The 139378-nt window shown below is 61.7% G+C and overlaps 1 protein-coding gene across 7 annotated transcripts; it reads right to left on the bottom strand.

Moving 5' to 3' along the window:
- Positions 1-36651: 36651 nt before the first annotated feature.
- Positions 36652-105993, bottom strand: LINGO1 (leucine rich repeat and Ig domain containing 1). Of its 7 annotated transcripts, XM_072809754.1 has the most exons (4): positions 105859-105993; positions 92668-92753; positions 56585-56692; positions 36652-39488 (listed from the first exon to the last, which is right to left on the bottom strand). In XM_072809754.1, the coding sequence occupies exon 4, from the start codon at positions 39474-39476 to the stop codon at positions 37632-37634; it is 1845 nt and encodes a 614-aa protein (XP_072665855.1). In that variant the 5' UTR covers positions 39477-39488; positions 56585-56692; positions 92668-92753; positions 105859-105993; the 3' UTR covers positions 36652-37631. The 7 variants fall into 7 exon arrangements, with proteins under 7 accessions (XP_072665855.1, XP_072665856.1, XP_072665853.1 ...); XM_072809755.1 differs by lacking the exon at positions 92668-92753 and having other exon boundaries at positions 105859-105982; XM_072809752.1 differs by lacking the exons at positions 92668-92753; positions 105859-105993 and adding an exon at positions 58581-58598.
- Positions 105994-139378: the final 33385 nt, after the last annotated feature.

Here is a 139378-nt window from a genome sequence, read left to right as displayed (position 1 = left end):
ATAGAGGAGGCCCGGGCCGCGTTGTCCGGCGGCGCTCGGCTTAGGCACCATCGACTGTCTGGGTTCTTCTAGGTCCAGCCCCGCCGCTGACATGCGCTCTGGTGCCCGACAGCTCTCCCCCCAAGGGCTTCATGTGGTTCATCCAGAAAACCGCGGGGGCGGGGGGACCGGGTGTCCCCTGAGGGCCTGGTCGGCTCTAATGCTTTGGTGCATAACTGAGGCTGAGGCCGCCCACCCCGGGCCCCTGAAGACCAGCCAAGGGGCATGAGTGGGGCAGGAAGTCCAGAGGCCAGAGAGGTGGGAGCGGGCCCAGGACCCTGCTGGCCACGGCTGCACTGCACTGGTTTGCACCATTGCTCCAGCCCCGTGGGAAGGAGAGCCTGTCCCTGCGGCCTTGAGGGCCACCTGACAGCTATGCAGTCGCCGTCTGCGCTCTGCGCCCTGGCAGGCCCAGCGGGAGGCAGACAGCAAGCCATCCCCAGGTGCCATCCCCGGCCACGGCGCCTGGAGAAGTTCGGGTGCATGTCCCCCCCCCCCCCCCCCCCCCGCCACCGCCGCAGCCCAGATATTTTCCCATCTTCTCTGCTGCATCTAGACAAACGAGGGAGACGGCGGCTCCAGGAGCAGCTGACCATTTTTATTTCTTATTTTGGAAATGTTCACATGCTTCAAAAATAAAAATAAAAATTATAATCTGGCATGGAGTAAAAAAAAAAAAAAAAAAAACCTCCCTCCTCCTCCTTATCCTGGAAGTCCTCCCTTTAATTTCCTGTGTGTCCTGTCAGGGTTTCATTTGTTTTCAGAAACCAATGCAAATTGTGCACAGCTTCTGAGCGGATGACTGAGTGATCTGGGGCTCCCGGGCTGTGGGGAGGGCTGGGCCCCTGTCCCTGCCCGCCCTCCAGGATGGGAATCAATCGGACACTTTCAAATATTTATGAAACGCTGATGGCTTTTCTCAGTCTGGAGTTGTAGCTTTCATGGAATTTGGCTTTTATTAGCCAGAAAGTCGATATCTTCCCTGGACCACCGCTGAGAGGCCTGTGCTCCTGTCCTGCCCCCGATCCTGTGGGCCCGGCTGCTTCTGCAATGTCAGCTTCCTGTTGGCAACTCTCCACTTCTCTGCCGATGGGAGCAGGTTGGGAAGGACGCAGAGAGGCCAAGCCTCGGGACCCTCCCTCCCTGAGCTCCACCTGCCCAATCTGGAAAAAGGGAAGCCTGGCAGGTGGATGGTCGTGTTCCATCGCCGTTTGCTGCTAACAGGGAAGCCTCTCCCAGTCTGGGGGCTCCCTGAGTGTAGGCCTCAGCCTCTTCTTCCGACTTCGTCTGCTCCCTGCATCCCTGGGTGTCGGGCAAAGCTCGGGTTTGGACACCGTCTCCCCCCTAGGACAGCACAGTCAAGTCTCCAGTATTCTGAGAGGAGGGCACGTCCATGTGACCCAAGGGGTCAGGACCACTGGGCTTGCGCCCACCTTGTGGCTCCTTTGCACTTGGCCCGGGAGAGCCGCCGTTGCTGAGCTGATGGGATCAGGGTCTGATCGGGGTGAAGGACGGTCACAGAGCACGGCTGATGGGAAGTCGTGAGGGCAGACCTGACGGTTCACAAGCCTGAGGTCAGCGCAGGGGGAAGCAGAGAGAGCTAAGGAGCTTGGCTGTGATGGGGCCTGGGGAGGGGGTGCAGGGGGAGAGGCGAGAGGGGCTCCACAGGGCCCCCTTACCCCACCCAGCCTTTTTTTTTTTTAAAGATTTATTTATTTATTTATGATAGACATAGAGAGAGAGAGAGAGAGAAAGAGGCAGAGACACAGGAGGAGGGAGAAGCAGGCTCCATGCCGGGAGCCCGAGCGGGACTCGATCCTGGGACTCCAGGATCACACCTGGGCCAAAGGCAGGCGCTAAACCGCTGAGCCACCCAGGGATCCCCCTGCCCAGCCTTTTGAAGTGTGTTTGTACTTAATTTTATGATCTTATGATCTTAAAAATATTTAACCATATACTCACATAATCTGAATACATGAATACATTATCCCCACAATGCACAAGCGTGTCACACGGGAGGCTTCCTCTCCCTACTGAGTATCCTCCACTGTTTACCATCCTTAACAGTTCGGGATGTCGCTTGCAGACTTCTCCCCACATATTATATTTATATACAAAATAACTGCCTGTGGAAAAAAATAAAATAAAATAAAAAATAAAAAAAGATAACTGCCTGTGCACTGATACAATGTTCTTTAATGGGGGATCCCTGGGTGGCGCAGCGGTTTGGCGCCTGCCTTTGGCCCAGGGCGCGATCCTGGAGACCCGGGATCGAATCCCACATCGGGCTCCCTGTGCATGGAGCCTGCTTCTCCCTCTGCCTGTGTCTCTGCGCCTCTCTCTCTCTCTGTGACTATCATAAATAAATAAAAATTAAAAAAAAAAAAAAAAACAATGTTCTTTAATGACATAAATAGGATCCTGCTAGATACATCTTCGGTTTTGGAATTTACGTTTTTTCCCCAAAGCTTTGGGGTTCTTCCCACGTTATTGTGTGTAGATCTGCCTTCCTTTTTTTAGCAGCTCCCAGGTGTTTCTTACAAAGCATGGACCTTAGTTCTTTTTTTTTTTTTAGAGATCTTATTTATTTATTCATGAGAGACACACACAGAGAGAGGCAGAGACACAGGCAGAGGGAGAAGCAGGCTCCATGCAGGGAGCCCGACGCGGGACTCGATCCCGGGACCCCAGGGTCACGCCCTGAGCTGAAGGCAGACGCTCAAGCACTGAGCCACCGGGGCGTCCTGGACCTTAGTTCTTTTTAACAATTTCTCTGCTGATGAGCACTCAGGCTGTTCCTGGTTTTTCACTGTTACCAGCAGAGGTTCTGGGAACACCCCGGAGGACCCCGCTCCCGTGGGCTGGGCCAGTGGTCCCCTCAGGCTGCAGGTATGTGGGCCCCCAGCTGAGAGGAAGTGTCTGATCCACAGCCCCCCCCAACCCACCCAGTAGGAAGGGCGGAAGGCCTGGTCCCTCCAGGGGAGAAGCCGAGTGCTGAGCCCAAGGGCAGCCTGTCCAGCTCCGTGCTGGTCCCCGGTGAAGAAGCATTTCGGTGGGGGACAAACGAAGGAAGCCCCATCCACCCCCCGTCAGAGAGCCCCGGCCAGGCCTGGTGGACAAATGTCAAACCAAGCCAGAGTTTGGACTCGGGCTGCAGGGGTGCAGGGAAGGAGGCAGCCCAGGGCCCAGATCCAATAATGAATGAGGTCTTCACATTGGCAGACGGATTTAGCAGCACACCAGCAAGACCGGCTTCCTGGAGGAGGAGGACGGAGACTGCAAGCCAGCGGGTCTCCTAGGGTGTGCCCTGGTGCCGGACACACCTGGTAATCCTGCCCCCTCTCACACTGGATGCGCTGGATGTGCGACAGCTGGGAAGTTGTGAAAGCAGAGGTGACGGTTCACAGCCCTGAGGTCAGAGCGGGGGGAAGCAGAGAGCTGGCTTTGCCTCCCCGCGCCAGTGCCCTTGTCTATAAAACAGGAATCATAATCGGTTTAAACCCGGAGGGCCGTCGTGAGGATCCCAGTCGTTTACGATGGTGCCTGCCTGGCACAAAGAAACTGCTCGACAAAGATGAGTCGTTTTCGTGATTATTTTCATTAATGTAGTTCGAGGATGGAGAGAATCTGAAAACGTGAAGGTGCCATGTGCACTCCAGGTGGCTGCCACCGTGGGGGGAAGAGCCCCAAGGCTGGAATAACCCCAGAGCCGCCACCTACCCGGGAACGAGGGAGGCCAACGCCTATTCACAAGCAGCAGGAGTATCTAGCGCTTCCAGCACCCCCCACCTGGGGACCCAACTTTGCCAGCTTTCACCCCCACGAGGTACGACGACCGTCCCCACCCTAAAGATCCAGCTCGTGACGGGTGGAGGCGAGGTACGGTGACGGTTAGGGAAGGTATTTGGGGCTGGCAGTGGGGTAGGAAGGAGGTGGGTGGCCACCCACTGTGTGCACAGGGTCAGCTCTCCTGGGAGGGAGCAGGTGGGCCGGTCAGTCAGTCAAAGGCTCTCGGGGGACAGAGCAGGTGCCTTTCCTGCTCTGGGCCGCTATTTCCTCATCTGTCCGACGGGAAGGCGGTGGCTGGAGCTGGTGGCCCAGCTGTCAGTGGCTGTCTCTGAGCTGGCGGTCCGGGTCAGAGGAGGGATGCGGAGGGTGGAGTAGATCTGACCTCGGGGAGGCCCACCCAGAGGGAGGGGTGGCGGGAAGCTGGACTAGGACAGACCCTGTTCCTCCCTTCCGACTGCCCCACGGGTGACAGCTCCTCCACGCCCTGAACAGGCTGAGGCTGACTGACAAGAAGGCTCCAGAGCCAGGCTGTCAGCAGGTGCCCCCTGCCACCTTTGCGTGGCTAATTTGCATAAAATTTGCACAAATCTGCATAATTTAGGAAGCAGCCAGTGCTCATCCTGGGCAGTCCAATTCACTGTGATTTTTTTTTTTTTTTCAATTCACTGTGATTGTATGAGCTTGGAAGCAGCGCCTCTTCTTCTGCCCACTCCCCCCTCCTCCCTCTTCCCTGAGTCTGGCCTGTCAGCTCCCACTGCCTCTCCCGCCTCTCCCGGGCCGGCGGCTGGGCCTCCCGGCTGGCTCGGGTGCCGGAGGGAGAGCCCTCGGAGGCTGCTGAGGGTGGCCAGCGGCGAGCCTGACGTAGGCCCCAGCCCGCCCCTCCAAGAGGCCTTCACAAGGCCGTGTGGAGACGCTGAGAAAGTTCCATGTGGTTCACCAAGAATGGGGCAGGTCAGTGACAGGGCTCTCAGGGGCAGACTGTGTCTAGGTTCCTTTGAGACTTTGCACCTGATGTCGGTAAGGCCAGGACGGTGCCCCGAGGCTCGGTGATGGGGCGAGCGCTTGGACGGACGGGTCAAACAGCTGTCCCCAAGGGACCGACTCATGGATTATTGAGGGTCCAGACAGGTGTCCTTACGGCTGTGCTGCCAGGCTTTGTCCCTGCCCTTTCAACATTTTTTTAAAATTTTTTTTAAAATTTATTTATGATAGTCACACACAGAGAGAGAGAGAGAGAGAGGCAGAGACATAGGCAGAGGGAGAAGCAGGCTCCATGCACCGGGAGCCCGACGTGGGATTCGATCCCGGGTCTCCAGGATCGCGCCCTGGGCCAAAGGCAGGAGCTAAACCGCTGCGCCACCCAGGGATCCCCCTTTCAACATTTTTATTCTTGGATTAGTCAAGACTCCTCTGGGTGCAGATGACACTAACTCAATTCCAACTGGCTTAAGGAAAATAAAAAAAAAAAGAGAAGGGGGCATTTATTGGCTGATATAACTGAGAAATCCAGGGACAGCTGGATCTAGAGGCTCAGTTGCTGGATCTAGAGGCTCAGTGGCTACCATGAGGACATTGTGTCTGTGCTCTGCTTCCCTTGGTGTTGGCTAAAGCTGTCATCGGCCCTGGAAGCTCCCGTGTTACATCCTGCTAGCTCCGAGTCTAGAAGAATCAGAGCCTCTTCCCAGCAGTTCGAGTCTAGAGTGTAGTCATACGGGTCTCGCGGGGGTTGCAGCCCAAAAGCTGAAGGCATTATGGTGACCAGAAGCACGTGGCCCTCCTGCTGGCCAGGCGCAGGTCACAGGGCCACCAGCTGGGAAAGAGTCAGCCCTACTACCAGGACTGAGAGTGAGAAGGGGGACCCTTTCCTGACGACACCGGGCGCACAGTGCTTTCCGTGCAAGGATATGTGGATGCCAACCTGAAGTGCAGGGAGCTGGGGACGGGCAGGGGGGGCTCTGGGAGACCCTGGAGGGAGGGTGCATGGTGGGTGCCTGGCGACCTGAATTCTCCTTCCTTCGTAAGCTAAGACAGGACTTGGACAGGCTCTGGACCCAGCCCCACTGGTACCCGGGCCCTCGGCGGGGAGGCCGTGGTATCCAGGGACTGCGGAGCCCGAGCCCCGTGGCCTCTGCAACACAGAGAGCGTGAGCACTGCGGGGCCGAAGGGACTGCAGCGACCGTCTGGCTAAGGAACAGGGGACGTGCATTTAGCTCTGATGGACGATGGACAGGGAGACCCTGGGTTTCTTTCCATCAAATGCCGACCAAGCCCTGGCCCCTAAAGCTAGGGAGGCAGAGAGAAGGGAGTAATTACAGTCACAAGAAGCTTCCATCTGAACACATTCCTCTATCAGTTGCAGGCCCTCCAGCCCATCGGAGGCCAGGACTGCTCCCTCCTGCCTCAGGAGCCCAGCACTTGCCCTGCACACAGGTCCCTGGGCTGCCCTGGCTGTGTGTCCGGCTGGGATGGAGGCTGGAGCTTGGATCTGGGGCTCTGAGCTGGGTGCAGGGGCTGGAGTTCACGCCACAGGTGGACTCTGCTCCCCGCCTGCCCACGTGCTGTCCATGGTTTGGGGCACACGGACGGGGGCCTTATTTCTGTACAGGGTCACACTGCTTTCCGGGTTTGGGCACCGAGCCCTCCTTTGGAGGTGTCAGCGGTCCCCAGGGCAGGAGGGGAGCCCATCTGGGGTCAGCACAGCCTTACATGTGACCAGCAATCTCTCCTTGAGCCCCTGTCTTCTCCCAGAGGGAGCTTCAGATGAAGAGGCCCAGGATCGGGAGCTTTCTACCAGTCGCTGCTCTCACCAAGGTGACAAAATGCACCTTGAGGGGGTGAGCTTCCCATTCCTCTGGATGTGCAGGCAGAGGGTGGACGCTGTCTGGTCTGGGCCACCGCACTGGATGTCGCCCTCCATGTGAAGTCATCCCGGTTCGCCTCCAGTGTCCCCCCGGATCCTTCACAGCTGATGGCCCTGGAGCGTCCGGGCCCGACCATGGGAGCTGGGGGTGCGCTCCCGGAGCCCCTCCAACTCCACTATGCAGCCCTGTCTCCTGTGGATGCCGTCCCTGCCCCAGGCTGTCCCTGGACGGAAGCTGGGCCCGCAGGCCCTTGTGCGTGCCTGAGGCAGGAGTCCAGAGCAGGGCCAGGGAGAGAGGCTGGGCGGGGAGAGAGGCCGGGGCAGGGGATAGATGCTGGGCTGGGGAGAAAGGCTGAGGCTGGGGAGAGAGGTCGAGGCTGAGGAGAGAGGCCAGGGCTGGGGAAGAGAGGCCGGAGCAGGGGAGAGAGGCTGGGGCAAGGGAGAGAGGCCACAGCTGGGGAGAGAAGATGGGCCGGGGGAGAGAGGCCAGGATGGGGAGAGAGTCCGGGCGGGGGAGAGAGGCCGGGTGGGGGAGAGGCTGGGGCGTGGGAGAGAGGCCAGCGGAGGAGAGATGCTGGGGCTGGGGAGAGGCTGGAGCTGTGGAGAGAGGCCGGGATGGGGAGAGAGGCCGGGGCTGGTGAAGAGAGTCCGGGGCAAGGGAGACAGGCCGGGGCTGGGGAGAGGCCAGGCAAGCAGAGAGGCTGGGCGGGGGAGAGAGGCTGGAATGGGGAGAAAGTCTGGGGTTAGGGAGAGAGGCTCTGGCTGGGGAGGGAGGCTGGGGCTGGGGATAGAGGCCGGGGCCGGGGAGAGAGGCTGGGCCTGGGCGGAGAGAGGCCGGTTGGGCCCAGAGCGGGGAGCAGCCCTGAGCCCTGAGCCCCGAGGTGGCCCCGCTGGCAGTGTGGGGCTCCCTGGGAAGCCGCTGTCCCATCTCCGCCTCCACCTCCCGGGGTGGGGCAGCTTCGGGAGGATCAGTGCCCACGCAGGAGGCCCCGGGGCCCTGCCCGACTTCTCCGACTGTGTCTGATTCCGAGTCCTGGGCTGCCTGAGTTCCCTCCACGTCCTCAGTCCCCCAGACGCCGGCTCCCAGGGCCACTGGTGATCACGCGGCAACGCAGCAGGTCCCCGTGCCTAGAGGCCGGCCTGTGCCCCCATCCCTGGAAGTCAAGCAACCCCGTGGGCTCTGCCTATTTTTTTGAATATCTGGAGACTAAGTAAAAATAACTCCACTTGGCAAAAACCTTCCTGCAGACCCCTTGTCTGAGGGCTTTGTATTTAGGGACTTGGCTGGATCGCTGGGGGGACTGGCAGGGACAAGGAGGGGATGGACGAGAAGGCGGCTTGCAGCAGTGGAAAGAGGGAGCCGGGCCTTGGGGTTTAGCCTGGCTCCCCAACCTCTGGCAAGTGGAAGGGCGGGCCCTCCCCCTCAGATCTGCTCTGACCCAGAGCCTCCCGTCTCAGCCCCGCCAGCAGCACCCCCAACGCTCCCCCCAGCTCCACGTGCCTCCTCCCAGGGGTTCCAGGGCTGTGCCCCCACTCCCACCTTTTCCTCCGCCATTCAGCACCCACAGGCACCCACCCACTTTTCCACGCCATTCAGCACCACCCCTTTGGCGGCCCCCAAAGGCCCATCAGAGCCCCACGCTGGGTCCTGTGAGCCTGGAGCTCTCCGGGTGCCCGGCCAGCCTCCCCACCCCCCCCAGTCCCTCTTCCCCAACCACTGCTCCGCCCCCTCCTCCCCGCCCTCCCTTTCCCGTTCTGGGCTGTGGCTGTCTCCAGGGGCTGCGGCCTAACCACCCTGTCTGTGGGGAGCACGCAGCTGGCAGGGGCACGGGGGCACGGGAGGGGAGGACACTCCCTCACCAAGCATCTGATGGGACGAAGCTCAGCCTCCCCTCCGAGGAGAAAGCCAAGGCCCCCACCGCAGCCCATGTAGCCCACGTGGTTTGGTGGCCTCCCCGCTCCACTCTCCCCCTGCCAAGTCACTCTGCCCCTCCCCTGCTAGCCTCTCCCAGGGTCCCCACCACGCCCCACACTCGCACCTCAGGGCCTTTGCACCTCCTGTTGCCTCGTCTCTGATTCTGTTTGCCCCGCCCCGTGGGAACCACTGCCCCCCTCCCCGCCCCCCGCTCCTGTTCTCAGGGGCCACCTTCTCGGCGAGGCCTTTCCCGACCATCTGTGGAAACAGAACCCCCAGGTTCCCGCTCGTTTTCTTCCACGGCACCTATCGCGGTCGTACATAACATCCCTCGCGTCCCTCCTTGGTCTGGTGCTGGTGTCCCCTTAGAATGAAAGCCCAGGAGGTGAGGCCCTGGTGGCTGCTCTCTCCGCGGTGCTGGTGGAGGGTGCGCAGAATGGACTTTCCAGAACACACGAACGAACGAGTAAGTCACCGCAGTGCTAAGAGCACCCGCCCTGTACGGCCAGCCCTTTGCACCCCTGTCCCTGCGAGTCCTGCCCACTCCGTCCGGCTCATGGGGTGAGAAAACTGAGCCTCAAGAGCTTAAGTGGCCCCTGAGGTCACTCGGCCAGTGGGCGGCTGAGCCAGGCCGGGAGGAGCCGGGGCCCGGACGCACCCAGGCGCGGTGGCCTCTGCGGGAGGGGCCCAGGCCTGCGCTTGGCGTGGCTCGCGTGGCTGTGGCCTGGGCCTCCCAAGGTACCTGCTCACCCGACATTCCCCACCGGCCATCGGTGGCGGGACCCAGGCTCGCAGGGACGGCGGGGGGTGGGGGGGAGAGGAGCTGGCACCTGTCCTCCGTGCAATGGACCCCAACTCTGTCCCCTGCAGGGGCCGCCTGGGCCCAGGCCTGTGACATCCTGTGGGGCCGGCCTACCTGTGCGGCGCAGGGTCGGTTTTCCCAGCCCACCTCCTTCTGAACCTACTTGTCGCTCTCTTCTCCTGCAAGTCCCAGTCCCCGTTCCCCACCATCCTCCACCGTCGCCTCCTCCAGCGGGGGCCCCAGGTAATGCTGTATATAAAATTACTGTGTGAAATCCAATAAAAATTTTCATTTGGTCAACATCATTATAGGAAAAGGAAATGATGGATCTTCCCTGGGGCGGAAAAAATGTGAGGCAGCCCCCTGCCCCCGCCTGTCCATCAGGGCATCCGTGTGTGCACCCACCCCTGCCGATGCACGGGGCGCCCTGCCTTGGCACACACATGTGCGTGCTCGTGGGGTTTGTGTACCTCAGTGTCAAGTCCCTGGAGCCCACTAGGCCTTGGTTTTGCCATCTGTACGATGGGGAGTTCAGGGCTGTACTTCAAACCCCTCCCAGCTGGGAGGCTCCGCAGGCTGGTGCTGGCTCGCATGGGTGCCCATTGTCACATGGCCCCGTGGACGCGGCTGTCTTGCCCCACGCCGCCGACAGCGACCATCTCAAGGCATAGATAATTGAGTCTTATGCCCCAGGCCCCTCCCCAGGCTCACCCCTAAACTTCGTGGGGTCTGGGGCAATGGTAAAAATGGAAATCTATATGCTGTACATCTAGATATTTACATCATAAATCAAGGGGCAGCCCGGGGAGCTCAGCGGTTTAGCGCCACCTTCAGCCCAGGGCGTGATCCTGGGGTCCTGGGATCGAGTCCCACATCGGGCTCCCTGCATGGGGCCTGCTTCTCCCTCTGCCTGTGTCTCTGCCTCTCTCTCTGTGTCTTTCATGAATAAATAAATAAAATCTTTAAAAATCAATCAATCAATCAACCATAAATCAAGCTAACAGATTGTTAAGCACGTCCTGGGCTCCTACTCTCACAGATATACCTTCAGAGTGCCCTGAAAGGCCAGGTTCAGACATAGAATTCTCAAGAAGAGCCAGTCCCTGGACTCCAGCTCTGGGCCCTGATCTGCCCCCTGTCTTTTCCCTCTACCCTGGCTCTGTCCCACCCTGCAAGGGCCATGCTCTGTCCCCACCCCATGAACACAAGCCCTGAGTGTGACAGCAGAGGCGTCCCAGGGAGGAGGCCCCATGGAAGGGTTCCAGGGCCAGAGCAGGGTGTCTAGAGTGCAGGGCTCGGGGCAGGAGCCCACTTACCTGGGTTTAGGGTTTAGGGCCCTGCCCAGGCCTATGGGGTCGGCTCAGCAGGCTGCCCTTAGGCCACTCTTTCCCACACTTGTCTCTGGTGCTCCCTCCGTGGCTGGCATATGGCATTTAAGGGGTGCACGCCCGGGCGACTCTGGCCACACGGGCATGAACCGGAGAGGATAGGAGGTGTCTCCGCATCTGCCCTGGTGGCGAGCCTCCCCACTCGGGGATGTGGGCGGAAGCCGGCCGTGAGGACACCCGCGGAGAGCGATGAGCAGCCGGGCCCTCGTGTTCTGGAGCCGTTGGTCAGGGCAGATGTGCACGTGGGAGGAGCCATCACTGCCCCGGAGGGTGTTGTGTGGGCACTTTAGGAGCCCTGCTCCAGGGATCTCCAGGCTGCCAGAAACGCTTCGTGCCTGTGATCCTGGAAGACGTTTGTATTAACCCACTGGTGCCCACTGGTGCCCACTGGTGCCCACTGGTGCCCACTGCCCCACTGCAAGGTGCGGGGTCCTGAATGCAGACAAGGGAGGACAGCCTCCCTCTGATTCATTTCCCTGTTCATAGCGTGGAGCAGTGATCCTGGCCACTCTGGGTTCCTGGGGCAGTTACGGGGGGCTGCATCTCTGATGTGGATAGGGCAGGGACAGAGGACACCCCCCCCTTCTATACCCCTGCCTCTACCTCCCCTTCTGACATTCACAAATCCCTGCCTGTCCTCTCCTTCCAGGTAACACCTGAGCTTCCATCTGGGCCAGCGGGGCAGTCTGTTGTTTTTTTTTTAAAAGATTTTATTTATTTATTCATGAGAAACACAGAGAGAAGCAGAGACACAGGCAGAGGGAGAAGCAGGCTCCATGTAGGGAGCCCGACATGGGACTCGATCCCGGGACTCCAGGATCGCGCCCTGGGCCAAAAGCAGGCGTCAAACCTCTGAGCCACCCAGGGATCCCCTTTTTTTAATATTTTATTTATTTATTTGAGAGAGAGAGAGAGAGCGCGAGCAAGGGGAGGAGCAGAGGGCGAGGGAGAATCAGCTCCCCACTGAGCAGGGAGCCTCATGTGGGGCTCGGCCCCAGGGCCCTGGGATCATGACCTGAGCCGAAGGCAGAGGCCTCACCACGGAGCCACTCGGGCGCCCCATCCGCAGGGCAGTCTTGAGGGCGCGGTCGGGAAGCTGCTCGGCCTGACCGTGTCTGGGGGCGGGGGGCAAGCATCTAGAGCCCCTGCCCTCCCCAAGGCTGGCAGGAGTGGAGGGATGAGTGAGGGGAAGTAAAACAGAGCCAGGAGGACTGGGGAGGCTCCCCGGCAGGCACAGCGCCTCTCTTCTCCCTCCTCAGCTTCCCCCAGGACCCCTCCACCGCCCCCCAGGATGAAGAGGCCTTGGCCCCGGGCCCATCTCTTCAGCTCCTCACTAGAGTAATGGGGCCTGAGATTGCTCAGTGTCCTACGCCAGCCCTTCCCCTTCCTCCCTGGCCTTCCCAGCCCTGGCCTTGTGGCCTCCCCGAGCATCAGGGTCTGGGATGAAGGGGGCAGGGCTTGCTCTCTGTGGATCCCCAGGCCCCCGGCAGTCCCTGCAGGCCTCCCTCCCTCCCTCCCTCACCTCACACCGGGTGCAGAGAGGTGTAGGCAGCTGACGCCCCGGGATGTCCTTAGCTGTACCCAAGGGCCTTCTAGTGGCTTTGCCCATCTGAAGAAGAATCAGTTACTCATGCTTCTGTCTGCGGCCATGGGCTAGGCCCCGGGCAGTCATGAGTGACCCCACCGTCAGGACAATGCAGTAGGATAATCAACGATGCTGCCAAAGAGGGAAGGAAAGCTCTGCCGAGTGTCTACTACGTGACAGGAGCTGAGCTACTATTATGTCATTTAAAGTCCAAAAAACTATTCCCATGTTAGAGCAGATCAAGGCTCAGAAGTCACATGACTTTCCGAAATGCACCGTGTGGCGGGTGCGCCTGGGCCCCGCGCACGGCCCCTTCATCCCTCACACGGCCCCTGCTTCCGGGCAGACGTTTACAGGTCTTGGCTAAGAGCTTCCTCTAGCCCAGGAGCCGGCTCAGCCTGGGGGTGGGGGACCCCCCAGTGTCAGGTGCTAGCCTTCCGAGGAGCGCCTCAACCAAGGGGCAGGGCTGGGGTGGAAGGGGTAACTCCTCCAGGCCTCCCCCCACAACAGCACAACCCTGAGGGCCCCCAGAGTTCTCTGGGCGGAGGAGGCCCTGGCTGCTCACCGGGCGCCCGCGCTGGCTTCCTCCCCTCTGCCCTCCCGGTGCCTCCTAATCCCCCTCCTGATTAAACTCTTGCATTCGAATCCTTGTTTCCATGCCCGCTTCTGGGAAATCCAGCCTGAGACAGTCGTGTGTGCGAGTGTGAGTGTGGGCGGGTGTCAGTGTGGGTGTGAGTATGGGTGTGAGTGTGGGTGTGGGTGTGAGTGTGGGTGTGTGAGTGTGTGAGTGAGAGTGCGGGTGTGCGGGGCGAGTGCCAGCTGGGACTGGATCCCTAGGGCGCAGGGGAGCCTGGCCATCCCACGGAGCGACACTGGAGTTCCGAGCTCCTCCCGACCCGAGGGCGCCCAGGTCCCGGGGCACCGTCCGTGCTCCTGGGGCCCCCGCGCTCCCCGAGCCTGCAGCCGTGGGGCGGGCCGGGCGGAGCTGCACCCGCGTGGCGCCCACAGACTCGGCAGGCCGGGTGAGCGCAGGAGGCCGCCGGCCGGGCCTCAGGGGTTCGGTCCCCTCCAGGAGGGCCTGGCGACGGTTCCGGCCGAGGAGGCGCCGCCCTGGGCCACGAGCGGGCGAGGATTCCTCTAGGGGCCTGCGGAGCCGCCCGGCCGCCCCTGCGCACCTGCAGGGACCCTGCGCCCGAGGGCAGCGTCCTGGTTCCGACGTGGGCCGGGGCCTGTGTGCAGGCCGCGGGGAGGGCCGCAGGGAAAGCCGGGCGCCGGAAGGAGCCGCCGAGGGGTGCGGGCGAGTAGCGGGGCCTCGGGGCCTGTCCCCCAGGAGGCGGCCCCCCACCAAGTCTGTGACTCCTTCCAGGAGTAGAACTGGAACCTCAGGGGCCCCCCCACCCGGGCCTGTCCCGTCCCTGGGGCTGGAGGGACCCCGGGCAGGGCCCTGCGCACTCTCGCTCCCACACCAGGGCCTGAAGAAGATGCCACCTGGGAAGAGGCAGGCAGAGGTGCGCCCCCAGATCCCCGCTGCCCGCTGACTCGTGAGCGCAGCTTTTGCACCTGGAGCCGGAGAGCGACGCCTGCGCTGCACGCGGGCCGGGGGGCAGGTGCCTTGTTCCCCCGGAGCCCGCGTGCCAGGGGCCACGCCGCCGGGAGGCCGGGGACCCAGGCAGCCGCTGCCAGGCCGCAGGATGGCCAGGTGTCCGCGCTGGGAGGACCCTGGCAGGGGGCCCGGCCGGCGTCGTGGAGGCGCTGCCGTCTTGGGGGCCGGGGGGGCCGCGCGGAGGAGGCCTCATCGGAGCAGCTTCTGCAGGAGGCAAGGGGAGAGGTCGCAGGGGTCCTGGAGGGGACAGATGGGGGCAGCGAGAGCAGGGCCGAGGGGCGGCAGGCGGGCGGGGCGAGGGCAGGGCGAGGAGCTGGGCCGCCGTGGCCTCTGCTCCTGCTCTCCGGGGAGGACGACAGCACCTGACATGACAAAGCACCTGGGCACCGGGGGACGCCGAGGCGGGGCGGGAGGAGGGAGGCGGCGGGCGGCCCCCCTGACGGCCCACGGCCCGGCGGCCCTGACGAGGGGGCCTGGCGATGCCCGGGGCGGGAGGGCGGGGGCACTGGACGTGAAGGACGGGCTCGTCGTCATGTCCTTACACTGTCACTTGACAGGAACGTCATTCTGCTTGCAGCTGGTGACAAAAGCCTTCCGGAAACACTGAGAAAGTCTCCGCTGGCTCAGCGTCAGCACCTCTAACTCTCGGAAATCTCCCCTTAAGCAAACACGACCAGAATGACAGGCCCCAGACTCAGGACCCCCGCCTTCCGCCACTAGTTAGCATCTCAGGATGGGGCTCCATCTTTATCGCTGCCGTCATATTTGGGTTTACACGTCCCTTCCATTTATGAAAATCGAGACTAGATCTTCTCTGAAGTTATTAGTAGAAAGGTTGTTTTTTGTTTTTTTTTTTTTAATTTATGTATGTGTTTGAGAGAGAGGGAGCAGGAACAGGAGCAGGAGGGGCAGAGGGAGGGGGAGACTCAGAAGCAGACTCCAGGCCACGCTGCGAGCCCACCTCAGGGCCGGATCTCAGGACTCTGAGATCATGACCTGAGCAGACACCGAGAGTCAGAGGCTTACCTGACTGTGGCACCCAGGCGCCCCTGGGAAAATAGATCTTAAAAGGAACCTTTCTGGGGCTCAGGTCGTGATCTCAGGGTGTGAGATGGAGCCCCAGGTGAAATCCCACATGGAGCCCACGTTGGGCTCTGCGAGTGTAGAGTCTGCTTAAGATTCTCTTCCTCTCCCCCCCTCCCCCCAGCTCTCTCTTTGTCTCTCTCTCAAATGAATAAATAAATAAATTAATTAAAAATAAATTTATCCAAGAGAAAAGGAGGTTAGCTTAAAGAGCGTTAGAAAAAGCATACGCATAGTATAAAGGTTCAGCAGAAGTTGTGCAAGGAAGCCTGCACCTTGGGAGGCTCCCACAGGAGGTGGGGAGCCTGTTTCCACAGCTCACTACGTCTGTGCTTCCCCGGACGCGGGACAGACAGGGATGTGCCAAGGCCCTGTGGCCCTGAGCAACACTTTGCACGTCCCGGTGATGCCCAGGCCTCGCCCAGCTGCCCAATCCCGCCAAGTGCCTGCCGGGACCCAGGGACCCAGCCTGCTCTCTCTGCCCCTCGTCCGGCCTGCTCTGGAGAGGGCCCGCGGGCGGGTGGGCCGGGCCCGGGTTGAGAGCGGGAGCGAGGGCGCCGCGCAGGGGAGGGCTGGCTCAGCCAACCGACACTGGCTCCTCCCGCTGCCCCTCAGCAAGAGACGACAGTAGCCTCAGCCGCCTGCCAAGGGAACATCCCTAAGACTAGGGGGAGAAGGCAGTGGAGTGGGGAGGAAGCTGGGGAGGACTTCAGTCACAGGACTGTCCCGGCCGGACCAGCCTCCTGTCCCACCAGTCCCGCGGGAGCTGAACCACTGTCACGGTGTCTTGGCCTCCTCTTCAGCCTCAACCAGCCCCTACCCCCGCCCCACTACAGCCTGTGCATACCTTGAAGACTGGCACCAACCACAGGGGACGGAGGCAGGGAGGGGAGAGCCTGGGGAGAGCCCTGGGAAAGGGGATTGTTTGGGCCCCAGGGCAGCCGTTTAGAGGCTCGGTTCAGGAAGGACGGGCCTGGACGGCCACCACCCGGCGGCCTCGAGGCTGGCTGGGGGCCTCTTGCCCTGCCCTGACGAGTGTGGTCCGGGCCAGGCCAGCTGAGCCTGGGGGGGATCATTTTGAGCCACGTCAGGGTCGCAGCCTCTGACCCCATTGTCCCACCATCCATTCTGCACACAGCGCCCCTCGGCTCCTGTTCCTGCCACGCTCCTGCCCATGCACTGGCTCCCTATGGCCTATAGATTTGGATTCAGAGCAAGCATACCGAGGACCTCCTGCACCCCAAGCAAGATTCTGGGTGCTTCCATAAATATCACCCCTTCTGAAAGACTCTTCCAGGATTCCAAGGCTGTTTGGCATCTCTGACTGAAGGGCCCCACTGCTTTCGGGCCCTCCTGTGGAATAACTAGAAGATGCACTGTCAGCTTTCTAGGGTGTTCTGCAGCAGCTCTGCCTGGACACCAGGCATGACAAAGAGAATTCCCAGGGGCCTTCCTGTCCTAAGGATTTAGAGTGCACCAAGGATATGGGACCAAAGGTAGAGAGGGTGGGCGGTGGGGTTATGGGATGGTGGTGGGAGGACAACACAGGAAGCCTGAGAAGAAGAAGGTGTGAGGGCTAGGCCATGAGCAACAGCAGAATTTTACCAGAACATTCCAAATCCCTGGGTCAAGGGTTTAGACATACCCAGTAGTGTATGACAAGGGCATGCAAAGCAAATAGGCCCCAAAGGTGGTGCATCTGGGAGGAAAATCCTGGGATGGCCTCGGGTCAGGCAAATCAGTTCAGACCATGTTTACCCAGAGCAGGGGCAGTGGGGAGGGCGGGGGGCCAGGCAGTTAACAAGGCTTCACACGAGACGCTTCCGAGGGACCAAGGTCCTTCCATCCAGGCGTCTTGGCCGCACCCACACTGGAAGCATCTAAGATGTGATGACAACCCTGAGTGAAGGTCTCCAAGAGTCCACGGCATGGCCTTGAGCCTTCCCGACTCTTTTTTTTTTTAAGATTTTATTTATTTATTCATGAAAGACACAGAAAGAGAGAGAGAGAGAGACAAAGACACAGGCAGAGGGAGAAGCAGGCTCCATGCAGGGAGCCCGACGTGGGACTTGATCCCAGGACCCTGGGGTCACAATCTGGGTTGCAGGTGGCGCCAAACCACTGCACCACCGGGGCTGCCCAGCCTTCCCGACTTGAGGCCCCAGTGTCCCTACCTTGCTGGCATACACCTGGGGCCTGTCCTCCGTCCTCCGTGGGCTTGAGAGAAAGGTGGGGAGCCACCATAAGACGTCTGTGCTGTTGGCTCTGAGCGTCCGAGGTCTGTGAAGGCCAGGCACTGGTTTGTCTGGACAGTGCAGCCTTTGCTTTTGCAAGGGACGAGGTCATTTTCCTTCTTCACTGGGCTGGGCCGGGCCTGCTGGGGAGCCTGCTGCGGGGCGCTGCGTCTAAGGGAGCTCCCAGCATGATGGCAGCAGGGCGCTCGCCGGGAGGAAGGAGGACTGCTCCGCTCACGGATCCAGTGAAAGGGAAGGGGCTTGCCTCTGGGGAGAGCCTACCTTCCCGATGGGCAGATGGGCAGCCTCTGGTTTGGCTCACTCTTCTCTGCCCCCCAGGACACCCCCAAGTTCAGAGCAGCGGCGGCTAGGTGCGGAGGGAGAAGAGTGAGCAAAGGATGGGGTTGGAGCTGGAGTCTGGCCTCTCTTGTCCGGTCATGTTCTTGCAGGCCTCTCACCTGCCTAGACCCCAAGGAACAATCTCCCAGGCTCGGGCTCCTCCCCTCCTCTCTCCCCAGGAGGTGGGGGATGCACCTGTTCCCTGATAGTCCTCCCTGTGGTTTTCCCCCTCCAGGCCCCTGCTTGAACGGACTCGGAAGTAGGCACTTCACCTCCCTTGTCGTGGTGTTTTGTTTTTTTTTTTTTTTTTTTTTTGCGTATTATATGATTTTATTCATACAAATGCTATAAAAACCAATCTATACTATAGTGACAGAAAACATATGAGCAAGTCTGAGCGGTTGTGTGACTGGAAGCAAACATGGGGACTTTGAGGATAATGGATATCGTCTGCTTTTTGTTCGGAATGGTGGTTAAAGGTATATGCACTTGGCAGGAATTGAACTGCACATGTGAGTGTATTGTATTTGAATAATACATCATTAAAGTTGGTCTTGAAAAGTATGTCTTAACCATGATGGCCAAGAATTAACCCTGACATCAGTAACATACTGGATTTCCTTCTCTTTCTCTTTTTCTTTCTTTTACTTGAAAATGGACATAATTAGGGCAGCTCGGGTGGCTCAGCAGGTTAGCACCACCTTCAGCCCAGGGTGGGATCCTGGAGACCCGGGATCGAGTCCCCCGTCGGGCTCCCTGCGTGGAGCCTGCTTCTCCCTCTGCTTGTGTCTCTGCCTCTCTCTCTATGTCTCTCATGCATGAATAAATAAAAGTTCTAAAAAAAAAAAAAAAGAAAAAGGACATAATTAGAATCTGCTTAATTATCGTAAGAGATATTTAATCACCCAGAGGAGGGCAGTCTCATTTATATACAAAATATAAAAGAGCAAACTTAAAAAAAAAACTTAAAAAAATAAAATAAAAGAGCAAACTTTACTATATCACATTAAATCAATTTAATACATAATTGCAAATGTACCTGGTTCTTGTTCTAGATTCATTGTTCCAGCCTGTAAGCGCATTTCTTCTGGCTGGAAACCTGCAAATGGTGGATATGTGTGTGTGTGTGTGTGTTTATCACACCCCTATAATTATTAGATATATAGCTTCCTTACCTTGTCGTGGTGTTTTAATGGGACGCAGAGTGTGGCCGCCCGGGGCTGCGAGCTGCCCAACATGCAGCAACTGATGCACTTGGGATGTGGTTCATCTGAGTCGAGATGTGCTGGAAGTGGAAAGTGCACACCAGCTTTCAGGGGCCGACACCTATAAAAGAATTTTAATACTGATTCTATGTAGAAATGATATTTTGGACACATGGGGTTAAATATACACTTAAATTCATGACACCTGTTTCTTGTTCTCTTTGAATGTGGTCACTAGCGATCTTCAGTTTTGTGTGTGCCTTGCACTGGCGGCCCTTGTATCTCAGCTGGCCAGCATTGGTTTAGGGCTTTCAGACACCCCGGACCCAGAGCTGTCCATGCAGGAGAGCCCAGGCGACACGGAGGTGCTGACGGCGTGAGTTCCGGAGGGCTTTTCACCTCTCACCTGACAGCCAGTTCTGGGTTTGTGAGGAGCTCTTGTGGCAGGTGTGGGGCCGGTGGGACGGGGACTGAGGTCTTTACTGGCTCCGGTGCCGGAGGTCACAGACTCTGCCCTCCAGGGCAGCCCTTGGCAGGGAGGCCTTAAGGCCAGGCCCTTAGCATTTAAGGGCTCTGCTGGGTTTAAACCCGAGATGGCTGCACTGCGTGCCTCAGTTTCTTCGACTTTAAGATGAATACCTCAAAAAAAAAAAAAAGATGAATACCTCTCTCACAGGCTGTTTACAGGATTAAATGGGTTAATGCACATAGAGGGTCAGAAGAGCATACAGTCCATGGCGAGTGCTGAGCATGCAGCAGCCAGCGGCGTCGGAGCCCCAGCCTGGGCCACTCTGAGGGGAGAGGAGACAGGAATTGGGGGGATGGGGCAGGGCAGCTGCATGGTTATTTCTGGCATGGCCTCCGTGTCCTCAGTTTCCTCCCTGTCCCACGAGGGCCATCAGAACCCCGAGAGCCCGGGGTGGAGACGGTGGCCCCGTGAGCACCCACTCTCCCCCTCTCCTCTTGCCCCTGAGGTGCCCCACCGTCTCCCCCAGGAAGCCTGCGGGGAAGACTAGAGTCCCACGCTGACCTGGCCAGCGGGGGAAGGTGACCTTGAGGCGGGTGGGGTGGGGGGCAGACCAGGCTGGCGAAGGGCTAATAGCTGGAGGACCCAGGAGCCTCGACTCAGCCAGCCCCTTGGAAAGCCTGATCTTAACACCACTGGATAGTCTTAAGCTGGGATTTCAGTTTAATTACATATTGATTAAATGGAACAAAGGCACAGAGGCTCCAAGGAGCAGGCTCAGTGAGTGCCTGATGGAATTTCAATTCTGCTTTTTCCCTGCCTTTCTCTCTTAGAGCCTTGGAGCTCTCCCCACCGAGGAGACCTGGCTCTCCACGAGCTCTGCGGGCATCACAGGCCCCCTGTGAACAGAGGCGCAGCATGTGGCCCTTGGCCACACAGCGCTGGGCTCACCTCCCTGCCTTGGCTCCCAACATTCCCATCTGCCCACCAACCCCAAGGCCTGGTCCAGCCCAGAGAGGTCCTGCCCAAGGACACACCCAAGGTCAGAGGGAGATGTGGCACTTGACCTTGGGTCTCCTGACCTGGCCTCTCCCTGTGCAGGGCACTACTCCCTAGAAGGGCCTGGTGGCCAGGGGACCTACTCTGTCTGCCAACCTCAGCACAACTCCGCAGAGAGAAGTGCCCGAAGATGCTCCTATTCAGCAAGTATTTATTAAGCACCTCCTCTTTGTAGGTTCTGTGCCAGGCCCTGGGCAGTGAGTCTGCTGTGGTCTCTGTCCCTCATGGGGTCCTCGATCTGATGTCGCCTTCCTATGGAGATGGCATCTGGCCCGAAGCTTAGAGGACAAGAGAAAGTAGCCAGGCAAAGGGGAGGACAGACTTCCAAGAATGGGAACAGCATTCCAAGAAGGAACAGCATGTACAAAGCCTTAAAGGCAAAGGGGAGACTTTAGCAGGTCAGAGGAGGCTAAAAAAGTGGGAGGCAGGGTGTGGCAGGGGTAAGCTGGCGGCATGAGCTGAACCCATCACAGGAGGGCTGTGGAGGACGGGGGGTGTTGCAGCCTCCCCGCCCTTCCCCAGTGCAGTCGGGGAATTGACCTCAACTCAGGGGAGTGCAGTGGCCATTCTCTACTTTACCGGTGAATGATGGGCTCAGGGATGACCCAGTTCTGGCCAACGGGAAGTGAGAGGAGGCCCACCTACTTCGACTTCATGTTCTGTGAGCCATTACCTCTCTTCATGGTTTAAGGCACCACTAGTTCCACATTTTGTTACTTGCAGCAAAAACCATCCTGACATATATCCCCGTAGACCACCGGAAGGGCTTCGGGCTTCACGTTAAGAGCAGTGGGGAGCCACCCAAGAATCTTAACATGAAAATATTATGGTTATATTGGCTTAAATAAACCACATTATTAAAATTAATTTCACCTGTTTCGTTTCACTTTTTTAATGAAGCTACTAAAAATTTTAAATTACCCATGTGACTCACATTATTCGTCTATTGGATCCGTTGCACTAGAACAAGGATTGACAAACTAGGGCCCATGGGCCAAACTCAGCCAGCAGTCTGTTTTCGTGCGGCCCATGAACTAAGAATCGTCGGTGCATTCTTAAAGGGTTGTAAGAAAACAAATAAAGACGAATGTGCAACAAAGGCTGTATGTGGCCCATGAAGCATAAAATATTTACTTCCAGCCTTTACGTAAAATGTTTACACTAGACTCTAAGATTGACAAAGGCAGGAGCTGTTCTCGGTTTTGTTTTTCACTGAGTCCCCAGTATCGACAGCCAGCAAAGCACTGCCTGGCACACGGTAGGTGTTGAATTAACACTCGAGGAATGAAGGGATGAATCATTTCTATCCTGGACGCTGCCGCACCAACTGTCTGGCTGCCCTTTCCCCATGTACCCCCGTGCGTTGGGGCGGGGGCAGGAACAATATACTCGGGGTGGTGTGCTGCTTCCTCCCACCCCTTCAGAGGCCCAAGTCAGCTCCATTATTGCTGCTGTTCCATCATCCCTGCTTGGGGAGTGGGGGGGGGGGAGGTGAGCAGAATTCATCCACCCTTTAAATCAGAGAAATCCAGATCCCTGTAAGGGACAAATCTCTAGACAGAGAGAGGGAATCAGCTTTGGCCTGGGCAGCTGGGTTTGGGTTATTTCTTCTTCAGGGTCAGTTCTTCTCTCAATAGATGGCAGTTGTAATGGATTATCGTCATTTCGGAGACAATTCCCTCCCCACGGGCCAGATAAGAAGTCTAGATAGCTCCCACCTGCTTGGTGTAGCCAAGAAGCTCTCTGGCTGGAGGCAGCATAGCTCGTCTTGGGGCCAGAGATGACCAGGAGGTACCAGTGTGAGGACCATTCTCCAATCTGAAAGCCTCCCTCCCACCACCTTTGTCCTGGCTCTGAGCTCCCAGGATGCTACAGCAAGAGGCTGGCATTATCTGCGCCCTCCTTCCCCCTCTCTCCCTCTCTTGTTTATTTGTTATTTGTTTCGTGAGCTGTAATTAAGGAGGAAAAATCTGTAAAACATAAGTGATTCTGAAGGTGCTGAGCAGGGACTTGGGAGGGAGTGGAGGGAGGCTACATCCTTCTTTCTTGCCAAGAGCGCTTTGGAGAAAAGGTACTGAGGAAGCTCCTAGAACTATTCCCTCCTTGCTTCTTCTGGAAATCCGAAGAGTGCACCTCTGTGTGCCAAGAGCTGGGTGAGACGGACCTGGGCTCTGGTCTCTCAAGTACATGGAGACAGACACCTAAATAGACAACCACACTGCAGATGACAGAGGGAAGCAGGGGCCTTGTTCTGACCTTTTGCTTTCTTCTTGACTTGCTTAGGAACAAGCCCTTTGGGGGCAATTCCTCATGGAAAAAATGAGGTTTCTTTAAAATTTGTCTAAGACGTTACCTTGAGTGGTTCCCTTAGGTGGCCCCAGAGAGAGTGATTACACAACTCAGCCTGGGGTGGGGGGTGGTCAGGGAAGCCTTCCTAGAGGAGGTAACATTGACACAGGGTTTTGAAGGCTGCTCAGGAGTTTAGCAGTCTGGGGCAGGGCTAGGGATAAAGCAGAGCTGAATTTCTAGTCAGAGGAAATAGCATGTGCAAAGCACAAATCTGTTTAGGACGGGGTTGGGGTGCAGAGGACGGTGGGGGAGTAACTAGAGAGGTGGAAAGAGCCAGGCCAGGTGGCCTGAATACTGGCCTTAGGAGCTTAGAAACCTTGGTCTAGGCGGGCCTGGGTGGCATCCATCAGACTCTTGATTTCGGCTTAGATCATGATGTTAGGGTCATAAGATCGAGCCCCACATTGTCAGGCTCTGCACCCAGCGGGGACTCTGCTGGAGTTTCTGTCTCTCCTTCCCCCTCTTAAATAAATAATCTTAAAAAAAATCTTGGCCTGTATGTGATGGAAGTCATGGTGTTACAGTGTGTGTGTGTGTGGGGGGGGGTGTGGAGCAAGGGGCATTTTTGCCTCAGTTTATAGGTGAGGGCTCTGAGATGTGAAGGCCTTGCCTGAGTTCCCCCAGACTGTGGGCTGGGCCTAGAAGGCAGGCGCCAACCTCTGCTGGCCTCTGATAACAGTGTTAATGACTCTAATTCACTTAAGTCCATTAACGAGTCTCCATTGAGCAGAAGCAGGCGCCAGTAGTGAGTGGGTGTGAGCTGCCTGTGGGCGCTCCAGAGCCCTGCCCCCAGAGAAGATGTACACCTGGGTCACCCTGGGCAGCCATCTGGGAAGCCAAGGTATCTCCTCCTGGTCCCTGTCACCACCCCTGGGCTGCGGTGCCCCCACACGTCCCCCTAGGCTAGTGAAGCCTTTATTGAGGAAGTAGATGGCAGACAAGGAGATGGGCCATCCCTTCAGTCGCTTATGACCTAGCCTTAGCCTCCTCCCTCTTGGGGTCCAACTGAGGCCTCGGGGAGGTGATGGGATGTGTGGGGCTGATGCAAGTGTTCCTTCCCACCAGGTGGAAGGTGCAGAAGCACCAGAGTAGCAGCCAGAGGAAGAAGGAAAGCATCCCCGCACCCCGAGGAGCTCCCTGATCAGCTTCCCCCTTCAGCTCCCCGTGTGTGTTGGTGTGGAGTCAGGTGGGCCTCTGGGTGAGCTCCCCGAAGGAAACCTAGAAACATAGGGCTGACAGAAGGGTCCTAGAGCGCAGAAGGACCCTTGCTGGAAAGCCCTGCCTTAGCTCAGCTCAGAATAGGAATAAATCATACATATGCATGAGACCTCATGACTATGCATGTCCAGAAGAAGCCTAAATGCCCCAAGGGGCTGGCTGAGCTGAGCATCGGACAAGGCAGGGGTCTCTGGCCCCACCATCCCTGTGGCCCTAGGACTCCAACTTAGGTGGCTGACAGCTGTCAAAGCAGTTGGAGCTGGAGCCAGAGCCTCTTCAGTTCCTGCCTTGGTTCTGCTCCTGTCTCCTGCTTTGGCACAGGGAAGATTACTACCCTGCATTGGGCCTCAGCTACCCCATCTGCAAAACCGGGATAGGTTTCTGTTCCAATGCCTCTGGGGATTGTGCTGAAGGTCAAACCAGGCAATAGCTATCACTTGGATTGGATCCCCCCTCCCCCCGGGGAAGTTCAAGAAGAGTCCTTTAGAGTCAGGGGTTGCCCGGGACTCGCGATGAAGGTCCCAAAGAAGCAGGGCTGCACAATTAACTCCTTGAAAACGATGGCCCAAAAAAATAAATAATAAAAAAAAAAAAAAAAAGAAAACGATGGCCCAGAAAGACAGAGAGACTTGACCACGGTTACACGGGTGGATCCTCAGGCGGGAGGCCTGGGTCCCCCGGGCAGGTCGACTTCAGCACCACGGACAGGGGCGCCTGGGCCACCCGGGCCACCTGGGTCCCGGACAGGTCGACTTCAGCACCACGGACAGGGCCGCCTGGGTCATCTGGGCCACCTGGGCCCCGGGAAGGTCGACTTCAGCACCACGGACAGGGCCACCTGGACCACCTGAGCCACCTGGGCCCCGGGCAGGTCGACTTTAGCACCGCGGACAGGGCCGCCTGGGTCATCTGGGCCGCCTGGGCCACCTGGGCCACCTGAGCCACCTGGGCCCTGGGCAGGTCGACTTCAGCACCGTGGACAGGGCCGCCTGGGCCACCTGGGCCACCTGGGTCCCGGGCAGGTCGACTTCAGCACCACGGACAGGGCCGCCTGGGTCATCTGGGCCGCCTGGGCCACCTGGGCCACCTGAGCCACCTGGGCCCCGGGCAGGTCGACTTTAGCACCGCGGACAGGGCCGCCTGGGTCACCTGGGCCACCTGGGCCCCGGGCAGGTCGACTTCAGCACCGCGGACAGGGCCGCCTGGGCCGCAGAGCGCTTGCGGCCCTTTGGCCGGAGCTTTCCCAGCCATTGGCTTTATGTCCGCGTGTTGGGCGGCCTGCGAGCACCGCGGCGTCCGCCTGCGACTGTAAACTGACAAGCGGCGCTGGCGGACCGTGGAGCCTGTCAGCCCGGCAGCCGCCTGTGAAATTAACATGATACCAAAAGCGTCAATGTTTATTTACTGGAGATATCTGGACAGGATGCAAAGCAGGCCCGCGGCGGCTGCCTCGGGGTAAGGGCGAGGGTCACTCCCGCCCGCCTCTTTGCCAGCCACCAGGCCCCGCGAGCAGAATCAGCCGACCCCCGGGTTAAGACCTCCCCCTCCTCTTGCGGAAGAGCAAGCTCTCCTGCAGCAAGTGTGGCTTCGTTGAACTCCATCCAAAAGTGATCTCCCTCCTGTCCCAGAGTTCCAAGGACGGTGTCCAAGAGCAGGTGAACAAGGGTGGGTCCTTGCTCTCCACGGCAGCCCGCCCCCGTCCCCAGCTGAGGGCACCTGGGCCAAGCAGAGTGTGCCTCGTGGGAATTTAACATCAGGGCACAACTGTTAGGTCAGCTGCAGGGGCTCCGGGCAGGGGCTCCGTGTTGGGTGGTCAAGCTCAGCTAAGTGCACGCTGGAAAGTAGAAGAGCTTGTTGTCAGAGATGGAGAGGAGGATGGAGCGGGTAGGACAGAAGAGCCGAGGTGAGGGAACTTCCAGCTCCACAGACAGATGGTTCTCAGTTTTGAGGCAGAAAAACCTGGCAGCTCATTGTGCACCGGGTTTCTTTAAATTTCTCTGTAACCTTACGTTCAAAGGGCATTTTTTTTTTCTGGAAAAAGGAAATAAATCCACTGAAACTGGCCTTAAAACAGAGACTGAGCCTAGGACTCACCTGATAAGAAACAGACTCTCAGAGGAAATGTGGAGTTAGCCAGGAAGGGGGTAGTCAGCGCGAGCAAAGCCGCCAATTACGCTGTGCCTGCAGTTGTTGGGACTCAGACCCGGGGCCCCTCAAGAGCCAGGCTCAGGGCACCACAGAGAAAGGCAGAAGCAGGGGCTCTCCCCGCAGCCTGCCGCCGCTTCTCCAGAAGCTTGGCTCTGGGAGCTCCAAGGTTGGCCTGTCCCGGTCTGTGCTCCAGAGAAGAACCAGTATTGGAATTCTCCGGCTTCAGGTTCAAATAGCCTAGGGAAGGCTTCTGATTTGGCTACACTTGGGGTGGGTGCCGGGGGTTTCCTTGTCTACTCACTCCAACAAGGAGACGTGCATATGGTTTGGCTCACATGGGTTGGGTACCCTCTCCTAGATGGAGCCATGAGCAGGGCAGAGGGTTCCATTAGAAGACAGCAGTTCTGCGTCTCACCACGCGTGGGGGGCAGGCACTCACGCAAGGCAGACAGAACAATGGCTGCATGTCCGTTGCGTGGATAGTGGATAAAGTCACCATTTAGCTCCATGTCCTCACCCTGCTAGGTGACGAGAATCAGCAGAGCTCCTCTCCAAATATTCAGATTCGGTAGGGATGCACCGGACCGCCCAGTTAGGATTCTGACCTTCTCTTGTCTGGGGGATGGCTTGGGAATCACTGACTCAGGCCACAGAGGATGAACCTCTCATCTGGCTTGAAGGAAGACCAACCTAGAGGGACGGATGACACCGGCAGTGTGGACCCAGCCAGCCCATACGTCTTGAACGTGATGGTCTATACCTTGGCTGCACTTTAAAATCACCTAGGGAACTCTTGGAAAATTTTATTACCCCGGCATCACCCCAGGCCAATGAAATCAGATTCTCTGGGAGTGGGAGTTAGGTAGCAGTATTTTTTAAACCTCCCCTGGTGATTCTAGCGTGCAGCCAGCTTTGCGAACCACTGGTCTAGGGAAAGCCACCATTTCCACTCCGCTCACACTCCTACTTAAAGACCCCACTCCTCCTAAAACCTAGAAAAGATGGCCTTCCCTACCTTCCAGTCCCTGCCTCAGCTGACTGGACAAAGGGTGGACACTTGACCTCGTCCTGGCCCATCGAGGTTTCTCTTAGGAACTTGGAATTGAGCACAGAGGCTATGGGGAGCGGAGGCTGCCCTCCTAGGGTAGCTGTACTCAGTCAGACATCCCTTGGTCATCTCTGCAGAGACAGACAGGGGACCTGAGACTGTGCAGTCAGAAGCTGAGTCACCAGGACAGAGGGGACGCTGGCTGTGATGGGCTTCCCTGGGACCATCTGCTTACAGAAAATCCCTTGCGAGAGTACACCTTTAAGTGAGTTTCTGCTCATTGTAGTCAAATCATTTTGGATACAGACAGCACTGAAATCTAAAATGTACCCCAGCCTGGAGCCCCATGGTCCGGGAGGGCCCAGAAAAGGACTACAGCTGGCACCTACTGGGCCCATCCCGCAAGCCAGGTATTCTCCATGGGAATTGGGGCCAAGCTTCCTAACAAACTGTAAGGTGGGAACGATTATCCCGTTTTTAGGGAGAAGCGCAGCATTATGCTCCAGGGCGCCTGGCTGATTAGCGTGGAGCACAGACGTAAACCTGGGTGTGCCAAATCGCTTCCGATGGATCTCACCAGAAGCCAATTATGCAAAGCAGTGCAGAGTGGAGATCCTGCTGCGATAGGGGAGAAGGGGGGCTGCTGCCAACCTACCCCCCAGCGTGGGGATAGGGCACAAGGGGTTGAAAAAAACACCACTTGGCCCCAGCCCCGAGCGAGACTGCAGGAGAAGCAGAGGCAAGGCCCGCACACAGGGCTTGCTCGGAGGTGGGGCACCTCTCCAAATCACTGTGGCTGTCACGCAGGCTCTAGGGTGCTCCGTGAACCACTCCTCCCGACCCCCATTCTGTGTGATTTCCTGTAAGGCACAGTTCTGACACCTCTGATTACAATTTTTATTTGATTTCAATTCCAGTATAGTTAACTGATTGCGATTTTAAACTATGTATTATATGAGGGACTGGCTGGTTGGAGTCCATATACCCCACCAGACGCTAAGCTCCTCAAGGGCAAAAACTTTCCCAGTCTTGCTCCTCATTATATCCCCAGGGCCTGGCGCAGCTTCTGGTGAGAGTAGGTGCTGAAGAATATGTGGGAAGGAGAGAGAGAGGAGCGGAGGGGGTGCTCAAAAGCAAGAACAGGGGATCCCTGGGTGGCTCAGCGGTTTGGCGCCTGCCTTTGGCCCAGGACGCGATCCTGGAGACCCGGGATCGAATCCCACGTCGGGCTCCCAGTGCATGGAGCCTGCTTCTCCCTCTGCCTATGTCTCTGCCTCTCTCTCTCTCTGTGTGTGACTATCAAAAATAAATTTAAAAAATTAAAAAAAAAATAAAAGCAAGAACGATGGTTCCATCTTCTAAAGGGGGAAAATGAAACCCAGGGAAGGGAAACCAACGGGCCAGGGCCAGGCATGATAACAGACGAGCTGGGCTGGGTCATGACCCGGGGTAAGGAGAGAGGCCCAAGAAGACAAACCAGAAGTGAAGCTTTAGGCATAAATAATCCTGGGGAAATGAATAAGTACAAATTGATGGTGGGATGAGAAAGTGCCGAGAAGGCTCTGAGCAAAGGCCTCCCTGTGACTGAGACCTCTGTCTCTCTCTGGCAGGGAATAGCCTCCCCTTCGGACCGGAGCAGGTGCCATGAGCAGCAGCAGCTCTCTCCAAGGCCGAGAACCATAGGCCATCCCAGGGTGAGCAGGAGCTTCCTGTGAGCTGGAGAATGTGAAAGGAGGTCCCCAGAACCTCCCTCGGGCCTGTTGGAAATCATGCTGGCTTTTAACACTGGGAGGGAGGGAAGAGGGAGAGAGAGGATCAAGGATCAACTTGTCCATTCAATAGGATAAAAGACTATTTAATTGCTTGTCACCATGGACTCTTAATTTCTGCCCCAGTGGAACAAATTTCCCTCTTGCTCAGGGCACCCAGTGTTACAACAGGTCTGGCTGTGTGTCCGGGGCCCCCTCCCTCGCTCACCACCCTTGAGTCTCCTGATCGTGGCTCTGAATGGGGCCGGGGCCTGGAAGCTGTGTGGGGAAGGTGGCCTCATGCATAATGGGGAGTCCGTGAGAAGAAGAATACTAGAAGGCATCTACTGGCCAGGTGCTCTGTACCAGACACTGTTCTGAGTGCTTTGCAGGCACGATCTAATTTAATCGTCACAAGTTCTGCAGGCAACTTGCCCAACGTCCCACACGGATGGAGCCAGGTTGTCTGGCTCCGGATCCCATCCATCCCTATGCTCAGCCCCTCGGACCAGCCTCCATCTCTCGGGATCCCCTGTGTTTCGATGTGACTCAGATGCTCAAGGTGCACCTGGTCCTGGTGATGCAGCCCCGAGGCTCTAACGCAGGGGATTGATTTCGAATGGGGTGCGGGGGTGGGGGGGCAGGGACGGTGGTGGTGGGGAAAGGACTATTTGGAGAAGTGACCTCTACCACGAGCTGAAGGCTGCCGGAAGAAAAGAAGTGTGCGAGCGGGCCTGGTGCAGGAAGGGGTGAGGAGGGGCAGCCAGGCGGACAGAGACCATGCGGGGAGGTCCCCAGGGGCAAGAGCTTGGGCACTTGAGGAAAAGAAAGGAGGCCAGTGCAGGCTCTCCAGATTCTTCTAGAGAGAGGTGGCAGGGGTGGGTTGCCCCCCACCCCAGCCTTCAAAGCCAGGTCCTCCCATAGACCCCTGGGGTTGGCCACACAGGCATCTTGGCCAGGATGCTCACCTGCCCCGGCCCCTCCTGGGGACCAGCGTCATTGGGGTTCATGTGGGGCTCGACACCTGCCCCAGACATCTCTGTGGTCCCTCCCCACCTCGGGGAAGAGTGAGGGCCTGGGGCAAAGGGGTCCCCGGGGCCACGCCCCCTCCCTTCCCGACCCTCTGGTTGCCTAGGAAACGGCTCCCCGCGAGCTCTCATTGGCCAGCTGCAGCTCAGGGGCGGGGCGAAGCTGCGTGTGCACCTGCCTCTCAGGCTCCCGTGGGGGTGGCTGGGTGAGCGAGCCCCCATCAGCCCCCATCAGGGCAGGGCGAGGGCCCAGGGGCTGCCCTGGGGGCCTGTGCGGATGCTCGGGTGAGAGGGGCGAGCAGGCGCCCCAGCGTCCGCAGGTATTACCTGCACCCGTGCGTGCACTGAGGGTGTTGCTTGCTCAGGTGTGTGCAGGGCTTCTGTGCGGACATGCAGGTCGCTACGTGTTTGGGGGGGAGCACGGGTGAGGTTGTATACACCCGTTTGCACATGCACCTGCTGCAGGTGTGCGCCTGCGTGAGTGTATGTGAGCACAGATGTGCCCACTCAGGTGTGCATTCTGGGCCTGCGCTTCCGCTGCGCCCACACCTCAGATCTCTCCTCCGTAGACTCTGAGAAGCGTCCCTCTCCCGCTCAGTGCCCGTCATAGCTCCCCACGGCCCAGCCGGTGCTCTACAGAAGGCCTGCCTTGGCTTCCACAGACCGGCGGGGGCCCTGAGGGGCTCCTAGGCGAACCCCAGAAAGGTGGCAGCCAGGTGTGTTCGTAGAGCAGGGCTGCGGGGCTGGCCGGCCTCTGGGGCCTTCAGCGGTCCTGGCTCCACAGTGGGAAGCGCCAGAAGGAGGCTGGAAGGAGGGGGCAAGAGATGGCCTCCGCCCTGGGAGGGCGCTGGGCTGGGAGGCCGCGCCGGCCTCTGTTCAGGTGACTGCATGGTCGGTGCCAGGCATGGTGAGGGCGATTTATGGGCTCGGCTCAGGGCCGGGCAGTGAATGTCGTGCTGCTGGAGAGGCTGTAACTCCTCTGCAGCAGCGTGGGGGCAGGGAAGTGGGATGAGGGACACCACTGAGGTCTGGGGTGAACCCTGAAGCCACGGGGCAGGGGGGAGTCCCGTTGCTACGGGCTTGTCTCAGGCCCTTGGGAAGGGTCGGCCTCAAGGTGCTCAGGGAGTCGGGCAAGGTCACACAGTGCAGAGTCTCACCTCGCAGCCCCGGGCTCTGCACAGAGCCCTGGAAAGAGACCCCCTCCACCCAGCTTGGGGTGCTGCCCCCCAGGTCCCCTGCCTGTGCCCTTGGAGTGTCCTGCAGAGGCTCTGGGGCTGGCAGGAGACAAAGGAGAGGAGGGTTTGCTGTGCCCGCCTCTCTCCCCTTTACGATGCCATATTCCTTAATGAGCTATTGCCTCTCGCTGCTCCGCGCCTCTGGGGCCGGTGCCCCCCGGGGCCCGCCCAACCTTGTGTCTCCCAGGGGAAAGCTTTCTGGATGCCGCAGCGCTTGCCTCCCTGTCGCCGCCCCCATAAGACTGACTCGTTCGTTTTGTGACCTTGGGTCTGTCACTTCCCCCTTCTGAATCTCAGTTCCTTATCTGCAAAATGGGAGCACAGTGAACATTGTGTGTGTGTGTGTGTGTGTGTGCACGTGCGCGTGTGCTTTCCAAGATGCTACTGCTTAGCTTAGCAACCTTGGGCAGCAGCTCAGCCTCTCTGAGACTCATGTTTCTCATCATCAAAACAGAGAGACAGTCATGTTAGTCACTGCATTCAGGCTGAGCGCATTCGGGCTGGGAACCGGGGGTGGTGGCCATCCCTCCCCTGCCCGGCTTTTCCCTTCCTCTGCAATCAGCTTCCTCCTCCTCTGTTCCTCCAGAACATCCTGCCATGCCATCCCCAGGATTAGCCTTCTCTGGGGCAGTGTGTCACAGCCCAAACCAAGGATGAAGGGATGGGGACATAGTTGGAGGGGCAGAGGAAGACCCCAGGGAGGGAGCCAGGACCCGGTGGGCAGGGGTTGGCATGAGGGCTGGGGCACGATGGAGCTGGCAGAGAAGGGGGACTGGGGCTGAGACACCGGGGTGTGCTCAGTCTCCGCGGCCTCCCAGCCTTCCCAGACACCAGCAGTCCACTGGCGTGATGACAGGGCCCCGGGGACACAGGATGAGCCATAATAGGTTTATGGGGAGGTTGTAAATCCCTTTACAGGCTGAGAATCAACTCCTTCAGCAGTCAGAGCTGGAGCACCCAGGGGAAGGCCCTGACCCCGCTGGGCCATGCTGCATGGCTGCCCTCCTTAGGCCCCCACCAGGGAGGTGCCAGGGCCAGACCGCAGGTCTTCAGAACAGGCTGCTGGGCCTCCAGGTCCCACAGAGATGCCCGGCGTACGGGGGGCTGGTGGGCGGGCGGGGGTACTGACTGGTACCCAGGGCCCTTGCACTCACCCCCCTGCGCCACGGCACACGGTCCGCTCCTGACTCATCCCGGCCCACAGAGGAAGGCGGCCACAGGAGGGGATGTGTGGTGGTGCCACCTCCTGTGATGAGAAGCCGCAGTCGGGGGTGGTTCGCCGTGAGGGGTCCAGGCTGGTACTTTTTCTGCTGCAAGGTCCTGGCGCCCTGAGTACGAATCCGGGCTTCATCACCCAGCGGGTGGTGGGCCCCGGGCAGTAACTTCTCCCTGAACCTGAAACCGGAGCATGTTAGAACCTCCTCTGGTGGGATTCAAGGAGACCATATAGGTGAGGGGCGCCTGGATGGCTCAGCCCACTGAGCATCCGACTCTTGACCTCAGCTCAGGTCTTGATCTCAGGGTCCTGGCTCCAGCCCCGTGTTGGGCATCACACCCAGTGTGGAGCCTACTTTAAAAAAAGGGGGGGGGGCAATGTAGGGGAAGCGTCTGGCCTGCAAACAGTAATTATTATCAGTATTGCCGTATTCCCCCCGGGGGCCCTGCCTCCTGCTTCTGCTCCAAAGGATTCTGGCCCGGGGCAGCAAGCCTGGTTCACGTCCCGGCTCTTACCAGCTGGCCGTCCATCTGGAGGGCAGTCGGCATTGCTCACTGATTCCCTCCTCCTGGGTCAACTGTAGGGGCCCCTGCGCCAGTGCGTGGCTCCTAAGAGAACAAAGGCACGTCTGAGGTCCCTGTGGAGGCTCCACAAGTGGCTGCAATAACCCTCGCATCCTGCATGTCCCTGTGTCCTGTGACTTTGCAGCTCTTCCCAGCAAGAGCCGGGGGCTGTCCTCCGGCCCCTCGACTCGAGGAGGGCCTGCGACTCGCCCTGATTCCTGGCCAAGGCTTCGAGAGGCCTGGCGGCTTCGGTGTGGCCGTCCTGAAGAGCTGAGCGACCGTGAAAGAGCCCAGCCAGCCTGCTGGAGACGTCGCGCGAAGTCAAGAGGCAGAGTGGCCCCCGGCCCTTGCGGCCTCCCCCGCCGAGGCTGGGCGTCCAAGCCTCCGGCATCAGCGCCGCGCGCGGCAGGATGAGCTGCCTCTCTCCAGGTTGCAGATTGGAACAAACACATGGTTGTTGTTATTTTGAACCACTAGGTTTTGGGGTGGTTGTCGTGTAGCTGTAAATAACCGATACGATCCCTTAGCCCTTTCCACGACATCTTCACCCAAACTTGGCTTCGGGCGGGTGAGCTCCTTGGGCTCAGCCAATTGGATAAGGGGACGAGCACCTGACTTAGGGCAGACGAGCCACTGGCCGGCAGGTGGCCAATCAGATTTTTTCCTCTAGGGAGCGTGAATGAAGGGCTCAGAGATCCTAGTGAGCCAGTCCCCGAAGGAGGCTGGAGCTGGGGTGACTTTTAACGCTGTGTTATCAGAGGGCCTCAAACCGGGGAGAGGCAGGAAAGGTGATGGACCGTAGAACCGGGTTCTGTGGGGGCCCCAATAAATCACTTCATTCCAGATGGCCTGTGCTGCCCCCTGCTCCTTATACCTCATGAACCTCGACTTCAGGCCCTAAAAGGCTCAAGTCTCCCCAGACTCCTCCCACCAGCCAGGGTCTACGCTGCTGCTCCTCCGACCCCTCACCCCTGCTCCCTGTGACCTCCACCCCTGCCAACACGCGCACGTGCAGCCTTGTCCTCAGGGCCCGGGCATGGCCACTCTCCGTCCCGCGCATCAGCGGTGATGGCCTGGGGTCAGCTCCCACCCTCCACAGGAGCCCCTAGGCCTTCAAGGGCAAATCAGAGGCCATCACCAGGCTTGGCTTCTACCCCAATCTCGTTTGTGGTTCCAGCTCCTTTGTTCCCCACTGCCGCCCACACGGTTCCTTCCTTCCCAGTCCTGGGTTCGACCGCTCCTGCCCTGCTCGTCCGTAGGGATGCCAGGCTGCCAACGGTGGTAATCAGGGCCCCCAAACAGCTGTCGCCCACCCCCCAGGGAGAACTGGAACCGAGGTCCGCCTGACTCCAAGCCCACGCCCCAGCATCACTCTGCTGTGGGCTCTGGGTGGGTTACTTCCCGTCTCTGAGCCCCAGGTTCTCCCCCGTGGGGGTTGCCCCGGGGGTGGGAGGCGTCGGCGGTGCCCAGGTGCTGGCAGCCATCAGCCTGCTGGGGGCCGGCCCCACCCGCGCCCACTTGCTCGTCGGGGGTCGGCTCCCCGTCTTGTCACCCCCTCTCTGAGCGTGCATGCCTCGCGTGCAGGAGCGGGCCTGGGGCTCCCGCCCCTGGTGTCGGGGTCCGGGAAGCAGGCCGCACTCCAGGGCTCAGTATTCCGCCTTCTCCCCAGGAGCGTGGAGCCCGGCCTCCCGCCGCCGCCCACGGGCCGAGGCACCTGCACCACTGGTGTGGGCCGCGGCCACCCGGCTCGGCTCTGGCGCCCGCTGGGTGCAGGCCCCACACGGTCGGGGCAGAGACGGCCGCCGCTCGCCTTTGCCTGTCCGGCTGCCAGGCCAGGACAGAGCCTCTCCAGCCCGACTTGCCAGGCCCTTCCCCCTCTGGCTGGCAGGGCTCTTGGCACCGGAGTTCACTGCTGTCTTGAACAGGCGGAGGCCCCGTCCCGCAGCCCCTGCCTGGGCACTCGCCTTCCCCCAAGGGACTCTGTCCTGTCTGAAAACCACCTCACGATTCTCTCGTGTCCTTGAATTTCCTGAGGTCCGGTTCTTGCCCGCAGCAGCCAAGAATTAATTGGCCCCTTGCACCTCCTGCTCTTACCGGAAGCCAGTGAAGCCCCAGGCCTCCCAGAGGTCAAGCAACAGTCCCACGGGCAGGCCCCCGAGGAGAACGGTGCCCCCGTGGACGTGGGCTGGGGCCGCAGGCAGCCTGTGCACCTGCCCCTCTGGAGCTGAGCAGGCCTGTCAGGGTCACAGAGCCTCACGTGATGCCACTGGCCTCTTGCTCAGTATGAGCCCAAGGACTCCCGTCCCTGCTCCTGTGCTCCCCAGAGCGTTCTCCTGCCAGGTGGGGGGTCCCCACGCCTGAGCCAGAGAAGCTGGGCTTAGGAGTCTGTGGCTCCAGGAGCCCGGAACTCCCACGCCCTGGTCCTGGCCCTGGGAAGCTGTGTGGCTCTGGATAAGCTACCGCCCTCTCCGGTCCTCAGTCCGCATCTGCACCAGACTGGCCCGGACAGCGATCCACAGCACCGCAGAGGGCTGACTGGGAGCCAGGTACCACGGCATCAACGGGCACCTGCGCGCCTTCCTGTGACATCCCGATGGCCAAAAGTAGGAAGATCATCTTTACGTGACAGATCAGCAGACTGAGGCTCAGTTGGGTCAAGTAACAATCCCGAGCAGCCAGCAAGTGCCAGAGAGGACCTGGAACCCAGATCCAACCGCAATCCCCGGAGCCTAGACCACTTAGTCTAGGCTGCTCCCCAAGGACCATCAACCTTTTCCACAGCAACGCTCCGGAATCCTAACGGCAGATGCTCTCGTTTGTTCCAGGGGATAAAACCACAGTTCCAAGGGCTTGAGGCTTCCTTGGAGCCCGGGACCACCGTGGGGTGGTTGCTGGGACAGGGGAGCCAGGGTGGTGTGGCCGCATCAGCTGGGAGCCCGGGGCAGAGCTGGCTCTCGGGGCCTGTGGGGATCGGATGATGAGTGAGTGGGTGACGAGGGCCAGCTCCGTGCCAGACCCGCTCACCGTGCCGCCTCACCAGGGTGGCACGCTTGCTTCAGAATACGCTAGGCATGCAGCTGCCCGGGCCATGCCGGCTCAGGCTGGGCACGTGTGCCCCGGACGAGCCCCGACCGGAGGAGCTGCATTCTGAAGCCTCACTGCGGAGGGCTGGCTTCCCGACCGCTTCCCCTCCTCGTTCAGCTCGCTGTGTGCCGCTCCGACCCTGCGCGGCTGGATCCCCCCGAACCTGACGACCACCAGGCGGCAGACTCAGCCCGCCGTGGGGCTGCATCCACGGAGACCCCGAGGACAAGAGGAAGGGTGGAGGGGAGAAGCCAGGCCTGCGGGGCTCTCCCGGCCTCTGGAGACGGCGGCGAGCGCCCCAAGTGCCGGCCGAGCTAGGGCCCCAGCTTCTCGAGCCGGGCCCACAGATCCAGGGAAGCTACAAGGTGACCGAGCTGGCCCTTCGCACCGTGTCACCCGGGGCAGCCCTTCCCAGGGCTGAGTTCGCAGCGGCTCGATTTGGAGCGAACAAGCAGGGCGGCTTCTGACCCGCTGGGTCCGCTCTAGTGCTGCGGATCCCGCTCCCAAACCGACTCTCCCGACCCCAGGCTGGGGCGCTGCTCTGAGACGGGCCTCGGAAAGACCCCAGAGCGGCCCTCCCCCGGGATGTCCCCAACCCTGAGCCCCACTCCCCACGGTGAGAGAATAATGACCATAATGAGAGCAGTCACCCACACATGTGCACAGCGCTTTACAGGTTACAAAGTGTTTCACATACATCATCTCATCAATGCCTCACAACAGCCCTGTGAGGTAGGCAGGGCAGGGAGTCACGTTTCCATTTGTACAGATGTGGAGACTGAGGCCCAGAGAGGGTCAGCGACCTGTCTGAAACCACACAGTAAGTCAGCGGCAAAGCGGGGACCAGAAGTTAGGCCCGGGTCCTGCCTCCAGCCCCTGGCTCTCTCCACCGACTGTGCCGTCCTCCAGGAGGACCCCGGCCCCTGTCCAGAGTCTCAGCCACACCCGAGCCAGGCCCCCAGTCCCCGGCAGCGGTGCTTCCTGGCAGCTTGGCCGAGGGCCCCCACCCCATCAGGCAGCCCTGTGTCCTTCACCTGCTCCCTGCAAACAGCCAGCCTGGGGCTGGGCCCGCCCCCGCCCCCTGCCCGCTAGTGTCAGCTGCCCGGGCAGGTGGGGCTGGAACCTCCTTTCCTGTTTTCCTGAGTGATCCCTCCCCATAGGGGAAGAGAAGAGAAAGGAGGAAGAGAAGGAGGAGGAGGGGGGGAGGGGGAGGAAGAGAAAAACCAGAAGCTGAGTTGGAAGAGGGCCCTGGAGCAATCAGGACGTCAAAAGTTTGCATTCCGACTAGCTATAGGAAATAGTTTTTTTTTTCTCTTTTTATTATTTCAAGTTTTCATAAAAATCCATAATTATTGAAACCCAAGTTACAGAGGAAGTTCGTAACTTTTTTTTATTGAATTACTGACTGTGCGTGTCGGCCTGTCAGCTTCCGCCTCCAGTCTGTCAATGCGTGCCCCTGTGCAGCGGGGTCCCCGGGCCTGGGCGGCTGAGGTCCTGGTGGAAGGAGGGCGGGTGGGGAGGGGGCAGGGGCGGGGGAGGGAGGGCGGGAGGGACGGAGCGTGTGCGGAGGGAGGAGGCGGCAAGGACTGAGGACCAGGCCCCTTCCCCTGCCCCCCTGCCCCGTCCTCAGATCATCTTCATGTTGAACTTGCGGGGCGCATCGGCGGCGCTGACGCCTGCGTCCGACTTGCGGGGCACATACTCGATCTCGATGTTGTGCTTCGTGTTGCCCTTGCCCCGGCTCCAGAGAAAGAGCAGCACCAGGCAGAAGAGGACGACGCCCAGGAAAGAGATGAAGCCCATGGTGGTGGCAATGATGAGGGTCTTGATGTCGAAGGGGAAAGGCACGGTGGCTCGGGTGCTGTTGGCCTCTCCCTCGCCCGGCTGGTTGGAGATGAAAGCGAAGGTCTTGTTGGGCTGATGGGGCCAGTCGGGTGAGTAGCTGCGCACGTGCAGGTGGGCCGGCATGGAGTCGTTGCCCCCCGCGTTGGCCGCGATGCACAGGTACGTGCCATTGTCCTGCACCTGGGCGTAGCGCACCTCCAGCGTGCCGTCGGGGAAGACTGTGAGCCGCCCGTTGCTCTTGGCCGAAACCAGGTGCTTGCGGGGCGAGAGCCAGAGGATGGCGGGCGGCGGGTCGCCGTCCGCCCGGCACACGAACTGCACCGTGTGACCCTCATCCACAAACACTTGCTGGGCCTTGCGGTCCCGGATGCGGGCGCGGCGGCAGGTGAAGTAGTTGGGCAGGAGCACGTCCGGGAAGTCTTTGAACTCCTTGCCCTGGACGAACTCGGGTGTGGCACACGTGGGCTGCTGCCGGTTGAAGTTGAGCCGCCAGCGGCGCCGGAACACCCACAGGAGCCGACAGTCGCAGGCCAGCGGGTTGGAGTCCAGGATGAGCGTCTCCAGGTTGCCCACGGAGTGGAAGGCGGACTCCTCCAGCGTGGTCAGCTGGTTGCCGGACACGTTGAGCACGCGCAGGTAGTTGAGGCCGCGGAAGGCGTAGGGCTCCACCACGGCCAGCTGCCCGCCCACCAGCTGGATCTCCTGCAGCCGGAGCAGCTCATGCAACATGGAGCCCTCGATGGTGCCGATGGGGTTGTAGGAGAGGTTGAGGAAGCGGAGATAGACCAGGTGGCGCACGGCCAGGTAGGGCACGGCGGTCAGGTTGCAGTGAGTGATGGACAGGGATGTCAGGTTGAGGCCGTAGAGGCAGTTGGGCGTCATGGTGTCCAGGTAGGGCCAGTGGGAGATCTCCAAGACCTTGAGCCGATACAACCTCTTGAAGGAGTAGTCCCGGATGGCGTTGATGTTGAGGTGCCGGAGCCTCAGGACGATGAGGCTGTGCAGGTGGGACAGCGCCTCGGTGGGGATGGAGGTCAGGTTGCACTTCTCCAGGGTCAGCTGCTCCAGGCTGTTGAGGCCGCTGAAGGCCCGGTGCGAGATGTAGACGAGGTCATTGTCGCCCACCTCCAGCGACTTGAGGTTGTACAGGTCCTGGAACATGTAGTCCAGCAGGATGACGATCTTGTTCTCGCTGATGTCCAGCTTGGTCAGGTTGCTGAGGCCCGTGAAGACACCCAGGGGGATGAGCTTCAGCCGGTTGCTACGCAGCCCCAGAGTCCGCAGGCTGAAGAGATTGTTGAAGGCGCCGGGCTCCACGGCGCTCACGATGTTCTCGTTGAGCTCCAGCTCCTCCAGGTGTGGGAAGCTGGCAAACTCGTCCTGGTTGAGCGTCTTGATGCGGTTCTTGCCCAGGTCCAGCAGGCGGGTCTCGGTGGGGATGCCCTCGGGAACCGCCACGAAGCGCTTGCGGTGGCACAGCACCGCGCGGTCCTGGGCGGAGCACTCGCAGCGGGGCGGGCAGCCGGTGGCCGAGCCTGACAGCACCGAGCCCAGCACCAGCAGGAGGATGGGCTGCCAGCAGGCCAGGAGGGGGCTGGGCATGCTCCTCGCGCCCCCCGCCAGCATCCTCTCGCTCACCTGCAGCCGGGAGCAAGCACAGGACACGGGGTGGTTAGAGGACGGTGCTTGGCTGGCCCCACCCGGGCCCCCCACCCCGTCAGGATGTCCCTGGCACACGTACAGAGCTGCCGCTCCACAGTGGCTCAGGGCACCGGCTGCGACCCCGCGGTGAGGCCCGGATGCCCAGGCCGCAAGGCCTCCTGCCCTGCCGTGCTGCTTCCCCCATGCTCCTTACCCTGCCCGGAGCCCCCCCCAAAAGGACTTCCCCAGCATCCCCGGGATTGAGGGGTTCGCTGCAGGGGCATCTCGGAGGAGCCTGGCCTCGGCACCTCCTTCATGGTTTATGATTTCCTGGCGACGTGATCCATGCACGCACCCCCTCTGAATGCACCCCACCCCACCCACCCTCTGAACCTCAGCTTCCCCCGGCGCTCACAGGGATGAAGCCAGACCTGCTGAGTTGCCCTCGGGGCTCACAGAGGGGATCAGAGGGGCTCAAAGGCTGAAGCCTCCGAGAAGAGCCTAAGGAGGAGCAGGTCTGGTCCCCCACCTGCCAGGCCGGGGCCCCCGAGCTGCTGGGGCCACCCCGTCAGCCTCCGCTTCCCCGGGCACAGACACCACGGCCCTCTCCTCGCCAGCCCCGCCCGAGCCCCCACCCGGGAGCCCCAGGCTATCAGCCGACCCGGTGGCACCTGTCCGTGGCCACGAATCTGCTCCCTGGTGGGCTTTCCGGGTCAGCAGAGGGCACCCCGGCCAGGAAGCCGGGCACCTGGTGCCTCCCTGCGGAGTCCCCCGACCTCTCCCTTCCTCTGGGTCCAGCATGACCCGCCCAGGCCCCGGAGCTCAGGCCTCGGCCCCCGCGGCCCCTCCTCCCGGAGCGCCCCTGCGCCTGCTGCCGAGACCCCAGCATCCAGCGCTCCCAGGAGGTTTTTCTGACCCTCGGCGGGAAGCGCGCTCCTCTCCGAGGACCACCAGCCTTCATCTGTCTCTTGGGGTTCGGGTCACGCTCCTCCCAGAGCCCCGGCCCCGGGCCGCTGCTGGTCTGGAGCATCCCATGGCCCCCCACAGCCGGTCCGGCCCACGAGGCGCTGGGGTTGGACTGTGAGGTGACGCGGGGCTTGGGTGGCGGTGACACGGGCGATACTGCAGGTACAGGCTGCGGGTGGGTAAACAAGGGGTGTGCGGGGGCCGCCCCCGTGACCCTCTGCCAGCTGGGCTCAGAGGCTGCTCTGCCCCCCATCCCTGCCTCTGCTCCGTCCTGCGGAGAACAGGCCCAGCAGGGTGCGCAGGGGGCAGGGCTGGTCTGGACTCCCCCACGCTGCAGGGCCTGGGTCACATGGTCTCCAGAGGCCGGACTATAGTTGGAACACACACCCACACCCATGGTGCCAAGGGGGGGCTCACCGCAGGAAGGGGGGCCCCACAGCTCTACCCCCGGCCATCGGGGCTGCCCAAGGACACCCAGCCTGTAGAAGGGGGTGGACCTGGGACCAGAGCTCTGGCCACTGGGGCTCCAGCGGTCTCCCAGGACTGACAGGTGCTCTCCAGTTGATCGACTAGGTGACTGATTAACCAGAGAGGGCTCTGGGTGTCACTGACATGTTCTGGCATCTGCAAGGTCCTGTCATCCCCAGTGGCTCTGTCTGGCCCCCCTGCCCTGGGCCCCTCTCATCCTCTCCAGGCTCCGTGGTTCAGCCTCCCCCCCGCCCCCCAACCAGGCCATTTTCAACAGTCACACACGCTCCAGTGAGCCACCAGGAAAGCAAACATCCTGACAGGCGATCAATAAGTAATTGGGCCGGCAGCTGGGCTGGCTCGGGGTGGGGTGGGGGGCGGGAGACGTAGGTGGGGCTCCCAGCGTCCAGCTCAGGGCCGGGCCGGTGGGCGTAGCGGGGGCTGCAGGAGGCTGGGGTGGGGGGCACTGGCCACCGGAGATGTGGGGAAGCCCCGCACACACCAGGGGCTGAATAAGGCACTCAGCCCGCCACCGCCTTGCCTCCCACCAGTCTGCCCCGTGAGGCTGCCCAGGTGTCCTCAGCTGCTCCTGGCTCTGCACCACCTCCTTTTGGAGAACCCTCCCGGCCTCTAGGCCCAGCGGCCTTCGTGACCTCCTTTCCCAAAGGCCACCTTCTTAGTGAAGCCGTCCGTAGCCCACGCAGTCAGAAATCTTCCCCTTCCTATAACACGGAGGCTCCTTACGCTCCTTAGCGACATCACGGAACTGCTATCGAGCACATCCCTCCTTCTAAAAATAACTTGGGCCCATTGACAGAAGATGTTATGCCACAAGATGATAAAAAGATAAAGGAAGCCCGCGAGGAGAGAATGCCACGACGTCTTGCGTAATGGTGGAGGGGTGAGCTTCCTGGCAACCAGAACAAAGAAGGAAATACGCTCGCAAGCCTCTGCACTTGGCGCTGCGCCTCCACGTATAATCCTGGGTCAGCCGTGGGTGCTTCTGTCTCACAGAACAGCCCCTGGGATGTTCTTTGAAAGACAGGGTGTAGGGACACCCGGGTGGCTCAGGGGTTGAGCACCTCCCTTCGGCCCAGGGCGTGACCCCAGGGTCCTGGGATCGAGTCCCGCGTCGGGCTCCCTGCATGGAGCCTGCTTCTCCCTCTGCCTGTGTCTCTGCCTCTCTCTCTCTCTCTGTGTGTCTCATGAATAAATAAATAAAATCTTAAAAAAACCCCACAGGGTGTCCACTAGAGTTTTTGCAGGGCCGAGGCCCCTGAGTGGGCGGTGAGAATTCAAATACTGATGGAAAAGCTGACTGGCGTTGCCTTGCGTGGCCGCCGTCCCCCCCCCCCCAACCTGGCAGTCAGACCCTCAGAACAGGTCCCGCTGCGCAGGACCAAGACCGCCCGGAGGGCACGTCCTCATCCCTCACCCTGTTCATGCGGCTGTCCCTCCGGGGGTACACTGAGGCCGGGAGCGGTCAGGATGCCTGCCCCAGCCGGCGCGGCAGCTACACAGCACACGGCGAGCCTCCCCTCTAGCAGCCCTACGGGGTCGCTGCCGTCTCGGGGCGGACGGGGCCGCGTCTGCAGGGTCACCCCAACTGCTGAGCGGGCAACGTGCTGCTCCTGCGCTCCCGGCGCCGCGGGTCCTGCTGGTTAGCCCTGTGCTTGCAAAGGAGAAGTGTTTTATGCATTTTAATCAGCATTTTAGTTTGGATCCCTGCCCCCTGAAGGGCTTCCCACAAGGGCAGGAGTTTAAAAATTGGACCAATAAATACAAAGGGAATAAACGTCCAAGGCAGGCAGGTGGGCAGCCAGCGGAGGAGCCAGGCCCGGGCACAGTGTTCGGACCCCGGCACAGCCGGAGAGCCCCTGGCCCCACAGTGGTCCCGGGGCAGGACCCGGGGCTCCTCACACTGGCCCCACATGGTTCCCGGCCACCCCACCGTGTGACCTCAGCGAGGCCGGGCCTCCCCGGTCTACTCCCCGCACTCTGCGGCGAGGGGAGGACTCCAGGCTCCCCGAGGGAGCCCACGACAGAAACGGACTTTCCCCAGCTAGAAAGCCAAGATTCTCAAACCTGGTCGGGCTGGTGAGGAGTTCCACCGGGGCTGGAAGGATCTAGGGGAAAGGCCTCACTGTGGGGCCGTCCCCTGAGGGGCTCAGGATGGGGCGGGTGACTGCGGGGGGGGGGGGGGGCGGGGGGGACAGGAGGGGCCTGGGGCCACCTGCGAGTGGGCTTGGGGAGGGAGGCCAGGGGGCACTGCGCATCCCCAGGCCGCGTTCAAAAAACGTGTCTTTAAACCACTTTTAGGGCTTCCCAAATGGAATTCATTCGCCCTCAGGCCTAGGCACCAAGTCCACGGGCTCTGAGTTCTGGACCCACGGGGAGGGGCGGGCACAATGGGCCTGGAGGCGCAGGGCCAGGGCCGGCCCCAGGCCTTGGGAGGTGTGAGCGCCCTGCCCCCAGGCCCCACAAACGCCCTTCCTCAACCGTGAGTGTTGAACACACTGGATAATGTCCCCGGTGCCCGCCGCCGCCTCCGCCGGGCTCGCACCTGATTTGGGGTCGGCTGCAGCACAGGACGCAGGACGGGAGGTTAAGTTATTTTCGGTTTATAGTATCAGCGTGTCATGGTGCTCCCACTCGGCGCTCCCCAGGGAGCACGGGGCTCCCCAGCACACGCGGGCGGGGGTCCCTGCACGGAGGCGCCCGCTGCCACCGCTGGGCCCAGGGCCTCGGGTGGCAGCCCGGGTGTGTGACCTGAGCGCCCGTGGCGGGCTGTCGCCCCCGTGCAAATGAGGCAGGCGTGCACCACGCACCGCGACGTCCTGGTCCTGTCCTGCCAAGCTTCGTGTCTACCCCGGGGCTGAAGCAGGAGGGAAGGAGCAGGGACCGCTCAGCCCTGCCCGGGCGCTGATGAGCAGAAGCGCAGGAGGGAGGGGGGCCCAGGAGGAAGGAAGGGGAGCAGTGGCAAGGGTGGGGGAGGACGGGCGAGGCTGGCCCACACTCAACCACCAGGCCCCAAGCACTCGGCAGGCCCGAGTCCTCAGCATCAGCACCGCCCCACGAGGTAGGCCTGATGGTCCGACTCCAAAGGGGAAGGGACCCCTGCAGGGTGACCAAAGCCCCGACACAGTCCTCAGACTTGCCCTGTCCCCGAGTCCCCACCAGCCTGAGGCCAGAGCGTGGTCCCCTGCATCCACTTCCTGAGACTGACGAGGTGTTAGTGGGAAGCAGGCAGCTGGGAGCAGGCAACGGGCTCGATGGGGTGGGGGTGAAGCCTGCCTAGGAAGCCCTCCACGGTCACCCAGGTAGGGCCTCCGTCCTGCAGGGGTGGGGGGCTGCCCATCACGAGCCACGAGCCCAGGACTGACCACTCAGCTTGCGGAATCCAGCTAAGAAGGGATCACCGCCCAGAGCCTCCCGCATCTGCGGGGTCTGAGGACTCTGCACCTGTCTCCCTTCTCCCCGCGGGAGTTTCTGCGGCCCCCCCCCGTGTCTCCCAGCGCAGGGCCCGTCCCACGAGTGCTGGGGCAGCTCCTGACACAGCTGCTCCTCGACCAGGCTCTACCCAAGGGGCTTCCTGGAGGAGGCTGCGGCTCACTTGAGCCCAGGCTCCGCAGGGCTGGAGAGCATCCAGGGACCCTTAACTGCTCTCTCTGATCCCAAATCGGATCCCAAATCGGATCCCAAATCCACCATCCTGGGCTCCTTCCAGAGCCGCTCCCTGCTGGGGTGTGAATGGCTGATAACCCTTGGCAGTGAGCTGCTAATGGGGGAACTGGCCGGGTCAGCCTAACTGGGCAGGGGCTGCCCCCCGCAGGGGGGGTGGGAGAGGGGTGGGAGGGCCGGGAGCCCTGAGAGGAGGGCCTCTGTGTCCGTCCTCCTGGGCTGGCCACCCGCCCTGGCCCATCCTCCCTCTCTCCCTCCTCCTCCCCCTGCTGCTGCCCCCACAGGGAGGAAAAAATCAACCTGGAAGAAAATTGAGGTCACGTCCTTTGTCGTGTAGGATTCTTTATTTTCCTCTTGTTCTTGGTTCCGGCAGAGTTGCTGGACCCCCAGGGTGTGCGTGTGCCCGCATGGGTGTGCCTGTGCGTGCGGTGGGGGGCTGTGTGGGCGTGCCTGCCTGCTGCCTCCTCCCGCCTGGCCCAGTGCCACCAGCCCGGCTCTCAGCTGTGCTGGGCAACTCCAGCCTCTCCCCAGGGTGCTCGCCGGGCCCCTCAGCGGCAGCCAGGTCGGAGGGTGCCGCCTGGGCGCAGTGGGGCCGCTTGCTGCTTGCGTGGCCCTGGGCAGGCACCCGCCCCACCGCCCACCCCACTGGGGCAGCTGACCTCAGGAGCGGCCAGCCTTCCGGCCAGCCCACAGCTCCAGGCCGTCTTCGGGATAAATTATGAATTTTAATTGTCAAAGCATCTTAGTGTTTAAAGGCTTCTATATATAGGCTCTGGCCTCCAGGAGCAGCCGGCCTGGTGGGGCGGAGAAGAGCCAGTTCTGGGTGGGCGGAGGGCACTGGGCCCACAGGTCCCACGTCCGCGGTCCAGTCCGGGCACCCTGCGCATCCGCCCTGCTCTCTGAGCACGGGTGAGTCCTGGACCACTCTGGGCCCTGGCTGCCCTTCCCAGGCTGGCTCTGAGGTTAGGAGTCCAGCTAGGAGGCTAGGAGCTGTCCTAAGGGAGGTGGGAGGGAGCACTGGTTCTAGGAAGCTTCCGTACTGTCTGTGCTGAGCCCACCTGAGTGCACAGCACGCCTCCTTGGATGGGAGCTGTCCCAGAACCGAGGAGGGGTGGGCAGGTGCCCAGGGGCAGGTGTCCCAGAACCGAGGAGGGGTGGGCAGGTGCCACAGACTGAGGAGGGAGAGGGCAGGTGCCCAGGGGCAGGTGTCCCAGAACCGAGGAGGGGTGGGCAAGTGTCCAGGGGTAGGTGTCCCAGACCGAGGAGGGGTGGGCAGGTGCCCAGGGGCAGGTGTCCCAGACTGAGGGGGGGGGCAAGTGCCCAGGGGCAGGTGTCCCAGCACCGAGGGGGGGGCAGGTGCCCAGGGGCAGGTGTCCCAGACCGAGGAGGAGGGGGCAGGTGCCCAGGAGGGTAGGTGTCCCAGACTGACGAGGGGGGGGCAGGTGCTCAGGGGCAGGTGTCCCAGAACCGGGGGCGGGGGGGCAGGTGCCCATGTGGTAGCCTGAGGATGCGCAAGGAAAACACGGGTCTGGGCCGCTACAGCTCCCTTCCCACCTCTGCCCAGGTCTAAAAGGCCAACCTAGGCTCAAAGGGGCAAGAAGGTACCCGCCAGCCCTCACCTGGGCCAGCGTGGGAGGTGCCTGGAGACCTCCTCTCACCTTCCCGCCTCCCCCAGTCCTCAGGGCTCCTCTACCTTGAGGACAGCTCAGGTCGCCCATCTCAGGCTTTGGAGGCCTGGAAACCAGCCAGCCCCCGCCCCCCGCCCGCCAGGGCGCCGCCCCCCCACTCCAGCAGCCACACAGCCACGCAGGGGAAGGCCAGAGACGGAGCATCGCGAGGATAATGACGGCCTTTCGCGTGCGGCATCATTCTAAGCACTTTACGTACAGAATTCACTTCTCCCAACATGACTGGTCGAGGTAGGATGTGCTATTTACCCCCGTTTTGCAGATGGTAAAAAACAGAAGCACGAACAGGTGCTCCAACTTGCTCAAGGTCACAAAGAGGTCCCGTAACTTGCTCAAGGTCACACAGCTCGCAGGGTGTGACTGCAAACATGAGCTTGTTTCACCTTCGCGACAATCTCGTTAGGGTGGTATCATTCTCCCCGTTTTACAGATTCGAGGGTTGGCGACGGATGCACAGAGGAGGGGCAGCGGCCCCGAGTCCCGCAGCAACAAAGGGCGGAGCTGGGGCTGGGCCGGGGCGGTTGGAGCCCGGCCGTTCCGACCCGCATCGGGCCTTTCTCTGAGGCAGGTTCAAGGGCCTGCTAAGCTGTAGGGTGGCTGACGGGCACGCGGCTTCAAGTCTCGGGCTCGAAACTCCCCCTCCAGAAAAGGGGAGGACAGACCTCTCGCTGCCCTCTCGCAGCTGGGGGCAGAGAGGTCAAGAGAAGGAAGGAAACACACTGAGTGCTTTGCAGAAGGACCTCACCCACCCTCATCACATACCCCACTTCGTGGATGGGGAAACTGAGGCTCCAAGCCATTAGTTCACCTGCCCGAGGTCCCTAAGCTTGCCTGACTCCAGAGGCTGGGTAACCCTAGAGACCATCACACAGGTGACGGAAGGCCCGAGAACATCAGGGCCTCGTCCCTGGGTCCCACAGCATCTCAGGGCCAGGGCCTGAGAGGAAGCCCAGCCTCTTGGCTGCAGCCAGAACCTTCTCTCCGCAGCGTGCCGCCAGGATCCCGTGCTGGGGCTAGATCAGGGACAAGTGAAGGTTTGAGTTATTTCTGCCTCAAAAAGACGAGATATAAGAGCAACCCCCAGATTATCCCAAATCAAGGTCCAGCGAGTTTTTTATAACATGGACGGGGAAACCATAAATAAAAACACTTGCCCTTCCACCGCCACAGACTAGTCAAAGCCCTCTCTGCTCAAGTGGATCTTGGCCAACCCCTTGCCGAAACCCATTTATCCAACCCGTACACGGAGATCAGAGTCAAGGTGGCGAAGCCCTCTGGTTAGACGTGGGTGAGTGCTATGTTCTTCTCAGGCACAATCGATGCCTTTACCCAGCTGCCTGTTCATGAGCAGCCCAGGCTTGGGGTGGCCTCTCTGCAAATCTCTAGGGGTGTCCCAAGGCAGAGAGTGCAAAGAGCCCGATGCTGGCTAGAGAGGGTGGAGTCAAAGCCCACGGGCGGAGTCCTGGGGGAGGCCCACTCAGCTTAGTGCGAGAAACCAAGTGGAAGACCACACGGTTCAGGATGGAAGATCTGCCCTAGTAGTAGTGGGCGAGTGGCCTGCCACGGGAGGTATGCAAGCAGAGCAGAACAGATCACTGACGCCGGAGGGGAACCCCTCTGCTAGGACCACACCTCGGTGGCCCCTCTCAGCTCTGAGACCCCTCCACCGCACACCTAAGTAGAGGGACTGGAGACGGCCGGGCCGGCCCTCCCGAGAGCCCTACTAGGACTGGGCTCCCCCCCTGGGCCAGGCAGAGGAAGCATGCTGGCCGGGCCCCCACCCCCTCACAGAGACACGAGCAGGTTCTCTGCAGAGGGAAGCAGAGGAGGTGGCAGAGAGAGATTAATTCCCTGAAAGGGGAAAAAATAGAAAAACACACACACACCACACACCCTAATAACATGTAATAAGAGGTTGGAGACAAGGAACAATGCCCTGGTAATGTCACCCTGGCGGCAATCAATTTGGGTGTCACATGAAATAGGCATAATTATTCCGCCAGCCCTGTCGCTCGTCTCTAACTAGCTCCAGGGGCCCAGGTCCGGGCGGGGAAAGCGGCCTGGAATCAATCGTTGGTGCACCAGCTGGCAGAGAGAGTGGCTCCAAATTACCTTGCCAGCCCCGAGCTTCTCGGCCTCTGGGGGCACGCAGGGTCCTGAGGCCTCCCGGGAGGACTCTGCTAACGCCCGGGAGCCACCTTGCTCAGCCAGTCCTCACCCACTCAACGGGCAAGAGCAGTCAGGGAGGACTCCCCAAGGAGGTGGGAATACATTTGTCTCATCCAGTATTCATTCCCCAGCTCACCAAACTCTGATTAAGGACTCCCCAGGCCAAGCCCCACACCAGACCCCAGGGTGTGGAGACAGGGTTTTCAGGAGGCCATGCGTTATTAAGACAATGAAGCACAAGCTCGCTCCCTCTCCCAAGCGAGCACCGCCCCTGCCCATCCTGGGGGTGAAGGCAGAACCACTGGGGTTTCTTTGGCTCCAACTGTGCAGGACTTTATCTCTCTTTCCTCTTCCTTCACCCCCCATCCCTGAGGGGTCCTCCTGACTGCTCTTGCCTATCCCTGAGCTCAGGGCTTGTCGAGACAGCACCCCCACTAACGGGGGATGCTGAGGTACAGAAGGGACAACTGCTTCCTAAGCATCTGTTACACGTTGGCTGTTGCCCATCTCAATCCCCATTTCCTACATCAGAAACCCTGAATCCCGGAAATGCAAATCAAGACCAGAATGTACCACCATTTCACACTCAATCAATTGGTAAAACCCAGAAGGCTGACCACACCGAGCATTGGCAAGGGCGGGGGGAGCACTGGGGACACCACTCCCCTGCTCAGGAAGCATAAATGGTCTGACTCATTTGGAAAACACTTTTAGTAAAGGTGAATATGAACATGCCCTGCGGCCCAGCAATTCCGCTCCTAGCCAGATGCCCCAGAGCCACTCCGCACATCACCTCAGGCGACGGGGCAAGAAGGTTCACGGCAGCATGGTTTGGAGGGAGCAACCCACATGTCCATCAACACAAGAATGATAAATACACTGTTCAAACAGAACATAAAAAAAAAAAAACCCAAGCAGAACATTATATACCCGCAAAAACAGACTACATCTACCGTTCTTTGCCATAATACCAACAAAGCTTAGGAATATGACGCTGGAGGAGGAAAAAAAGCAAGTTCTAGAGGGCTGCAGCCAGTTTCAGGTTCTTCTGACAAAGTTCAAAAGTAACCCAAACTGAGCAATTTCCATATATTAAAAGACACGATTTTAGAAAGGCAAGGGCATGCTCACCCGATAATTAGGATAGTGGCTGCCTCAGAGAAAGCCACCAAGGAATAAAGTGAGGGGAAGTGCACGGGAGGCGCGCACCACTATGGGAGCGCTAGTATTCAGGCTGCGGAGTGGCGCTGCTGCCTCTGTAATACTGTTATTACTACTAATGCTAAATACGTGAATCAATTCCCAGGCCACACCCAGGTGAGCGAGCTCTGAACCCCAGGAGACCAAGGAAGGCTTCTAGACGGAGCGTGTGAGCTGGGGACTTTGGGCGAGTCAGTCTACCTGTCGGGCTCTCTCAGATTTCTCAGCTATCAAATCAAATCTCTGTACCAGCTCCGGGGGGAAGACTGAGAACACATCACTGATAGAAGTTACGAGTAGCTAGGGCAGCCCGGGGTGGGGGGGGGGCTCAGGTGTGATCCTGGAGACCGGGGATCGAGTCCCACAGGGGCTCCCTGCATGGAGCCTGCTTCTCCCTCTGCCTGTGTCTCTCATGAATAAATAAAAATCTTAAAAAAAAAAAAAGTTACAAGTAGCTAGCATTTCCTGAGAGCTTACTCTGTACTAGGCCCTGTTCTAAATGTTTTGCATATATTTGCATACTAAATTGTCCCGCTGGGCCTACAGGTCAACAACCTTGCTATCCTCCCTTCATGGATAAGAAGCCGCCGGAGGCCCAGGGAGGTTAAGTAACCAGGCAAGGTCTGAACCCAGGCATCCGGCTCCAGGGGTCACACTCAACAAGTTCACTGTAGAGTGACATCAGAGGAACCAAGTACATAGGGGGAGACACTGTTGTCAGTATGTGGCTCTCCCGGACCCACAGCACCCAAGGACATTCATTCATTCATTCATTCATTCCATAAACAAAGGTATCAATGCCTCAAATGCATTTGGACGTGAACGTGCCTTGCCACCACACATTGTTTCTACAAAGAACTGTCCCCGATTCTGGAATCCCGTTTTCTGTGTCTCTGCAAAGTCTGCTACCACCTCAGGACCCGCAAGTCTCTCTCTCTCTTTCTGGAAGAATTCTGACTACTTCAGCCTCCCCAAACAAATCCAATCCTTCTCTGAGGGCCTGGGTGTGCTACCAAGTACCCTACCTGGGGCATCCTTGGTGTCACCTGGCTCTGTCCATCCACACAGGCTGAGGATATGGAGTCCCCTCCAGGTGGTCCTTGCTACCAGCCAACTACTGCTCCCCAGTGCCTCCCAGCACCTTCCCTATCCAGGGGGCCAAGCAGGGGAGCCCCGGGGGTGGGTACGTGATTCCCCAGGGCTGAACATTCAAGGCAATCCATGGGAGCCCTAAAACGGCCTAGTCCGGAGCTGAACAGACAGTTGGTCCAGGATGTGTAGAATTAGCACATGAATAATTGGCACAATATTAGGTCCAAACCAGTGTGGCTCTTCACTGTGGGTGCCTGGAGGAGGAGGGTCAGTAACTTGGAGCAATCAGGAAGGCTTCCCTGAGCAGAGGCAGGGAGAAGAGGAGGGGGAGGGCCTCTGGGTAGGGATGCTGGACCAAGACAGGTGGTAGGAACTGGTGGGAAGGTAGGGGAACTGGTGGGAAGAAAACAGAGCCATCACTGGGTGACCACTGGGAGGAGGGGGAGGGGCCCTGGAGCTGGAAGGCACCATCTTTCCATAGAGTGCCACGCAGAGGACAGCAGGACGGAGAGACCCCGGCCAGCAGGCTAAGACTCTGACTTTGAAATCACCATCGTCCACTGCCTCCCCGCCCTGGCTGTCACTAGCTCCACATCGGACACACTGCCTCGAGCCTCCATGGGACCCTGCATAAATCACCCCGCACCGCCTCGCTCCTCCAGCCCCAGCTGTGATCCTCCGGCCCTTTGCTCTGGTGGGCACCTGGAGACAGCAGCAGATGAGCCATCACTGGTACCAGGGATCCTGTCTGGCTTTATGCTGAACAAAGACCCACACACAAGAGGTTTCTGGGTCTTCTCTGGTTTTGGTTTTTCCTGGTGTCCCTCTGAAATTCTGAGTTTTAGAAAACAGTATCTAGGCAAGGAAAACATGGGTGGTCAGAGGCAGGGGATGGAGCAGCTGACTACTATGCAAGGGGCAGAGCAGCCTCTCCACTTCCCTCTAGGCACCCAGGGTCCTCTCCCCACAAGCCAAGGTTCCTGGGCCTTGAGCACGAATCTGGACCCCCAAAATCTGGACCGGTGGACTGAGGACCTTCTGTAACTCTGGGCCCTGGGGAGCACTGCAGCCTTGACCAAGCCCTACCCAAGGCCCACCTCACACTTAAATTGGCAGGGGGCAGGGGAGGGGACAGAGACAGCAAGCACATCTCGGTGAGCCTGCCCTCACCCTTGCTAAGCCCTCCTCCAGGCAGGCATTGAGGCAAGCGGGTGCTGCCAGGAGTCCCTACCTGGGTTCCTAGGAGTTCCTGGCCTCTCCCCTCTGTCACTTTATCCTCTCTCTCCTGCCTCAGGCAATGAGGAGGAAGCAAGCAAGCTGTCCCCCAGCAGACCAGATCCCACATAAGGACAAAGGATTTGGGAACCCGTGACCCTCTCTCCCCTCACCTGCACTCCTTGCTGGATGTGGGGAAGCCCCGGGTGCTTTGCCGCCCGGATGCCCTGGCTCATTGCTCCCCGGGCATGGGAGGCAGCAGTGTTGGTGGCATAATGACCAGCAGGGCTGAGCCCAGAGCCGTGGGCAGGTGCACCTCCGGCCGGCTGCCCAAGCCAAGCAGAGGAGGACCAACGGTGGGCTGGGCCGGAAGGGAAGGGGCCAGCCCAGACGGTGGTGCCTCCCACCTCAGGGCCTCCGGCAGTCCCAGGGCACCTCCCACATGCCCCTTCTCCCCCACCCTGAGCCCAGGACCTTGGAGAACAAAGGGGATGCCTTCAGCAGAGCCAGGGCTGGATGGGGCTGGGCTGGGACCCAGGGTGGGAACAGGGGGCACTGCCCACGGGCCTGGCCCCACCCCTCCTCACGGTGGAAGCCACCTGGAGGGACACGGCCTGGGGGGGGGGTGCTGGGCCACCTCACAGAGGGTGGGGAGGCGGAACTGGATGCTCCCTTCTCACCTCCCTTTTCTCGGTTGCTTCCCACCTCCCACCGGCAGCCTCAGAATGAAAAGTGGGACAGGAGGAGGTGAGAAGCGGGGCTGAAGACAGACAAAGGGAGGCCCCTGAAGGGTTCCCGAGTCCTCCACAACCTCAACTCCGTCCCCTGCACCCTCCTCAGCCCCCGGTTCCCCTCTCCTCCCTCCCCGTGGGCCAGGGCAGGAAAGGGGCTGCTCCTTGTCGGGGGAGGAAGACGGTGCCCAGGCCGGAGCCCGTGGAGAACACTGGTCCCCGACCGGCATCCACCCCGGGCAGGACCCAGGAGGGGTGCAGCGCCCGCTGGGCAGGGGCTTACCGTCCGGGCCGGGCTGCGCTGGCCTGGCGGGCGGGGGCAGGGGTGCGGGGGCAGGGGTGCGGGGTGCCCTCCGGGGCTGCGCGCCCAGCCAGCCAACACCCCGGCGGCAAGGGAAGGAGCTTCAGGTCTGAGGCCGGAGGGGGTCGGGCCTGCGACGCACGGGGGCCTGGGGGCTCCGCATCGGGCCCCGCGCTCACCTGCATCTCGGGCGCGCCGTCCGTCCGCTGGGCTCGGGCACCAGCCGCATGTCTCCCCGCCGGCTCCCCCGGCCCAGCCCCCTCCCCGTCTCCTCCTCCTCGGCCCACACCTCCGCCCGGCGGCGCTGTCTGTCCGTCCGTCCGTCCGTCCGTCCGCCGCGCGCGGGGGGGCCGGGCCGGGCCGGGATGATGCGCGGAGGGCGGGGGCGGGCGGGGGCGCTCAGGCCGAGCCTGGTTCCGCGCGCCGGGCCGGGCCGGGGTCGCCGCCGCCTGAGCCGCCGAGGCCGGGGCCGGGGCCGGGGCCGGGGTCGAGGCCGGGCGCGCTCCGCAGCGGGGCGGGGGCGGGGGCGGGGGCGGGGGCCGGGGCTGAGGCCGGCGGGCAGCGGGCGCGCATGCTGCTGCCCGACCCCGGGCGGGAGAGGGCGGGGGGGGGGGGGGGTCAGCACGCGCCGGGGCCGGGGCCGGGGCCGGGGCCGGGGTCGGGGTCGGGGCCGCCCGCCCGCCCGCTCCCCTCCCGCTCCCGCTCCCGCTCCCGCTCCTGCGCCCGCACCGGCTCCCGCCCGGGCTGCGCGCTCTGCCGCGGCGCGGGGAGGGAGCGCGAGGAGCGAGCGAGCGGGAGGGAGGAGGGGCCGCGGGGAGGGGAGGGAGGAGGCGCGGCCGCGGGCCCGGAGCCCGGGGGCGGGGAGCGGGGCGGGGAGCGGGGCGGGGAGCGGCGGGGAGGGGCAGCGGCCGCGCCCTCCGAGGCCCGGGCGCGCTTCCCTGCGTGTGGACGTGTGAACGCGCCCTCCCGTGCGGCCACATGCGTGTGCGCGTGAGCACGTGAGTGTGTCCGCACGTGTCCAGCAGGTCCGTGCGCACGGCCGTGGGGCGGACACGCGCCCGACAGCGGCCAAGGCTCCCCCGGCCGCGGATGCTTGGAGGACGGCGTGGGGTCAGGCCCGGAGCGCCCGTCCCCGTGTCCCCGGGCCGAGGCGCCTGCGGGTCACACGCCCCGGCCCCGGGCCCCGAGGGCGCAGGGGGCAGCTCCGGGGCGCCCAGCGGAGGGCGCGGGCTCCGCGGCTCCCGCGCCCCGGCCCCGGCCCCGCCCCCTGCGGCCCGCGCCCCGGCCCCGCCCCCGGCCCTGGCCCCGCCCCCTTAGCCCCGCCCCGCCCCGCCCCGCAGGGGGCAGCCGCCGCCGCGACCCGCGCGGGCCCAGGGCGCTGCACCCACAGGCCGGCAGGGGGCAGCGCGCAGCCTCGGGGCGGGCACGGCGGACCCCACGTGCGCGCCTCCCGCTGATCCGGGGCTCCGGGCCCAGGGAGGGGCCGTCTCCGCGGGCGGCGGATCCTCCGGGACCGGCCGACGCGCGCGACCCCCGGCGCCGTGGGCTGCACCGGGACTCGCACCCTGGGGCCTCACCCCTCCCGCCCCGCCCCGCCCCGCCCCGCCCCCCCGAAGCGGATGCCCTTCGGCACTAAGTTAACTTGGTCGGAAAAACCACCAATGACGGCGCCCCCCGCCCCCCGCCCCCCTCCACTCCGGACAGTCTAGCGCACGGCGCCCTGCGGTGGTCGGCCCGCGGGGGCGGGGGAGGGGTACGGGTCGGGGTGGGGGTACGGGTAGGGGGTAGGGGTAGGGGTAGGGTACGGGGTGAGGGTAAGGGAGGGGTAGGGGTGGGGAGTAGGGAGTATGGGGCCGGGGTAAGGGTACGGGTAGGGGGTAGGGGTAGGGGTAGGGTACGGGGTGAGGGTAAGGGAGGGGTAGGGGTGGGGAGTAGGGAGTATGGGGCTGGGGTAACGGTACGGGTAGGGGATAGGGGGTAGGGGTAGGGTACGGGGTCGGGGTAAGGGACGGGTAGGGGTGGGGAGTAGGGAGTATGGGGCCGGGGTAAGGGTACGGGGTAGGGGGTAGGGACTACGGGGTAGGGGTAAGGGGTACGGGGTAAGGGACGGGTAGGGGTGGGGAGTAGGGAGTATGGGGCCGGGGTAGGGGGTACGGGTAGGGGGTAGGAAGTACGGGTAAAAGTACGGGTAGGGGGTAGGGGTATGGGGTCGGGGTAAGGGCGGGGTAGGGGTTAGGGTACGGATAGGGGTACGGGTAGGGCGAGCGGGGTCGGGGCAGGGGGTCGGGGGCAGGGGTCGGGGCAGGGCGCTCCGGCGGCGGCGGCGAAGGAAGCCCGGGACCTCGGGGGCCTCTCCCGGCGCCCCCACAGCGCGCCCCGCCCCGCCCCGCCCCGGCCGCCGAGCCCCACGCGCGCACCCGGAGAGTCGCACGAACCTGCTCCAGCCGAGCGGATCCCGGGCGCTCCGCGGCCTCCCCGCCGCCCCGCGTCCATCGCCGGCCCCGCCCGAGCGCCCCCGGCAGGTGCGCGCCGCCGCTCCTGCCCCCGCCGCCCTCCGAGGCGCTGCGCCCCCGCGACGGGAGGACGGACCCGGGCTCGCCGCGGGGGGGCGCCCGGCCGGGGGCAGGGGGGCGGGGGGCGGGGGGCGGGGAGGCGGCACAGGTGTCCGCGCCCCTAACGGAGCCCGCCCCGGCCCGGCCCCTCCCCGCGCTCCCGCCCCCCGCGCGCCTCCCACCAGCCCGACAGGAATAGACGCTCTCGGGCTCCTGCGTAAAGGCTCGGCGGGCGCGGGGCGGGCGCAGACCCGCAGGGGGGCGGCGGCGGGGGCGGGGGCTATTCCTGGTGCGGCGACTGACGCAGGCACCGCGCGGCCACGGCATCGCCGCCCCCGACTCACCTGCTGCCAGCCTCGGTGACGGCGGAGGAGCTGGGGGGGCGCCCCTGCCCCCACGACCCGCGCCGGGTCGGCCCCTGCGCGCACCCAAGAGCCCCGCCTGCGGCTCTGCCCTGGGCCTGGCTTCTCCACCGGGCACGGGTCCCCGCCCTGCCCCTTGCCGTCTCTGCAGAGGACCGACCCCCTCCAGCGCTCCGGGTGCACTGCGGTGGGTGGGGCGCAGCTGGGGCAACCAGGCGGAGGAAGGAAGCGCCTTTGGGAGGGTCCAGCCCGGGCCTCGTGCGCAAAGACCCCACAGAAGGGCGGGGAGGCCTGTCACCGGGTCCCCACGAGATGGGGAATGAGGCGCCTCTGCGCTCTGGCCGGTGGGGGGACCCCGCAGAGCCCCCTCCCGGGCCCCACCCTGGGGACCAATGTGAACATCGGGGCGGCCTGGCCCAAGGCCTCCTTGGCATAACCTAACCCGGGGACCCTGCCGGCCTACAGCTGCGGACTGTTGCCCCCACACTTGCAAGCCTCAGCCTCACTGGCCTGCCCGCACCTGGGCTTCAAGACCAAACTGAGACCTCTATTAGTGGTCTCCATTCCTGTCTCCCCTCCCCAGACCGAAATGGCCTGGGAAGCCAGGCCGCAGTCTCCTCCCTCTCTGTCCTCAGACTAGCAGCTCCCAAGAGCAGGCCTCGACCTACCTGTCTCGCGGGTGGGCACACGGCAGATCCTGGCTTCAGGGAGAATATTCGGCAAGCCTCAGTCAAGCAGGAGCCGATGGCTGGAAGCAGCAGCCAGCCTGCAGTGGCCTGAGTGAGAACAGCAAAGTAGAGAAACTGGAACGGGTTTGCCAGGGGACTGGGGAGGAGGGGACCGGGCCCTGGAACCTTTGCTCAGCCCCTACTGTGAGCCAGGCTCAGAGCCACAACTTCGAGTACTTGTCACTTCAACCCTGGTATTACCACCCCTATTGTACAGATGAAACACTGAGGCTCTGGGGAGGCTGGTATCTTGCCCAAGTTCAGTCTGATAGAAGCAGGGCTGGACTTTGAAGCTCGGCGCCTGCCTGATGTCACAGCGCCAGCTCTGGGCTCCGCCACTCTGCGAGGCCGTCGATGCAGGAAGAGGGGCCAGTTCCCCAGGGCCCAGGAAGGAATGGGTGGCACACGCAGGCCCGCCTGTGCGCCGGCTCTGTCGGTGCTGGTGCTGCCTGTGTGGGGCCCGGCAGCTGGAGGGGTTTTACGATGATGATTATTTCTGAAGCCACTTGAAATTAATGACAGCTCTAAAATGGCTGGGACAGTGGAGTCATTGCTGAAACCTCTAATTAGCAAGAAAAACGGAGACCAGGAGCTGGGGAGGGGGTGGGGGCTGGGCAGGCGGCACAGGGCATGGAGCAGGTTGGGGAGCAGGCTGGAGCGGGAGCCAGCAGGAGGTCCCTGGGGAACTAGTGGACACCCCCCCCCCTCAATGTCCTAATTCATATCACAAATTTGATTCCAAGCACTTTTAATAACTTGCTCTGCGACCTTGACAGGCCACTGCCCCTCCCTGGGTAAGAGCTTCGCTGGCTAGGCAACGGGGGTTGGCAGGGTGGGAAGGTGCTGTCTCTGTGGCCCCACCTGGAGAGTGGGGTGAATGGGATGTGACCTCAGGGGGGGCTCCTTCAAGGCTTCTGAGTTCCTAGAAGGCTGAAGCCCAGGAATGGGGGGGCAGTGCAGCCTCCAGGGGCAGCAGGGGCCCCACGCGCAGCCCTCCGTGCTGGGGTTGCTGAGGCCGCGGGTATAATGAAGTCCTAAGGACTCAGGCTGCAGTGAAGTGGATCAGGAAGTAGCAGAAAATCCATAGGTCAGAGCCCCGCACTGGTGCAGCCATGGAGGGGGTGGAGATGCGGCCTCCGAGGGGCTGGCAAGGAAGCCCCTCTTGGAGGTGGGCCTGGAGCTGTGGCCAGGGTTACGACCTTCTTGACGCCCTCTGAAGCCCCTCGATGAACCAGAGCGACTCAGGGATGCCAGGGGCCCAGTCAGGCATGTGGCAGAGGGTCACGCCCAGGAACCGCGAGGGAAAAGACAGTCCTCCGGGTGCTCCCCAGTCCCTGTCCCCCATCCTGCATGGGGCAGCCGGCCCCGGGAAGGGCACTGGGGCTCAGCTCAAGGGGACTTTGCGCAAAGCGCACGTGGAGATGTGCTGATCCCCACGGAGGGATTCCCCCTGCGGCCGAGGCCGAGGCCAGGGCTCCAAGGGCAGAGGTGCAGAAAGCCCGCCGTCGCTTCCCCGGTGTCTCTTCCCCGGCAGCCCCCTACCTCACCATGTCTTGTCACTGAAGCTTTCTCAGACTCTCCACCCATTTCTTCCAAACGTTCCCCTCTTCCCTTTCAATCCGGGGCTCTGTGTGGCCCCCTCCTTCCAGAAGCCTACTCTGAGCACCTCAGCCTCCTGCTCTGTATCCTTGGGTACCTCTCTGGGCCTCCGTTTCCTCTTCTGGAAGATGGAATATCAGTAGAACCCATTTCATGGGGAATGACCTGAGGGTCTCATGACTTAATACATATCCAGTACTTGATGCGAGGCCTGGCACACGGTAGGTGCCTAAAAAACGGAGGCATATAATAGGTGCTTAATAAATGGTTATTATGCTGCTACGGTTGCTCTCCGTTCCCTGGCCCTCCAGCCCCTCCTCTATAACGACAGAGGTACCTTTCAACGTTCCCACTAAGAGAAGCCTCGACCGAGTTCATCCTCTGAGAATCAGGAACACCCCGAAGGCAGGGATTGATCTTGTGTCTCTTCCACTTTCTGCAGAGAGCCCAGAGCCCTGATTCCAGAGGCGATGATGTGTGCAAATTAAACTCCGCTGAAATCCACTCATCGGGAAGGACTAGTGGGTTCCCCCTGGAGGCGGAGGGGGCCAGGGCATGGGGGCAGAGACACTCAGATCCTCAACTCTCACTTCCCCTCATCTCGGGGCCTTGGTCACCCACGCCTCCACTGGAAATGTTCCAGCATCCATGACATTCACTCATCTAGCAGCAATGTAGGCAGCAGCCTCCACTACTTGGAATCCCACTGAGAACTGGCTCCTGGAGGACCCAGGGTAGGAGCCGTGCAGATGCATAAGGTCCGGGGACTGGCCCTCACTCCGCCTGGCCACACAGCCCTGCTGGGGTTCCTGGGGTGCCTGGTCACTGCATCCAGGAGAGCGGAGAAGCAGGGAATGCATCTGGGGCCAGTGAGAGGGCTGGTCAGCCCCGCCCACCCCAAAGTTCCTCCCCGGGAACACTTGATGTTCCTGACCTTGCAGTTAGCTCTCCTGAGAACGCAAGGAAGTGTACACGCCACTAAAACCAAACCCTCCCCCCGCCCCCAAATAAAACCCACAGATACACCCAAATGATTAAATCGAGAGCAAAAAAAAAAAAAAAAAAAAAAAGCAAACATAAAAAGCAATCTGTAAAAAGGGACCACTCCCTGGCTCTTTGGGAATCTGGGCTCCAGGCTTGGCAGAGCAGCTTCTCCTGAGAGCCTGGGCTCGGCTGTCCCCATGGATCATGTCAGGGGGCACTTGAGCTAATGTGTGCAAACAGGCAGCACTATTAGCAAATCCATTCATTAAGCGCTTGTCTTGAGTTCCGTTGTGCAGCAGCCTTGTTTATTAACTTAAGTCGGAACCCGTTATTGAGTCAAAGGCAGCGGGTGGTGGCTCAGAAGGTGTCTAGCCTTAGAGCCGAGCAGTCCTGAGTTCCAGTTCTGGCTCCACCTCCAACCGCTGTGCGACCCCGGGAAAGTCACTTCACCTCTCTGAGCCTCCGCCGCCCTGTGACAGGCGGCAGCTCCCTCAAGGACTCCCCGTGGTCCCTACCTTCTGGCATTTCCCCCACTGAGTGCAATCCCCTCCCCCTGAGTGTGGGCTGGACTAATGGAGTCGCTTCTAATGACGAGGATATGATGGCCTAGCCCTTCTGAGGTCAGGGTACAAAGCTACAAAGAGACTAGCTGTCATCTTGGGAACCCTCTCTCCATCACTGGCTTGTTCACTGGGACAGGTAACAGATGCCCTATTATTAGCTGCCCTGGTGAGGAGCCCACATGGAAAGGAACCAATGTCTCTAACCAACACCCCCGTGAGGCCCTGAGGCCTTCCAATACCCACACGAGCAAATGTGGAAGCAGACCCCGCCCAATTCGAGCCTTGAGATGACTGATGCTCTGGCTAACACCTGGACTGCAGCCTTGTGAGACACCTGGAGTTGGCGGTCCCCAGCTAAGCCTCACCTGGATTCCTAATCCACAGAACCTGTAAGATAATACAAATTTGTTGTTTCAAGCCACTGGGTGTTGGGGTGATTTGTTACGCAGCCATAGACAACTAACTAATACATACTCCATCCGTGAGATGAGCAAAACATTACTTTCTCCCAGTGTGGCCGGCCGGGGGCGTTGAGATAATGCAGGCAAAAGTGCCTACTGCCGGTCGGGGTGAAAAATGGCACAGCAACTTGGCGGTTACCAAGTAGAGTTGAAAAGATGCACACTCTATGGTATGTGCCCCGCAGGAACATTCACAGGAGACAAGGACACAAGTGTACAAAATGTTCGTACTAGTGAAGACCTGGAAACACCCTACATGCCCATCACTAGGAGAAAACATGACCAGAACAGTGTGTAATCGCACAGGGGATGCCACGTAGCCTTGAAAATGGACGGGCTCCACGCACCAACGTGGGTGACCTCACAAACACCAGGTGGAGGAAAGAAACCCAAGGATACGTACAAGATGGTATCACCTACATAAGGTTTAAAAGCAAGCCCCAGATCTTATAAACCGTGTATGGATACCTACATATATAAGCAAAGTCTAAAAATATGCAAAAAAATGGTCAACGTCAACAAGGTGGAAGTGGTAGAGGCAGGCCCATCCTGAACTCCACACTGAGGTGCTCCCGATGGTTCTAAGTGACACAGGTTATCCTCTTGGCAGTCCCATGGGTCTATCCTATTATTATCTCTTCTTATAGAGGAGGACTCTGAGGCACAGGGTCTCAGACGAGGCGTTCCTAGCTTTTGAGTCCAGCCAAGAGGCCAGAGCTTGGCTCCTCACTCTGCCGCCCATTTGGAGGAGGCCACGTCACCTCCCTGGCCTCAGTCTACTCTTCTGGAGCATGGGAGAGACTGGTCCACTTCCCCTTTCGCAGGTGTGGACTGAGACAGCGGGAGTCTTGATTAATCTATCTAGGATGTTTGCAGGGCTCCCATGAGCGGAGCCTGGGGCCACGGAAAGAGATGTGGACAAGAGAAGGTGTGAATAGAGGACCCATCCACCCATCCACCCATCCACCCATCCATTCGCTCCTTCCCTCAACATTCGATACGGCTTTCTCCGAGCCCCAAAGTGCCCACGGTCTAGTGTGCAAGACTTGATGCAGGTGGAGACGGGAGACGCACACACAGGGGAGTCAGAATGGGTCACCGGGAGGTGGTGGTGGCTGAGCTGCAATCTGGAGGCTAAGCACGAGTCGACCAGCCATAGGGAGGGTGGGGGACAGTGTCCCGAGCGGAGAGAAGGGCAGGTGCAGAGGCCTGACGCCGGGATAATGGGGACAGACAGCTGGCCCTCGGGAAGGCCCAGGTGGTTCCAGCTGCCCCGAGAGGGGGTGTGCAGCTGAGGCGGCCACAGTCTCGCAGGTACAGGTCTGCCTGCCGCATCCTCCAGCCAGCTGGGCCCCCGTGTCAGCTCAGCCCTGTTGGGCAGGCCGGGCCCTGCTCCAGAGGGACTAGGAGCAGGAGCGTTCGAACCATCACGGTGCATGTAATTATGTGCAAAATGAAGGCCAGCTCCTTAATAATTGATGGTGGGAGAGAGTCAACATCGGCAGAGGCACCCGGCTGCATCGCCTGGTCCTGTCTGGCTGGGACCCAGGGCGGCCGCCTGGCCACTAATATGCCCATAAATTATTGAAGTTAGAAAAAAGAAGGCAGGTGTCATGTCGCACCCATCAACAGCTTGTTAGCTAAGACTAACAAAGGGGCACTGGGCGCCCGGCATCGCACAGCGTCCCCAACACCCCGGGAGCGCAGAGGGAGATGGATGCGAGCAGGTGTGGGGGGAGCCTAAGGGACTGGCCGGCCCTGCTGCCCGGCCCCTCCCTCATCCAGACCCCCCGAGGAGGCCCACAGACCAGGAGCCAGAGGCGGACTGTGGGCTCCCTCGCTGCGGACAAACCTCCAGGGGCGGTGCTACAGGGGCCTGCCCAGCTCCCGAGGTCGGGGCACGCCCACAGGGTGTCATCCCAGGGAAGCCACCTGCTGGCCTGTGACCTGGAGCAGCTCACCTGCGCCCTCCGAGCCGCTTTCCATCCATGCCACCTGGGGACAGTTGTGCCTACCCTGGCGATTAGGAGGAGGTCCTAGGAGAATCTGTGTGTGATATTCCTGGTACACGGGGTGCTCCCTCGTCTTCCCAATCTCGCAGGAGCTCCTAATTAGATCAGGTCTAATGAGGCTTCCCTCTGCTAGGCTCTCTTTCCACTCCATTAAGGCCTGCGTGCAGGACATTAGTAGGAAGGGGGAAGAAGGCTGAGGAGGGGAAGGCATCCAGCTGCCAGGGCTCGGCCCACCCCAGGCTCCACCACACACGGGGCATCCCCACGCTCCAGGGAACAGAGGAGGAAGACGGAGGCGGGGCTGCCAACAGGGAGAGGCCTCACGGGGCATGGGCAGGAGGGGGAGGGATGGATGGCAATGCTGGCATTTTGGAACCTCGGTGACGAAGAGCATGGCACCCCACCGTCTCTCGGGCCGAGCGTCCCCAGTCTCTGGGATACTTCCTTCAGGGACCAGGGAGCCCAAGCTGGGCGTGTGGGTGCCCACGGTGCACCCAGCTCTGCCGAGGGCCACACAGGACAAGGGGAGGCAGGCCTGGGAAGGCAGCCCTCTCCCGGACCTGGCCCGAAGGAGGCAGCCAGTTCACCCAGAACCTGCTGGAGGTCACGCAGGGAGCAGGCGAGGCACGTCAGCTGGGCTTTGGGCAGCAAACGGGCTCCTCTCTCTAGTCCTAAACTATCCCCAGTGGTATATTAGTTCTACGAGGGTTTCCGTCTACCAGAGGAGTTCTCACCAGTGACGCTTGGGGCTGGGCCTCCCCTCTGGGGGTCCTCTCTGTACCTCCTGCCTTTACAGCCTTGGTCTGTCCCATGGCACCCGTTTCGCACGTGGACAGAGAAGCATCACAGCTGCCAGAGGCCACACAGCAAGTCAGTGCTGAGCCTGCAGCCTCGGCCTCCTGCCTCTCCCCACGTGAGTTGGACTCAGTCCCAGGAGGAGGTGGGGAGATTCTCACGCTCATGCCCATGCTCAGCGTCATGTTGTGACAACCGGGACAAGCGCTCTGACAGCCGCTGTGGTGTGGCATTCCCAGGAGCTCTCTTCCTGACCAGGAATTCCTGGTCCTTGGCACCTGCTTGCCCATCAACTGCCCGGTGGGGTCGGGGCAGCTGGGGCGGGTGCCTGTGGTAGCAGCCAGATGGCCTGGGCAGAGGGGGATGGGGGCTCTTAGAGGCGGCTCTTGGGACCAGGTGCTCAGTCTGAGCCCTCCGGAGTCCTCCCTCCTCTGAGAGGGAAGGTCTTTCACCCAGGATTGCATAGGTCATGTGAGGGGAGCTGGAACGTGTCTGTCCAGTTTCAAAGTCTGCTCCAAAGCGATTGCACCTGCCTGCCCATCACCCGGGGATGGGGGTGGGGTGGGGGAAGCATGCAGAAGGTGCAGGGATAAGACTACCAGCTGCTACAAGGACCCGAGCAGGTGTACTTTCGGGGCTGCGCTGGTCGGGTCAGGCCACAGCCCCTTGTGACCTCAGAATTCAGCACCAACCCCTCTCTGACCCCTTTCTGTCTCTCCCTCCGTCTGTCTGGCTTACTCTCCTTCACTCAGAGGGTCAGGGGAGAGCAGGCAAGCCAGAGCCCTGGGCAGGTAACAGGTGGCCCTGACCAGGCCCCCGGGACGGTGCTGGAAGCTGACGAGAAATGGGGAGCAGGACGCCTGCCTGCCCTGGACCAGGTGGGAGAGCAGGGCTTCCCGGGGGCTCGGGGGAGCGATCCAAGATCCTGGGGGTAGGACTACCTCAGAGGCGGGAAGGGCCCTCTCTCCCCCCTCATCTGGGTCAGATCGTGGCTCAACGGCTGGAACCGTCGGCAGTGGTGACTTACAGCAAGGGGTGAGCGGCTCCCAGGGGGCGTGTGGACGGCGGGGGGGACGCAGGGAGGAAAACCCCGAGGCCTCAGGTCCCTGGGGCTCCTGCGGGGCCTCTCCTGGCCACGTGGGCCTGCACTGCCTCTCCCGCCATCCTTGGGTGCGCCACCCGGCCAGTCCTAGTGCAGGGGGCAGCGGGGCAGTACTGACGCTGCTCCCCCACGCGCCATGCTCTAGGGCTTGTAGGGTTTGAGCCCCGTGAGCAGCCACGGCACTGGCCCAGAGGCAACGAGCCATGGGGGAGCCTCAGGCAGGGACTCGGGAGACAGGGGCGTCCTTCCTGAGAGTCTGCTGCCGCCCCCAGGCAGGATACCCAGGTTTCTGCCCTCCTACTTCATCCCCCTCTAGTATCTGAGGACAGGGAAAGGAGTGAGTGTGGTACATGAGAGAAGCTTCTAGAATGGAAAACCCAGGGCCTCCTTCAGGGCTTCCCAGCTGTGCTGGAGCAGCAACTGGGCTCTGCATTTGGGCAGTGCCCTCCCTCTCTGTCCCTCCTCTGCCCAGGCTGTTTAGCAGCCCAGGATGTCGGGTTGGTGAGGGGCACCCTGGTTCCTGGGGTCCCCGGGGCAGCCTGAGCAACAGTCTGCTCCTTCTGGGCCCACCTGCTTGTGGCATTTCTGTTTCCTAGGAAATGGGGTTGACATTAGAAGTGTGAATGACGCCAGGAGGGCAAGAGAGAAGCCAGCACATGCGCCCTGAGCTGACAGGGAATGGGCTCCAGAACAGGGCTGAGCTAGCAGCAGGCTGAGCCCTGGGCAACTCCTCACTGGCCATTCCTGCAGCCGATGGGCACAGCACCGGCTGCCCCAATCCCTCCAGCAACACGGGCGGAAGGAGCCACTGTGCCCATCTCACAGATGTGAAAACTGAGGCTCAGGAAGGTGAGGTGACTCACCCCACTGAAGCCACAACCAGCAGGCAGGCCTGACCCTGGTGACAGTCACAGAGGTCTGGGGGCAGGAGGAGGACCCTCGTGTGGAGTCCTCTCCGTGGGGGAAGTGACGTGCGGCTCAGGCTGGCAGGCCGAGGTGGGGAGATCTGGAAGGCAGACAATGGGAGAGCCCCCACACTCCCAAACCAAAACACAGACATCCAGGCAGTGTGTTCACACCACCTGCTGGGGCGTGAAAACCAGCCATAAATACCTGCACTGTCGTGGTGGCTCACCAGACAAGTGGGGACAGAGGCCCGGTGTGCCCTCAGGAAATTTCCCAGTGACTCACACACTTGTAGCCGTCCCTCTGCACACCCAGACGCTGCTCTCCCACTCATACACCCCCAGAACCCACTTGCCAGGGGGCCTCTAGCCGCCCCCCACCCCGCAAAAGAGCGCGGGGCGGAGAAGACCCCCACCCACTCCCCAAATCAGGGGCCGGAGGGGTCTGGAAGGAAGCAGCCCTGGCCAGGCAGCTCACAGCCCAGGAAGCCAGGCCAGCGGGGGCCCCGGGCACACGGCGCGGTGGGCAGGACGGCGTGGAGTGAGGGCCGACCCTGTGCCTGGCTCCCCCTCGCCGGCCCGTCGTGCCCCCACCGCCGCCCAGCTCTCCCTCCACTCTTGAGCGTGGCAGGAGCGCCTTCCCATTCAGTCAACATGCTGGCGGGTGGGGGAGGCACGCACCTGCGCGGACCGCGGCTGAGGATGAACCCCGATGGCGCCTCAGGTGCAGAGAGCATCATGAACGCGCGCAGCAGCCTGCCGCCCGGCCCCCCCGCCCGCCCCCAGGCTGCCTGGCCCCGCCCACGGCACGGCTGCCGCCCAGGTGAGCCCGCAGCCCCGTGGCTGCATCACTTCGTGCCCGCACATGACTCACGGGTCCCACGAGACAGCTGGCTCCGGGCCCTACTTGAGAAAGGCTGGTGGCCTTTCCTTAAGCCAGAGGTTAGCTCTGGAGGCTGAAGAATAAAGAGAAGCAAAGTTCAGCACGTTGCTGGGGACTCTCCCCTTGTGGTGGACGTGAGGCAGCCTTACTCGGGTGTGGACGGAGAGGCCGCCCAGGAAACGAGGTCCCCGAAGCCGCTCTCGTTCCCCCGCTGCCCAGGGGACCAGGGAACGAGCGAGTGCGCGAGCAGCCCTCCGTCTGCCCCTCTCCGTCGGGGGACAGCGCTGTGTGGCTGCCTGCGTCGTGCACGAGCCCGGTGGCGGTGTCACAGGGCGGACCCCCAACGGCAGAGGCACCGCCGGCTCCTCGTGTGCTCTCGCTGCACGTCAGGGAAGAGCGTGTGGCCTGGAAGGGACGTACGGCCCCACCGCACACCAGCTGCAGGAGGGCCCCGCCCACCCCGGGCACACACGCTGGCACACCGTGGTTCTGTCCCCATACGGGAGTCTGTCCCCAGTGCCCCGCGGTCATGGCAACCGAGAGCGCGGAGCGGAGGGGGTGTGGACGGGCGAGGAGGGGACCGGCTGTGGCTCACAATTCTTCCAGAGGGCTACCAGGGGCCGTCCAGCCCTCTCTCCTGGGAGCGGATGGAGCAGGGTATAAACCCACATCCGGGGCAGGACCTGGAGGCCCGGACGTCTCCCATCTCCTTCCACACAGCCTGGAGGATTTGCTCCACGGGGCCCCTGAGCCGGCTCTGTCCCGAGTCACCCCAAGGAGGGTGGGAAGTGGGCCAGCCTCCAGTGCCTGGCCTGGAATTAGCCGACCAGCCAGGGAGGGTGTGTTCCCCTAAACGGGGCCGGGCTCTCCCCACGCGTCTCCCCTGCACCAGGCACCAGGGTCCTCCCGTGTTCTCCACAGTAACTTCTCCCACAGTCTCAAGAGCAAAGGGGAAAGCTCTGCTAGTGCCGGTGTCTCCCAGGGAGGGAACCGGGCCACAGAGAGGCACAGGGACTCCCCCAAGGGCTCAGGGAAGTGGGTGGTAAAGCTGGACTGGCACGACGGGTACATTCTAGCCGAAGAGCGCAGGGGCGCGGGGAGGGCCCCGGCTGGCTGGTGTGTGGTGGGGGACTTAGAACTTCCGCGGTCCGGCCGCCTACTTCACAGGTGCTGATGCTGAAGCTGGGGGCAGTTTCCTCGGTGGCTTCCCTGCTGGGAGTCTAGGGACCTGGAGGTCCTCAGACCAGGCTCTTGCTCTGGACCTTTGGCCGTCCTGGCCCCGACCGCAGAGCACAGGCCCGTGGAGAGGGAGGCCCAGTCTACGAGAGGGTCTGACACGGGCGGGTGGTCCTCAGAGCAGGAGGGGAAGAGCGGTGAACTGGGGCGTGGGAGCCCCAGGGTCTGCCTCGAGTGTCCTGCAGGAGCGGTCAAATCCTGGCATGCAGAGAAGGGAACATCTAATGGGAAGGAACAGAGGTACGAGGTGCAGAGGCTGCACAGAGCGGGGTCTGCACCAGGCCCGCGGAGCGGCCACAGCTGCCCAGCAGGGGCTCAGAGTCGGGGTATGCGAGCGGCCCGCTGGGGGCCTGGAAATGCCTCTCCAGGGCCTCCCGCCCCACGCCGTGGCCCGTCTTACGCCTCGCCGGGATGCCCCCGATGCTCCCCGAGGTGAGGCAGGCCGACTCACAAGCGCACCCAAGGTAAGCTCTCACGGCTGCCCCCCAGCACAGCCCAGCTCCGGCCGGCACGGGGTCCCGGTGGCTCGGGGCGGCCCTGCCAAAGCCTGGGGGTCGTCTGGGCTCCCGCGCCGCCTCGTCCCTCCCTGCGCCCCGCCCTTCTTTCCTTGTATCTTCCTATTATTGTTCCTTTATTTTATTTTCAGCCCTCAGCACTTTTCCTGAAAGGGAACAGCTGGGCTGCTGGAGTCACAGAGGAAATATTTTTTTGACTACTTTGCAGATTCCCCTTCTCTATGAAAACTGACACCACCCTTGCTAACTGACGGACGGACAGTGAGCGATCCCCTTCCCTGCGTCCTTCCTCCCTCCCCCTCTCTGTTCTAGGGCATCTAGGAAGGACGGGGCCAATGGCAGCAGACACGGAGAGTGGGTGTCGGGAGCCAGGACGCCTTTGGCATCAGGTGGCAGCTGGGGCCCCCAGCAGCATCACCAACCCCATTTTACAGATGAGGAGACTGAGCCCCGAGATGGCCCAGGCACAACCGCCCTTATTGTGTTGACGTCAGCCACAGAGCTAGCATTCAAGGAGCGCTCGCTCTGTGCCAGGCACTGTGCTGGACACTTCACGCGCAACGGACCCTCTGAGGCCGATACGTCGCCGGCCTTGTTTTCTGGAAGGGAAATTGGGGCTCAGAGAAGGGAGGTCAGGAGCGTCTGGCCACACGCCCGGGCCAGCAGAGCTAGCCATGCAGCTAGGGGGTGGCCGTTCTGCAACCACCGCACCCCACCCTCTGCAGCCGGCTGGTAGTGGGAGAAACGAGCCTCGAACCCGCGTTGGTCCACACTCCCATCCCAAGGCTGAGCGCCACTCCCAGGTCGATCCCTGTCGCAGGGGGAACGTTAAGTAGCAGTTGTACACACAGGATGGCCTGGTCCTGACCCCGACCTCGATCCCTGAGACGAGGGGTCCAGAGCTCCCGGCCCTTGGGGCCTGGCTACCAAGTGACAATCACAGGGAGGCCAAGTTGACGTCTACACGGCATGTCAGCACGGGCACAGCACAGGCATGTGTCAGAAGCCCCGAGGCGCTCGGCGACTGCCACGGAGGACGGAAGCCAGGGGGGAGTGAGGCTTCAGGATAATCTCAAAAGTGAAAAAAATTATTACGCGTCTAAAGGAGTCGGGAGGCTTAAAAGGCTCCCGGGTGGGACACAGACTAGGACGGGCTTCGCTGTTATTTTGCGACGGTGTCCACACAGGGAGAGACCCCGGGTCAGCAAGGCAAGCCTGGGCCCTGGTGGGACGGGGACGGCTGGCAGGCGGGCAAGGATGGGCCGGGGACATCTCAGGACGGGGACTCCCCGGGATCTGGCCTCACCGGGGCCTCGAAGGCCGGGGCCGGACGGGCACGTGAGGGGACAGATGCCCACGGGAGAGGAGTATGGGTCGGCCGCGGCTGGGAGCTGGCGGAGGCACCCTGGCCGGAGAATGCTGGGGCTCGCCCCTCTTGCACTGTAGGACCCTGGTCCCTGCCGCTCAGACACACCTGAGGAAACGAATGGACGACAGAGACTGAATGGGGGCGTTTAGAAGGCTCCCCGGAGCTCTAAGGAGGCGCCCCCTCCCATCGTTTGCAGGCTGGCATCCAAGGAGCTGAGCCGCGAAGGAGGCCAAACCCACGGGAGCACCTGCCTGGCTCACGCCGTGGAGCCCGTGACTCTCGGTCTCGGCGTCGTGGGCCCGAGTCCCACGTTAGGGGTAGAGATTACTTAAAAGATACACTAAAGGGGGACCCCTGGGTGGCTCGGCGGTTCAGCGCCTGCCTTCGGCCCGGGGCGCGATCCTGGAGTCCTGGGATGGAGTCCCACGCCGGGCTCCCTGCATGGAGCCTGCTTCTCCCTCCTCCTGTGTCTCTCTCTGTCTCTATGTCTATCATGAATAAGTAAATTTAAGAAATCTTTAAAAAAAAAAAAGATACACTTAAAAAAATTTAAAAAAAAGAGAGAGAGAGAGAAACCAGACTGACCTAAAAATGCAGATGGGCTGGTGGCCAAAAGCCACAGCAACCCCCACACCGCGGGGGCCAAGGCGCGCCCGGAGCTCCCACAGGTGCATCTGCAAAATGAGCTAACGGTGCCTTCCTGAGGCCAAATGATCAAAACCCAAAGCTGTACCGAGGAGTCCGCGGTGACAGTCAATTTCCACCCAGAAGGTCCCACGTTGCACCCAGGGCTCTAGATCTCGGCCGTGCTCCGACTTAGTAAGTGGCGGTTCTGAAGCAGGCGCTGGCCTCTCAGCCACAGGTGACACTTTCTAGACAACTGCAGGTGAAGAGCGAGCACCGCACCCTCCAGGGGCCCTGATGGACGAGCAACGCCAGCGGGAGGGTCCACGGACTGCGGGGCAGGGTCGTGGCCGACCCCGCGCCCTGTGGCTGCCACTCTGCCTTCCTAGGGGGAGACGCCCTGCAGCGTGGGGGCTTGGGGTCTCCGCGGCTCCGGGTTTGCTCAGGCCCTCGGGGAGCCTGGGTGAAGGCCGAGCAAGGGTGGCCCTGGGACACGTCTGGAACCCGAGGAGGCAAGGAAATCCACCGAGCGGGAAACCGAGACCCAGCTTCTCAGGCCAGCACCCTACCTGCCAAGGAGACGTCCCCTTGATGAAGCCCACGTGGCTCCTAAAAAGCAGGCACGGATACGCCGCGGGGTCACGTGGTGTGAACCTACGGCACGGACCCAGCAGCTCTGGGCACATCTGGCCGTGAATCAGGGAACCCGCGGGGCAGAGCAGCCCTCACGGGGTCACGGGGAGGATCGAATAAAACCACGGAACCAAAGTGCTTCACGGATGGTAAAGTGCGAGGAAGGGTGCCTACTGCTCCTGCTGTCACCGATTCGCCGGGGAGAAGGTCCCCGGGGCACACGGGGGGCTCGGAAGCCTCTCCGGACCTTTCTCCACATTATGAAATCCAGGTGACAGCGCTTCTGTCCTGAACAATCTCAACATCTCTTGCCTGCGGCTGCAGCTGGAGAAAGGTGTGTGCGCGTGTGCGTGTTGTGCCACTAGAACACGGAAGTCACCTGTCCCCGTGTCACTGTATCCTCCGGGTCACGTGGGTCACTCACTCCCACCCCAGACACACCCGCCTCCGAGCCATCGCTCCTGCCGTCCTCCAGCTGCAGCCTGCTCCAACCTCTGACCCAGCGACGTGGTTCCTCCCTCACCAGGGAGTCCTCCTGGATTTCTCCAGCTCCGTGGTGGTCAATGGGGGGGCCAGAGGGGAGAGGCAGGAGACTGAGCTCAAGCTCCGGCCTGTCTGGTTGGTGCCATGGCTGCTAACCAGTGAGCCTCCTCGGGGGGAGTGTTCCTCGGTCACACGGCCCCGTCTTGGCCTGATACCCGTCGCTCCTCTGACCATGAGCTATGGCAGGGGAGCGTGGCGGGGTCTCACAGGCCCACCGAGCGCAGAGTGAGGGGTGGGGGGTGCACAAGGCCCTCTCCCCTCACTTTGGGAAAGGGAAACACTGGTTGGTAAAGAAGCTCTCAGAGCCCTGACGTTAGGATGGAGACGCGGACCTAGGCCTGTGTTTCAGCTGCGGAGACTGAAATCCGAAGAGGGAGAGGGACTTGGCCACGGACACACAGCCTTGTGTGGCTGTGGACTCAAGTGACCCGAGCTCCAAGTCCGTCCCACTGTCCCTTACCCTCTCCACCTCCCCAGGCCTTGCTAAGCACCTTGGGCTCATCTTGAACTCTGGCTTCCAGCCGGGGAGGATGCATCTTCCTGAGGACTGAGCGGAGGTGCCGAGTGGCAGGCGGGGTCCCAGCCCGGGGGTCCGCCCAGACCACCCCGGGCCCTCCTGGTGTAGAACAGAACATTCACTGAACAGAATTGAGTTTACAATTTACTGTTCGATTGCAGGAGGTGTAATTGGATCTGGGTCTTATGAAGCCCTTAATAAAGTCAAGGTATTACTGGCATCTGCTGCTTTTTTTTTTTTCATTTGTTAAAAGCAATGCTGGGAGGGGGGCAGGGTGAGGGAGTCCTGCCCATCGTGCCTCCGCTGCCATATGCCATGTCCCCCTGGGAAACACACCCCCCCCCCCGTCCCAGAAGCAAAGGTCTCCCACCGCAAGGCAGGCACGGTCCAGCGACCCTGGTGACCCATTCAGGGAGCCCCCCAGGAAAGAAAACAGGGTGTACATTCCTAGGACCTGTGAGCGAAGGGGAGGAGAGCTGAGCCTTTATTTGGCACCTTCTGTGTGCCACAGCCCCCATTCCTCCCTGGGGGGCAGGTGCCTGCAGTCATCAAGGAGGAATGTTCCCTAAGGGCCCCTCTTCCTGCTGCCATATTTCTGGGGTACAGGCCGGTGCTGGGGGGGCAGCTCCTTCAGCCTGGGGTCTGAAGGGACAACGAGAACAGCCCGACCCTGCCCCGATTGTAATCAGAGCAAGAAAATGCCCCAGAGTTGTGTGGACCCTCTGAGATGTTTGAGGTCATTATTGCAGCAAAAGCCACCGAGTCTGGCGGACGGAGGCCGCTCGGCTCCCGTTTGCTGGGTGAGCAAAGGGAGGCGCAGAGGTCAGCTCACTTGCCGGGGAACCACGGGGAATCGGCAGCCAAGTTCAGAATCGGCCTCAAGATCCCCGGTGCCGGGACTGTGCTCCTCCGAAGCCGGGGTCCCGAGGCGCCCCAGGCTGGCTCTACGGTCCCACTCCGGCCGGCAGGGAGCACCCGTGCCTCCTGGTTTCTCTGTCTTTGCTGAGTGCAGCATCCTCGCAGCCAGCCTCGCCCTGTGGCCCATCGGGGAGGCCAGGCTGGGGCCTTGGTGTGGGAGGGCTGGAGGAGAGAGGCCCAGAAGGATCGTGGGCAGCGCTCCAGGGCCGACCGGGGCTCTAATCCCGGTGCTGCTACCCTAGCTGGGGACGGGGTATGGGGGCAACTACTCTCCTCCTCTGATCCTTGGTCTTCTCAGGTGTCAAGTGGGAATAATGCAACTGCCCCATCACTGCCTCCTTCCTGCCGTCCCTCTCCTCCTCCCCGTCAGGGCAGCTCCTCTCCAATGTCGCCTCCCCAGAACGCGGCTGTGCTAGGGGACTGTGCTCCCACCGCCACACCTTTGCTCAGGGCGGGCACCCCCCCTCCAGGCCCAGGGCCACATCCGCTTGTCCCTGGGCCCCCACCCAATGCCAGGGCCCACGTCCTGAGTGACACCACCAGGGGCAGATGCCACTTAACAAGGTCCACCCCCCCCAGGTGGTAAGCACTGCAGGAAGCCCGCAGCAGGTGCCATCACCCCATTTCACAGAATGGGGAGAAGGAGGCTAGAGGAGGCTCATCTGCCAGAGGTGCCACAGGTATGAAGAGACAGCGCCAGATTCACACCCGGATCTGTCTGCCCCCAAAGCCTGTATTCTTAGCATATCCACCTCCCCCATCCCTTACCAGATGGATGGTGGAAACAGCCCTCTCCTCTCAGCTCCCCAGCCCTGCACGATTCCCCGTTCTCCAGGCAGCCTTCCACGTCTGTCCACCCCGCCACGTGGAACCCCACCGCCCAGCTACCGAAGCCGTGGAGGCTGTGATGCGCTCGGGTCAGAACAGACGCCTGCCCCTGACCTCCTTGCCCCAGGGCCACTGCACACAGGCTGGGCACTCAGGGACAGGAGGGAGGATGAGAACCCAGGAAGGGGCCAAAGCCTTGGCTTCCAACTCAGGCAGGGCGCGGGGTTTGTGTGTTGAAAGGAAAAGGTTTACAAGGCCTGGGTAAGGGGTCGGAGGGGACACCAAGCCCCACTCTGGCCCTGGGCTCCGCTCCTGCGAACAAAGGCCCCTGATCAACCCCACAGAGCTCCGGAAAGGACACAGCCCCCGTGGCTCCCTGTGCCTCACTCCATGTCTCTCCCTCCTTATCTTTTCCACCCCCTTTCCCTGCCCTTTTTCCCTTCCTAAAAAACACAGAGAAATGGGATTCAGAAGCCTACACCGCCTGCGAAGTATGGTTCAGCTTCCCCAAAAGAGGAAATGCCAGCGTGCGGGTTCTCATGGCAACCCCAGCTCCTCCCCCTGCACCCACCCAGCGCCCATATGGTGAGCTTCAAATGGCACTGACTCAGCTGGGCCCTGGGGTCCGGGGCCTGGGCCGCAATGGGGTGCTGCTGGTCTACTTGGCTGCTGGCTGCCCTGGTCAGGGCCTACCGTCCCCAGCAAGCGAGCCCATCTCCTGCAGGGACTCTTGTGATTGGCGGGGCGGAGGCAGGGCGGGGTCAGGGCTGGAGGTGGTGCTGTCCTGCTGGCCCAGGCCCTGCCCAAGGAGCACAGAGCTCCCCGAGCCCTGACAGTGATCTGGTGCAGCCTCTGATGGAGACAAGGGGGACGAGGGGACGGGGGGCCACGGGACAGAAGAAAACAACTCCCTCTGCCTCCTGTTCCCTCTGCCTTTGCTCCCTGACACTGCCCTGGACTTGGAAGTTCAGGTGTGTTAGGTGCACAGGGACGCAGGGCACAGGACAGAGCGGGGCTGGTTTCTTTGCCCCTGGCCGTGGCACGCCAGCCACCTGCCCCCACGCCAGCGCAAGCCATGGCACAGGTGCCCAGCAGCCTAGGTGTCTGAGCCACGGAAAGAGGACGTGAGGCTCGGCCCCTCGCCATGACTGAGCTGTCCCAGGGCACGGCCCCTTCTCACTCCGAGCAGTTCCCAAAGCCCAGGGCATCTCCTACCAGCCTGCCGTGTGTACTCCTGGTTTTCCAGGCCAGTTGGCATTTCCATGACTAATGAAATGGAAGCCAGAGCCAGACAGGCTCAGGGCCGAGAAGCAAGTCTTTGAGGACCTAGTGCCCGCCCTGCTTCCTTTCCTGCAGGACAGAGGAGCACAGTGGGGCAGTGGAAAGACGTCTGGGTCCCTGGTACGACCACCTGGCTCCTTCCCCCCCCGCCCCGCCCCGCCCCGCCCCAGTTCCTCCCCGGAGCAGCCAATCCGACCTGGTCACCCTCCAAGCACCACCCGGGGTGGACTGGGTGGAGTGGGGATTAGGTTGTGACGAACCCGAGCCGCAGGCCTGAGGGGAGTGCAGGCTGGGACACACTGAGTCTGGGGTCGGGAATGTGGTTCTCACTACCACGTGGGGGCCACGATCCCTGGGTGCTCTGAATCCCAAACTTCCCTTTCTTCATTCTCCCGGAGTGTCAGAGTCACGGAATCCGATGGGGATGGGCCTGACCCCTTAGGAACACGGGGCGGGGCCGGGGCTAGAGGGTCAGGAACTGCACAAGGTCCCACAGCAAGTACGGGGTCAGGCCGACGCCCCAAAACAGGTCCCCCGCCTCTGTGCCCGGGGCCCTCTGGGAGTCTCAAGCCGCTCCCTACTCCTTGCTTCCCCTCAGCCGACAGGAAGGATGGATGGACGGACGGCTGGAGCGACGGCAGGGTGTGGGGGTGCGGGGATTCGGGAACAGATGGGCTCGAGGCTCCGCCGCGGGGGCCTGGGGGAGCCGGAGGAGGCCCGGAGAAGCTGGAGCTGTTACAAAGTTGCGAGTTAAAACATTCTCACACTCCCGCCTCCTTTACTGTTCTGATGCACCAAGACGTGACAAAAATGTGTCAGATTTTTTAAAAACCACACACATACACAAATGCCAGTCCTCGTCTCTGCCACCCGCCCAAGCTCGGGCCATCTGTTTCTCGGGGGTGGCGGGGAGCGGGGCTTGGCAGCTGCGCCATTGCTCTGGACACCCCCAGCCCTGGGTCTGGACCAGGAGCCTGGCCCAGAAATGGCCCTCAGGTGATGGTGGGACACGTGGGCAGGTGAGGGCTCTGAGCCTTGGCTCCCTCCCGGCCCCGCTGCCCCCGCCGCCGGCTCTGCCCCCGTCTCCCGCTTGCTGCATGGGGGGGCCCTGGGCCCAGAGCCGTCCCCGAGGCACCCGGAGCCCACTCTCCGGCTCCAGGAAGGGAACTCAGGCCAAAGAGGAAAAGAGACTTGCTCGGGTCCAAGTCCACGCCCCTCACTCATTCATTCAACAAACCGACTGAGCGCGCGCCGGCGCCGGCATCCTTCTGGGCCCGGGGGGTTTGGGGCTAGACGGACACGCAGGACTGCTCTGCTCTCTGGCAGCTCAAGGCCAGTGGCAGGGACAACTGACGGAGGAGGAAAAACACCGGGACAGGCTGGTCTTCTAGCAGAAGAGTGGTGAGGACAAGAAGAGAGGCAGGCTTGGCAGTAGGGGCTGGAGGGAAATCAGGGTGCCCAACCACGCCCATGTGTCGGGGACTGTCCTGGTTTCAGCATTAGAAGTTTTCCGGAAAAGCCCTAGTCGCAGGCAAACCAGGATGTCACCCGGTGGCTACTGGAGCTGAGCCCCAAATAGGAGGCTGCGACGCTGGGGTCTGGGACATGGAGAGGGGGTTTGGGTTCTGGGGGGGAGTGGGAGGCGGATCCCAGAGGGCCTGGTGGGCCCTGGAAGGGAATGGGGGTCATCTGACCACAGAGTCAGGCGTTACTGTGGTCACAGCGTCAGGTCAGGGAGCAGCTTGTGCAAAGGTCCCAGCTCGGACAGAATGAGAAAGAAGTTGGGCGCGGCCGGAGGCCTGGGTGCCCGAAGCGGGCCGGGACCAGGCATTGCCGGGCCTCTGAGGGACTCTGGCCCCGGGCGTCGGGAGCCGCTGAAGGGTATGTGCCGCGGCCTACATGGTCAACAAGTAGGAACCGCAAGTCAGAAACTCCCAGGCCGCAGGTGGGCCAAGCCCCCGTGGGGCCCTTCTAGCCACGGAGAACACCATTGCCCGGTCTGATGGTCCTTCAGGGCCAGCCCAAGTGCCACTTCCTCTGAGAAGTCCTCCCTGACTTGCTGACAGGCAGGTGTCATCGCTCCCGACGCTGGCCTCCCCCAGCCCGAGGACCTCCAAGGACGGGTCCCTTGGGAGCCCTCATCACGGCGGCCATCCTGCCAGCTCCCTCACTCGATCACACTGCACCCTCAAGGCCATCTGACCTCCATCCGTGTCCTGGGTGTGGACACAAAGGCTCAGAGAAGGGAAGTGGTTTGCTTGAGACCACACAGCAGTTGGTGGTTGAGGTCAGTTCGGAACCGCGTTACCCAGAACCACATCTGGGCTCAGAGCCCCCGGGGCCGTGCCCTCGGGAGTGTGGGGTGGGGGAACAGGGAATGGCCAGCTACCTTCCCACGGGGGCATGGATGACCGGTCACCGTCAGGGCAGCTGCGAGGAATGGGCTGTGGGGCTGGCAGCTGGCCGTACGGGAAAAGCCGGCTACGCGGGGAGATTTCCAAGGGAAGTCTCCAGATCAATGACTGAATTTCCAGGCCGCCTGGCCTCGAGCGCTGGCAGGCAGGAGAGGCTGAGCTGGTCTGGTAGGTGGCCACCTAGGAGCAGTGCTCAGGCTCCTCCAACGGGGGCTGCCTGCAGGATCCAGGCGACAGGGTGGTGGAGATGCAGAGCGACAGGGCCTCAAAGGCCACCACTACCTCATGCTCCTTTGTTCCAAGGGGTGAGCGTCCCTGTCTGGGTGCAATCAATCAGCCTTCTCACCCCTCACTTCAGGAGGAGTCCATTAGGCCATCCTTCCGGAGAAGAAGATTCAGCACAGTTATTTCTCTTTGAGCCTCGGTCTCCCCATCTGCAAGATGGGGATGCTTGTCCCTGCTCCACTCACTCTGTAGGGTTTACTTGAGGCTTGTGTTAAACCACACTAATAGGCTCTGGGGCATGTCCAGCCTGGCGCCGAGTCAACGGTATGGTCATAAGGCCAGACGGCTGTTCAGCCACAGGACACCTGGAGGGGCTCAGGGACCATGGAGGACACTGCCTTTGCCTCCCGGTGGGTGGGGGGAGGCGGCTGTGTGATGACCCTTAGCAGCAGCAAGGGACTTTCTAAAGGGCGCTCAGAGATCCCAGATGGAGGGGGCAGGCTGCCTAGACTGGGTGCCACCCTCCCAGGCGTCTCTGGGAGACCTGTGAGCCCCAGGGAGAAGCAGAGCCTCCCCGCCCTCCCAAGGTGACCTCAAGCAAATGTCGGACACGGTTCGCAGTGCAAACCCCTGGACTCCTTTCTATAGCAAGTGGGAGCTGGGATGGAGGTTTGGAGGAGAGCGGTCTGCCCCCGCCTCCTCATTCTCCTCCCGCCCCTCAAAATACTTTCCTCATCTTCCCGCCAATTAGAAATTCATCAGAGTTAGTGGATCAATTAAATGATGTAATACGTGTACGGTGTCAACAACAGTATCCGACGCAGCAAAAGCTGAGTTAGTAGTTTGTTACTGTTATTATTAATATCATTGCTATAACGCTCCTCTGTTCAAATCCAAATACCATAGGTAGGATAAATGGCTATCAGTCACTGCCACCTTAGTATGAATTAGTTAAAAGCCACCTTGCTTCCCTGCTCCCCCGATCTAAGGTCAGCTTCTCTCTGGATGGAGGCAAATCGGGGGCTTGTTGTAGGGGGCAGGGCACAGTAAGCAAGGTCTGGGCCTCTTAGCATCAGATTTCAGGGTGAACCCTAGGTCTTCCCAGCCTGGGTGGATAAGGCGGAGAGAGAGTGGAGAACAGCCTTCAAGGGCTTGAGAGGGACGCCCGGGTGGCTCACTGGTTGAGCACCTGCCTGCAGCCCAGGGTGTGACCCCAGGGTCCTGGGATCGAGTCCTATGTCGGGCTCCCTGCATGGAGCCTGCTTCTCCCTCTGCCCAGTCTCTGCCTCTCTCTCTCTCTATCTCTCTCTGTGTGTGTCTCTCATGAATAAAGAAATAAAATATTTTCTTAAAAGAAGGGCTTGAGAGCCTGCCCCTAGATCTCAACCAAACCACAAGCCTGGTTTGGGAGCTGGGAAATCCCCAGACAGGCCGGAGCGGGGAGGAAGGGCTCTGAGCCTGCCTGAGCCTGGCTGGCTGCTCAGCGCTGTGCTGGGCTCTGCGGACACACACTGGGAGAGAGGAATGGACAAAAAGGGTGGAAAATAAGGCCCTTTGGATGGCAAAGGAGTTCAGCAGAAACGAGATGGGCGGAGGCGGTGATGGGGACGGCAACACTAGGCAAAGGCGAGCTATTCTCAACCGGCCTGCTGCGGAGGGCGCTGCGGAGGGCGCTGCGGAGGGCGCTGCCGAGGGCGCTGCCGAGGGCCGCGTGGTCAGTCTGGCTCCTGGCCCCCAGGGGCTGGCCAGGCTGCGGGGCCCACCCACAACCAAGAAGACAGAGGAACAGAGGAGAAGAAGCTGGGGCCTTTGGATTGACCAGACCCCACAAGAATGGTGGGATCAAGGTAAAGCGTGAGGGACCCTGGTCAGACTCACAGAAGAAATTCTTGGCGAGCGCAGGGAACAAAACGGGACGTATAGCGTCCTAAAGACAAGCGTGCATCCTCCCAGAGGAGCTGGGCCCAGCCCTGCCTCAGGGCAGCGAGGAACGCCTTGCTGAGAGTGTTCAGCTGTGGAAGACCCCCCCCTGCCAGGAGCAGGGCTGTGTCCCCTTCGGGCAGGCGCTGCCCCTACCCATCCATGTGCCCGGGGAAGGCCTCCCTTTGGGCCTCAGTGTGCGCATCTATGAAACGGGGATGCTAGCACCTACCTCGCCAGCCCACGTGAGACTGCAAAGGGGACCCAGTGCAGGTCGCTGTCCATGCTCAGCTAGGCCACCTCTGCGGAGGGCAGGGCTGGGACAAGCCCTTCTCCGGCCAACATCTGCTGGGGGAACAGCTGGTCACATCCTCACACCACCCTACACCTTGCATCCTGTTTTCCTGACTTTGCTGCCCTCTGCTCCTTCTCGCCTCCTGCCCTCTCGGAGGGGCCGAGCAAGCTGGGGCAGGGTGGCCCTCACCATACACAGCCAGAGGTGAGCCCTCTACATTCACTAGGCCTCAGTTTCCCTGTCTGCAGCTGTGCCAAACCAGAGGGTCTTACAGACCCCCCCAAGGGCCAGTGCTGGGGGCAGATGATCTCAGACTGTCCCAATCTTCACGGGCCATCCCTGCCCAGGACACTGCCCACACCACAGCCCGCCCTGCCGTCTTTCCAGCTGAGGATCCCGCGTGGCCCTCGGGGTGCCTGCCCCTCCGGGACCCCAGCCAGCCCCATCCCTTTTCCTTTCTAACCGGACCAGCCACATCCTTTGGGCCTGTCTCGGGCACCCACTTGCCCCCTCGGGGCTCTAGCTCCATCCTGAAATGGAAGTGACCTCTTCAGCTGTTTGTCCACCTTCTTCAGAAACCCACCCCTGAGGCACCCAACCCGGACCCTGGCCCTTGCCTACTGCATGGAATTCCAGCAGTAGGGGGCCTGCCTCGGGTCAGGCATTCTGTGCACGGGGTTCCTACCACGTGTCCCCAGCTCCAGGGACGGTCTTCCCCCAAACCAGGGGCTGAAGCTGGAGGGTCCAGCAGGGGACGGGAAAGCCTGCATCGCCCTCAACATGGCCAACAGCAGAGCACAGCACGGCTCACCCCCATTCTCCAGGTGAGGAACTGAGGTGCAAGGAAGCTGAGTGCACCCAGCCCCCTCCCCCCCCGCCCCGTGTGAGCCCTGGTGTCTGGCTGCGGGGAGACACGGAGGCCGCCGTGTGAGGTCGCCCGGGCAGGGGGGCCCAGGGAGGGGTCCCCGTGCCGGGCAGGCCCGAGGCAGGGCCCCGGCTGTCAGACCACGGCCCAAGTTTGCCACACGGAGCATCTGCTGGGGAAGGTGGGGAGACGCCAAGAGCCTTCTCTGGGAGACTGACCCAGATTTCTCTCCCTCTCTCAGCCACACAGGAACACCGAGCGTGTGTGTGCGTGCCTGTGTGCATGTGTGTGTGTATATTCTCAGCCCTGGCAGGCGGAAGGGTGGGAAGGGAGGAGGCTTGCTGAAAGCTCTGGGAAATGAGAGAGACATCCTCCCCAAATCCCTCGCTGCTGTCACTAATAGCTAAAATATGCTCTTGACAACAAGGTAAAAGGCCCTGAATCCCCAGGCCCGACCTCACTGCCAGGAGCCCACGCCCCAGCTGAGCCGCGACCCTACCCTCCGACTCTCCCAACCTCTCCTTTCTGGGCACCTGGGTGCTGCTCTGGGAGGCCCTGAGCTCCCCGTCATGGCAGGGGAGGGGCACGTAGGGATGGGTGGAGGGCACCCGCTCGGCTGTCCCCTGGGTGCCCACCTCCACCCCCAGTGTCTGCCCCGGGGAGGCCGGACCTCGGGGCCCCACGAGCTACGAGAGAAAAAATACCCCCAGAGACAGGCCACTCGGTGCTCAAGTTAAATTCTGGAAACCCTTCTGGGCGGTGGTAGGTCTCCGAAAGGAAGCCGCCTCCTCGGCCACCTTCCAGGCTCCTCGCCTGACCTCTGCCCTCGCTGAGCCCTGCACTTCTCCACAGCTCGCCTGCTCTAGACCCCGAGAGCTAGGGTCTCATCCCTGCCGACGACCCCAAAACCCCTCCGAAGGGCGGGAAGCAGCCCGCCTCACTCGCTGCTTGTGCGTGAGCCCGTGCAGGACCCCACCACTCTGGGGACTCGGTCTCCCCGCTCCTACTGGGGTGACCCCGTCGGAGGGGCTCACGGAGGGGCTGGGAGCTCTGACGGCCGGGAGGCGAGGCACAGATGCGTGCAGCCCCGGTCCAGGTGTGTCTGGCTCCCGAGCCCAAGATGCCTCCAGCGAGCGTGGTCAGGGCACCCTTGGTCCTCGCACGGGCCTCTCCGCGGCTGGCTCAGTGAGCAGGCTGGGGACCAGCACCGCCACCCGACCGCGGACACTGGCCTCGCACACGTCCCCCTACATGGGGCAGGGAAGATGCGCTGAATGGCCCTCACGGGCCCCTCTGGGGGGGGGGGGTGCACATCCGCCCAACGGCCCCAGCCAGCCCGCCCCGCCTCAAGCAGGCCCACCCACCACATATTTTGTCACTGAACTCGCCCCGTCCCGAGCCCGACGTGCTCCCTCAGACTCTGAGCTTTGCACAGGCTGTTCCCTCTGTGTGTGATGCCCTTCCCTCTCCTTCAGCCTGAAAATCACTCCTCCCCTTCCCGCCTTCCTCCCCCACCCTGCCCAGCCCCACACGCTGCCCTGGTACTTGTCCCCGGGCGAGTGTTACCCCGCCCGCTGCTCCCGTGCCACCTAGGCTGCGTGCCCGGTGGCCTGGTCACCTCATCGAGCCGAAGGCCCTCCGCGGGGCCGGGCACCGAGCGCGCAGCAGCCGCCAGGGCCCGTCCAACAGAAGAGGAAGTGATGGGAATGTGTGGGGACCCTCGCCAAGTCCCGGGAAGAGCTGAGACCCAGCTCCGATCACCCCTGCGGCGGCCGGGCCCGGGGGAGTGCGGCCCGGCAGGCAGCGCGGCCTCTCGGCGCGTCGGGGCGCTCACAGGCAGAGCGGGGCCTCCTGCAGGACGTGGGGCGCGAGACCCCCGCCGCGGTGCACGCAGCTCCAGGGAGGGGAGTCATCTGCTGTCGCTGCCACTACCCTCGCTGGCCCATCAGGCGCCCGCTGTGGGCCGGGCACTGGGCGGGGGGTCAGGCAAGGCGTGACCCCCACCTGTCCTGGGAGCCCAGGGGGAGGGAGGCAGGTGGAGGCAATGGCTTGGCGGGCGACAGCGGGGCTGGGTGCACTCAGCTTCCTTGCACCTCAGTTCCTCACCTGGAGAATGGGGATGATCCGTGTATTTACCCCGTAGGGTTGTTTTGAGGACCGGATTGCTGTTAAGAGGCTTTTAACAGAACCTACCACAGGATAAACACTCGAGAAACAAGAGCAGCCGCTTTAGCGCCGTCGCCTGTTTTCCCGTTAGGTGAGGCCTGCAGCCTGGCGGGCTGGCAGCGAGGGAGCTGGGGAGATGGCAAGGGCGGGGAAGTCCCCGGATGACAGCCGGCTTGGCTTCTGCTGCTCAAGGAGCCAAAGGATCTAAAGAGATCTAGGGGAGGGAGGCGGAGGGGAGGGAGGAGGGGAGGCCCGAAGGGGTGGACAAGGAGACTCCAGGGGTCTCCAGGGCTCCTCTTGGCCCCCCTGTTTGAAAGAGCTCACGGATGAGGTGCCGCCTGGGCCCCCAGGGGTACGCAGGTCCGGCTGGGACAGGGCCCGAGGCTCCCGGGGCTGCGGAGGCCGCTCTCCAGTGGAAGCCAGCGGAGCCGAGCGGAGGGCCGAGGGGCCGGGGAGCCGAGGGGGAAGCGAGCCCCCAGGGGGACACGGGCCAAGGGGCCGCTCTAGAGGGCCACGCTCAAGGGCACGTCCCAGGGGAGCGGGGCAGAGCTGCGGGCCTTGGGCTCGGCGTCCGCCTCTCCTTCTCCCCTAAGGCCAGTCCCCCGTCGGCCTTGTCAGGGTGACGGTAACAGGCCGACACTGCGAAGTGTGCCCGGACCTCCGCCTGGGCAGCTGCTAATTACCACCACGGGAGGAAACACCAGCGACGGGCATCATGCCCACCGCCTCCGGCACCCCCGGTGCTGCTGCGGAGAGGACAGGGGCGCTGGGGCCACCTCTCCCAGGGGCAGGGCCCCCCCGCCAGGGGAGGCGGAGCCGGCGCTCCCGCTCACAGCCTGCTTCACCCAGAGACCTCAGCAGGCCTCTGCCTCTCTGGACCTCAGTTTCTTCCTCGGCCGGACGGGTACGACAGCTCCAGCCCTGCCTACCGCGCAGCGTGGAAGAGGCAACCGACTGCAAAAGCACGATCCAGTGGCAACACCTTCACACCCTCTGTGCAGAGGCCAGGCTCTTCTGGGCTGCACGAGACCAGTGGGGTAGCCAGGGCTGGGGGCACCGACAGGGCCAGACATCGTCCCGCCCTCCCAGCCCCACATCAAGTCCTTAAGACTTGCTGGCAACCAAACGAACCCTCACGTCAGAAGAGAGGCAGAGCCTGAGTCCAGTGCACGGCGGGCCAGGGCCATGTGCGTCCCTGAGCCCGAGCCCGTGAGGACCCCCAGGCCTCCAGAAGCCCGCGTGCCGTGCGGTCACGGGCAGGACTCACGCCCGAGAGGGTGTCGCATGGCCCTGCCGCCCAGAATCACAGACGCGGGGCGGAGCGGGGAAGGCCCTTCAGAGACAAGCCGGGGGGCTGCGAACTGGCCTGTAGGTGCCGGGGCATCGGCACACGCAGCACCACGTGCACACGCGGCCAAGTTCATACAGCAGTGTGCACAGGCTAGAAGCAGCAAGCACCCCCCAGCACGCGCGCGCACACGCGTGCAGCATCTCAGGCCCAAAGCCAAGGCTCTTCCAGCCCGTGGAAACCTCTCCCTGTTGAGAAGGAAATAAAAAGCCCCATGTGGCCTTCCAGGCACATGTGGCCTCTCACGCTGCGGCCAAGCCAAGCAGCAGCGATTAGGCGGCTGGGAAGTGAAGCCCAGCGTGGCCTGAATATTTCACGGGAGAATTTGCTTCAGAGAAAATCCCTTCTTTGCCTCCGTGCACGTCAGGGTATAATTACCCATTAGGTAGCGGAGCAGAAGCCCGGGAGGACGTGCGGCTCCGGGTGCGGGCCCTTGCCCTGCCTCTGTGCGGGCCTGGTCCAGCCCATCCCGCCTCTCACTGGCCCCGGAGGAGGGACAAGCAGATGCCATTTGGGGACGTGAGGTGGCCTGGCCCATGGTGCCCTCTGCCCTAGGTCCTCGGACTGTGCCCCCAGCACCCAAGCCCCCATCCTTGGGCCCACCCTGCTTGCGGTCTCTCTGCAGAGGCCGTCGGCTGCCCTCACTCCCTCATCTTCCCCTTCTCTCAAGCTGCCTGAAGTTCCCTGAACAAATGGCAGAGACCAAGGCTGAAGGTGGAGGGAAGGTGAGCACCAGAGAACGGGACAGAGGACACCTCGGCTGGGCCCTGGAGCCCCCCCTGGCCTCCCAGCGCCTGCCCACCAGGCCGGGAAAGACCCTCCCTCACTCTTTCTGCCCTAAAAAATGTCCACTGGGCCTAAGTAAGGCAGGTGGCATCTCCTCCAGGAAGCCCTCCAGGACGCCTCCCTGGGTCAGGAGGCTTCTCAGTCTCCTACAGCCCCGACATTTCCCTCCACCACTGTTCTGTAATCAAAGGCTGAATACTTAGGAGGCCTACAGGGGCCAGAGAGGAGATGACAGGGACCGGAGGGGCGCCGTGACGCCATCAGGAGTGGCAGGACCTGGGAAGTGGAGGGCACAGGCCCTGAGTGAGGCAGAGACGCAGACACCTCACAGCCCAGCCGTCCCAGCCCCGGGGTAGATGCAAGACGACAGGACGCACGTTCCCACAAGGACCGTCGCACAAACGCGTCATTCCTAATCGCCAAAAAGAGGAGAGAATCCCAATGCCCGCAAATGAACGCGTAACAGAAAACACGGTCTCTCCGTAGCACGGATACGGTTGGGCCACGAGGACTGCGGGGCCCGTCACAACGCGGATGAGCTCTGCAAACGTCCCCTTGGGTGGCCAGGCCCAGCAGGCTACGTGGCGCGGGACTCCAAGGCTAAGAAACGCGGACGAGGCCAGCCCAGACACAGGGAGCGGAGCCGGAGCCGTGGCTGCGGGGCCTGGGGGCTGGAGAGCGGAGATGGGCACAGGGCTCCTCCGAGGGCTGGAAACGCTCTGAAATTAGAACAGCGACCATCGTACACTCCTGTGAATGTGCTAAAAAAGGACTGAGCTGCACACTTTAAAGTGGTGAGTCTCAGGGTACGAGAATTAGATCTCGGTGTTAAGGAACCAGCGTGTTTGAAATGGAACCAACACATCCACAGGCCACATCCCCGGCCGCGGCCTCCAATTCCTGTCCCGCAGCTGACACATGGGTGACTCCCCCGAGAACCGAGAGGTGGCCGCCCCGAGGCCCCTCTGCAGGCCCAGAGCCGGCACCCGCGGGCAGGCCCTAGAACCACCGCTGTGCCCAAAGCAGCACGCTGACCCCCCTTTTGTGCCACGTTTTGTGCTTTCCAAACCCCCCTCAGGGGCTCTGGCCCGAGTCCCAGCCGAGTCTCAGCGGAAGCCGCGAAGGTCCAGTTTCGGGGCCGCCTGTCCCCGGGGCCACACAGCGAGCTGCAGGCCGATCAGCAGAGGAGCCAGGCCTCCCGCCCGGGGCAGCCGGTGGCCACTCCCTCGCCAGCACGGCCCGGCCGGGTGCCCCAGACCCGAGTCCGCCTGCTGGATCTGGCCTCCCGCCTCGGGCAGCCACGGCACGGACGCCTCGCCCCTCGCCCCTCGCCCCTCCAGCAGCACCCCAGCCGGCCCACAGCTGCTTCCCAGAGCCCAGGCGCGGCCGGCACCAAGGCCTAGACCCCGTCCAAGCGACCGGCCGCTCCGGGCCGGCCAGGGGCAGAGTCCGGGGTTCGGGGACAGAGGGGCCTTCGGGGGGCGTGACGGGCCATCCGGGGGCTGACACAGCTACGGTGGGACAGTCCTGAGCAGAAAGGGACGGCCGGCCACCACACCTGCGAGGGCCTAACCCCCTTCTCTGCCCTGGAGGGTGGGCCTCAGGGGGTGGGGTCTCCTCTCCTGAGAGGTCTCTTCTGCTCGCCTCCTCTTGGACTCAGCCATCCTCCCTCCCAGAACCTTCCGTCAGCAGCTCCTTCGGGCCCCATAAGGACAGCAGGTTTCCAGAACCTGCCCCATGAGCCCCTGTGTCTGCGGAGATGGCCTGGGGAAGGGGCACCAGAGCCGGCCCCTTGGTTCCCATCAGCCGCCGGAAGGCAGGGGGCGGTTTTCTATTTGGTTCACAGCCACGGCTCTGGGTCCAGAAGACCAGGTGCCCAGGAACACGTGCTCGACGAACACGCTTCCCTGCGATGGCTCTGCACGGCCAAGGACTAAACAAGCGGAAATGACCGCTTGGGAATAAATTCTGAGGTCTCTGTGCGGCCCAGGAGGCCTCCTCCATCTGACCCCTCCTGGTCACACACTGAGCCCCGACCCTGGACACACGCTGAGCCCCGATCCTGGCTACTCACTGAGCCCCGACCCTGGACACACACTGAGCCCTGATCCTGGTCACACACTGAGCCCCGATCCTGGCTACTCACTGAGCCCTGATCCTGGTCACACACTGAGCCCCAACACTGGACACACACTGAGCCCCGATCCTGGTCACACACTGAGCCCCGACCCTGATCACACACTGAGCCCTGAGCCTGGACACACTGAGCCCCGAGCCTGATCACACACTGAGCCCCGACCCTGGTCACACACTGAGCCCCGACCCTGGTCACACACTGAGCCCCGACCCTGATCACACACTGAGCCCCGACCCTGGCCACACACTGAGCCCCGACCCTGATCACACACTGAGCCCCGACCCTGGTCACACACTGAGCCCCGAGCCTGGCCACACACTGAGCCCCGAGCCTGGCCACACACTGAGCCCTGATCCTGGTCACTCAACAGAGTCCTGACCCTGCTCACACTCTGAGACTGACCTTGTTCACCCTCTGAGCCCTGAGCCTTGTCACATCCTGAGCACTGACCCTGGTCACACACATAGCCCTGACCCTGGCAGGGTAGACTGGCCCTCAAAAAGCTAGAAGAGGCTCCAAACACCTCAGTCTCTCTCCTACCACTACTCCTCAGGGCTAGGTGACAGATTCGGTCTGTGGGTGTCAGAGACAAGTTCCGGCCTTGAGTGCCTGCTGGCAACTGGTGTGGCAGCTAATGGGTGGCTGATTTCCTGACCTCGAGGCCAGGGCTGAGAATGTGACAAGCCTCCTCTGATCCCAGGACACAACAAGTATCTAATAGATGTCAGCTCCCCCTCGAGCCAGGCATCCACAGAGGAGCTGCCCCCACCCCCCACCCGCGCCCCCCTAAACCTGGCTCCAGCTCCACCTCGCTCTCTTTCCCAGGGCCCCGAAGAAAGCTGTGAATTGCTAGGTACCTGCCTCCTCCTCTGTCACCCTTCCCCCTGCCTGGCCTTTCCCAGCCCAGATACACATCACACCCGGCCCCCATTCCGTGTCCTCAGCTGGCTGTCAGCTAATCCCTGCAGAGGTGTTAACTGATAATTAAGATGTTAGCTGTAAACTTAACGTGTGATTCCCTGCCAGGAGTATTCTGGTTTTAACAGGTTCCTCTTCAAAATGGGAAAACCTTCAAGACCCAGCCAAATGGCAGACAGGGAAGCAGAGAGGGGTGGAGGGGTGTATTTTATGCCTGGAGCCCTTCCAGCCTCCCTGGAAGCCGCTCCCCTCCGCCTCTCCTTTCACCTGCGTGGACAGAGCACAGGCATGGCTGCAGGGAGCCCGCTGCCTCCCGGTCTCAGCTCCACCTCCTAAGAGCTGATGCCTTTGGACATGTGATGACAACTCTCAGGGCCTCAGTTTCCACATCTGCAAATGGATATACAGAGTACCACCCCCGCAGGACCGTGAGGGCACACAGGAGGCCCTCGGGACTGGAGAGCCCTGTCCTCCCTGACTTCCCTCTGCCTCTCCCCGCTACCCCCGAAGGCATCTGTGTCAGCCTCCACTCCAACCCCCCCCACACACACACTCCACCCCCGTCGACGACTGAGCCTCCATACTCTCCACTTCCCAAACGTCTCCCCAGGCACAGATCAGTGGGATCAAACGATGGCAACGGATGGACGGACGGACGGACGGAGCTGCAGAGCAGGGAGGAAAGTTTACTCCGTGAAGCATCAAAGCAACTGGCCGGTCGTCTGGGGAAAACTACTTTGATCCCCACCTCAAGCCACATACGTAACAACGTTCCAAATGAACTACAGAGCTACATGTTTTAAAATATCATAAACAACCAGAAAGTAACGCAAGACAACATTTTCAATACTTTGCAGTTGGGAAAGGCCAGAAACCGTAAAGGACAAGAGTGGCAAACCTGACCGCGGGACAGTTTTGAACATTTAAGGAGGTTAAGAAAAGCTCTGTAAGTGTGAATGACAAAAAAAAAAAAAAAAAAACCTGAAAAGCTATTTGCCACATATGACAGATAAAGGGTTAAACCCCTTAACCTCTCATAAATCAGTTTGTTCTTGCAAGTCAATGAGTTGCATTTCACACATCCGCTCCGCCCCCACCCCTGAAACCAAGGTCATCTGCGATCTCCCGCAGCTAATGCAAGATCAATGTTCCCTCCGCCTCTCATCCCACCTCAGGCCTGAAGCAGGTCTTGCCCTTGGCTTCCAGGACCTCACACCTGCCTGGTTTTCCTCTGCCTCCTGGTTGCTCTTTCTTACTCACCTTTCCTGTTCCTCCTCAGCTCCCAACTCCTAACTGGGGAGGCCCCAGGGACAAGCCTCTGGTGCTTCTTTTCTACGTATATTCACTCCCTTGATGCTCTCAATCAATCTCAAGGCTTAAACTACTACCTTTAGGCTGATAATCCTGGGCTTGTATCTCCAGCCCAGACCTCTCCCCCAGACTCCAGCCTCACACATCCAACTGTCCCTCCACACTTCTTGGACGTCTACTGGCATGTCACGCTTGGCATGTGCCCAGCCAGGGCCTGCTCACAGGTGTGCCACCTGGGCAGTCACACAAGGCCCCTGAGTGTCGTCTAATGCTTTTGGTTTAATGCTCTACTGTTCCCACTTTGCAATTCTTAATGATTTTTTTAAACAAAGTGTGTCGGGAGGCCCGGGTGGCTGGCTCAGCGGTTTAGCGCTACCTTCCATCCAAGGCCTGACCCTGGAGACCCGGGATCGAGTCCCACGTCGGGGTCCCTGCATGGAGCCTGCTTCTCCCTCTGCCTGTGTCTCTGCCTCTCTCTCTCTCTGTGTCTCTCATGAATAAATAAATAAAATCTTTAAAAAAAATAAAAATAAACAAAGTGTCACCCATTTTCACTTTGCTCCGGGCCCCACACATTAGGTCGGCAGGCCTGCCGCCCACAGATGAAGCCTTCTCCTTCCCTGCACCACCAAACTCACTCCTCTGTCCAGTCTCCGTTGATGGCAGCGACTTGGGCCCAAACCCTTGGAGTCATTGTTACAGACTGAATGTTTGTGCCCCTCAAAATTCATAAGCTGAAGCCCTAACCTCTAATGTGGTACTTGGAGGTGGGGCCTTTGGGAGGTAAATAGGATTAGATGAGGTCGAGTAGGGCCTCTTGATGGGATTAGTGTCCTTCAAAGAAGAGGAAGACTTCTGGGTTCTCTGCAGGCAGGCAGACTAAGGAAGAGGTCATGGGAGCCCAGGTGAGACGGTGGCTTGGTCTGCAAGCCAAGTGGGGGGTCGTCCCCAAGAGCTGAGTCTGTCAGCACCTTGATCTTAGACTTCCCGGTCTCCAGAAGTGTGAGGAACACACGTGTGTTGTTCAAGCCCCCAAGCCCATGGTGTTTGGTTATGGCCGCCCGAGATGACTAAGGCAGTAATCCTTGGCTCCCTCTCCGTCTCACACGCACACTCCGCCTCACCCAATCTGTCAGCAAGTCCCACTGGCTCTACCATGAGCACGCACCCAGACTCCATCCGCCTCCCCCACCTCCATCAAGCCCCCCCACTCCCGGCCCCCACTGTCTCTTCCCTAGATCGTTACAACAGCCTCCTGACTGATCTCCCTGCTTCCCTGGCCCCCTTTACAGCAGCCAGAGGGATCGGATTCAAATGAAATTCAGATCACATCATGTCATGTTCAGAACCTTCCACGGCTCCCTGCTTTGTCCTGAGTAAAAGCCAAGTCTTCGGGGCGGCCCCCACGGCCCCGTGTGATCTGCTCTGGATCCCCCTCTGGCCGTACCTCCCACCCTCTCTCACTCCCCATGTCCCAGCCGCTCCCATCCCTGCCCTGCTGTATTTTTTCCTCCTTTAAACTTAACACTCAATGCACACACCAAATTTCACTCATTTATCTGTTTTTCTCGGCCATCTCTTCTCTGCTAGCGCGTTAGTTCCAAGGAGCAGGTCTTTTTCTCAGTTTTGCTCACTGTTAGGTCCCCGACCAAAAGGGTGCTTGACACATAACAAGTGCTCAATAAACGCCTGCTGAATGCACGGACAGATGAGTAGCACAATGAGCTGAGGACATGACGTCAACAGGCAATTCGCAAACGAAGAAATGGAAGTGGCCAACAAACATACCCAGTCGTGCCCGACCTCATTCACAATCGAAGAAATGCAAAAGAAAAGCCATTTTCCCCTAACTCATCAGCAGAGATTTCCGTTACTGCTAATGCCCACGGCTGGCAAGGAGGAGGGGACGAGGCCTCGTGCACGTGGTAAGTGGGCACTACCTTGTTGAGGTTGCCCTGGCCGTACGGATCACACCTTGGAAGATGTGCACCCTCCGACCCAGGCGGCCCACTTTCAGAAACACTCCTGAAGGACCCACCACACATGCACACAGACCACCAACTGGGAGGTTCCCTGGGGGAGGTTTATGGACGGCCAAATGCTCTAACGGGCCACCAGCAGGGCTGACGAGGATGCATAATTTTTTTATTTTTATTTTTTTATTTTTATTTATTTATTTTTTTAGGATGCCTAATTTAAAGGCCCCCCAAGCCACAGGCAGGAGAGGACAGCTAAGAGCTCTGCAATGCTCTATACTACGTGTTGTTGGGTGAAAACTCAAGTGACAGAGCAGTGTAACCAGGATGAGCCCCTGTGTTTGCTTTTAAAATATTTTTATGGGATCCCTGGGTGGTTTGGCGGTTTAGCACCTGCCTTTGGCCCAGGGCATGATCCTGGAGTCCTGGGATCGAGTCCCACATCCGGCTCTCAGTGCATGGAGCCTGCTTCTCCCTCCTCCTGTGTCTCTGCCTCTCTCTCTCTCTCTCTCATAAATAAATAAATAAATCTTAAAAAATATATTTTTATAAGTGCATAGAAAAAGAGTCTGGAGGGAGATACACTGAACTAGTTAGCAGCGCTTAGTCCTGGGGAGGAAAAGATTAGGGGAAGGACTCAAAGTGCATGCTTCAAATACTTTGGATTGTTTGATAGATACATAGATACATAGACAGATGACATACGGAGAACATATTACCTAACTGATCAGAAAAAGGATTCCATTTGCCATGAAAACACTTCCCTGGTCTCCCCAGTTTTGAAAGATGCAGAAATAGGGCATCCCAAGCCATCCATTGTCTGGCCCTGCCTCATTCCTGTTACCCCCCACCTCCATCCCCACACCCCAAGCACTCTGGGTTCCAACCTCATGAAACAATTTTCTATTCTTGGTTCTTTTCACGGCTCCAGGCCTGTCTCACAGTTCTGTTCACGGCACAGAGGCTCAGCTGGCCACACCCCATGACCCTGCTGTCAGAGAGCCACATAGGGGGAGGACCCTGAGGGCACTGTCAACAGCCTCCAGAGGGAGCCCCCAGGTCTCTGCCCCAGGGTTGGCCTGTGGGACCTGGGGGAGTCAGGAGATGTCCACTGATTCCGACCTGAGCAGGCTGGGCCACCAGGACAGTCATCACAGGCACTGGAGCCAGCTGGTCCAAGGGGGCCAAGGCGGGCCCAGCAGGGAGACTTGCCAGAAGTAGAGAGGGGACCGGAGCTTCAGTCCCACTAGAGTTGTCAGATTTAGCAAAAATTGTATCCAATGCAAGATCGGGGATACACTTATGCTAAAAAAAATGGTTACCTGTCTGGAGCTCTAATTTAACTGGACATCCGGTATTTTTTCTGCAATCCCACAGTCCATCCCACCTGGGGGGCTGTTGGCCCTGAGCAGAAAGCCTCCACCCTTCGGGGTGCCCCGAAGCAGCAGAGAAATGCCAAGTAGATCCAAAGTGAGCGGGGCTGGTCCTGGTGCCCAGAAGAGCACCTGTGCCCTGGGGGAGTCCTGCAGGGGTCTGGGGCCTTCCGGAGTAAGAGCCGTCCCTCGTGGAAGCACACACGCAAGCCTAGCTCGGCGACTCCGGCAGAGAAAGGCCGGAGTGACGGCACCGGGAGCCCCACGGATGCAGAAGCTCCCAGAGCCACAGGGCTTAGGGAAAGGATGCTGAACAGACCACAGGACGATCGGGGTGGCAGCCTTGTATGTCCTGGGGCCTCTCGGTGCCCCCAGGCGCCCCAGGAGGCCCTGCTGTGGTCGGAGCCTTCACAGCCACCTGTGTCCCACACCGTCGCCCGCAGCCCATCCGCTCCTCACTGCCCGAGCCCTCCCCCCTGAGCAGAGGCAGGAGGCGGCGGGAGCCCCTGCTCTCCCCCTACCTGGGTCAGACGGCGCCGGGAGGCCAACAGATCTGCCTCTGGGGGCCCGGGGAGCAGCAGCCTCTCGGTCGCGGTCCCAGCATGCACTGCAGTGGAAGAGCAGGAGGGTTAGTGCAGGTGAGATGGGCCTCGGCTACTCTACCCGGGACGTCTGAGCCCTCCCCACGGGCCGCAAGAGCCCCAGCAAGGTCCAGAAGGTCCCCTGCACCATCGGCGCCCGCGGGCTGGCTGACCACTCCTCCCGTAGGAGGCTCCCTGACCCCTCCATCCATGGTCCTCCTCCTACACGTGGTCACAAGCTGCTGTGCCCTGTCCCCCGTCCTCCCCGGCTGCCTGGCCCTGTGTATGCCCAGAGTGGAAGCCCGGCCACGCGGCCACGCTGCCGCTCCTCCGGGCCAGGCTCCTTCTCCTCCTCGGAAAGCCTCCCCTGCCCTCCGTGTGCGCGAGGCCCTCCTTCCCCGTGTCGCACTACCCCGAATGACCTACCTGTCATCCGGATTTCCCTGTCTCAACAATCTCACCGAGAGCTTTTTTTCCAGGCAGGTTAATTGAGCTATAATTTACCTAGAGTAAAATTTACCCTTTCTAGCACACAGTTCCGTGCGTTTTGACAGCTGCACGCAGCCGTGGAACCGCGACCACAGTCAAGACAGAACAATTCTATCAAAAGTCTCCCCGCGCCGTCCCTTTGTAGCCAACTTCCTGCACCCCAGCCCCTAACAACCACTCATCTATTTCCTGTCTCTGTAGGTTTGCATTTTCCAGAACGTCAGACGAAGGGAATCATCTCCATGTAGCCTTTTGAGTCTGGCTTTATTCACTTAGCATATAATGCATTTGCGATTTACCTTTGTTGTTTCTTTGTTCCTAGTTTCATTCTTTTTTTATTGCTGAGTAGTATTCAATTGTTCATCCGTTTACCGGCTCAAGGGCATTTGGGCTGTTTCCAGCTTGTGGCGACTATGAATAAAGCCACTATAAATATTCACATACAGGTTTCTACGTGAACATAAGTTGTTACTTCCCTTGGGTAAATACTTAGCGGCAGGATTGCTGGGTTCTATGGTAAACATATTTTTAACTTTATAAGAAACTGCCAAACGTGGTTTTTTTGTTTTTTTGGTTTTTTTTGGCCAAACTGTTTTCTAAAGTGGCTGTACCATTTTGCATTCCCACCAGCAACACGGGAGAGTCCCCCTTGTTCCGTATCCTTACTGACACTTGATATTGCCAATTTGGTAGACGTCAATGCAAGAGACACACGGTGGTATCTCACTGGTTTTAATTTTTCATGTACCTGATTTACTGTTTTCGTACCATCTCTATTTGCAATTATCATCTTAATTTAATTATTTACATCTTTCTTTTTTTCCATTTCCCCCATCATCCATGAGAGCAGAGACCTTGACGTCTACTCCCCCAATACCTAGCACAGCATCTGGTACTAGATGATGGTGGTGGTGGTGGTGATGGTGGTGGTGGTGGTGGTGATGGGGGTGGGGGTGGTGGTGATGACGGTGATGATGGTGGTGGTGATAGTGGTGATGGTGGTGGTGATGGGAGTGATGGTGGTGGTGGTGGTGGTGGTGGTGGTGGTGGTGACGGCAGCTGCAGTGTTGAGAGTTAATATTTATAGAGTACTTATCATGTGCCCAGCGCTGTTCTGAGGACTTTACAAATACTAACCCATTTAATGCTCACCCTTCCCCTAAGACAGATACATGCTATCAATACCCTCATGTTAAGAGAAGAAAGCTGAGGCAGAGGGAAGTACCTGGCCCTAGGTCACTTCGCTGATAAGGGGCCAAGCCATGCTTCCATCCCAGCTGTTCTGGAATCAGACCGCACAGTAGTCATCAGTACATTCCATGACCCACATTTGCTGAAGGAATGAAAGCCTGGATGAAAGGCAGGATCTTCTAGCTCTCTCTCACGGTGAGGGTATGCTCCTGGGCTGGAGGCCATCATACCCAACATGCCATAGACTGAGTGTCTATGTCCCGTCCACACCCCCAAATTCCTGTGTTGAAACTGAAGTCCAAGGTAATGGTATTTGGAGGTGAGGCTTTGGGGGAGGGGTTTAGGTCATGAAGGTCTCATGAATCTCATGAATGAGATTAGCACCTTTACCAAAGAGACCCGTCCCTCGTGCCATAGGATGACACCATGAAAAGATGGCATCGATGACCTAGGAAACGGGCCCTCACTAGACACCAAATCTGCCGGCGTCTTGGTCTTGGACTTCCCAGCCTCCAGAACCGGGAGACAATAACCCTCTGCTGTTTACTGGCCACCCAGTCTGTGGGATTTTGTTAGAGCAGCCCAAATGGACTTAAGACATAGCTTCTGATGTCTTCTCTTGGATTTTCTCCCGCCAAAGCTGAACTTGTCTTCACTCCCGTTCCTGCTTCTCCTCTTGAGAAACTCATTTTATGGGATGGTCTTGGTATTCGAAGCAGTCATTGGGGTAAGAGGGGAGAGGCTGAGTCAAACCTAGAGCTTGGTGAGTGGAGGCCTGGACCTGGGCCTGCCATGGGGCTTATTCATCCATAGGGACTCTTCCCCAAAGCTTCTCTCATCAAGCCCTCCCAGACACTCTGGCTTCCCCAACCCCAGTGGAGAGAATGACAGCAGGTCGTGGCCTTGGCGCTTCTGAAGCCCTGGCTCTGACAGTGGTCCTGTAACACCCCTTGTAGAGAAGATTTTACTGGTCGCTGAACATCTGGGTGCATTTCCTCCACGCCCTCCTGTCCTAGCAGGATGTCCCCTCTCCTCGTCCCCCTTATAGTCAGTTGAGGCTGCATGAGAAGTTCTGGCCAATGGGTTGGGAACAAAAGTGATGTGTGTCATTGCCGGGCCGAGGCATTTAAGAGCAGAGTGTGATTCCATCTTTTTCTCTTCTTTGCCACGGTGACTGGAGGAGGCCCCGCGTTCCAGGTGGGGCGGCTACAGGATGGTGGAGTTCCGGCCAGCCTGGGTCCCTGCGTGACTGTACGGACCAGAGTCCGCCCCCGTCCCCACTTCCCTCACTGGACACGGAATACGAGGTCAGACTGTCCATAGAGGAAGAAAGAATAACAGAGCCTTTGCTGCCGTAGGTCACCGGTAGTTCCCAGAGCACCGGTTCGAGCAGCACGGCCCTGCACACCCCCCGGCATCCCCATGGGCCACCTGGGGCACATGACCTTGCTGTATTTGCTTGGAGAGCATGTTTGCATGACGTTCTGAGGGAGAGAACTAAGCTCCATTTGGAAGCCCCTAAATCACTAGCACTTCAGTGGGGGACACAAATGCATCAATCCCCAATTTCACAGGTTCTCCATCCACAAGTAAAAGGGGGAAGTTTCCAGCCCTGTAGTAGGATCCGCCAGCGGGATGATCCCCCCTGCAGAAGGGAGGCGCGAGCAGAGGCAAGCGGTAACACCTCCAGGACAGCGGGCACCTCGGCCTACCTTCAAGGGCTTGGAGTTTAACTTCGAACAAAGGCTAGGGCGCCCTCAGAGCTTTAGCCCCGCTCGGCCCGGGGCCCCGCCTTGTCTCCCTGGATGACAGCTGGGACAGGGAGGTTCCAGCAGGGCCCTTGAGCCACCATGACAGCGGCCACAAGCTTAATTCACCTTTGTATTTTGAAATTATGGGCACTTTACTTTGGCAATTATCCCCTTCAATGCTCTGCGCTCCTGTGGGACAACCCGGGACCACAGAGAGAAGAGGGAGCCCCTGGAGGCACCAACCGGCTCTGGCAGCGACCTGCGGGGAAGGGCCTCGCGTCCATTAACGCCCCCGGGGTTCCTCGCTTTTTCCGAGAGCGATGGTTCGGCAGTAGTGGGTTATACTGCCTCCCTTGTACCCACGTTGGGGAGAACCTTAAAGGGTGCCATGCAGCGTCCTTGAGGCCCGCAGGACATGGGCGAGCTTGGGGAGGGTCGTGGTCCTCGTTGTCGGAGGAGGAGGAGGAGGAGGAGGAGGAGGAGGAGGAGGAGGAGGAGGAGTGCTGACGTGGCTAGGCCGCCCCCAGTGCCCAAAGGCTCACCTGGCCTTGTTCGGCCAGGTTGGCTGGGAGTCCTAGGGGCGCCCTGCAGGGGTGCGGGGTGAGTGGAGGCAGGGCTGGGCTGGAAGCAGGCAGAGATGGTGCAGGAGCCCCGGGACAGAGCCAGCCTCCCCGAAGCCGTCACAAGGACCCTGTCTCCTACCGGCCGGGGTTCTGCTGTCCCGGGTGTAACCCCCCCCAGCCCCCCAGGCAGGCTCAGGCAGCTCTCTCGTCCTTCGGGTTAATAAGCAGGTGTGCCTGATGCCGGGCAACTGAGAACAAAACCCTACAAGCGCTGGCGGCTCCATCCTTTACCACGAGCATTTATTTACCCGGCGGCTCGTTCCGGCGACGAGAAATCCGCAGTGGTGAGTCTGATGATTTCGGTGGGAAACCTTTACCTGGGTGTAGACCTGAGGTTCGAGCCCAGTGTGAACACCTTGCTCTCACCCTTCGCAGCCACAGGATCTGCTCTGATCTGCTCTGATCTGCTCGTGGGAGGAAACCGTGCCGGGATTTGCGGGGCTTTCGGCTTTTGTTTCCTGTGGGTCGGGCTGCTGGCCGGGGCTCAGGGCTCCAGCGACGGCTGCGGCCCGGGGGCCGGTCGGGCTGGGTCAGCTGGGCCCTCGGCCCCAGAGCACACCCGTCTCCACCCAGGGAGCAAGGGGTGTTCCAGACACCGGATCCGGATCCGCGTGGGGTGCACGGAGGCTGCCCTGCCCCTGGACGCCCTTTGCCACCAGCTGCGCTTCAATTCACGGTCTGCCAAGGCCTTGGGGGCTGACGCCGAGGACAGAGGTTCACAGGCACAGGGTGAAAGAAGGCCCCGCGGGGACCAGAGGAAGAGCTGGCACGGGGTGAAGTGACAGGTGAAGAGAAGACGAGAGGAAGGAGGCAGGACGGAGCAGAGACCGAGGTGAAGGCGTCGCCTTGGGCCGTCGCCATCGGCCTCCCGGGCGGAGCGCGTCGCGGGCGCTAACACTTCAGTGCCGCCAGCACCCTGCGAGGTGGGCACCGGGATCGTCTACGTTTTCAGAATGGGGACACTGAGGCACGGAGAGGGGCCGTAACTTGCCTTGTAAGGTCCCGGCACTCGCGCTCAGAGTCCCCGACGAAACGGGGTTGGTCAGTTAGAGGCGAGGGCAAGGCTCCTAACAGTGTTGGCGGGAGGGACGGCGGGGGCTCAGCCGTGGAGCGTCTGCCTCTCGCCCGGGCTGTGACCTCGGGGTCCCGGGATCGAGTCCCACGTCGGGCTCCCTGCAAGGAGCCTGCTTCTCCCTCTGCCTGTGTCTCTGCCTCTCTCTGTGTGTCTCTCATGAATAAATAAATAAAATCTTTTTTTAAAAAATACTGTTGGGTGGTCAGATCTAAGTTGTCGAAAAAAATCCCCTTTCTGTCTCGTACCGCTCTGCCTCCTTAAGCCACTTACTTAACCAGAGCCTGGGTCCTTGTCCATAAGACAACCTCCTACGGTGGGAGAGGTCACCGAGTGAGCGTGCGCCGAGCCGCGGACACTACCTGGCGGAGAACAGACGCTCCACGAAGATGAGAGTCCGTGCCGCGGCCCCTCCGTGCAGCCACGGTACAGAAGGCCAACCCCAGACCCCGGGTACAGATGGCCAACCCCAGACCCTGCTGGTACCCGTGTGCATAGATGTGTTCACAGATGCCACGTCCCCGCGCGGGGGAGCACCTGCAGGCACCTGCATGCATTTCCCTCCTAATCTGTCCCCACCTCACAGTGGTGGTGGCACGAGCCATGCAGACCCCCAGCCGCACACCCCGGCATTGCTCCAAAGTCCTTTCCCTCTCCCTCTTCCATCGTCACATCCCATCACTATGGGCAGCCAATCGTTGAGTATTTCCCAAACTCACCTTCTCCCCAGTCTTGCCCCAACCCCACCCAGGACAAAGGTCTCAGCTGCTCCCCGTCCTCCAGCTCGCTGTCCCCCTCCGCCCGCCCTGCACACAGCGGCCATCAGAGCCACCTTTCCCAGTCACCCATCTGACCTCCACTTAGAACCCTTCCAGGAAGCCCGGCCAAGCAGGATGTGAAACTCAGAAACTCAGAAAAAGTCTGACAGATTTGACTAAATAAAGATCTAAAGCTTCTCTAGGGCCAAAGAGACCATAAACCAAGTTAAAAAAGACAAACAGCAGACTAGGGAAAAGATGTGCAATGCACCCAACAGACAAAGAAGTCTGAAAATCCCTAATATACTAAAAGCTCCTTTGTAGCAACAAGAAATAAGGAAAAAAGGAAAAGAAAGAAAAATGGGCAAAGGATATGAACAGTCAATTCATGGAGGAGGAAGTACAAATGGTCCACGAACAAGATGCTCAGCTCCGTTGGGGAGAAGGAAAGTGAGTGTTGAAACCGCAGCAAGACGCTCTCCTGGATTCTTAGCTCAAGTTAAAAAGCTTGGTCAGTTGGGTGCGGAGGACGGTGTGGGGGACGTGGCCAGCCACAGATTCCGCGGGCGGCCCAACCTTCTGCAAGAGCGCCGCGGCCACCTACCAAAATGTGATAAACGTGCCCTTTGGCCAGGCAACCCCACCTCTACAAATCCATCCTAGATGCTCACGCGTGTCAGCAAGATGTCTACTCGAGGGCGGCCGCTGACGCCTTATTCGGAAGAGTGAAAAACTGAAGATGACCTAAGTATCCGTCAACCCAGGACTCGTTACCCACACCACCCTTTGGCCAAACAAGGGACTATTAGGCAACCATTAAAATGGACACCACAGGGATCCCTTGGTGGCGCAGCGGTTTGGCGCCTGCCTTTGGCCCAGGGCGCGATCCTGGAGACCCGGGATCGAATCCCACGTCGGGCTCCCGGTGCCTGGAGCCTGCTTCTCCCTCTGCCTATGTCTCTGCCTCTCTCTCTCTCTCTCTCTCTCTTTCTGTGTGACTATCATAAATAAATAAAAATTTAAAAAAAATAAAAAAATAAAATGGACACCACAGACCTGTGTGCGGGGCCCCTGACAGATGTGCACCCCACGCCGGAAAAGGAAAGGGGGAGCCGCATGTGCTGGACACGAATCCATGTCTTTTTTTTTTTTTTAAAAAGTGAGATACAGGGGACGTGTGGGGGGCTCAGTGGTTAAGCTCTGCTTTCAGCTCAGGTCGTGACCCCAGGGTCCTGGGATCGAGTCCCGCATCGGGCTCCCCCTGCTTCTCCCTCTGCCTGTGTCTCTGCCTCTCTCTCTGTGTCTCATGAATAAATAAATACAATCTTTAAAATAAATAGATAGATAGTGATATACGGGGCACCCGGGTGGCTCAGTCGGTAGAGCACGTGACTCTTGATCTCGGGGTTGTGAGTTCAAGCCCCATGTTGGGTGTAGAGATTACTCAGAACTAAAACCTTTAGGGGGTGCCCAGGTGGCTCAGGGGTTGAGCGTCTGCCTCTGGCTCAGGTCGTGATCCCCGGGTCCTGGGATCGAGTCCCGCATCGGGCTCCCTGCAGGGAGCCTGCCTCTCCCCCGGCCTGTGTCTCTGTGTCTCTCGCGAATAAATAAATAAAACCTTTTTTTAAAAAAAAAAAAAAAAAAAAACTAAAACCTTTAAAGAAAAAGTGATATATAATACATATGTTTGTAAAACGCAGCAAAAAGCTCTGGAAGGAGGCACCTCAGACCCACGATGGTGAGGCCTTGGCAGCACAAGATTTAAGGGCAAAGAGGGAACTTCCATGTGTATAGACACACGTCTATACTGTTTCAATGTCTTTGCATGAGCAAATGTTAAAAAAGAAGAAAGAGAAAAAAAAGACCCCATCCCATGGCCCCTCACGGGCTATAGGGCTACACTCCCCCATGTGGCATCCAAGGTCCCTCAGGACACAGCCCTGGGACCTCCCCTTGACCCCCCCTTTTTTTTTAAAGATTTATTTACTTATTTGAGAGAGCAAGGTGAGACAGCATGAGCATGAGGAGGGGCGGAGGCAGAGGGAGGAGCAGACTCCCCGCTGAGCAGGGAGCCCGACTCAGGGCTGGCCCCCAGGACCCTGAGGTCATGACCTGAGCTGAAGGCAGACACTTAGCCGACTGAGCCCCCCAGACGCCCCTCCTTGACCCATTCTTAAGTCTAGACAGAGCCAGATCCCTTGCATGTCCCCAAACTGCCTCTGGATCTTCATCTATGGTTCCCTCTTCTGGGAACGTCCTTCCCTGCCTCTGGGCCTCATCATGTGTCACCACCTTCTGGAAACTCCCTCAACACTGTACCTTCAGGCCCCTCCCAGAGTCATGGTGACAGCGCACAGTCGCTGTGGGTCTACGTCAGGGCTGCGCCATGGGCTTCACGCTGTGTTCAGAGCAACCCCAGGGGGGCTTGTCAGCACCTCATCTACCAGAGGAGGAAACTGAGGCACGGCAAGATTCCACGACTGGCTCAGCCACACCACCAGGAATCAGCAGAGCCATCGAGGGTGCCCATGCAGAGGGGCCTGCGCTGGGGCCCGTAGACTCTCCTGCGAGCCCCAGTGGTGGGCCTTGCCTTGTTCCTGCCCTGCTCCCCGAACCTGGGCCCGGGGAGGTCTGCTGGGGCCCCAAGGCAGCCCTCCATCCCCAGCAGGCACGGCTGCTGCAGAGCATCTGGCAGGCTGCGGGCCGGTGTCCTCAGGGGGCTAAGGGACCCGGGACTGCTGAGGAAAGGGACGGGTTTGTGGAGGTGTGACCCCTCCCAAGGAAGCCCGCCCCCCACTATCTCTTGTACCCCTACTGTGTGCCAGGCCCTGGGGGCCACCGGCCCTGCCTTCCAGGAGCCTCGAGGTCAGACCCAGGAGGGCCAGGAGCCTAGGGGGCAGGGCGGAGAGCACCTGTGGGATGGTGCAGGGAGCGCGGGTGACTTCTGCCTGGAGAGTGAGCCCACGGGTGGCTCCATGAAGGAAGTGGCGTCTGGGCCCAGCCTAGAGACATGAAGGGGGTTTGGGCAGATGGCGATGGGGAGGAGAACTCCGGGGGCTGAATCAGCTTGAACAGGGCCTAGTGTAGTGTGGGGGGCGGAAAGTGCGGGGCGGCCGGGGGAGAGTCACGGTTGTGGCTCCAGAAGGCGGCAGTGGACGAGGAGGGGCGCGGGGGGGGGGGGGGACAGCAGCAGAGGCGAGGCCAGGCTGGCCTGAGGCGGAGGGGTGGCTGGGCCCAGGGTGGGAGGGTGTCAGGCAAGCTCCCTCCGCCTCTGCACGCAGCGGGTGGCTCTCGGGGGGACTCTGGCCCAGGCCCAGCCACCTGGATAAACACCTCCCCAGACTGCTGAGGGGTTTAAAGGAGAAGGTGCTTCCAGCACTGGGAACCTGCAGAGGGGAGGTCAACACGCCTGGGGGGCCTGCCGGGGCCGGGGGCCGCCGCCTGCGGGGTGTGGACTTGCATCCCACGCAGTCCTGTGCTTGCGTTCGGGGTAACGTGATTCAGACCCTTTAACCTTAAGGACGGATGAGAGGCACAGCCCCGTGATCTGGGAGGGTCCCGGCCTCACTTTGCCCACGACAGTGGTGGGCGGCCGGCTGCGTGGGTTCTCTGGGCCGGCTTTCTCAGGGAGGCAAGAAGAGGGGGGGAAGAGGAACCTAGTGGAACCAGGAGAGGGGACAAGCGGGATGGGAAAGCAGCAGACTTCCTTCGGGGGCCGGTCCCCTACGCAGCCGGGACCCTCTGCTCCCCGCAGGCCTCAGGCTCCAGCCAGGTGAGGGGGGAGGAGTTGGAAGGGGACAACTCCTGCCCCCCAGGGCCCGGGCATTCCCTGAAGGGCGGTGCGCAGGCCGTGAGCTCCGGGAACTGCCCCCACTGGGCAACGTCGGGCGGGTCCCTGCACACCTGTGAGCTCCTGGATGCAAGGGATAAAAATGCCTCCCTTGTAAGGTAACACTACCGGCCGGCGCCCTACCAGCCCTCCCCACGCGAGTCGTGCCAGCCAGTTCCTGCAGGAGAGTCACTCACCCGGGGGGGTTCCAGCGACCCGGCCCCCACACCAGCCCCACACTGTCCTCCTCCGTGGCGACCAGCGTCAGCCCCTCCAGCCCCCCCAGCCTCCCCACCTCAGCTCCGACCTCAGTGCCCGCGTGCTTGTCACTCCCCCCGCCAGCCCTGCGGGCAGGGACCGTGTGTGACTCATCTTGGCCATTTCAGAGACTGGTGCGGGCCTCGCAGGGCAGTCCTGCCGATAAGCAGGAGGGCTGGCGCTGAGGACGGACAAGTAGGGTCTCCTGCCCTGCCCACCCCAGCCCCTGTTACTCCGCCCGCAAGCCCCTGACGATGCTGGGCTGAGTGAGGCTGGGATCAGGGCTCAGTCTAGGACTGGGATCAGGGCTCGGGGTGGGGTAGGTCAGAGCTCCATACAGGAGGTTTTCTGCCTCGGGACTCTCCCCAGCCTCGCCCACCGCTTGCAAACCACATCTTCTGCTCTCGAGAGGCAGGGGCCTGCCTTCCGGTCCTCGTTATGCGCACCCCGCACCCTGGCAGGGCCCGTCCTATGCTGCACCCTCCACAGCTCTGCTGGGATTCCCATATTCCCGTTTCCCCGGCCCCCAACCCCAGCCCAGCAGAAGTGGCCCGAGGCAGCAAGCACCTCCCTGCATCCCTAACTGGCCTTCAGAAACACAGCCAGGACGGCCGTCCTGGCACGGATGCATCCCCACGGCCAGGAGAAGGGGTTTGCGGATTGTCCCTGATTTCTCAATTCTCCACCCCGCTGCCCTCACTCCCTTAGCCCAGAGACCACCAACGGCCCTAAACCCAGGTCTGGCTCAGCATGCAGGTAAGGTGTCCACTGGCCCGTGCATGCAACAAGACGTGACACCCCAAATGCCCCCACCTGTCGCAGTGCCTGAAACCCCTGCTTTGTGCTCCTTGCTCTCAGCCACCCTTGCCCAACCCCCTCTGAAACCCAGTTGTGGGTCAGTTTTCAGCTGTCTGGGTGCAGGGACTGTTGGATCCCTCAGTCCTGGGTGACTCGGGCCTAGTCCGAGCTCAGGGGAGCTGCATCCGAGGCCGCCCTGGGTGGGCACCAGAGCTAGGCTTCCTCCCAAGACCGCCAGGGCAGGGGGCTGCGGCCACCCCTCTGCCCCCACCCACAACGCCAAGCCCCCTACCCTCTCTGCCCGCTACTCTCAAGCAGAGGGTCAAGTTGGTTTGCTGGCAAGACACATGGTTCTCATTTTAATTAATTAAAGAAAAATCTAATCACTGCATTAAACTTCTCATTACTCCACTTGAATACCCGTTAAGTAAATTTAATTACCAGAGGATTGGGTTTCCCAGCCTCTTTCATTAGCTTCTGATAAGATGAGAAGCGGGGAGGGAGCTGGGCGGGAGGCAGAACAATGTCATTCGTGACCCGCAGAGGGCAGGGTGGGCACTTCCCCCGGGTTGCCACGGTCAGGCCTCCGTGTCTCCCTGGGGACAGGCTCAGCCCGGGCTCTGGGGGAGACACTCCCCCCCCAGCCACCTTCGGGAAGGGCAAAGCCCGGCGTCCGGCTGAGAGCTTTAACCCAGGCCACTCTTGCTTATTTGTAATTTAGACCCCACCTTCCCCGAAAAGAGTCTGAGGCTACTAAGAACAGCACAAGCTGAAAATTAAGAAATCAGAAGGAGAAAATGAGACAGAGGAGGCCAGAGGTAAGGCTACTGAGCGACCACGTGGCAGCACTCTGAGCCCTAACGAGACGTGGGCCACAAACCAGCCACCTGCTTCCTGGCAGCCAAGGCAAAGAGAGCAACACGCTTCGGCACCGCTGCTGGAACCCACAGAGCGTTCACGGGGACGTGCCTCCCCGTCTGTCGGAAGGGTGCAGCCGAGGAAGGACTCAAGGAGACAGACAGTGGCCGGGGCAGTGAGCAGAGGCCTCCCGGAAAGGGAGGGACCCACACAGGCCCTGAAGGAGGATGCAGAGAGCAAGAAGGGGCACAGGAGGAGGGAGGACCACATGGCTGAGGCTGAAGGCAGAGGGGGAGAGGCGGGGAGCAGAGGGAGGACGAGGAGGCCTGGGGCGGGGCGGGAAAAGCTTCTGGAGAGGAGGGGACAACGGTCCACCCCGTCAGCAGACCCCAGGCTGGGCAGCCCAGCTCGGGGCCACCTTGTCTGCGGGGCGGGAGGTTCTGTGGTGTGAACCCGGGGACCAGCCCGAGGCTACGCTCCCTGAGACCACGACCTCACTCACGGGCTCATTCCTACCCCATTCCTGCTCTTCCCCCTTCCGGGGATCCCGACTGGCAATACTTGCTCTGTGGCTCCTTCCAAATTTGAAGAGGATAGGATGTTCCCAGCTCCCCGGAAAAGGAAGGAGACGAGGACAAGGATTTACGGAGCACCTGCCAGACGCCAGCGCTTCGCACAGATCATTTCGAGTAGCTCTCGAAGCATCCCTGCCCGGTGGGGTCATCATCAGATCAGGAAACCGAGGCTCAGGGAGGCGCAGGGATTTGCCCAAGGACGCGCAGCACATCGGCATCTACCTGGGACTGGCGTCCAGCTGTCCAAGCCGGACAAACTCTACCGCTCATTTGTCACTTGCTTCCCTCAATCGGGGGTGACTCCTTCTGCAGCTAGACTCCAAGCTTCCTTTGGGGAACACCCTCCCTTCGCTCCTGGTCACACGGCTGGGGAGGGACAGGCCCTGACCCCCAGTCCCTTTAGGTTTCCAGGACCTGTGGACCCCGTTAAAGGGTCAGGACGATCCAAACAGGGATCCAATCGGGCCCAAGAGATCAACCCCAGGACTTCTGTTTGTTCCATCAAGAAAGCAGAATTCATCTCCAGCCCTGACCCCAGATTTTAACCTGGGAGCATGTTGCCTCAGAAACTCTTGGCGGACATCCTGTGACCGTGTCATGTGCCACGGCTCCCAAGAGCAGAGCCATCACCCAGGACGAGAAGCAGAGAAATACAGACAGGAAACAGGTCCTGGTCACATTGTTCGAGCCACTGGATCAAGCCCTGCCTGAAGCCCAACCTACCTCTGAACCCTTCAGTTATGTGAGCTGCTAATTTTATTTTATCCAAATGGTTTTTTTTTTTTTTTTTTTTTTTTTTGCCATTGCAACCAAGGGAATTCTGACAGAGACCAAGTTCAGAAAGGTTTCCTTCTTATTCCAGAGACCACGAAAGCCCAGCTGAGTATCCCCAGGAGCCAGGGAGTGAGCAGAGTGAGGATGCCACCTACCGTGACTGCTACTGAGCCCCTCGGAGTCCTGAAGCTTGCAGAGCCCCCAGGCTGGGGTGAGGGGTAGGCTTGGAAGCTGGTCCAGGGACTGGATGGGGGCAGAGCCCTGTAGATGCAGGTGGGAGGCTGGGTGGCCTCACAGGCTCAAGGCAGCCAGGACATGGCCATGGGATCCCTGGAAAACAGGAGAGACAAGGGTGAGCAGTAGGGCTCGTAGCGGGACAGAGGAGCCCGTGGGCACAGGGGCAGGGTGAAGGCAGCTACTTTGGCAAAGGTGAGACCAAAGCCAGCCGAGCTCCTCTGCACACCCTCACATCCCGCCTCTGCTTCCCCCTGTTCACTGCACCCCAGCCCAGGCATCTCTCCTCCCCCTGCCGCACCTCCAGGCTGCAGAAAAGCAACTATGGGGGGGGCTCCTCCGACAGGGAGGGAGAGACGGGGGCAGGCGTGGTCAGAACCCTGGGTCGCCAGAGCACGTGCACCTGCTGCTGGGGAGACGCAGCTTCACCCTCGTGCTGCGGGCTCCTCTCCCAGCAAGTGCCCGGCGCCGGCCTAGGGCTGGAGGCAGCCAGAGCAGCGCAAGGCGAGCGAGGTGGCCGTCCTTCTGCTCTCTAGGCCACACCCCCCAAAGGAGTCCTAGAGAAGACAAGGCACCCCGAGGGAACCGGTGACGCCTTGGGCTGCCCCCAGCCGGGAGACCCCTACCCTGTCCCTATGCCAGCCTCCCCTGGGCGCCGATCTTGGCTGGGGCTACCCTTCCAGAACCCGGACTCTCACCCAGCTTCTCTCGGAGGCCACGCTGGGACCTCTGGAGAGAGAAACAGGGGTGGGTATTTCAGACTCTGGAGGCTACCAGAGGTCCTGGCCTGTGCAAGGTCACTAAGCCTTGTTAGGCTCCTAATGAGTCCTCTGAGCTCTGGGCTGCTGGCCCTTCTTGGCATGATGACATGAGATCCTGAACCATAGCACACGAGGGCTGACGGGGTTTCTGGAAACGTCTCTTGACTAGCACAGTCCAGTAGGGCCTTCTGCAGCAACAGGAATGTTCTATACCCATAATGCCCAGCGTGGCAGCCACCAGCCACGACTGGATTCTGAACCGTGGACACCGTGACTACGAAAGTGATCTGAAAATCTTAATTAATTTCTTTTTTTTTTTTTTTTTTAAAGATTTTATTTTTTAATTCTTATTTATTTATGACAGTCACAGAGAGAGAGAGAGAGGCAGAGACACAGGCAGAGGGAGAAGCAGGCTCCATGCACCGGGAGCCCGACGTGGGATTCGATCCCGGGTCTCCAGGATCGCGCCCTGGGCCAAAGGCAGGCGCCAAACCGCTGCGCCACCCAGGGATCCCTGAAAATCTTAATTAATTTCTATTTAAATCAAAACAGCCACAGGTGGCTTAGTAGCCGCCAGAGGAGACAGCACAGCCCCAGCCCAGCCCCTGGGTCCACGGAGAGGAAGGGATTTGCTCAAGGTCATGCAGGGCGTGTGGGCGAGTGACAGAGACACAAAGGCAAGACCAGAGCCTTGCTGCTCCGGCTCCCGGTGGAGCTCCTGCCCGCCGCCCACGTGGCCTAGGTTGTCCAGGCCGGACGCTTGTCACCCTCACACCCGATGCGCTGCTTTTCCCACCATGCTCAGTGCTGTCACACTGGCCGTGTCGCTGCCCCACTAGCCCTGCTGCCGCTCCTGGAGTAGGCTACAGGCCACCCTCCCGGCCACTGCCGCTGGCCCGGCCCTCGGCCCCCACCCAGAAAGCAGCCTCGGTCGGTATCCATGAGGTTGCCTGGGGAAATCACCACCCACCCCGCATCAGAGATGAGGAAGCGCATCAGGACACCTCTGCCCGATGGAATATTACGCGGCCGTTAAAAATGACAAACATGAGACTGGTAGCAACACGGAGCTACAATGATGCATTTTTTTAAAGATCTTATTTGTTTATTCATGAAATGCAGAGAGAGGGAGGCAGAGACCCAGGCAGAGGGAGAAGCAGGCTCCACGCAGCGAGCCCGATGCAGGACTCGATCCCGGGACCTGGGATCACGCCCCGAGCCTAAGGCAGACGCTCAACTGCCGAGCCACCCGGGCGTCCCGAGTTATAATGATGCTGAGCAAGAAAGCGGAGAAGATGGGGGAGGGTGGGGCCTGGGCGACAGCGGCGTCCGGGGCCCTGTGCTCACGGAGCCCACGCACACCCGCGGCGTCGCCGGCGGCAGATGACAAAACCATCTTGTGGATGGAGGAGCTGAGGCAGAGAAGCCACACGTGCTCCTGGGACACGGGCAGCGAGGGCAGTCGGGGCGTGAGCTCTGGAGTCCTGACCCGAAGGACAGGCTTCCACTGCTGCCTCTCCGTGCCGTGGGGCCTCCTGGGAGCCCCTTCCTTCCTATTTATTTACTCCTCTGATTTAACAAACTCCTCCTAAGCGCCCGCAGTGCGTGGGGAACGCAGCCTCGTGCAATCTGCACGGGAACCGGGGAGGGAGCGAGCGTGATGCCCTTGTTGTTGTTACTACTTTTGGATGAGGAGACCGAGGCATAGAGGAAGCCGCTCGCCTGAGGTCCAGAGCCCCCTGTACCCCCCACATGTTCTCCAAGGTTGCAGGCAAAGGGCAAGGAGGCAGACAGGGAAGACTTGTTGCCTTGGGTTGTTGCAAATACAAGTCTGTGTGTGTGTGTGTGTGTGTGTGTGTGTTTTCCGTTTTAAATTTCACAAAAATTCTTTCGATTCGAAAGAAAACGTTTCAAGAAATGCATGTCTCAAAATTCTTCTTTCAAAAACAAGCACACGCACAAAAATGAACACCTTGCAAGGTCAAGCTCCTGAGGCATCCGAGCGACCGATTACGTGAACATAATCCAGCTCCCAGCAGCAAAGCTCGTGTCTCCAGGCTTTCCTGCCCGTTTCCGGCGCCCTGACCCGCCCCCTCCCCCCCCCCCCACTGCTGGGCGAGACCCGCGCCTCCGAGGTCAGCGGGAAGCAGCCCCAGGCGGAGGGGACTGCAACAATCACCTTCCAGGCGGTGCGGCAGGCCGGCGGGGCGGGCACGCTGCCCGTGGGTCCCTCCGCAGGGCATCCAGCGGCCCTGGCCCTCAGGGGAGGCGACTGGGCCAGGCGGGCACGAGGTTACAGGGCTCCCGGGCAGCGAAGCACGTCTGCGTGCGTGTGCCCCCATGCACGCGGCGCTCCGGGCTGGGCCCGGCCCTCTCGTTAGAGGAGCAGATGACCCCCAGCCACCCGCACACACTCACGCGCACACGAGTGTTCCACCCCGAGCTGCTGCGATACCCACAACTGTATCATCTGCTATTTCTCCTTCACGTGATCCCGAGTTTCCATTTTCTCTCCCCGACTTATTGAGCACGTACTGTGTGCAGGCCGCACGCCAGGCGCGGAGGGCTCTGGGCTACAAAGCAGACAGGTCTGACGCGCCCACGGGAGGGGCACAGAGGACAGGCAGACAAGCAAGGCAGGCGACCGACCGCAAAGAGCAGCAGGTACAACTAAGATCATCAAACCAGGGACGTGAGGGCGGGGCCCTGGGGCGGGGCTGGGGACCATCCTACCTGGGCGGACGCCGCACCTGAACTCACACCTAGAGGGTAGGGAGCCAGGCTCTCCTTGAGCAGCAGCAGGAGCAGGGCAGAGGTGGGCGGGAGGCCGGTGCTCGGGGAGCAGCAGGCAGGAGGGGGGCCCGGCGGGGGGCGTGGGCACAACTATGGGAGATGTGGCTGCGGGGGGAGCGGGGCCTCCGGGCCAGGGCCCGGGTGATGAAAGGTCGCCAGGGAGGTGGGGGGCCGGCCTCCTCGGGGTGCAAAGTTCCCGGGCTGCCGGGTGGAGACTGGCCTTACAGGAGCAGCCGGGAGGGCCCAGCGCCCCACGGGTGGCGAGGCGGGCCGCTGGGGACGTGAGAGCCGGCTCCTGGGCGGGTGGCAGGTGCGACAGTGGGGTAAGGAGAGGAGGCAGGGGGGACTCCCGTCTTCTAGCACACACGTGTCCTTCCTTCACCACCGCCCCACACCCAGCACCCAGCACGGGCCATCCCGGCCTCCCACGCCCCTGCCCCTGCCGCCTCTGATTCCAGAGCCCCTGCTCCCTCCTGGGGCCTGTACACGGCGTGGGAGGAGCAGGAGCGGAGATGCTGGCGAGACTGTCCCAAAAGACAGGACAGGGCTGGACGGGAGAGGGCGCCAGGGGGCTGGCCCAGAGCAGGCCCCGCCCGGGATGGGAGCCGGAGCCAAGCTGGAGCCAGAGCCCGGGCAGGCCCACTTCTGCGTCCTGGCTCCACCCGGACCCCCAGGACCTTCTGCTTCCCCAGGCTCGGCTCGCTCGCCCTCCTCCCCCACACAAGGCGGTGATGAAGAGTCGGTGAAATGAGATATGTCAAGAAGTGGCATTTTTATAAATATTAGCATCCTTCCCCTTTTGTTTTAAAACGACGGGTTAAAAAAGCCAGTTTGGGGGGATCCCTGGGTGGCGCAGCGGTTTGGCGCCTGCCTTTGGCCCAGGGCGTGATCCTGGAGACCCGGGATCGAATCCCATGTCGGGCTCCCAGTGCATGGAGCCTGCTTCTCCCTCTGCCTGTGTCTCTGCCTCTCTCTCTCTCTCTCTCTCTCTCTCTGTGACTATCATAAATAAATAAAAATTTAAAAAAATATTTTTTAAAAAAAGCCAGTTTGGGCTTAGAGGGGCAGCTTCCATCCAGTGTGATAGAAACTCCAGAAGGGCTGCGCAGAGCCCAGGCAAGACAGCAGCACCCTTGAGTTCACCTCCCGAAGCATCCTGCAGCCTAACTGCAAGTCCTCCCCCGTGCGCTCCGGCCGGCCAGGGACGAGGCCCTCCGGCCCCTCGCAGAGGAGGCCCCAGCTGTGGGCTGGCTGCCTCGGGGGTCAGCTACGACTGGGGGCCCAGGTCACGCTGGCTCCAGGGGAGGATTTGCCGCCGCACTGGCAGGGCTGGCCCTTGGCTCTGCTGGAGACAATTTTTCTTTTTTTTTTTTTTTTTCTTTTTCTGGCAGGGACTAGGATGGAAGCTTGGAGGTAGGTCCAGCCCGAAAGGGGCCGATTAGGGAGGCAGGGTCCCCCGACCAAGCCCTCCACGTGCCCCAGGAATGGGCCACAGTATCCAGGCGTTACCAGAGCCTGGGGAAGCTCCGTGGGAGCTCCAAGGGCCACTACGCACAGGGGCCAGGACCTCCGGGCAGCTGCGAGCAGCAGACACAGAGGCTGCGTGAACCAGCTGCTTCAGCTCTGGAGCCAGCGCAGCCACTTCCAGAAAGCCATGCCCGGGCATCTAGGTCCCGGCGAGAAGGTCTGTGATAACATGAAATCTGCCCACGGAGACCCTGACAGGAAGAGGCGGGCCTAGCACCCATGTTCCCCGGGGAAGCCTCAAAAGGCCTGGTCATGATTTTAGGTCCCTGACAAAGACACGCAGCGTTTGCATGCCCAGAGAGTGGAGCTAAGCCCAGGGAATAAGAGATTCTAGGGGGGACAGATGCCTGTCCATCATGAGGGGTAGTGAGCTCCCTGTCCCTGGGGGCATGCAAGCAGAGGTCTGGCAACATGGTATGTTGGGCAGGAATTTTGCACTAAATGCAGAGGTTGCTTTCAGCCGCGTGTTGAATTCTAGCAGCATAGGCGTCAGGCAGGATTAGGTTGCCTGGATCAAAGTGGGAGCCACAGAGAGTGAAGGGAAAGCAAGCGAGTGGCCAGAATAAATCACTGAACGTTCCCAAATATTCTCTGACCCGGATCTTCTGCTCATCCCGCGAGGTACACAGGGCAGGGTGACTAACCCATTTATAGGATGAGGCAACTGAGGCCCAGACAGGAAATGGGACCAGCTGAAGGTCCCACAGCATATCAGCCCCAGATTCTGGGCTGACGGCCCCACAGCAGAGGCCTTCCCCGCCTGCACCCCTCATGGTGACCCCACCGCCCCTGCCCCGGAAGGAGCAGAAATCTCTCCGCCACCTGGGGTTTCATCCAGTTGCCGAGACCCTTCGTTCCTGACGCTTCGAGGTTCTTTGTGCTCGGCCCCCTGTGCCCTGGGAGGGGAGTCCCAGCCCGGGAGGTCCGTCCTCCCAGGCTGCCGGGGCCCCGGTCTTCCATCCTCCCCACTCCTTCCCCTGAGTCCAGCCACTGCCCCGACGTGGCTTCCTTCAAATCAGGCACTAGGCTTTGCCCAGGAAGTGGACTCAAGGAGACGGGCCCCTCCACCTTGGCCTCATTCTTCTCCTCGCACCTACGTGGGCGGCTCGTGCGCGGGGGAACCAGAACCGTCCCTGCCAGGCACCCCCCGACCACTTGCCCTTCTCCTATCCAGAGGGCATCGGGCAGGGCAGGTGGGAGCCTCCGGAGGGGGCGTCTCTCAGGGCAGCCACCTCTAGTGCCACCCCCCCCACACACCACGGCCTGAGCCCTCAGGATGCTCTTCCTCTCCAGGTGAGGGAATGAAGCCTCAGAGAGATTAGGGAACCCGTCCAAATTCAAACTACTAAATTGAACAGAAACAGCTTGTAAGGCTGGGAGTCAGGATTCGAACCCAGGACCGGCTGAGGCCCAACACGCCCCGCGTTGCTGGCACAGGAGTACGAGGCAGCTCCGAAGGCAGCCTGGTGAGCAGATGACGGGGGCGAGAAGGCAGGACAAGGGCAAGACTCTGGGCGGCGGGGACGGGTGAACTGACAAGTGGCTCCCGCAGGGGCCGGGCTGGGACAGCCCAGAAGTCACCCTTTTGATCAATGGAAAGCCACCAAGTGCCACTTTGCTGCCATCTGCCCTCCAGTCCAGCCCCGGGCGTCCCCAGATCCTTCCCCGGGTGTCCGGGCCTGAGCGGCACGTGGAGCCTCCCGCCTGGGGAGTTGCCCGTCGCGGGGGTGCAAGCCCGGGGCAGGGGGGCGGCGGGCAGAGGGAGGGGGCAGGGCCGGGCGTCCACGCGCCCCGCCGGCCGCCGAGCCCCTCCGCTGTCCCCGGAGCGTGCGGGGTTGGAGCCACAGCCTCTCTGCTGAATCCTGAAGAAGGAAAATACCTTTTTTTTTTTTCCAAGAAAGAGAGAGAGAGAGAGAGGCAGGGAGGGAGGAGGGAGCCGCGGGGAGGAGGAGGGAAAGCAGGCGGGAGAAACCTACCGTCGCCGCAGTCAAGGTCACAGGCCTGTGGTTGCGGGGCGCGGGCAAGGAGCCTTTAATCTGAGCTCAGGCCGCGGCATCTAGACGCTCGAGCCGGAGGACATCACTGCCCTGAGTGATCTGTCGCCTTCTATTAGGCTAAATATCTCTGTCTAATGGGGAATTATCCTCCGAAAAGGCAAACCGCCGGCCTCTGCAGGGAGGGGGCGCGGCGGGAACCTCTCGTCGTGAGGGTTCTCCCACGGGAGGGGGGAGGCAGGGAGGAACAGGACCAACTCAGAAAGCCACCCCCCACCCACACCCCCTCCCCGGAAAGTCACAGTCAGCAGCTGTTGGGTGCTTCTGGCGGGCGCCAGCCTCCCTCCCCCTCCTCCTCAGACTCTGCCTCCCTGCCTCCACTCTGGAGCCGGAGAAGGTGCCAGAGCCCGGGTGGAGGCCTGACAGCGCGGGGGGACGGCCGGTGACCCCGGGGGGGGCCTCCGAGCCTCTCTGAACCTGCTCCCCCATCTTCTGGACGGAGCTGTAACAGCCACCCACCGGGCGGCGGCGCCGGGCAGGGGAGGAGGCTGGCACCGGCCCAGCGGGGAGGCGCCCAGGACAGCCTGGCTCTGCTCTGCCCACTGGAGCGCACCGCCCCTGCAGCCCCTCCTCCAGGACACACGCACTCCAGGAACCGCTCGTGAGTATCTCCTGCAGCGTCCGACCCGCCGGGCGAGCCCTCCCAGGTCCCTGGGCCCGGGTGGCACATCCTTCGCCCCGTGTCCCCCAAGCCCCCTTCCAGGTCGGGGCACCCAGAGCTCTGCCCAGGTTTGCAGGCTCAGAGGCAGGGCCCGGGTGCTCTGGAAGGTAACAGGCAGAGGAAGGCGGTCAGCGCCCGGGGAAGCAGGAGTGCGTGAGAGCAAGGGGGTGGCCAGACCGCCTGCAGGACCGTCAGGGCACGAGGCGGGGCCGGGGCAGGGCAGAGCAGCACAGAGCCGGGGCTGCGGCTGGGTTCCCCGCACAGTGCTGACAAGCCGGAGGCTCGGGCCAAGAGGTCCCAGGGGGCACGAGGGGCAGGGCTGGCCCAAGAGGGGGCACGGGTCAAGTGGCTCCAGCCGGGGGGGCGGGGGGGGGTGCAGGGCAGTAGGGCGGGGAGCCGGGGGCGACCCTGCAGACCCCGCTCCTCGGGATTCCGCGGCCCGTCGTCTGCGGCAAAGCCCTGGGCGGCTCGGGGGAGCCTCTGCTGCAGACACCTGCTGCTCCTGCGCAGCCGGCTGGGCCAGGAAGGCCGCTGCGAGGGCGATTCCAGAACAAGTGACTGCAGCCCAGGGGGCCCCAGGAGGGAAGGCCTCCCCCAGGGTAGGTTGGGGCTGCTGGGCTGCCCACGTCCCACTGCAGACCCGAAGGGCCAGCCCAGAGTCCCCACGGCGGGGCGGGGGTGCAACTCATTCATTCATTCAGTCCGTCAGTCCGTCAGCAAATGCTCTCTAATGCTTTCTGTGAACTAGAGGTACAAGCACCCCCAAGGTCCTGCATCAGGGCATTCACAGCCTAATGGGACAAGTGCGTACATGGAGCCCCCAGGGAGACAAGGCCAGCGATCCAGGGACTGCACCAGAGTGAGCCCAGCTTGCTGGGGAAACGGCAGGAGGCCTCCAATCCAGGAGGGCTTCCAGGGGAAGGGTCCTTGAAGAAAGGCCTTAGGGGAAAAGGAACTGGGTTTATTTATTTTAGTTTTTTAAAAAATATTTTATTTATTTATTAATGAGAGACAGAGAGAAAGGCAGAGACACAGGCCGAGGGAGAAGCAGGCTCCATGCAGGGAGCCCGACGCAGGACTCTGGGGTCACGCCCTGGGCTGAAGGAGGTGCTAAACCGTTGAGCCACCCAGGCTGCCCAGGAACTGGCTTTAAAAGCAGTGGAGCGAGGTCTGCAGGCAGAGGGGCAGCCTGTGCCAATGCCCGGGGGCATGGACGGCGGGCGGAGGGGGAGACCGCTCCTCTCCCTCGGGGAGGGCCCTGGGTGCAGAGGCAGGGCCTTAGCTCTAACCTGGAGAGCCTCGGGCAGCCTGAAGGGTTGGTTCTAAGTGGGTAGTGACAGGGCCCAGTGAGGACGGACTACACAGGAGGAGACAGGGAGCGGGGAGTCGGGAGGGAAGGTGGGGCCCAGGGCAGGCAAAGGGTGCGGAGGAGGGGCGGGCGCAAGAGCGCCTGGGAGGCCAAGCCTGCAGAGCGAAGGCGAAGGCGGCGGCGACGTGGTGGGACGGGAGCACCGGCCCCGCCAGCACGAGGGCCACCAGCCCAGACGGCGCCGTCAACGTGCTCGAGTCTTTTTCAAATCCAGCAGCTGCTCGGATCGCACACGTTCAGGTGAGCAGGTGCGCCGGGGCTTCGTGACTGGGTTCACTAGCGCAACAGGCATCTGTGCAGCGCCCACTCTGTCCCGGGGGGGGGGGGGGTGCCGAGAGCCAGGAGAGCTGCCCAGGAGGTTCCCCGGAGGCACGGGGCGGGCGGGCAAGCAGGGCTGCTGCCACGGCCCGGCCCGAGAGCCCCTCGGCCACGCGGGGGCCAGTCCCCGCAGACTCCGGGGGCCTCGCAACGCCTCTGCTCCCTTGACTTCTACTGACCCGAGTTTAAGTGCCCAGCAGCTGGGGAGTGGCCGGGAGGGCGGCCACGCGGGGGGCCGGGAAGTGGGGGGATGCAGAAGAGGTGGGGGCTGCGGCCGTGGGGGGCCTGGTTCTTGCCACACTGTAGGGTTCCTCAACAATCAGGCGAGCTGCCAGGTGGAGGGGGGTGAGAAGGGGGCTGGGGTGCGCCCAGGGGGAGGGCCTCACGGCCACGGGCCCCCTAAGAGCACGCACAACCTTGCGAGCTGCTCCCCCAACTGCCCCTCGCCCACCCCACCCGGCGCGTGCCTGGCCCTGCCCCAGCTACAGCCCTGGGAGGAACCGACAGAAGGCAAAAGGGAGGATCCACTCCTGGGAGAAGGGGCGGAGCCTGGGAGGCTTCACAGAGGTGGTGGCTTCTTAACTGCTCCAGGCCTCACCTTGCTCTTCCACGAAATGGGACTGCTATCCTCCTCCCCGTCTTCTTCCTCCCCCTCCTCCCCCTCTTCCTCCTCCTCCTCCCATCTTCCTCCTCCTCCCCTCCTCCTCCCCCTCCTCCTCCCCTCCCCCCCTCCTCCCAATGACGACAGCTGAAGCACGTGCAGCGCTCAGTCTGCGCTAGGCCCTGTGTGAGCACCTGGTGCCCAGAGATGGAGGCAGGGAAGAGGCGAAGCCTGGCACACTCCTAGACCCCCTTCTGCTGGTGTTGGGTGGCAGGCAAGGTGGGAGTGGCTGGTGGCGGGAGAGCGCCAGGTGCTTCCAGCCTCCGGAGCTGAGTAAGTGGAGTGGGGGCGGGGCTGCAGGGGCAGGGAGGCTTCCAGAGCCAGGTCGGGGCTGCGCAGGGCTGCGGTGGCGGCGCCTCAACCCAGCCCTCGCTGCGGTGCTGAGTGTGGCCTGCACCTGCGCTTCCCCCATCCTGCCCTCCCAGGACCAACCTCACCCACATGCCAGGCTCCAGAAGTCCTAGGGCTCGAAGCAGGCAGGGGTGGAGGGAGAAGGAGGGAAGAGGAGACAAGCAGCTGTGGCCCGCGCCGTGTGCGTGTGTGTGTCTACGCGGGAATTGCACAGTAGCCCGGAGGGTGGGACTACTCCCACTTAATGAGGGAGCAAGCTCCCGGGGGTAGTGCCCCTTGCCCGAGGTCACAACCGGGACTCACACCTACAACTGTCTGTTGAATGGACCCGGAGGTGGATGCCAGAGGCCAAGAGGGCTCGCGGGGTTGAAGGTGGAGGGCGTGTCAAGCAGTCAGCAGGCCCAGGACGGGTCTTTAGGGGCAAACTCTTCCTGACACCCTTCCCAGTGGCTGCAGGTCGTCCCGTACCCACGGCTGGTGGCGGCGGGGCAGGTGGGGGGTGGATGGGGCAGTTTGAGAAGATGAGGCAGGAGAGGGTGAGAGAGGTCTCTCCTCTGGCTTCCAGCAGCCCTCTGCCCCACTCACCCCTGCCCCAAAGCATCCCAGCTCCCTGGTGGGTGGGGCACCTAGGAGGCCCTTGCACGTGGCTGGGGGTGTGGTTAAAGGGAGATGAAACTCCGCCCAGAGCTACGACAAGGCCACCTGCGGCCCAGGGACAAGGAGCACCGGGAAGGCCTAGGAGAAGGGGTTGCAGTGCCCGGACCCCCGCAGGCGCAGCATCATCCCTTTGAGTCCTCAGAAATGTGCAGTTTCCAGAATGCTGAGCCTGGGCGAGGCACCACCCGGGAATATCGGCCGGGGGAGAGAGGGCCCTGAGGGTGGCCCCTTCCGCTACTAACACACTATGCTTCTTGGCACAAGTGTCATCCCCTCTCTGGTCCCCAGGTGCCCCGTCTGCAGAGGCTGGCGCACACCTGACGGGGCTGGTGGGGCCCCCAACACGCCACCCCTCCCCACGCCTGAGCTGACTGCGGGCCGTGAGCCCGGCGCCATCCTCCAGGCCTTCCCTTAGCCTCTCAACAAGGCCTTGACGCAATCAGCAGCAGCACCCCATTTGCTAGGAGAGCACCCCGAGGCTCCGGCGTGAGAAGGGCCCTTCCCAGGGGTCCAGGAAGAGGCGCAGACAAGGCCCCTGGAGCGCAGCTCGTCCAGCACCGGCCGTGGCTCCAGGCTTCCACCTGCACCACCACCCCCCCCCCCCCCCCGCGCAGCCGCAGCTCCATCCGTGGCCAAGCCCTCCTCCTTCTAGACTTCACCCCTGCCCAGGTGCCCCCGTCCCGCCTGTGCTCCTGGCACGGCCCTGACCAGAGCACACAGCATCATCGGCTCGTGCTCCTCCTCTCAGCAGCTCCTTGAGCGGCGGGAGCTGTCTCCCTCTCCTTTCTAGGCCCCAGCCTGGGACACGGACGGACTGGCCTGGGAGCCGGCAGGGGTGCGTGAGAACCGGGGGGACAACTGCAGGACCGTCACCGTCCCCTCCACCGCCCCACCGAGCTTCAGGTGCCCCAGCGTGGACAGAGCCGCTCCCATCCGCCTCACAGGCCCGCCGGGGTTTCCAGAACAGCGCCCGTAAGCCGGGGGGGCGGGGGGGGGCTGCTGACCCTCCGTCCACCCCGCCCTCCAGGGACCTCACCCAAATCCTGCACCGCGTCTCCCCATCAGATTGTCCGAATGGCCTACAAACGGGCAGACTCATCACCGAGATGCCTGAGGCCAACAGAAGGGCCAGGAAGCCCCCAGAGAACTGGCCCGGGGCTCAGAATCCCATTATTAGAATGTGATTCCTCTGTGGGCTCGTGAGTGTCCGGTTTCCACCAGGGTGAGGAGCCCGGGAGAGGGGACATCTAGGAACACTGGCAGCAGGTGACAGGGCCCTGGGGCTCCGGCCCCTCCTCTCTGAGGACCTACCCAGCGTCGTGGCGCAAGCGTCTTCCTCTCTTGGCCTCCGCCACCCGCTCTGTAGATGAGGTGTCCGGGCCTCCACGAGGCAGGGTGGCCCTCTTCACACTATTTCCTAAAGGAGGCAAAACAGGAAAATGCTTGTAGGGTGATGCCAGCGCGGTGGGAAGGACCCTCCAAAGCTCTCGAACTCAGGACCACGGCAGCCCAGCGCCTCCACTCAGACTGTCGCCTCCCCTTCCCTTCCAACAAAGGGGCAAAGCCAAACTGCCGGGCTTGATGGGGTCCCACCGGCAAGCCCCCCCCCCCCCCCCCCAGTCCTAGCCCCGTGAGGACAGGACCTGGCCCAGGAGGATCCCTAGTCCGTCCTCAGGCCCAGCCAGCCTCCCCCGGGAGCCCCAGCCCGAGGGAGGCTGAACTAACAGCCCCCCCACCCCCACCCCCACCCCGTGCACACGGGAAAGGGAGCAAGTGGGCCTGAGTGTGCAGGGCTCTGCTGAGAGCTCGCTGCCCCGGGGGTGCTCAGGGAGCCCGGGAAGGGGGGAGGGACAGAGACCCTGCTCCCAGCCCCACTGCGGGACGAGCTGCCTGACCTGAGTCACTCTGCCTCTGTGAGTCCCAGTCTCCTGGTCTCCAAGAATAAAACGCACCCAGAGGGGCCGGCACATGGCAATTCTGGACAAGCCACCGACACGGTGACCAGATTCCTGGCCAGCGCTTTGGCTTTCGCACATCAAGGCCCAGAGTAAGCGATGTCGGCCTTGGGCACTTAAGTAATAAGCCCCTTGGGGGAGGGGAGCCCTGGGAGCCCAGAGGGAGCGTGGCCGTGGAGGGTGTGGGGCCGGCCCCAGGGGCCTCCACCAGAGAGCCTGAGCCCTGGCCCTGGTCACGCACTGAGCCCCCATCCTGCTCACCTGCTGATCCCTGATCCTGCTCTCCCATGAGCCCTGATCCTACCCACACACTGAGCCCCCATCCTGCTCATCTACTGAGCCCTGATCCTACCCACATACTGAGCCCTGATCCTACCCATACACTGAGCCCTGATCCTACCCACACACTGAGCCCCCATCCTGCTCACCTACTGACCCCTGATCCTGCCCATACACTGAGCCCTGATCCTACCCATACACTGAGTCCCCATCCTACCCACACACTGAGCCCTGATCCTACCCACACACTGAGCCCCCATCCTGCTCACCTACTGACCCCTGATCCTACCCATACACTGAGCCCTGATCCTACCCACACACCGAGCCCCCATCCTGCTCACCTACTGACCCCTGATCCTGCCCTCCATGAGCCCCGGCCCTGGTCACACACCGAGCCCCGCCCCAGTCACCAGCTACTGCGTCCAGTCCACACCAGAGGCCAATGTCATAGCCGGCCCCGAGGAGGGCTGCTGGGTTCCCATCCTCTCGTGGAAAACCTGCTGGTTTAATTTTCACATGAACCAGCCCATTCCTGTGTGCCCCCTGGTCCCTTGTGCCTCCTGTTCACACCCTCCCCGTACCTTCCGGGAAGGCGCTTCCCCCCCCCCCCCCCCCCCCGCCCACAGCTCCACACCCATCATCCTGGCCATGTTTCCTAGGCACCCCGACCAGTTCTGTCCCCTGACCACAAGCCTGCCGTCGCGGCCTTTGGTATGTTTTTCCTCTCGGACCTCAGAAGATGGAGAGCTTGGAATGCCTGAGGGAAGAAGCCTCAGGCCTCACTCATTTCCTGGGCTGTCTGTCCAGGCGGGGACCCTGAGGTCACTGGGGGTGAATGGGAGCCCCAAGACTCCCGTCCTGGCCCGGTGCTTTTGCTACCTCTGACCGCCCCAGCCAGCCAGCAGAGGAGGGGCCCCCGTAGACAAGTCCCGGCAAGTCCTAAGCCCCCTCCCATGTCCAGCAAGGGGGTAGGAGGTAGCAGAGCCCCAGGGAGCCAGCCCGTCCGGGGCTCCTCTGCCTCCACTCAAGGCTGACTTTAGACGCTTCTCAGGCTGAACGATTGAAAGACTTTTCTAGATCCTTCCTGGCATTATGGGCTGCAAAGCTGAGCTGCCTCCCACCATCCCAGGGTGGCCGAGGCCCCCGGACCAAGAGCACCGCAAGTGCAGCACAAGGGGAGGGTCCGGAACTGAACCCAGATGCGGCCCTGAGTGAAGACCAAGCCGGTGACACTGGGAGATGCCACCCACCTAAAATCCCACCGTTCACAGCTCGTGCATTGCTCTTCTCAACCGTAAGCCTGGATGAGGGTGGGGGGTCACCTCGAGAGGCCACGGCTCTGGGTCCATGTCCTGGCTGGGGAGACACTCAGCTGGGTGGCCTTCCTGAGCTGCAGAGCCATCATCCGCGAAACGGGGATAAGAATACGTCAGCTGCCTGATTGTTCCCACGAAAACCCTGACGTCCCTGTCCCGTCCCCCAGGGACAGCCCCCCCACACCTCCTCCCCCGTCCTCCCCGAGGCCCTCGCCCTCTGCCAGCGTCCCTGTCTCTGCGAATGTCCCCACTGGCCCCGCTGCACACGCCAGAAGCCGGGGAGCCCCTGGGACCCCTTCCCAACCCCCTTCCTGCAGCCCAGCACGGTCCTGAGTGTATCTCCAACCTGCTCTGCACCTCCTCCCCCGCCAGGCCCACCGCCACCCGCTGGATGCACCCATCTTCCTTCTGCCTCTGCGTCCCCACAGTGACCAGGGCAGGATCGCTGAGCCCTAAGTTAGACGAGGTCCCTTCCTTGCTCAAAACCATCCATCAGGGCAGCCCGGGTGGCTCAGAGGGTTAGCGCCGCCTTCAGCCCAGGGCCAGATCCTGGAGACCCGGGATTGAATCCTGCGTCAGGCTCCCTGCGTGGAGCCTGCTTCTCCCTCGGCCTGTGTCTCTGCCTCTCTCTCTCTTTGTCTCTCATGAATAAATGAATAAAATCTTAAAAAAAAAAAAAACATCCAACAGCTTCCTCTTAGGACAAAACGCACCTGCCCTCCTTACCGTGGTCCACGCGCTGTGCCGGGCCCAGCCCTGCCGCCCACCCAGCCCCCACCTCCTTTGGCTCTCGTCCTCCCATTCCATGACCTTCCTTCTAGCTCCTCAAGCGCCAACACTCCTCCAGGCACGGATGTTCTTGGCCCCTCCTTGCTCAACAAACGGGAATCCTCCCCTGAGGTTCATCACTCGGGAGCAGTCGGGACAGTGTGCCCTCGCTGCTTTGCCAGGCAGCCCCAGAAGCCACCTCTGGAGTCCCAGAAGAGGAGTCGGCGGGCGCAGACACTCGAATCGGCCTGGCTCTGCCTCCTTGGCCAGTGCCCACAGCTGTGGCTGTGCCAGGACGCCGTGCAGAGCCCCCGAGGAGTCAGTGCAGCTCGGGGCAGGGCAGGGCCTGCAGCCAACCATGGCCAGGTGTGCGGTGAGCGCCTGGCACCTCCTGCTCCGGCCCCGGGCAGGCCCGCGCGACGGGCTTCGGGGAGGGGACCCGGGCTACCTGAGATGGTCCCGGAGGCGGGTGGACCGTACGGTCCCCTGGGACACAGAGCCAGAGGCCTAAGCCTCCCATCATTCAATCACAGCATAAATGTGTGCCAGGCTCGGGCCCTGGGGGTGTGGGCTGAACAAGCCTCGCCCGGCTCCTGAGTGACCATGACTGGGCGAGGCGACCATACCAACGAAAGCACCTTCGGGCCCGCCTGTGCCGAGGGGTGAACAGGAGACGGGAGCACAGCCTGCGGCAGCAGTGCAGGCCGGGGAGGGGCGGGGGGACCGGGACAGGGGAGGGGATCCTGGTGCCAGACGTGCCCTAGGAAGGGTCTGCGCGGACAGTGTGCTCAGGAGGCCGGGGCGGGCGTGGGGCAGGCGGGTACCAACTCCCCCTGCCCCCAGCCCACTCCAGCTCCCGCCCACCAGGCTGACGCCCGGGAGCCAGGCCTCTCTCCGGAGCCGTCCCATCTCGGGCACAGCGGCTCCCTTGGAGAGGGGTCCAGGCTCCGCAGCGTCACTGACATTTCCACAAGCTGCCAGCCCCTCCCAGGGGCCCGGCTCACTCGTCAGTGGGGACCAAAGTGGTCACCACAACCTATCACAGTGCCAAACCCCGGAAAGGTCAGGACAGCAAAAAAAAAAAAAAAAAAAAAAAAAAAAGCCCCATGGGGGTATATCCAGCGAGGGGCACCTCACGGCCCTCATTTCTCCCCCTACAGCTCCCCTGACACATGCTGGCACCCTCGCTGGGGCGGGTGCGGGGGAGGCTTGGGAAGTGGGCAGGATGGGGTGGGGTCATGGGAAAGGGAAGCCACCGCCCAGGACACGGGAGCAGGGACGGGGCACAGGGGAGGGCAGGGCTACCGAGGGACCCCGAGCCGTTCTCGGCCCCCTCGGGGCAAGGGCCACAGTGTGGGTCCACTTGCCCCCGCGAGCCCCACACCGGGCATCCCACACCCGTGGCCACAGCCCCTGCTCACCACAGCCCTTGAGGGAGAGACAATCCTGATCATCCTGCACTCGGGGAAACAAGCTCAGGGAGGCCACGGCCTTGCCCAAGGTCACACAGCCGGGATCGGGGCCGCAGTGGGGCGGCAGCAGCTACTCCCCGCACAGCTTGGACAGAAGCCCTGATTCTGGGGAAGATGATCCCAGGGAGCTGGGCCGGGGTCCCTCCTCAGGGGTGCCGGGGACGGCTGGGCAAGCGGCCGAGGGCAGGGGCTGGGCCTGTTGGGACCAGCAGGCAAGCTCCACCGGGCTCCGGGCGGGTGGGCTCGGAGAGAGGCTGGACGGTCCCCAGTGAAAGTGGGGGGGGGGCTCCGAGCATCGCAACGTGAGCACCGATGTCCCCAACCCAGGCCTCTGCAGCTCTGCTCTTTCTCTGGGAGGCTCTGACTTCCTGGGGCCTCCAAGAGGGACGAGGGGCCCAGACCCCGGGGGACAAGGGGCCGGGGAGGGGGCAGGGGCTCGGCTGTAGTGGCCAAGCCAGCCGGTCGTGAACGCCGTCCCGCGATTTCGGCGGCGCCAGGCAACCGCCTGTCCAGAACCCCCGTCCTGAGCAAGGTAATTACAGTCCCTCCTGTGTAATGAGACGGGTTTTAAAGGCCATTCAAAAGAAATTCCTTATAATGAGGTGACGGGGTTTACGGTGCTCCACATCAAGGCGGCTGGTAATTGGCGGGACCGGGGCTGAGTCCCAGAGCGCAGCCGTGGAGTCCCCAACCCGAAAGGTGAGAAGAACCGGAGACACCCCAAGGCCTGGGAGGTCAGACAGGGCCTCTGCCAGAGAAGCGGCGGCGCGCCCAGTGTCCCCGAAGGCCGAGGGGAGCCTCGAAGGCGTGCTGGGGCCCTGTCGAGGCGTGGGGCTGGGCGAGGGCAGTGGGGGACCCGCGGGCGTGAAGTCACAGGAGACGAGGTCTGGGCTCAGGGGAAGGAAGGAGAGCGAGTGGACTGGCTTGAGCCGCGGCCCCCGGCCCCCGCCCGCCCCCTCCGCCGCGTCGCCTGGGACCTCAGACTCTGACTTTATTTGGAAACAGGTATTTGTAACCGCGGAGGTAAGCAGCTGAGGTGACGTCATCCTGGGTTAGCGTGGATTCTAATCTAACAACTGGTGTCTTTATAAAAAGAGGTAAATTTGGACACAGACGCACACACAGGAGAACGTCACGTGAAGACGAAGGCAGAGATTGGCGTGATGCCTCCGCGAGCCAAGGAACGCCGAAGACTGCCAGCAGCCCCGGGGAGCTGGGAGAGGCCAGGGGTCCCTCCTGCAGGGCCCTCGGGGGGAGCGTGACCCCGCCAACTCCCCCACTGCGGACGCGAACCACGAGTGCAGCCCCGTGCTGAGGCAGCAGGTCTGTGGGAATTCGTTTCAGCAGCCCCGGGGCGTGCAAGCAAAGCCAGGGGTGGCTCTCGTCCCCCCACCACTCTCAACAGCTGCCAGGGCAGGTTGGCGCTGACTCCCCCGCGAGACGTCCAAGAAACCGGCCAAGACAGAGCGGCCATTCCCAACCCACAGATTTGGCAACTGAGGCCCACGGAAGGCAGAGAGCCGGCGCCCGGTGGCCACCCCGGCCCGGAATCCTGGCATCTTGGCTGCCAGCCTGGGGCCCTTTCGGGCTCACCGCCCCGAGTCTACCTCCTGCCTTCCCAGGGGCAGTTCGCTCACCGTCCTGGACGGCCGAGAAAAGTCCAGGTTCCCTGTCCCCCGCTGTCCCAGAGCGGACGTGCCCTCAATGCCGAAAGCCCAACTCCAACCGGACGCTTCCGAGGGAGCCTCGCGGCCCATGGCCTCCGACGTGCGTGTCGGGTGCAGTCACCGGGCGAGGCGGGCGCCACACGGGCTGATAGACCCTGACTGAGCGCCTGCTGTGTGCAAAGCCCGGGCACGGGGCGTGGGGGGTGCACATCAAAATCAGGGGAAGGCAGGACCCTGTATCTCCTTGGGGACCCAGGGTCCACGCAGCTCAGACCAGCCAGCGAGCCCCCGGGGGTGACCCCAGGCCAAGTGTGACCTCGGGCTTGCATCCTAGGCCCCGTCCTAGGCCCCTGCCTGGCAGGGGAAGGGAGGGAGGGAGCGTGGCCGAGGGACGGCAGTGGCTCCTGCGTCTCCTCTGGCTCCTTCCAGGCCTCTGGGCCCCGCGCCCCCACCCGTGTCTGGCCGGAGCTGGGAGGCGAGTGGAGGCCCTGGCGCGGGCACACTCGCCGGCCAGGGCAGCGCGGCTCCCAACGCTGTGATGGGCACTGCCCGGCGGGGACGCACGGGAGCTCTGAAGCCACCTGCTGCGACCTGTCCAGCGGACGATGGGCCACCGGCCGGCACAGAGTCGGGCCCCTTCTAATTAGGTGCGGCTTTGAACGCCGAGGCAGCCGATGCACGAGGCGCCAGCCCGGTGTCAGTGCGCGGGGCTGCCTCTGCTCCCTCCCCGCTTGACGCCAAAACCCCCCAAAGTCAAAGGTTCCCCCAGAGCCCTGCTTTCTGTCGGGTGGCCCTGGCAGGGAGCCCCAAGCCCGCAGCTGCGTCCAGCCCCCGCGACGGAGCCGGGCGCCACGACCACCTGTGTGCAGAGCGGCTGGCTCGGGGTCCCGGGCACCTGGCCAGTGGCACCCTGGCGCCGGTCCCCCTGCGTCCCCTGCTTGGCGGCTGCACGCGTGGGGGGCCACGGGCGATCTGCTGGCCCCCTTCCCACCCCTGGCGTCGGTCCGTGAGCCCTGGGGCATCTGGCTCACGCGTCCCTGGAGAAGACTGAGGCCGCAGGGAGGCGCCAGCCCGCAGGGCCCACCCGCCCGCCTCTGTGCTCCAGCAGGACCCCTTGTCCCGCCCCCAGCCCCGCGCGGGGCCTTTGCTCACACAGCTCCCTCCCCGCCCCGCGCCCTCCGCTCCCGCCAGCTCCCTACCCTGCACATCCCAGCTCCTCCACGGCCGCCACAGCCTTCCCTTCCCCTCTCCTCGATCCTCCAGGCCTCAACTCCGGCTCCTTCCACTGTCTAATGGCTCTACCTCTACTCGCTATTTCGTCCCGTCTCCCCTGTGTGACGGTGGCACAGGGACAAGAACAGCATGTGTGTCGCGTCTGTGTTCCCCGCAGTGAGGACTGGCTGCTAATAAAGACTCCAGCCTCCGCCGGCACGCTGGGAGACACGGGGGTGAAGACGCCGTCTCGCCCTCAGTTTCCCCATCTGTCAAATGGGAGTGAGGCCCTCGTCCTGCTTCCTGCGTGGGGCTGTTGGAGCACCCAGGATGACCTGGACAGACCACGTGTTCTGGGGGGAATGGGGTCCATGCAGTGGGGCGGGGTGACCCTGGGGCAGGGCATGGCCCCGGCAGGGAGGCTGGGGGCCACCGGGGCTTGGACAAGCCAATTCCTCTCTCGGGGGCTCCAGTTCCCTACGTGTAAGAGGCTGGCCCCGCGGTGCACAAGCGGGATGCGTGAACTCATTCGATCCTCGAGGCCACCTCTGCAGGACAGACTGGTCAGAGCCTCATTTCAGAAAGGCCTGGAAAGACCTTAAAAACAGCTACGGGTGGAAGCAGCAGGACTTAAGCCCGGGCGACACGCCAGTCCAGAATCCGCCTTCTTCCCCACTCCGCTGACCTCCAAGCAGGCCCTGGCTAGGCTCCCGCCACCTCTGAAGCGTGTGTAACCTCCCTGGGCCTCTGTTTCCCCATCTGAGGACTGGGCGCCGAGCAAGGCTTTGTAGGCGACCTCTGCTAGGCCCCTTCCAGACCCCAGCTCCAAATCTTTCCACCAAAACTTTCCTGTCCCTTCGATGCCTGCCCCATCAGACTATGGGGCCCGCACCCCCAATCTCTTCCCTCCAACCTTCTGGCCCCTGCTCCTCACCCACAGCAAGGTGCCGTCTCCCTCTGAGCTCCAAGCCTTGCGATCCACACCAGGGATGGCCGGCGCCGGGGCTCACGGTTCCCAACCTCTGGTCCTCTGGTCTCCAGGGACCTCTGGCCTCCGTCCCCTGCAGCCGTCACCCCGGGCCACAGCCTGGGCCTCGTGTCCACCATGGCTCTTGGTCAGGCACCTCACCCCCCGGGCCACCACTGCCCCCCGCCGGCCCTCTCCCCCCACCTCCTTCAGGGCACTGGGACCACCACGCCTCCCGCGTCTCATCCCTGCTCTTCCGTCCCCGCTCCCCCTGCCTCGCTTGGGCTCCCGTGTGCCACTGCACCCTCCAAACGCACCGTCCTCTCTGCCCCCCAGCAGTGCTCCCATCCTGATCTGGATGGACCCAACTGGCACCCTCTTGGCACCTGCGGCTAGAATGAGCCCACCACGGAGCTGTGCCCTTCACGAGCTGGGATCTCAGACCTCGAGCCCTGGGCCACTCGCGTCCCTGCTCTCCGAGGTGGCGCTGTCACCCCTGCAACACTGGCCTCACCTCTCCCGTCTCCACCCGACTGGCCACTCCCAACGGACACGTCCACCCGTCCTCACTGAGAAAGCAGGAGCCAGCGGATGTGAACTCGCTCATCGGCCCACTGCAGGCTCCGGAAGCCCACCTGCTCTGGCCCACATGCCCTGTCCCTGCCTGGGGACGGGCCGTGCTGCCCCTCAAAGCTGAGTTGTCCCCTGGGGCTCTGAACCCGTCGCCTCTGGTCCCAGGAAGGTGGCTCCCGTCACTATGATTTCCTTAGGCGCCATCCACCTCGCCTCCCCTGGTGGATCCATCATCCTCCCCATCAGCATCATGGTTCGGAGTCTCCCATCCTTTAAAAACCCCCTCACTCATTGTGCTGAGTTTTAGGAACTTGCGTCTCAGAAGGCTCCACGCCGCGCGATCCCGTTCCTGCACCACCCAGGAGGCAGCGGAGCTCCGGAGATGGAGGAGCAAGGAGCAGGTGCTCGGGGAGGGGCGGGGTGGGGCAGAGGGGTGTGTGCAGCACGGGGCCGCCGCGTGGTCACCCGAAGCTACGCCGGGGGCTCGGGCACCCCGCTCCGACGTGCCTGTATCACCAGGGTCACAATTTCGGCCCCGGCCTCCATCACGGCTACCTTACCCTGCTTCCCCCCTCGGCCCCTCCTGCAGCAGCCACAGGGGTCTTTTAAAGGCATGAATGCGGGTGGCCACCCCGGCATTCCAGGTCCACCACCTGGAACCCCTCAGCAGTTGGTCGCCGCCCCTTGGAAACACCTCTGCTCCCCCCACAGCCCGAGTGCCCTGCGGGTGCCCTCACTTGCCCCCTCCCCCGCCATGCAGGCTCCTCGTCCTCACTCAGCACCCTCCCTCGGGCTCCCCGTCACCTCGGAGGCCTGAGCCTCATCTCGCAGGCGACCCTGTCCATCCCGCCACTGCACCATTAATCTCGAATTCCCCGTTTGCCTTTACTGGCGTCTGCTTTACCCACCAGCCCGAGGGAGCCTGAACAGTCCGCACGTGGCACCCAGTAGGTGCTCGCACGAGAGGTGTCGCCCGCACGGACGCGAGCTCCCCGGCCTCCCCGGCGGCTGGTGGAGGCTGGCTCGCCTGTGCACGGGGGAGAGCGCACATGTCTGTAAAGGCCGGCACGCCCCACGCTCCCCAGGCAGTGACCGATCCCCGGATGGCTCGACGACGTGATGGGGCGGCTTCCCGCCGTGAGGGTCTGCCCTTTTATGGCCCCAAGAAGACGTCAGCCGTGATGTGCTAGAATTATAACCCAGCGGAGTCCTCTGCTTCATACTCTGGAGACCGAGTTCCCGGGGCCGAGCGTGTTTCTCGATTGCCCGGGCGCCGCTGGGGGGCCTGGCCGTCCGGGATGCGGGATGCGCGACCCCCCGGGCGGGCACTGGAGCTTGGCTCACCTCCTCCGCGCGGAGAGCGAGGCTCGTGTGGATGCGGCAGGGCCACGCGTCGTGCCAGCACACGGCAGGAGCTCAGCACGGGGCGCCCTCCATTCCCGCCACGCATGGGGGGCGGCCCATTGGCGGCGCCGGGACCCGCAGGGCACGGCCCCGGGAGGAGTGGAGCCGCAGGAACACGGCCTGAGCCGTCCTGAAAGGTAGAGAGCCCCCATCACCAGGCCCCCCATCATCCACGGGCAGGACGAGCAGGGGTTTGCGCGGAGCCAGGCACACGTCTAGCTCTCGCCGCTGCCCCTGGCGGCGGGGGGGACCCTGGGCAAGCCGCGTGCTGGGGCTCAGATGCAGCTTCCTCGGCTCCACGGCGTCAACGTGCCACAGAGTCTGCATCTCGTACGCGTCGCAAAATATACACGGGCGCCCAGTGAACGTGGCCTGTCCCCTTCCTGCCTCCCCCCAGAGCCAGCCAGACGCCTCCCTCTGGGCCTTGGCGCTCTCCAGATACCCTTCCTGCCCTTCCCCAACAGGTGCCGGGGGCAATTTACGGAGGTGCTCCCCTCTATTTACCCGAGGCCTGGTGCCGGTGCCACCTCCTCCAGGAAGCCACCCCGGCTGCTCTGCTAAACACCGTCCTCTTCTTCATCGCAGGCTGTGGTGCACACGAGGCGAGGGAGCCTGGTGGGTGTGGGCACCTGTGACTACTGCACCTCTGGTCTCCTGTGGTCAGTAGCTCGGGGGGGGGGGTGGCGTGCTCTGTGTGTGCGTCTTACAAAAATGACTGCAAGCACTTATGCATACCCAGCGCCTTACAAGGAACTAACTCATTTAACCTACACCAAAAAGTAATGAGAGAGGCACAATTTTTTTTAAGATTTATTTATTTATTTTACGGGGTGGGGGGCGGCCGGGGGAGAGGAAGAGAGAGTCTTCAGGACTCCACCCTGAGCACAGAGCCCGACGTGGGCTCAAACTCATGACCCTGAGATCACCACCTGAGTGGAAGCCGAGGGTCGGATGCTTAACCAACTGTGCCCTCCAGGAACCCCAGGGAGGCTCTATTGATATCTCTGGTTTGCAGATGGGGAAACTGAGGCCCAGAGAGGTTAAGTGGCTTACCCAGGGACACGCGGCTGTAAGTGGCGAAGCCGGATGTGCACCGAGGCAGCGCAGTCTCAGAGTCAGGGCTCCTAATCTGGACCCGCGCACCCGGGCTGTCGACTCGGACACGGCTGTGCACCGTGGGCCCTTCCGCACGTCCCACGGGGGGTCAGGAGTCACCCTAGGAGGACGGCGCTGGTGCTTCCTGGCCCTGGAGGCCCAAACGCATGAGCACGTGAGACACACACACGTGCACGCCCAGGCAGGCAGGACACATGCAGACTGTGCGCATAAGAGGAGCCAAGAGCCATGTCTCCTGGTCCTGCGGCCTGAGCGTGTCCCCTGGGCAGGGCCTGGAAGGCTCTTGAGCGCTGCCGTCCTCCGCGGGCCCGTCCGGGTGCTCAGATCCCCTTGCACAGCTGTTAACCCGGTGGCACGGGAAGGGCTGGACACCCCTGAGCTCGTGCAGCAAGTCCAGGTCCTGACAAACGCCTTCTCACGCCACCTGGGGGCCCCCCCCATGATCCCCAATTGCAGACACCCCCTCTCTTCCGACCTGCTTGGAGCAGGACAGAAGCAAACAGAGACGAAGAGACAGAGGAGCAAGAAAGGCAAGGAGGGGAGAGGCCCAGGAGGAGCGGGTGCAGGGACGCCCGGCACCCCCGCTCCCCCCTGCGGCCGCGCAGCCGCCTGGAGAGGAGTACAGGGAGGTGGGGGTTAACTCTCCGCCGCGGAGCAGAAAATGAGGTTCCAGTTATTAGTTGATTTATTGCTCTGTCCTCAATCTGCGCTCGGGTCCTGGAAGGAAATGTTCCACTCGAAAGCATTAAGCGTCTTCAAAGAGCAGAGGCATTAAAAATTGAAATCATAAAACAGACACGTAAATACAGTGGAGGCGGGAGGGGGGGACCCTGGGCGGGCCGAGGTGGGAGTGGCAGGCAGGTCCCCTCCCGAGGCGAGGGGGGTGCCCCCAGCGTCACTCCCAGTAGGTCACGGCGTCTGAGGGGTCAGACCGGCCCTGTCTGGCCCTCCTGGGAGACGGCCACAGCCCAGCCCTGGGCCGGTCAGACAACGGCGGGCGGAGGGATGGGGACGGGAGGCAGGCGCCCGGAGAGCTTAGGTGACTTCCACCTTCGTCAGTGTGCCTGGGCGGGGGCGAGGACCCGGGCTGCTGGAGGCATGGACGGGGGGTGGGGGGGCAGGTCCTTGTCAACGCAGCCCCGTCCCCAGAGCACACCTGGGTTTGCTTCGGCCGCGCAGGGAAGGGCTTGCCCCTGGCCACGGCCGGAGGCGGTGCGGAGACCTGTGCCAGCACACCTGGGCAGTGGGGTCTTGAGGTCTGTGCAGCTCACACTCTCTACCTGCCAGGGCTTGGGGCCCAGGAGCCCGGGGCGGGGATCCAGGCCCACCCAGAAGCCAACGGGACACTCCCGGCACCCAGAGATGGTCCCCACGTGCGCCAGAGCTCAAGCCTCCACCTGGTCAGCACCTGCTTAGAGAGCCACCCTCTTCCGGGGCCGAAGGACGGGCCTTGCCACATCTGCCAGCTGCACACACAGACCCACATGGGGAGACACCCCCGTGCGACGATGTAGGAGCGGGGCTGCCGGGAGCTGCACCCGAGGCGCACACACGCACCTGCCGTGAGCAGGGCCGCGTGCACGCAGGAGCACCCACACGTGCAGACACACAGGTCCTGTCGACGCCTGCACACACGTAGACGTGGGATGCACATGTGTGAGCGCCCACCCCCGTATGCAACGGGAGCCTCTGGGCCCCGACATCGGGCTTCAGGCAAGCCAGGGGCTGGTCCGCGGCGTTCCCATGAGGAAGGGCCAGGGGTCTAGGGAGCCAGCAGCGTGGCTTCCTCTGGTGGGTGGTGGGGACCCTCCAGTTTCAGCCCCGGGGCCTTAGCATGGCCAAGAGGGCGGCAGCGACAAAGACCTGGGGACAGGCGTCCAGCAGAGAGCCGGGGCTTCGGGTACAGGGATGGGTTGCTGCAGCGTCTCCTACGGCCCCTCCTCTCTGCCTTGTTGGGAGAGTCGCCCCCCACCCCCGCCGCCTTGTCTGAGCCCCTCGGGGCTGCGAACATACTGGGGAACCCCACAGTCTCCTTCCAGCACCTAGGGCACCCTGACTCGGGGCCTCCGTGACCCCACGTGTGCTCAGTCCTTTCAGGAGAAGGGGACAGCGGTCACCTGAGACATCCCCCGCCTTCTCTGGGGCCTAGACCCCCTTCTCCATACAAGACCATCCTGCCAGCCCTGACGGAGTCACGGGGTGCCTCCCCGAGACCAGGGGTTGAAAACTCACCACAGGGCCTTTGCACATGCTACTCCCTCTGCCCCCCATCCCGAGTCAGACTGTAATATAAACGGGGAGGGGGCGTGAAGGCAAGACCAGCGGGAGCTGCCGCTGCCTGTGTCCACCCGGAGCTCCTCGCGGGGCGCGGGGTCCGGGCTTCTGACTTTCCAAGAGGTGCACGGCGCCTGGTTTTCGTGGCACGCCTCCCAACCTTTCCAAAATCTAAGGACTACGAATCCTGTCGCGAATGGACACACGCACGCACCCGGACGCTCCTATCGTACATGTACGCTCATATTCTCACGCACACGTGCACACTGAGCCCACAGGCACACGGGCGCCTCTCACGCTCTCACACGGACACGCTGGGCCACATACACGTACCGAGACCCGCACCTGTGCTCACACCTGCACACACGCACGTGCTCTCCCCCGAGCTCGCGCTCACACACGTCTGTGGGCCAGATCCACCTCCGGGCCCCCGTTCGGGCCCTCTGACGTGGGTGGAGCGGCGGCATCAAGGGTCAGAGCTGGGGGACTGGGAGTCAGAGGAGGCTGGCCCTGGAACCCAGTGTCCACCTTCTCCGGGGGCAGGAGACACCCCGTCGTCCCCCTTCCCACCTGCCCTCCCTGCCTCCAGCACCCCCTCCCCGACCCCCCAGCCCAGAGCATCCACCACCAGGGCACCCCTCTGCTTCCTCCCGGCCCCCCCCCGAGCTCCCCCACCATCACCCTTCAACTCCAGAACCACTTCCAGCCCCGGCACCCTCTTTACCCCACACGTGATTTTTTCTTAACCGGGAGCTCGTTAATTATCCCCGTGCTTTTCCGAGGCAAATAAACAGCAATTAGAGAAATTAGTGGTCTTTTTACTCTCCAGCAGACTCCGCGCCATCCCCGCCCGCGACGGCCACTGCGTGTGCATCCGTCCCCACACGTGTGTGAGCCAAGTGCCCGCCACCGGGCCACCCCAGCGGCGGTCGCCTCCTGGAATCTGCGTGAAGAGCCGTAAATTGCTGAGAAAGGACCTCCTTCCCCGTGCAACAGAAGGTTAGAGTGTTTAAAGAGAGCAGTGGAACTGTTTTTATTAATCAGAACCGCTATAAAGAAAGCATTTTAATTAACATAATTATCCCGATTGAGGAAAGCGGTCCTTATCCCATAGATACTTCTCAGACTAAAGATGCAAGCTGTCACCATCAGTCAGAACTAGGGAGGGCAAGCCACTCGTTCCTTCGCGCTCCCCTCCCCTCTGGGGCACCCGGTGCTCCCCGGGTCCGGGAACCCAGGGCACACCCCCGTGGCCTCTGGAGCTGCATTTCAGCGCCTCGTGTGCCTGGCCTCAGCACGGCCCCCCGGCCCCCAGCGGAGGAAGGGGCGCCCTCAGACCACCGCCCACCTGCTGAACAGCCAGTCCCAGGGCCCCGGACCTCCCTCCCAAACACCCACGGGGACTTCACTGGGTCAGCCTGCCTCCGGGGAGTACTGGGTGACAGCGGGCACTCTGAGGCCACCACCCTGGTCCACGCCCGGATGCACACATTCACCCCCATCCACCTCCCCACTCCACCCTCGACTCATGTTCAGGCCACTCCTCTACGTAACAACCAGAAATCCGTCCACGCCCCAATCCTAAGTGTATCGCTGTCCCCATCCCGGGCCTCAAGGAGGCCTGGCCCAGCCCCATCGGTCGCTGCCCAGTGCCCGCCCCACAGCAGCCACACTGGCCCTTCCTCGTCCTCTTGAGCTTCCACCACAGGGCCTTTGCACATGCTACTCCCTCTGCCTGCTGCCCCCCGCCCCTCTTGGCTTCTCCGCTCATCCCACAGCACTTGGCTCGGGCATCACCTCCTCAGGGAAGCCCTCCTCAACCTCCCCGGCCCGGTCAACCCCTCTTAAACCCTCTCATGGCACCGCACGTCCGCCCCATGGGAGGAGGTACGTGGCAGCCTTACGACATTGCTGTGGTTTTACACCCAGCTTTGGCCTCGTCCGCACAACTACTAGCTCCGTGAAGTGGCTGGAGACTCCGTCCTTGTGTGTGTGCGTGTGTTTGATGACACTGTCCGGTCGCTGCTGTACCCCGGCGCCCGTCACAGTGCCTGGCTCGTGACAAGCACTTAAGAAATACTCGTGGAAAAGAAGAAGGAAGAGCAGGGAGGAGGAGGAGGGAGGAGGGAGGAGCAGGAGCCCCCCCCCCACTCCAGGGAGCTCTCCAGGAGACTGTCCTAAGCCCCGTGAGGGGGCCCCGCCAAGCTGGGAAGCTTCCCACGCCCCTCGTCCCATCTGGGCATCACCGCGCTACCCATTTTACAGATACGGCCCCAGAGAGAGGCAGGGTGCACCGGAGGTCACAGAGACCCCACGCAGAGCCCAGGCCCGCCCCACGTCCTGAGAATGTCTCTTCGACATGCAATGAGGAGGGAGATATTGGAGGATGCTCTCTGGGTGCGGTGCCCCCCTCCCCGGGTCTGGGGGTGCTGAGAGCTGCTGGGGGCAACTCTCAGGGCGGGTGACCTTGGACCTTTCCTTCTCTGCTCTGGGCCTCAGCATTTCCATCCGCAAAGTGGGCTGCCTGGAGCAGGTAATTTCGTCTGCCCTCCCCTCCCACCCCCACTCCACCTAACACCCCCAACGCTTCAGACCTCCCTCCCCTTCCCCCTGCAGAGCTGGAGTTGCTGACAAATGAACCCGCTCATCAAGAAACCGCCACCCTGCAAACCCACCGAGGGGTGCAGCTGAGTGCTGGATGCTCCCCCACAGGCACCTGCAGGGTGACATGTGCGTAGGTGACACCACGGACATATTTTAACCCGACATCCTGCAGCTTCCTCCCTGAAAAGGTGCTTATTTTTTAGTACATCTTAAATAGGAGCCACAAAGTGTGTTGTCAGCGCTTTTTAAATGGCTCGTTAATGCCCCGTAAAGCTCAGCGCTGGCCAGAGACAGCTCGCTCCTGGCCCCGCCGCGGCCGGACAGCCCCGCAGCCTGGGCCCAGCAGCTAGACACTGCCCGGCGAGACGTGCCTGGAGCCCCCCGGGCGCCCCGAGACTCGGCAACCTTGGGGGTGACGGGGGAAAGGGGAACGAGCGCGGGTCTTGTAGCCAAGCGCCTCGAGTGCAAATCCCTCCTTAGCCATTTATCGGCCGTGCGACCCCAGGCCAAGTGCCCACGCCTGTCTGCGCCCCCACTTTCCTCATCTATAAAACAGCAAATGCGACTTCCCCCAGGGCTACTGGGAGGGATGAGTCGGGTAACAGACACCCATGCCAGGTAACATTTGGGTTTTATGGTGTGGCGATGGCATCACGGTCACATCTTTTAAAGGGTCCTTTCCTTTTAGGGCCGTACAACACTGAAACGTTAATGGATAAAATTTTACGATGTCAAAATAGCCCAGTGGTGGTGGGGAGTGGGCGGGCACAGAAGAAACAAGTCTGGTCACGAGCCTGCTGGTGGGAGCATGAGGTCCGGCAGCCTGTCCCCACTCCCGCGTGGGCTGCCGTCTCCACACGGAAGCACCACGCGGCCCGCGTGAGGCCCGGGCTGCAGAAGCCTCTGGGCGGGGGGGGTGGCGCTCGGAGCCGGCCCCGCGGGGCAAGAAGCACCAGCAGGAAGCGTCGGGGCCGAGCCCCCCGGGGAAGCCTGCTGCAGACTCCACGCAGGGCCAGGCAGGGGCGCCCGGGGCCAGGGCTTCCTCTCCGAAGGGCCTCCCACCCCGCAGGCCCGTGGCAGGTGCCTCATCACACCTGGGCACACGCCTCCCTCGGCCCTGGGAGCCCCCCGCCCCCGGGAGCCCCCGGGACATCCTCTAAGTGGCGCGGCCCCTGTGAGGCCACAGGAAACCCGGCCCAGCAGACCCGGGCCCCTGCGGACGGGGAGGGGGGGACACGCGTGCCTGCTGCAGGTGTGGTGATGCCGACGACAAGGACCGCTGGATGGCCGTGCCCTTTGCCACACCCGTAAGCGCGGCCCGGCCTGCACCTGCACCTGCACCTGCACCTGCTGGCCGAGCAGGCGGAGGTCAGAGCCGGCCCGACGCCCCGCAGGGCCCCGCAGCAAGCCCTCCGTGGGCCTCGGCTCCTCCGCGCGACACGGGGCAGCGACCCAGCCGCGGGCCCGGAGGAAGGTGGCACGGGCCGCGGAGGAGGCGACGTTCCGAAGGTTCCAAGCGGAGCCGAGGCGGCTGTGAGGTAAAGTTGGGGCGCGGGGGTGGAAGGCGAGAGAACGAGACAGATCTCCGCGGCTCGGGCTCAGGAGCTGTGATATTTTCCCCGGGTTATATTTTTAGATGGACTACTTTCTCTCCCCTCCCCCTGCCTCAGTAGGAGGAGGGACACAGAAATAGCTGGGCGTGCGCGTCTGAGCGGCTATATATAGTGGGCACGGACCCTGGCGCCGGCCTGCTCCTACCCTGCCCCCCGGAGCAGGGCCTGCGAGGCAACGGGGCCTCCCCTCGCCCGTGGCCCCAGGCGTCCGCCCGCCCCGTCCAGGCACCCCTCACCCGCACACGCAGGTGCACACAGCACCCACGACGGCCGCGCGGACCCAGGTCTCGGGGGTTGGCGAGGCCCAGAGCCACCCGCGAGTCCTACCCGGACACGTCCTACCTCGCTGAGCTCAGCCTCCTCATCGGTAGGCCCCCGGGCGATCGTGAAGACCAGACAAGACGAGGCAACGAGCTCCCCCATCCCATGAGGAAGAGGCCCCCCAGTCCCAGGGCAGGAGGTACCCCAGAGTCCCACCGTCTCCGTTGGCCGGGGCCCTGACCGGGCCAGAGCTCCAGCCTCACGGCCAAAGGCTCGTCCGCTCCCCCAACACCCCACCCCGGCCTGTGTCCACAAAGTGCACGGCCAGCCCGCGGCAAGCGGAACCAGCTGCTTCCCGGGGGGCAGGCGGACCTTTCCCTCCCTCCTGGGAGAGCCCGGGAATATGGCCTAGCCGCCGCCGACCCTCCACGGGCCACACAGGCCACGGCAGGAGCACCGAACCCTGTGCTCCACCCTGTCCACACACGGCAGGGCTTCCTCCCAGGCACCTGAAGCTGGTCTGGATGCGCCCCGTCTGGACGCAGGTGCAAACAAATTTGCTGGTTTTCTCCCCAGGGCCTGGGTGGGACGACAATGCTGGATGGGGAATTTCGGCGACTGGGGTCTGAGTTCTAGGTCAGCCACGTGAGCTTGGGGCCCTCTGCTTCACCATCTATGCAGTGCAGTGTTCTCGGGGGGCCTCTGAGGTGCCCGATCCAGAACTCTGAGCACGGCTGACTCCCCACAAAAGGAGTCGTCCTTACATCCATCATCTCGCTGAATCCTCAAAGTTCCCCTGTGTCACGGAAACCACGGCCATTTTACAGATGGAGAAACTGAGGCCCAAGGAGGGAAAGGAGGGAAGAGGCCTGTCGAGTTTGCACAGAGAGCGAGCGGGAGAGCCTGCTAGCCCCCGGCCTCACCGGCAGTCCCCATCACAGGCCGCCCGCCTCTGCCGGGCCCGGGAAGGCCGGGACCTCTGGGATGCCCGTGTTGAACGAGCGGCTCAGAACGTCCCTGAGCGAGCGGCAGTGGGTGCATGAGCAAGGGAGGCGTGCAAGCTGGCTGCCGCACGGCTGCGCTGGTGAGCGTGCACGGGAGCGGCCGCGCGGTCCCCGCTCCCGTGCCCACCCCCCTGGCCTGCGAGTTTTTGTGCCCAAGCGCAGAACTTCCTTTTTCTGGCTCTAGAATTCTATTTGGTTTAGCGGGGTTTGGCCCAGCGCTTCCGTCGGCTGAGCACCCAAGGCGAGAACTGCCTCTTGCTGGCAAACGTGGGACTCTCTGCTTTCACGTGAGCCAGGAGAGGATGGGGGCACGGTAGGCCAGGGCCCCAAGATGCTCTGCAGGGGCCTTCCTCCCACCGACCAGTGTCTGGTATTCTCCTTGGCCCCCTGGTCTGCCTCCATCCTCCTGAGTGGACTGGCCCTGGATACCCACCCCGAGGCCCCCGCGGCCCGGACGACGGAGGGGCAGAGGCCTGCATCCCTGGGCTGGCTCACACCCCAAGCCAGCCTTGCACCCCGACCCCAGCCTGGGCCTGCAGCAGGGCCTGCAGCAGTCGGGAGGAAGAGCTCCGGGGAACAGCCATCCCCCCAGGAGGAAGGCATGTGGTCCCTGCTCTCGGTGGACTCGGATGGACAGACGGCGCCCCAGAAGAGGCGAACTTGCAGCTGCTGTGAGCTACGTCTGGTTTCCTGCCATCCGACGCAAAAGAATGACACGGAACCCTTATCTTACGACATATGCAAGCATTGACTCAAAATGGATTAAAGATCTACACGTAAGATCGGAAACCATAAAACCCCTGCAAGAAACACAGGGCGAGAGCTTCGCGACGTCGCATTTGGCAACGATTTATGGGCTGTACCGCCAAAAGCACATGCAACGCAATCCAGACCAGACAAACGGAACCAGATCACACTTAAAAATTCCCGTACATCAAAGTAAATAACCAACCGAGCGAAGAGGCAACCTGTGGGACGGGAGAGAGCACTCGCAGACCACATGCGGAAAGGGGGTTGGTACCCGGAGCCACAAAGACCTCCTACGACTCGACGCCGAAATAACCTGATCAAAAATGAGCAAAAAAGGATTTGAATCCACGTTTCTCCAAAAAAAAAAAGATATACAAATGGTTGGGGGGGGGGTCCCTCAACCTGAGCCTGTCCAGAGAGGACCCCCAGGTCAAGGCTGCGTCTCCTCCCTCAGTCTGGGCCCCGCTCCCCAACCAGCTGCCAGCGGAGACGGCCTCTGGCTGCCCCTCGTCCTCCCCGTCCAGCCAAGCCTGGAGGTGGTGGGTTCGTGGCGGCCACACCACACGCCCAGCGGCCCGGGCCCGGGGGTGGCACCAGGACCTGCAGGAGTCTCAGCCCCCAGTGCCTGCCCAGTTCCCAGACCGGAGGCCAAAGCCTCACCGAGCGCCGGGGCCCAAGTGATGGCCCCACCGGGAAGGCTTCCTGTGGCCTCACACCTGGCTCACGCCTGCTCCTCCAGGCTCCCGGGACGGGCCGTCGGGAGGAGCCAAGGAAATAGCAGGTGCCAAATGCTCGGAATGTAACGGAAGCACAGTGAAAGGTAGGCCCCTTCCCCTTCTAGCTCTCCCCTGGGCCACATCGGGGCTGTGTTGCTCTGGGCAAGTGACGTGGCCGCTCTGCTTCAGCTCCTTCTGTAGGAAGAGCCTCAGGGGTCGTGGTCCGGATTAAACAGAGATCCGTAACCTGCCTGGCAGGTGCCTGGCATCCAGCGGGCACTACGGAAGCGTGGGCCGGGCTGGTTGCGGGTGTGCTGCTGGAGTCCTATTCCATGGGG

The sequence above is a fragment of the Canis lupus genome, chromosome 32, assembly GCF_048164855.1.
Source record: "Canis lupus baileyi chromosome 32, mCanLup2.hap1, whole genome shotgun sequence".
Taxonomy (NCBI): Eukaryota; Metazoa; Chordata; class Mammalia; order Carnivora; family Canidae; genus Canis; species Canis lupus.
The sequence above is the reverse complement of the archived record's forward strand: the minus strand, read 5'-3'. Positions and strand labels throughout refer to the sequence as shown.